Raw genomic sequence first — 144,179 nt, 5'->3', positions numbered from 1 at the left:
CCGGACATGTAAGGGCATGACAGACCTGTTATTGCTCGATCTCGTGTGCCAGAGCCTTGCGTGTCCCTCTAGTAAGCGGGACGCGGACCGCGGGGGCATGCCACAGTCTCGTTCATTAACGGAATTAAGCTGACAAATCGCTAGCACAACTAAAAACGGCCATGCACCACCACCCACAGAATCGAGAAAGCTTGCAATCTGTCCATCCTTCCCGTGGCTGGCATGGTTGAGGTTGCCTGTGTGGAGTCCAATTAAGCCGCAGGCTCCACTCCGGGTGGTGCCCTTCTGGACATTCCTTTAACTCCTTCCTGACATCAGACGTACTATCCCATCCATGGGACCCGGGCCCCTATGCCCATGGACGGGATAGTACGTCTAGCGCGATCAGCGGCGCCCACGTGGTGAGCGCCGCTGATCGCGGCCGGGTGTCAGCTGATTATCACAGCTGACACCCGGCACTATGTGTCAGGGGCGGTCACGGACCGCCCCCGACAGGTTAACCCCTTGCACACCGCGATCAAACATGATCGCGGCGTACCGGGAGTTAAAGGGAAGCATCGTCAGGGAGGGGGCTCCCTCCGTGCTTCCCTGAGCCCCCCACGGCAGTGCAATGTGCAGCGCTGCTGCGGGGGACTCCTTTCCTCCAGGCCCCTGGATCCAAGATGGCGATGGGGGCCTTCGGGGGCCTGGAGGAAGCTGGCTTCCTCAGTGCCTGCAAAGCGCAGGCATGAGGAAGCCTTGTGCACTGCCTGTGACAGATTGCTGATCTGTCACAGTGATCTGTGATGTGACAGATCAGCGATCTGTCACAGGACAGTGATGTCCCACCTGGGACTATTAAATAAAGTTAAAAAAAAATTAAAAAAAGTGTAAAAATAATTTTAAAAAAATCGCCAAATAAATTAGTAAAAAAAAAAAAAAATATTCCCCAATAAATTCATTTTTTGAAAATAAAAAAAACCCCAAAACAATAAAAGTACACATATTAGATATCGCCGCGTCCGTAACGACCCGCCCTATAAAACTGTCTCATTAGTTAACCCCTTTAGCGAACCCCTTAAAAAATAAAAATAAAAAACGAAGCAAAAAATAATGATTTATTATCATACCGCCAAACAAAAAGTGTAATAACGCGCGATCAAAAAGACTCATATAAATATCCATGGTACCGCTGAAAACGACATCTTGTCCCACAAATAACGAGCCACCACACAGCATCATCAGCGAAAAAATAAAAAAGTTATAGCTCGCAGAATAAAGCGATGCAAAAATAATTATTTTTTATATAAAATAGTTTTCATTGCATAAAACCGACAAAACATAAAAAAAGACCTAAATGAGGTATCGCTGTAACCGTACTGACCCGAAGAATAAAACCGCTTTATCAATTTTACCGCACGCGGAACGGTGTAAACGCACTCCCCCAAAAGAAATTCATGAAACGCTGGTTTTTGTTCATTCTGCGTCCCAAAAATCGGAATAAAAAGCGATCAAAAAATGTCACGTGCCCGAAAATGGTACCAATAAAAACGTCAACTCGTCCCGCAAAAAATAAGACATCACATGACTCGGTGGGTCAAAATACGGAAAAATTATAGCTCTCAATATGTGGTGATGCAAAAACTATTTTTACAATAAAAAGCGTCTTTTAGCGTGCGACAGCTGCCAAAAATAAAAACCGCCATAAATAGTAAATCAAACCCCTCGTTATCACCCCCTTAGTTAGGGAAAAATAATAAAATTAAAAAAATGTATTTATTTCCATTTTTCCATTAGGGCTAGGGTTAGGGCTAGGGCTAGGGTTAGGGTTAGGGTTAGGGTTAGGGCTAGGGTTAGGGTTAGGGCTAGGGTTAGGGCTTGGGTTAGGGCTGAGATTAGGGTTAGGGGTGTGTTGGGGTTCGGGTTGGAGTTAGAATTCGGGGTTTCCACTGTTTGGGCACATCAGGGGCTCTCCAAATGCAACATTGCATCTGATCTCAATTCCAGCCAATTCTGAGTTGAAAAAGTCATATGGTGCTCCTTCCCTTCCAAGCTCTGCCATGCGCCCAAACAGTGTTTTACCCCCACATGTAGGGTATCAGCCTACTCAGGACAAATTGCAAAACAATTTTTGGGGTCCAATTTCTCCTGTTACCCTTAGGAAAATAAAAAATTGGGGGCAAAAATATCATTTTTGTGGAAAAAAATGATTTTTTTATTTTCACGTCCGAACGTTATAAACTTCTGTGAAGCACTTGGGGGTTCAAAGTGCTCACCACACATCTAGATAAGTTCCATGGGGGGGTCTAGTGTCCAAAATGGGATCACTTGTTGGGAGTTTCAATAGTTTAGGTACATCAGGGGCTCTCCAAACGCACATGACACCCGCAGACCATTCCATCAAAGTCTGCATTCCAAAATGGCACTGCTTCCCTTCCGAGCCCCGACGTGTGTCCATACAGTAGTTTTCTCCCACATATGGGGTGTCAGCATACTCAGGACAAGTTGGACAACAACTTTTGCGGTCCAATTTCTCCTGTTACCCTTGGGAAAATGAAAAAATTGGGGACTAATTGATCATGTTTGTGGAAAAAATACGATTTTTTTATTTTCATGCCCGGGCATTATAAACTTCTGTGAAGCCCTTGGGGGTTCAAAGTGCTCACCACACATCTAGATAAGTTCCTTAGGGGTTCTCGTTTCCAAAATGGGGTCATTTGTGGGTGTTTCCACTGTTTAGGTACATTAGGGGCTCTCCAAAGGCAACATGACACCCGCAGACCATTCCATCAAGGTCTGCATTCCAAAACGTCACTACTTCCCTTCCGAGCCCTGACGTGTGTCCATACAGTAGTTTTCTCCCACATATGGGGTGTCAGCTTACTCAGGACAAATTGGACAACAACTTTTGGGGTCCAATTTCTCCTGTTACCCTTGGGAAAATAAAAAAAATGGTGACTAAAAGATCATGTTTGTGGAAAAAATACAAATTTTTTATTTTCACGCCCGGGCGTTATAAACTTCTGTGAAGCACTGGGGGGTTCAAAGTGCTCACCACACATCTAGATAAGTTCCTTGGGGGGTCTAGTTTCCAAAATGGTGTCATTTGTGGGGGGTTTCCACTGTTTAGGTACATCAGGGGTTTTCCAATCGCGACATGGTGTCCGATCTCAATTCCAGCCAAAAACGTCAAATGGCGCTGCTTCCCTTCCGAGCTCTGCCATGCGCCCAAATAGTGGTTTACCCCCACATGTGGGGTATCAGCGTACTCAGGACAAATTGCAAAATAACTTTTAGGGTGCTGTTAACCTTGGAAAAATAAGAATTGAGGGTGAAAAGATCATTTTTGTGGAAAAAATATGATTTTTTAATTGTACGGCTTTATGTTATAAACTTCTGTGAAGCCCTTGGGGGTTCAAAGTTCTCACCACACATCTAGATAAGTTCCTTAGGGGGTCTAGTTTCCAAAATGGTGTCATTTGTGGGGGGTTTCCACTGTTTAGGTACATCAGGGGTTTTCCAATCGCGACATGGTGTCCGATCTCAATTCCAGCCAAAAACGTCAAATGGCGCTGCTTCCCTTCCGAGCTCTGCCATGCGCCCAAATAGTGGTTTACCCCCACATGTGGGGTATCAGCGTACTGAGGACAAATTGCACAATAACTTTTAGGGTGCTGTTACCCTTGGAAAAATAAGAATTGAGGGTGAAAAGATCATTTTTGTGGAAAAAATATGATTTTTTAATTGTATGGCTTTATGTTATAAACTTCTGTAAAGACCTTGTGGGTTCAAAGTTCTCACCACATATCTAGATAAGTTCCTTGGTGGGTCTAGTTTCCAAAATGGGGTCACTTGTAGGGGGTTTCCACTGTTTAGGTACATCAGGGACTCTCCAAACGTGACATGGCGTTCGATCTGAATTCCAGCCAATTTTGCATTGAAAAAGTCAAACGGCGCTCCTTCCATTCTGAGCTCTGCCATGCGCCGAAACAGTCGTTCCCCCCACAAATCAGGTATCAGCGTACTCAGGACAAATTGCACAATAACTTTTGCAGTCCAATTTCTCCTGTTACCCTTGGTAAAATAAAAAAAATTGAACCTGAAGTATTTTTTTTGTGAAAAAAAGTTAGATGTTCATTTTTTTTTAAATATTCAAAATAATTCCTGTGACGCACCTAAAGGGTTAATAAACTTCTTGAATGTGGTTTTGAGCACCTTAAGGGGTGCAGTTTTTAGAATGGTGTCACTTTTGGGTATTTTCTATCATATAGACCCCTCAAAGTGGCTTCAAATGTGATGTGGTCCTAAAAATAAAATGGTGTTGTAAAAATGAGAAATCGCTGGTCAACTTTTAACCCTTATAACTTCCTAACAAAAAAAAATTTTGGTTCCAAAATTGTGCTGATATAAAGTAAACATGTGGGAAATGTTAGTTATCAAGTTTTTTGTGTGCCGTATCTCTGTGATTTAAGGGCATAAAAATTCAAAGTTGGAAAATTGCAAAATTTTCAAAATTTTTGCCAAATTTCCATTTTTTTCACAAATAAACGCAAGTTATTTGAATGAAATTTTACCACTAACATGAAGTACAATATGTCACGAGAAAACAGTGTCAGAATCACCGGGATCCATAGAAGCGTTCCAGAGTTATGACCTCATAAAGGTACAGTGGTCAGAATTGTAAAAATTGGCCCGGTCATGAACGTGCAAACCACCCTTGGGGGTGAAGGGGTTAAGGTTCAGCTTTGCAACCATACTGCCCCCAGAAACCAAACACTTTCCCTTCATGGACGCTGTTCGGAGGTTCGTGGGAATAACGCCGCCCGATCGGCAGTTGGCATAATTTATTGTGGGAAGTCCGACGGTATATGATTGTCTTCGATTTTAGAATTTTAGAATTTTTTTTATTTTAAATTTTTATTCCAGCCTTTTTGGACTTTATAAGGGCATGACATGCCTATATCTGTGTCTCCTCCTCCTCCTTTTACTCCTCCACCTCTTTTCTATATGTAGTTACCCTTTTCCATATGTTATTTGTGTCTTCTGAGCATTTTGTCTGCTTTGGGACACCTTTTAAGGTGTTTTGTATGTGTTTTCTATGTGTTTGTATGTGTTTGTGTTTGCCTGCCATTGTTTTCAATGGGGTTCGACGGTGCTAGTCGAACGTTCGACGAACATTCGACGAACTTGCCTCCTGTTCAACGAACCGAACCGAACTCGAACACTAGCGGGGTGGCTCAACACTACTCCTGATATATAGACGTACATTTTTAATTTTTAAACTATGCTATATATACCTGGTATCTGGTGATACCGTACCCTTTCTGCAAGAAAGTCCTCCTCCACCCACCACTCTAAGTGTATCATTGATACCTGGAACATTGTCCCATATGTGTGATTATTTCTTGCGGATCTTCTTTTTATAATTGTGGTGTGATCCATCCTGAGCGTGTGAGAGTCTGTGGGTTACTCCTGCAATTTATATGTAAATTTAAAAATTACCCCAACACTGTATACAGCTCTACGCTTGTGATACATTACCCATTTACTGCTTTTTATATTCTGGTCTAATCCAAACTGACCAAGTGAGTCTGTTTCTGACTCTGGATATAAATACTGAGATTGACAATGACCCCCTACACTGTATACAGCTGTATGCTTCAGATCCATTACCGTTTTATGGCTTTTTATATTGTGTTGTAATCCATACTGAGCCTGAGAGTGTCTGTGTCTGCCTTCTGAAATATATAAAGAGATTTAGAATGTTTAAACTATGCTATGTATACCTGCTATCTGATGATGCTGTACCCTTTTTCTACTTTTTATATTCTTGTCTAATTCATACTGAGCCTGTGAGCATCTCTGTGTGACTCATGAAATAAATATGGAGATTTACAATTATCCTTTGACTGTATACAGTTGTACGCTCCTGATACAGTACCATATATCTGATGTTATTTTGGGTACATTTTCTCCAAAATTTGGAAGTATGGTGGAAGAGGCCGCAGACGTGGGTGTGGGGGAGCCAGCTGGTACTGATGGTGGTGGTGCATCTGCTGGTAGTGGCAAAAGCACAATAGCAGCTAAGGCAGGAGGTGTTGAGCTTGCATCATGGTCTGGCTCCGGAACGCCTGGAAGGCTACCTTTTCTGGGAGTAGGTTAACTACTTTTAAAGCCGGAGCATCAGGAACTGGTTTTGGCTTACATTGCCGAAACAGACTCCAGCTAATATGCCCTCCTCTTCTGAAGTTTCAAAAAATGCAAGCACTGAGTCGTCAAGTGCTGGCTCCTGGTCCGGAAGAACCCCTTTTCTTGTGTCCTTCACCTCCACCAAAAGTGAATGATGCAGCAGGCCACACTTCACATTAGTCCATGTAGCTCTTTCTCACATACCATGCCTGGGTTATCAAGTCAAATCGTGAATTCCAAGATGAATCTGACATGGAGTGTTGGTCGCCAGCCAGGGCAGTGGAGTTAATTGGTACCGGGCCGGTGTCTCAGAGGGATGTGTCACGGTAGCGGTGACCCGGTCCGTGGCCCTGGGCGTCCATGCAAAGGGGTGACTAACGTTTATAGGTGAATTATACATGACGCCACCTGTGGTTTCTGATCAGATAGACCAGCGCTGCACTGTCGCTTCTCTGGGACAGATGTTGTGGTGCAGCTAAGATGTAGAAGCCCTGCACAGGTAGGGCCGTAGTCGCAGGGCAGACGAAGGAGTTGGTAGATGGTGTGCAGTGCAGGATGTAGCAGAGCTGTGTGCCAGGCGCAGGAGAAAGATGACAGACACAGTCGTGCAGTTCCTTTACCTGTACTTGGTAAGTGCCGTCCAGGACCCAGAGTACAGATGGAGAAGGAGTTGGTCAGCATGGAAGCAAATTAGGAATTCTCTCTGCAGATACGTAGTGTGGCCTCCGTTCTAGTGCTTATCTAAGGTACTCGCAGTACTGAGTTCACTGAAGTTCCCCCTGTTGACTCTCTTTTGGAACTTTCTCGTATGGCAGGCAGCCGTAGCCTTTTCCTTCTGGCTCACACACGTCGCTGCTAGGGCCTCCAAGCCTTAGTTGGGTACAGAGCATTTACAGCTGCTACTTCCTCCGGTTTCTGCTGCAGGACCGTCAGTGTCTCTACAAACTCGGAGACTGGAATCCGGACCATGCGCTCCAGCTAGGAGTGAGCCTTAACTCTGCTCATTCTCCGGCTCCCCTTCTCACGTCCACACACTTCCCCTTCCCTTCACAGACTGCCCTAACTTCCCTCCTCCCGACCATAGAGAGCAGCTCCTCAGCAGTAAGGTTCAGAGCTCTCCCTACTGGCCTGGAGTGGAAACTGTGTTGTGTGTTGGTTTAACTGCTAGTGAGATCTTTCGTTGCTCCCAAGCATGACATCACACTCCCTAGGAGGAAGGTAATGCCACTGTGGCGACCGTACTCCTGGGGGCGCCACAAGTGCACTGATGCCCAGCAACTGCTAGATGATTCTGCTGGTACATTGACCCAGACCACTACATCCCCCTTGCACTCTACACAGCCAGAATCTGACCATGATGAAACTCAGGTTCCCCTTCCTGCATACTATACCACCTTACATGGTGACAAAGAGGAAGGTGCAGATGAAAGTGCAGGTTCCTTGAACAGGTGGGGGGCATACTCATGAGCGACGGCACTTGCACAGGGCCCCTCATAGTACGCAAAAGTGTCTCTGCGGGGCCCTGTGCCAGTGCTGTCGCCAACGAGTGGGCCCCCCTGCTTGCTCAGGATCACAGCACTTACCTCTCCCTGCTCCACCGCCGTGATGTCTTCCGCGTTTCCTGACAGTGACATTCTGGTCAGAGAGCATGATGACATCATGTCTGTACGCCCTCTGCCTAAAGAGTCCAAGTGCAGAGAGATGGAAGCTGGGGACGACGAGGAGTCCAGCGTACAGGGATTGCCTAGCGAGGAGACTTATTTAATTGTTTTAAAGGTTGGGAGCAATTTTTGGGGAGCACTATACTCTGGAGAATGATATATGGGGCCCACCATACACTGGAGCATTCCAAAGGTGAACATCAGACACTGGAGCAGCATTTACAGGGCCCATTGTACACTGGAGCATTAGAAATGGGGCCCATTATATATGGAGCATTATTTGGGCCCATAAGACAATGGAGCATCATCCATGGGGCCCATCATATACTGGAGCATTGTAAATGGGGCAGATTATATATGGAGAATTATTTGGACCAATCGTACACTTGAGCATCATCCGTGAGGCCCATCATATGCTGGAGCTTTCCAAATGGGGTACATCAGACACTGGAGCAGCATTTACAGAGCCCATTATACACTGGAGCATTAGAAATGGGGCCCATTATATGTGGAGCATTATTTGGGCCCATAAGACAGTGTATCTTCATCCATGGGGACCAACATATACTGTAGCATTATGTGGAGTTCATCATATACTGTATCGGACATTATATGGGACCAATGACTCTGTAGGGAGAAATATATGGGCCTCATTACTCTGTATGGCGCACTATGCGGTGGCCATAATACTGTATGGAGTAATATACTGTCCATTTTTGGAGCTTTTGGAGAATTTAAAATGGATATCAGTCATGTGATGTAAGAAGTGAAGTATTTTTCTTTGTACTATACCGCTATTTTTCTGCCGTATCAGAGGATCATGAATTGTGGCATGTGTTAAAGGAGCCCAGTGACACTCTTTGGCCCTGGGCGCACGAAAATCTGGAGCCAGCCCTACCCCCCTACAACTTTAGCCAAATAACCCCCAGTTTTCAATGCCTAACTATTATTATAAAGTAAATTAAGGTTGACAAGCTTAAGTAATAAGAATTGATGTTTTTGGCATTAAAATGGGCACTGTAGGTGTGTTTCCTGTCCTCCACTCACTGCCGACTTTTCTTCCCCATTGACTTGCATTGGGTTTCGTGTTTCAATCGGCCTTCGACTTTTCACGATAATCGGCAGATTGCGTTCGACTCGACTTTTGCGAAAGTTGGGTGGTCCGAACCCGACTCGACCTGAAAAAAGGGAAAGTCGCTCATCTCTAGTCTTGACGTTAGGTAAAGCGGGTAGCGCAAATGTGACATTTTTACTCGATCCTCCTGATTTTGCCTGGATCTATGCGAAAATCGGTGAATGATAAAACATAGCCCAGAAAAGGGATCTCCCTCATCGATAACATACATTTCTCTGGTTTGACAAATAATTATTGTCTCTGAGTGTCTGTAAGACCTGCCTGACATGTACCTGATCTGACTCAAGGTCAGGCAAATAAATTAATATGTCGCCAAGATATATCACAACAAATCTACCTACCAGGTGACTAAAGATGTTATTTACAAAGTGCTGAAAGATGGCGGGAGCATTAGTCAATCTAAATGGTTCTCATTGTGTTCATCAGGCGTATTGAAAGCTCTTTTCCACTCATCCCCCTTTTAAATATGAATGAGATTACACGCCCACCTGAGATCCAGTTTAGAAAACCATTTTGCTCCTACGATCTGATTAAAGAGGTCCAGGAGGAGAGGGAGCGAATACGGATCCCGGACGGTGATCTGATTGAGTGTCATGATCCATTTTTGGATTTGTGGCAGCTCTGGTTCCACTCACATTAAAACTTTTTTCCTTTCAGGCCAGTGGGGGTTAAATGCTGGTTACTGCAGTGCTGCTGGGTCAGGTGATGTTGTGGGTGACCACTCCCACATCCTTTAAAAGGTCACTTGCTGCATCAGCTGACTGTTGGTGATACAGTTTCTCTTTGGAGACCAACCTTTGCAGAAGCAGCTGGCTGGTGTCAGCCAAGTCTGGTGTTTGGAGTCCTGTTGCTGTGCTATCTGTGATGTGGAGATAAGTAGTGGTGTGTACAACTGACTGGGAGTCAGACGGGAGAAAAAATGCCCATGCTTGGGGGTCACCCTGAAGGAGAGAGATTATTATCCCTACCCATTGCTCCTCAGTTCCTGAGGAACAAGGACGTAACCTGAATTATAGTTTACAGGCCTCCCTGAAAACAACAAACTTGTCACACCCCCAGGGAACCTGTCAGGCAAATCGATCTTGGGCTCCACTAAGGGTTGCCTGGGAGTCACGGTCCCCAAACCTGATGTGTTAGGGTGCTGCAAAATGACAGCACAGATCTGCCACCTTCAGGCTGAGTTGCCCTGTTAAAGCAGAGATAAGATCCATAAAGGATCAAAAAATGGCTTCGGCCAGAGCTAATGTCACATCTCTGTTGCTGGGTGTCCCAGGATTAGGAGCTCCTTTCCTGTCCCTACCGCCAAGGTACTTTGCCAATCCACTTCCCGAAGTATTAGGCCCACATTGTCCCTAGCAACCTTTTGTCTTTGACTACTGGTGTCACTACCTCTCCTAACTGCCCCTGACACTTCCTGCACTTGGCACTAATTCTTCCTCCCCCTCCCTAATCTGGGCCAGCCGTTACAGTTAACCCTATCTAGGCTAGGTTGCAGCCCCAGGGGGATGTTACTCTCAGGTAACATAAATCAATATAAAATACATTTAACCTTTTGGGGTTTAAAGGAGTAGAACATCACCCTAAGCCACTATTACATTCCCACACACTTTAATTATGATCATCCTCAACCATACTGGATCCAAAAGAAGAGTTAGTGGATATATCATAAATAGTGTTGAGCGATACCAGCCGATACTGAAAAATATCGTATCGGAATGGATCGGCCGATCTAAAAAAAGTATCGGGTATCGCCCATTCCGATCCCGGAAGTCCCATTCAAGTCAATGGGACAGAAATATCGTAATTGAAAAAACCCCTCTCTTGCCTTGTACAGCCTGTTCGGGAGGGGGGAAGAGTGTGGGCGGTGCGTGGGCGGACACTGTGCGTGCCTGTGTGTGAGGGCGGGGTCTGTACGGGCCTCTCAGTGGTCTGTACGGGCCTCTCGGGGGCCTGTGCCGGCCTGCCGGGGGCCTGTGCCGGCTGCCGGTGGTCTGTACGGGCCTCTCGGGTGGCCTTTGCCGGCCTGCCGGGGGCCTGTGCCGGCTGCCGGTGGTCTGTATGGGCCTCTCGGGGGCCTGTGCCAGCCTGTCGGGGGCCTGTGCGACTGTCGGTGGTCTGTATGGGCCTCTCGGGGGCCTGTGCCGGCCTGCCGGGGGCCTGTGCCGGCTGCCGGTGGTCTGTATGGGCCTCTTGGGGGCCTGTGCCGGCCTGCCGGGGGCCTGTGCCGGCTGCCGGTGGTCTGTATGGGCCTCTCGGGGGCCTGTGCCGGCTGTCGGTGGTCTGTGCGGGCCTGCCGGGGGTCTTGTGTGTGTGCAGGCATCGTCCGATGGGACTACAAGTCCCATCGGGCGATGCCTGCTACACTGACAGTGGTTGACACATTAGCCAATGATGGGACAGTAGTAGTCCCATCATCCGGCTAATGTGTTGAATGTAAAAAAACAAAAAAAAAAAACAACATACTACATACATACTACATGCATACTACATACATACATACTACATATATACATAGTACATACATACTACATACATGCTACATATATACATACTACATACATACTACATTCATACAACATACATATATACTACATACATACAACATACATACTACATATATACATACTACATACATGCTACATACATACTACATATTGTGGCAGGGCTAAGGGTCGTGTAATTGATGGGAGATATGTGTCTCATAAATGGCTTATCTCCATAATGTAAGGCATAAGTAAAGCATACTAGATATTGTTATTATTTTTGTTTGAAGGACCTGTGGTGAGGTCACAGTCATGTGACCAGTCAGCTGCTGGGAACGTGGGTGTGGCTACAGCCTTATAATGTCACCTGCTCCTGAACCAGGGAGCTGTATGTGGGGAGGACTAAGCCTCCCATGTGTGCTGAGACTCCTGCTCTGAATCTACAACCACGGACATTTTGTGTTATTTTGCCTGAGCTAAAGGTTCCTTTTTGGTGTTACGCTGCCTTGTGCGTTTATGACGTGAATAAACCGCAAGCACTGTTGAAGAACCTGTCTCATATTTGTCTCCCGCTGCACCTAAGCGAGTCACATCACTAAAATTGGTGGTACACGTGCGTGCAGTGGTCCCAGCAGAGACTTGAGACAGTTGCTGCATGTCCTGGGTCAAGTTTGCAGCGGGGCAACAAGCATTGCCTGGAATCATGGAGGACCTCATGAAACACCTGGTCCAGTCCCAGGCACTGCAGAAGTAAACCAACAAGCTGTTGTTACAGGAGATCCAGCAAAGCCAGCAGGAGCAGCGGCAGCAGTTCCAGCAGAGCCAGCAGGAACAACGGCAGCAGATGCAGCTTCTGGCAACCGCCATCCAGGAGGGCAGGACGAGCGCCCCAACCCCAGGTCGGGCTGATGCCACCGATGTCGAGAAGGCGGTAAAACGCGCATTACAAAAAATGACCCCTGAGGATGATGTGGAGGCCTTCCTGACGGTGTTTGAGAGGGTGGCTGAGAGGGAAAAACTTCAGCCAGAGCGGTGGGCGGAGGTACTGGCCCCATACCTAATGGGGGAGCCCCAGAAGGCGTACTTTGACCTGACGGTACAAGATGCCAGAGAGTATCCCAAATTAAAAGCGGAAATTCTCGCACGCTTGGGGGTAACAATGACTACCAGGGCACAGCGAGTTCATCGCTGGGCCTATCACCGGGACAAACCCCCGCGCTCCCAAATGTTTGACCTGTTGCACCTGGTCCAGAAATGGCTGCAGTCAGAGTCGGCTTCCCCTGCACAGATGGTAGAGCGAGTTGTGATGGATCGGTTTGTGCCTTCTCTGCCGAGACCTCTACAGACTTGGGTTGCCCAGGGTGATCCCCAAAATGCTGATGAACTGGTTGGGCTGGTTGAGAGATACCAAGGGGATGGAAGTTTCCTTGGGGAAGCAGCCTATTCCATATTGGGGGTCCCAGCAGGGGGCGGAGTCCCAAAAAGGGGTGGTACGTCCAAGGTCAAAAGGGGCAGGGGAGGCGGTGCCCAAGGTCCCCTCGGGTGATATTATTTGCTGGAAGTGTCACAGGCCAGGACATATAGCGGCCCGTTGTCCCCAGACCACTGAGCCGATGGACTGCAGCATGGGACGCCGTAGTTCATACTACGCATATTCAGCTTGCAGTGTGAACTCGCTACCTAACAAGGGGCCACAAGCGTGTCCCGTGAAGGTGAACGGTCGAGCAGTAATGGCACTTCTGGACTCCGGGAGCTTGGTGACCCTTGTCAGGGCCAGTTTTCCTCTCAACATACTCCCGAGTAAAAAGATTGGTGTTCGGTGCATACATGGCGATGCAAAGGACTACCCTATGGCTAGGGTGAATATTGAAACGGCGCATGGCACCGAGTCGCATGAAGTTGGCGTTGTTCGAGACTTGTTGCATCCTATAATTATTGGCCGGGATTTCTGTCTGTTTTGGGATCTGTGGGGGATGGGTTCTGAGTGTGCTAGCAAGAGCAGGGAACCAATCCACTCCACTGAGGTATCGCCACCACCTTAGGCAGACAGGTTTCCTTTATGTGTCCTTGTTGGGGATGAAGAGGAAGGGTCCCCTTTACCTGACATCCCGGAGTTAGGGGTGGCCGGGGAGAATTTTGGGACTGCCCAACATAGGGACCCCACACTAAGGGAAGCCTTTAACAATGTCACCGTCATTAATGGGGTTGCACAACAGCCGGGAGCAGACACCAGGTTTCCCCATTTTATGTTGAGTGGGGAATTGTTGTACCGGGTCATGAAAATAAGGGAGGAGGTGGCAGAGCAGTTAATAGTACCAGGCCCCTATAGATGAAAAGTGTTGGACATGGCCCTTTCACACATCTTGGGGGGACACCTGGGGGTGGAAAAAACCCAGGAACGGATTGTACAGTGGTTCTATTGGCCTGGGTGTCACTGGGAAATAGTAAACTATTGCAGGTCCTGCCCGACATTTCAGTTAACTGCCCCCACATCTCATTTTCGGAACCCTCTTGTGCCACTGCCCATTATTGAGGTGCCATTTGAGAGAATTGCCATGGACTTGGTCGGTCCCTTAGTTAAATCAGCTCGGGGCCATCAGTATATATTAGTCATCCTGGACTATGCCACACGCTATCCTGAGGCCATTCCCCTGAGAAACTCCTCCGCGAAGAGTATAGCCCGTGAGCTGGTCCATGTGTTTTCCTGGACGGGTTTGCCGAAGGAGATCCTGACCGACCAGGGGACACCTTTTATGAGCAAGGTGATGAGAGAATTGTGCAGAGTCTTGCAAATTTCCCAGTTGAGGACTTCAGTGTACCATCCACAGTCAGATGGCCTTGTTGAGAGGTTTAACAAGACCCTGAAGAGCATGCTGAGAAAAGTCATAGAGGAAGATGGTAGAGACTGGGATTGTCTCTTACCGTATTTACTGTTTTCTATCCGGAAGTTCCCCAGGCCTCCACGGGGTTCTCCCCCTTCGAGCTTCTGTACGGCCGGCATCCGCGAGGTCTCCTAGATATGGCCAAGGAAACCTGGGAAGCCGAAGTCACGCCCCACAGAAGCGTCATTGAGCATGTGGCACTGATGCAGCAGAGGGTTGCGAAGGTGATGCCCATTGTTAAAGAACATCTCCGCCAGGCACAAGAGGCTCAGGCCAGGGTCTACAACCGGTCAGCCAGAGTGAGGCAGTTCAATCCGGGAGACCGAGCTCTCGTGCTAATCCCGACGGAGGAAAGTAAGTTCTTGGCCAAGTGGCAAGGGCCATATGAGGTGGTGGAGAAGCTGGGAGACGCAAACTACAAGATCCACCAACCCGGAAGACGGAAGCCATACCAGGTTTACCATGTTAACCTTATCAAGCCGTGGCAAGATAGAGAGCCAGCGGTAACTCTGTGCTTGCTGGGCAACCTAGAAGGGGAGGTTGGAGCCGTTACCTTAGCGGAGACTCTATCAAAGGCCCAGAAACAGCAGTGCCGGGAGTTACTCCAGAAAAACAGCGACCTGTTCTCAAAGTTGCCGGGGTGCACGAAGGTGGTGGAGCACGAAATTCTGACCGAGCCACATGTGCGGGTGAACGTGAAACCATATCGTATTCCTGAGGCCCGGCGAGAGGTAATCTCCAAGGAGGTGCAGCGTATGTTGAAGCTCGGGGTCATTGAGGAATCCAAGAGTGGCTGGTCGAGCCCGATTGAACTGGTCACAAAACCTGATGGTGAATGGAGGTTCTGCAATGATTACCGGAAGCTAAATGAGGTCTCCAAGTTCGACGCTTATCCCATGCCACGTGTTGATGAGCTCATCGAGAGACTTGGACCTGCCAGGTACATAACCACTTTGGATCTGACCAAGGGATATTGGCAGATCCCCATGGCACAGGAAGCCAAGGAGAAGACGGCATTCTCCACACCAGACGGGTGCTTCCAGTATGTCCGGATGCCGTTTGGCTTACAGGGAGCTCCAGCAACCTTCCAGAGGGCGATGGATAGAATCCTTGCAGCTCATAAGCTATACGCTGCCGCATACCTGGATGATATCGTCATCTTTACCCCGGACTGGGAGACTCACCTGGAAAAGGTCCAAGCAGTGTTTGACGCTATAAGAGAGGCGAGGTTTACAATAAACCCGAAGAAGTGTGTCTTGGGGAGAGAAGAAGCCAAGTACCTCGGATATGTAGTGGGGCGTGGTGAGATCAAACCCCAAGTCAATAAAATGGAGGCAATTCAAACATGGCCGAGACCTCTGTCAAAGAAGCAAGTTAAAGCCTTCCTGGGGATTGTGGGATATTACAGGAGGTTCATCCCAAACTTCGCCACAATGGCTGCACCTCTAACTGATCTGCTTAAAGGGACAAAGTCAGTGATGGTCAGCTGGTCCGAAGAAGCAGAGTCAGCCTTCCAAGAAATGAAGGGAGCTCTTTGTAAGCAACCCGTTTTGGTGGCCCCGGACTTTAAACGTGAATTTGTCCTCCAGACAGATGCCTCAGATGTCGGGGTAGGAGCTGTCCTTTCCCAAGAGATACGTGGGGAGGAGCATCCTGTTCTCTACTTGAGTAGGAAGTTGACTTCTTGTGAGAGAAAATACTCAGTTGTAGAGAAGGAGTGTTTGGCCATAAAATGGGCAGTGGACACATTACGGTACTACCTGGTGGGATGGAAGTTTAGGTTAATATCCAACCATGCCCCACTCAGGTGGATGAGGGAAACCAAGGGCAAGAATGCTAGGGTCACCCGCTGGTTCTTAGCCCTACAAGACTTCAGCTTCCATGTAGAGCATAGGGCTGGGAAGCTACATGGGAATGCCGATGCCCTCTCCAGAATCCCTTGCCTGGTAGGTGAAAGTGCCAAGCCCCACGGCTTTAGGCAGAGGGGGGAGGTATGTGGCAGGGCTAAGGGTCGTGTAATTGATGGGAGATATGTGTCTCATAAATGGTTTATCTTCATAATGTAAAGCATAAGTAAAGCATACTAGATATTGTTATTGTTTTTGTTTGAAGGACCTGTGGTGAGGTCACAGTCATGTGACCAGTCAACTGCTGGGAACGTGGGTGTGGCTACAGCCTTATAATGTCACCTGCTCCTGAACCAGGGAGCTGTATGTGGGGAGGACTAAGCCTCCCATTTGTGCTGAGACTCCTGCTCTGAGTCTACAACCACGGACATTTTGTGTTATTTTGCCTGAGCTAAAGGCTACTTTTTGGTGTTACGCTGCCTTGTGCGTTTATGACGTGAATAAACCGCAAGCACTGTTGAAGAACCTGTCTCATATTTGTCTCCCGCTGCACCTAAGCGAGTCACATCCCCACAATATATACAACATTCATACAACATACATACATACAGTCATGGCCAAAAGTATTGACACCCCTGCAATTCTGTCAGATAATATTCAGTTTCTTCCTGAAAATGATTGCAAACACAAATTCTTTGGTATTATTATCTTCATTTAATTTGTCTTAAATGAAAAAACACAAAAGAGAATGAAGCAAAAAGCAAAACATTGATTATTTCACACAAAACTCCAAAAATGGGCCGGACAAAAGTATTGGCACCTTCAGCCTAATACTTGGTTGCACAACCTTTAGCCAAAATAACTGCAACCAACCGCTTCCAGTAACCATCAATGAGTTTCTTACAATGCTCTGCTGGAATTGTAGACCATTCTTCTTTGGCAAACTACTCCAGGTCCCTGATATTTGAAGGGTGCCTTCTCCAAACTGCCATTTTTAGATCTCTCCACAGGTGTTCTATGGGATTCAGGTCTGGACTCATTGCTGGCCACCTTAGAAGTCTCCAGTGCTTTCTCTCAAACCATTTTCTAGTGCTTTTTGAAGTGTGTTTTGGGTTATTGTCCTGCTGGAAGACTCATGACCTCTGAGGTAGACCCAGCTTTCTCACACTGGGCCCTAAATTATGCTGCAAAATTTGTTGGTAGTCTTCTGACTTCATAATGCCATGCACACAGTCAAGCAGTCCAGTGCCAGAGGCAGCAAAGCAACCCCAAAACATCAGGGAACCTCCGCCATGTTTGACTGTAAGGACCGTGTACTTTTCTTTGAATGCCTCTTTTTTCTCCTGTAAACTCTATGCTGATGCTTCTGCCCTAAAAGCTCTACTTTTGTCTCATCTGACCAGAGAACATTCTTCCAAAATGTTTTAGGCTTTTTCAGGTAAGTTTTGGCAAAATCCAGCCTGGCTTTTTTATGTCTCGGGGTAAGAAGTGGAGTCTTCCTGGGTCTCCTACCATACAGTCCCTTTTCATTCAGATGCCGACGGATAGTAAGGATTGACACCGTTGTACCCTCGGACTGCAGGGCAGCTTGAACTTGTTTGGATGTTAGTGGAGGTTCTTTATCCAACATCCGCACAATCTTGCATTGAAATCTCTTGTCAATTTTTCTTTTCCGGCCACATCTAGGGAGGCTAGCCACAGTGCCATGGGCTTTAAACTTCTCGATGACACTGCACACGGTAGACACAGAAACATTCAGATCTTTGGAGATGGACTTGTAGCCTTGAGATGGCTCATGCTTCCTCACAATTTGGTTTCTCAAGTCCTCAGACAGTTCTTTGGTCTTCTTTCTTTTCTCTGTGCTCAATGTGGTACACACAAGGACACAGGACAGAGGTTGAGTCAACTTTAATCCATGTCAACTGGCTGCAAGTGTGATTTAGTTATTGCCAACACCTGTTAGGTGCCACAGGTAAGTTATAGGTGCTGTTAATTACACAAATTAGAGAAGCATCACATGATTTTTCGAACAGTGCCAATACTTTTGTCCACCCTCTTTTTTATGTTTGGTGTGGAATTATATCCAATTTGGCTTTAGGACAATTCTTTTTGTGTTTTTTCATTTAAGACAAATTAAATGAAGATAATAATACCAAAGAATTTGTGTTTGCAATCATTTTCAGGAAGAAACTGAGTATTATCTGACAGAATTGCAGGGGTGTCAATACTTTTGGCCATGACTGTACATGCTACATATATACAACATACATGTATACTACATACATGCTACATATATACTACATTCATACAACATACATACATACTACATACATGCTTCATATATACTACATTCATACAACATACATACTACATACAACATACATACATAGTACATACATACTACATATATACAACATTCATACAACATACTGTGAGGTGCCAAGGGGAGAGGTACTAGAAAACAGGTATATTTCTCCCCATTTCATTTCATATGTCTCCCTGTACTGATGATGAAGCCAGTTTATTTCACTGTAATCCAGTCCTGGTTTCCTTAGTGATCAGCATGGAAAGGACTGGTAGTTCCCCCTCTACTAATTCAATCCAGGCTTTGGTTTCCTGACTGGTCCAGCTGATATAATCAGGAGGAGCTGGGAGCTCTCAGTCTATAGGGCATGTCACACTAAGAGATATCGCTAGCAATATCGCTATAACTTGTGACGTTATAGCGATATTGCTAGCGATATCGCTACATGTGATACTTACCTCCGACCGGCTCCCCCGCTGGTTATCGCTGATCACGCGAGAACGTCCTGGACCTCTTCTCGTCGTCAGCTTCCTGCGGCGCTTCCTGTGGAGAGACGAGCGACGAGCGTGGAGCCGGGCGGGAGGACGCAGGATCGCCTGGTGTGACAGGTAAGTAGCAACCCCCATCCCCAGCGATGTCGCTAGTGATATCTGCCTGTGTGGCAGCTCACTAGCCACCACTTAGCGATGTACCAGCGATCCTGACCGCATCATATCATTATTTTATCTCGTCTGCTGAGCTGGGAGCTGACACAGTAAGATAACATGGACTTGTTTGCTGTTATATAGGTTTATTTTGTAGTTAGCCTGCTATTGTTAGTTAGTGGCCAGACGGCCTTAGACGTTTTATTTCATGTTTGGCATGTGTAACAATGGATAACAAGTGTGCACAATAAATATGCCGTGTCCATATTGCTAGTCTGCTGAAGTGACTTCATAGCCACACGCTTGTGCCAAAGCAAAGATCCCCAGCTGAGCTATCTATTCCCCACAAATGGTGTTTCGAATGCGGGCACTTGTGGCTGCTGGACTGTGACTGCAGAGAAAACGCTGTGTATGTCCTGGCTGAAAGCTTCTGCGCTTTTGAAGAGCCAAGAGTCCAGTAATATGGAGGAACTAGTGAAGCAGTTATTGCAAGCAAATGTGCAACAACAGCAGACTAATACTTGCTTCCAGAAGGCTCTGGAGCAGCAACACCAGATGCAGCAAGAGCAGTTGGAGGAAATAAAACAGGCCTTGGTTCGGCAAACCCGAGATGAGGGAGACCGTGCACAAAGCGCTGCTAGCGCGCAGAAAGCCGTACAGAAGACTTTGCTTAAAATGACCGCAGACGATGATGTGGAAGCATACCTCACCGTGTTTGAACGTATTGCAGAACGTGAGCACTTACCGCTGGACAGATGGGCTGAGGTAGTTGCTCCATTTCTGAGCGGAGATCCACAAAAGGCCTATTACGATCTGAGTGGAGCGGATGCTATGGACTATATCAAACTCAAAGGCGAAATCCTGGCAAGGCTGGGAGTAAACACGTATGTACGCGCACAGAGGGTGCATTTATGGAATTTTGTGGAGCATCAGCCAGCCCGCTCACAAATGCATGATCTCATCCATCTAGTAAAAAAATGGCTGCAACCAGAGGCTTTGACGTCCGCACAGATGGTGGAGCGTGTTGTTCTAGACAAGTACCTGCGGTCCTTACCCGCTAAGATCCAGAGGTGGGTTGGACAGGGTGACCCAACTACCGCTGACCAGTTGGTGAATATGGTCGAACGCTACAATGCTTCTGAAAGCCTACTCCAAGGGACGTTAGCACCCCACTGGCTCCCCAAGAAATCGTTGGAGAGTCCTGCGAAACCTACTTCATCTTCAAAGGAAGAGAACGTCACAATGAAGGGTAGCAGACCTACAAAGGACTATGGAGGTGGTACGGGCTCACATCAAACCAGCAGACCTCGTCTGGGATCTCCATCGAGGAGATAAGCACCTATACAATGTTGGCGATGTCACGGGCTTGGCCATGTAGCAGCTAACTGCCCAATGACTACAGAGCCAATGGACTGTAACGCTATGAGGCGTCTTTCGTTATATGTGCAGTCAGTCTGTGTGGCGGAGACCCTCACGGCAAATGAACAACACGTGTGCCACGTCGAGGTTAACGGTTATAGTGTGAATGCCGTCTTGGATTCCGGCAGTCAAGTAACTTTGGTACATGCCAGTTTGGTGGACTCTAGCGCCCTAACGAACTTAACCGTGGGCATTAGTTGCATCCATGGGGATACTAAGAACTACCCCACTGCCTGGGTTACTCTTGCCATGCCAGTAGGGACCAAAAGACATCAGGCGGCAGTCATAAAGTCTATGGGACACAGTGTAATCCTGGGGAGAGACTTTCCCTTATTTTGGGACTTGTGGAACTTCAAAAGTGGCATGAACCCTCTAGTTGAAGACGGTGCTCCGGAGCTAGCCCCTGAACCATTGCAGCAAGACGACGGAGAACTCATCTCAGAGGAAGTACTTGAATCTGTGGACTCTCCTCTGGCTGTGTATGCAGGCGAGGCAGACCAGCTAGAGGATGTTTTAGAAATGCCTGACCTTGAGGTGGCCCGTGGTAAGTTCGGGACCGCTCAGCACCAGGATCCTACTCTAGCAAGGGCGTGGGAAAACATAAAGGTCTCCGAGGGAAGACCATTGTACCCAGGGGCTCAAAACGAGTTCCCACACGTGGCAGTGCAGCAGGATATGTTGTATCACATAGACAAGGTGCGAGGGGTGGTGGTAGAACAACTAGTGGTACCTAAGTCCTTTCGCCAGGTAGTTTTGGAGTTGGCACATAAACATCCCTTGGGAGGACACCTGGCGGTAGAAAAGACAAAACACCGTATTCTGCTACGTTTCTTTTGGCCGGGTCTAGTGGGAGACGTGACCCAGTACTGTCGGTCATGTCCTACGTGTCAATTCACCGCACCTATGTCACATTTTAGAAGCCCCTTAGTGCCCTTACCAATAATAGAGGTGCCCTTCGAGAGGATAGCAATGGATATAGTCGGTCCATTAGTTAAATCTGCCAGGGGTCATCAGTACATTTTGGTAGTATTGGATTACGCCACGCGTTATCCCGAAGCAGTGCCCTTGCGGAATACCAATGCGAAATCAATTTCAAAGGAGCTGGTTAATATGTTTTCCCGCACCGGCATTCCGAAAGAGATACTTACGGATCAAGGGACCCCCTTTATGTCTCGTATACTTAAGGATTTATGTAAACTACTAAAAATCTCCCATTTGCGTACCTCAGTATATCACCCTCAGACTGATGGTTTGGTGGAGCGCTTTAACAAAACCCTAAAGGGAATGTTGAAAAGGGTGGTGGATAAGGACGGGAGAGATTGGGATGCCCTACTACCATACCTCCTGTTCGCTATACGTGAGGTACCCCAATCCTCCACAGGCTTTTCACCTATTGAGTTGGTTTATGGGCGGTGTCCTAGAGGCCTGTTAGATATTGCCAAGGAGACTTGGGAACAAGAGGTGACTCCTTATCGCAGTGTAATTGAACACATAACACTTATGCAGGACCGAATTCCAGCAGTTATGCCAATAGTTAAAGAGTGTTTAGAGCGCGCACAACATGCCCAAAGCACGGTATACAACCGAGCGGCAAAAACACGAGTCTTTCAACCCGGAGACAGGGTGTTGGTATTGGTGCTTACCGTAGAGAATAAATTTCTTGCGAAATGGCAGGGACCATACGAAGTGCTGGAACGAATAGGTGAAGTAAATTATAAGATACACCAACCAGACAAGAGTAAGCCCGAACAAATATACCACGTAAACTTGCTTAAGGCCTGGCGGGACAGGGAGAGTCTGGTGGCAGGAGCTGCCCTTGAGGATGGGCCTCAAGGGGCACCACCTTCTAAGGTAAAGGACCCCCAGGTAGCTCCGCCAGAAGTGGGTATTGCAGACATGCTATCCGAAAGCCAAAAACGAGAGACCAGGGAGTTCATACAGAGGAACGCAGATATTTTCTCGGAACTTCCTGGCCGGACTCACCTAATTAAACATGACATTATTACTGATCCACAGGCGCGGGTACGGCTAAAACCATATCGAATTCTGGAGGCTCAGAGACAAGCCATTGCCCGGGAAGTGAAGAAGATGTTAGAGCTCGGGGTCATTGAGGAGTCCCGGAGTGATTGGGCTAGCCCTATCGTACTGGTGCCCAAACCCGATGGGACTATCCGATTTTGTAACGATTTTCGGAAAGTAAACGAAGTATCGAAATTCGATGCCTACCCGATGCCAAGAGTCGATGAACTGATAGAGAGACTGGGTTCAGCTAGGTACATATCCACTACTGATTTAACAAAAGGTTATTGGCAGATTCCCCTCACAGAATCAGCCAAAGAGAAAACTGCCTTTGTTACGCCCCAGGGATTATTCCAGTACCGCGATATGCCATTCGGGTTGCATGGTGCCGCAGCCACCTTCCAACGCCTAATGGATATTGTCCTAAAACCCCATGGCCAGTATGCATCCGCGTACTTGGACGACATTATTATCTTTAGCGATGACTGGGACACGCATTTGTCAAAAGTACAAGCCGTCTTAGACTCCCTAAAAACAGCTGGGTTGACTGCCAATCCCAAGAAATGTACGTTGGGATTGGAAGAGGCTCGCTATCTGGGATATAGCATAGGGAGAGGCGTCGTGAAGCCTCAAGCTAATAAAGTGGATGCTATTCAAAATTGGCCACGACCGGTAACCAAAAAACAGGTTGGAGCTTTTTAGGGATCGTTGGTTATTATAGGCGGTTCATCAAACATTTTGCGACCATCGCAGCTCCTCTCACAGATCTTACTAAGGGGTCGAAATCTGTCACAATAAAGTGGAACGCAGAAGCAGAGGAGGCCTTTCAGCGATTGAAAACAGTCCTCTGTGACCAACCAGTGTTGGTTGCACCAGACTTTAAACGGGAGTTTATTGTCCAAACGGACGCTTCTGGGGTGGGCCTCGGCGCAGGCCTCGGCGCGGTTTTGTCTCAAGAAGTAAATGGCGAGGAACATCCAGTGGCCTATCTAAGCAGAAAGCTTACGAGAGCAGAAAGGAACTACAGTGTAGTTGAGCGGGAAGCCCTGGCTGTGAAATGGGCCCTGTGCACCTTGCGCTATTATTTACTAAGTCGCCAGTTTAGGCTAGTGACGGACCATTCGCCCCTAACGTGGATGTCCCGGGCAAAAGAAGGCAATGCGCAGGTGACACGCTGGTTCTTAGCATTACAAGGGTTTAAATTTTCCGTTGAGCACAGGGCGGGCACTGCGCACAGAAATGCAGATGCGTTGTCTAGAACGCACTGCTTGGTGACTCGTCGTGTCCGACCCCACGGGCTCAAACAGAGGAGGGGGGTGTGTGAGGTGCCAAGGGGAGAGGTACTAGAAAACAGGTATATTTCTCCCCGTTTCATTTCATATGTCTCCCTGTACTGATGATGAAGCCAGTTTATTTCACTGTAATCCAGTCCTGGTTTCCTTAGTGATCAGCATGGAAAGGACTGGTAGTTCCCCCTCCACTAATTTAATCCAGGCTTTGGTTTCCTGACTGGTCCAGCTGATATAATCAGGAGGAGCTGGGAGCTCTCAGTCTATCTCGTCTGCTGAGCTGGGAGCTGACACAGTAAGATTACATGGACTTCTTTGCTGTTATATAGGTTTATTTTGTAGCTAGCCTGCTATTGTTAGTTAGTGGCCAGACAGCCTTAGATGTTTTATTTCATGTTTGGCATGTGTAACATTGAGTAACAAGTGTGCACAATAAATATGCCGTGTCCATATTGCTAGTCTGCTGAACTGACTTCATAGCCACACGCTTGTGCCAAAGCAAAGATCCCAGCTGAGCTATCTATCCCCACAATACATATATGCTACAGACATACAGCATACAATACATTCATGCAATACATTCATAGACATACAGTACATATAACACAGAGTACATACTCACCATTACTTGTCACTTTGATCCCCGAAGCCAGTGTCATCTAAGGAAAAATATGAAAATAACAAACCACCAAATACTCCCTGATCCGCAGAAATCCACGAGTGAGTGTGCCACGCCGATCTTCTGTGGAGAGCAGCAGCATCAGAAAATGCGACCGCTCTCTACGGGGCTCAGGAATCCAGTGTCGGGAGGTAGGTATCCTTCCATACTGTATTCCTCCGCCACTGTAAAAAAATAGTCCCTGGTCTCACTTTATGGCAAATGCTGCATGGGAACTTTTTCACACAGCAATGTCAAAAGTGAGACTAGGGACTATTTTTTTACAGTGGCGGAGGAATACAGTGCGGAAGGATACCTACCTCCCGACACTGGATTCCTTGAGCCCCTAGAGAGCGGTCACATCAGCTGATGCTGCTGCTCTCCATGGGAGATCGTCGTGGGACACGCATGGATTTCTGCGGATCAGGGTGTATATGGCTTGTTTGTTATTTTCATATTTTTCCTTCGATGACACTGGCTTCGGGGATCAAAGTGACTAGTATTGGTGAGTATGTACTCTATGTTATATGTACTGTATGTCTATGTATGTATTGTATGAATGTATTGTATGTAGTATGTATGTATTGTATGTATGTATGTAGTATGTATGCAGTATGTAGTATGTATGTATGTTGTATGTCTGTAGCATGTTGTATGTAGCATGTATGTAGTATATATGTATGTTGTATGAATGTAGTATATATGCAGCATGTATGTAGTATGTATGTATGTTGCATGAATGTAGTATGTATGTATGAATGTAGTATATATGTAGCATGTATGTAGTATGTATGTACTATGTATGTATGTTGTATGCAGTATGTATGTTGCATGAATGTAGTATATATGAAACATGTATGTAGTATGTATGTTGTATGAATGTAGTATATATGTAGCATGTATGTTGTATGTAGTATATACAGTGGGGAAAAAAAGTATTTAGTCAGTCAGCAATAGTGCAAGTTCCACCACTTAAAAAGATGAGAGGCGTCTGTAATTTACATCATAGGTAGACCTCAACTATGGGAGACAAACTGAGAAAAAAAAATCCAGAAAATCACATTGTCTGTTTTTTTTTCATTTTATTTGCATATTATGGTGGAAAATAAGTATTTGGTCAGAAACAAAATTTCATCTCAATACTTTGTGATATATCCTTTGTTGGCAATGACAGAGGTCAAACGTTTTCTGTAAGTCTTCACAAGGTTGCCACACACTGTTGTTGGTATGTTGGCCCATTCCTCCATGCAGATCTCCTCTAGAGAAGTGATGTTTTTGGCTTTTCGCTTGGCAACACGGACTTCCAACTCCCTCCAAAGGTTTTCTATAGGGTTGAGATCTGGAGACTGGCTAGGCCACTCCAGGACCTTGAAATGCTTCTTACAAAGCCACTCCTTCGTTGCCCTGGCGGTGTACTTTGGATCAATGTCATGTTGAAAGACCCAGCCACGTTTCATCTTCAATGCCCTTGCTGATGGAAGGAGGTTTGCACTCAAAATCTCACGATACATGGCCCCATTCATTCTTTCATGTACCCGGATCAGTCGTCCTGGCCCCTTTGCAGAGAAACAGCCCCAAAGCATGATGTTTCCACCACCATGCTTTACAGTAGGTATGGTGTTTGATGGATGCAACTCAGTATTCTTTTTCCTCCAAACACGACAAGTTGTGTTTCTACCAAACAGTTTCAGTTTGGTTTCATCAGACCATAGGACATTCTCCCAAAACTCCTCTGGATCATCCAAATGCTCTCTAGCAAACTTCAGACGGGCCCGGACATGTACAGGCTTAAGCAGTGGGACACGTCTGGCACTGCAGGATCTGAGTCCATGGTGGCGTAGTGTGTTACTTATGGTAGGCCTTGTTACATTGGTCCCAGCACTCTGCAGTTCATTCACTAGGTCCCCCCGCGTGGTTCTGGAATTTTTGCTCACCGTTCTTGTGATCATTCTGACCCCACGGGGTGGGATTTTGCGTGGAGCACCAGATCGAGGGAGATTATCAGTGGTCTTGTAAGTCTTCCATTTTCTAATTATTGCTCCCACAGTTGATTTCTTCACTCCAAGCTGGTTGGCTATTGCAGATTCAGTCTTCCCAGCCTGGTGCAGGGCTACAATTTTGTTTCTGGTGTCCTTTGACAGCTCTTTGGTCTTCACCATAGTGGAGTTTGGAGTCAGACTGTTTGAGGGTGTGCACAGGTGTCTTTTTATACTGATAACAAGTTTAAACAGGTGCCATTACTACAGGTAATGAGTGGAGGAAAGAGGAGACTCTTAAAGAAGAAGTTACAGGTCTGTGAGAGCCAGAAATCTTGATTGCTTGTTTCTGACCAAATACTTATTTTCCACCATAATATGCAAATAAAATGAAAAAAAAACAGACAATGTGATTTTCTGGATTTTTTTTTCTCAGTTTGTCTCCCATAGTTGAGGTCTACCTATGATGTAAATTACAGACGCCTCTCATCTTTTTAAGTGGTGTAACTTGCACTATTGCTGACTGACTAAATACTTTTTTTCCCCACTGTATGTATGTTGTATGAATGTAGTATATATCATAGAATCATAGAATCATAGAATCGTAGAGTTGGAAGGGACCTCCTGGGCCATCTGGTCCAACCCCCTGCTCAAAGCAGGATTCGCTAAATCATCCCAGTCAGATGTCTGTCCAGCCTCTGTTTGAAGACTTCCATTGAAGGAGAACTCACCACTTCTCGTGGCAGCCTGTTCCACTCATTGATCACTCTAACTGTCAAAAAGTTTTTTCTAATATCTAATCTGTGTCTCCTCCCATTCAGTTTCATCCCATTGCTTCTAGTCTTTCCTTGTGCAAATGAGAATAAAGTTGATCCTTCTACAATGTGACAGCCCTTTAGATATTTGTAGACAGCAATTAAGTCTCCTCTCAGTCTTCTCTTTTGCAAACTAAACATTCCCAAATCCTGCAACCTTTCCTCATAAGACAGGGTTTAAACAAAAAGCAAAAAACACAAATATCCTGAACTAAAAGTAAAAAATATACTGCAAATAATGCATAAAGGTAATAATAATAAGGGTATTTAGTAAACATAATTTTGATCAAAATAATGTACAAGCCATCCCGCCACGTCACGGCAACCCTTGTGGGACAGTCCCTACTCTAGTATTTAAAACCTTATCACTTGCCAAGTGGCGTGAATGTGAACAAGGGTCGAGCGGCTGAACCACTAGTAACAGTTTAGGCCAGACTGGATGGCTTTCCCAGCTCAGAAAAAGGGCGGTCACACCCATATATGCACTGAATGCACAATGAAATGAATAAAAAACAAATCTGAACTGAGAAAAGTAAGTTAATGTGTATGCACAATGTAAGTGCATATTAACACATGACCATTAACCAGAGAAAACAAAAAGCAAAAAACACAAATATCCTGAACTAAAAGTAAAAAATATACTGCAAATAATGCATAAAGGTAATAATAATAAGGGTATTTAGTAAACATAATTTTGATCAAAATAATGTACAAGCCATCCCGCCACGTCACAAGGGTTGCCGTGACGTGGCGGGATGGCTTGTACATTATTTTGATCAAAATTATGTTTACTAAATACCCTTATTATTATTACCTTTATGCATTATTTGCAGTATATTTTTTACTTTTAGTTCAGGATATTTGTGTTTTTTGCTTTTTGTTTTCTCTGGTTAATGGTCATGTGTTAATATGCACTTACATTGTGCATACACATTAACTTACTTTTCTCAGTTCAGATTTGTTTTTTATTCATTTCATTGTGCATTCAGTGCATATATGGGTGTGACCGCCCTTTTTCTGAGCTGGGAAAGCCATCCAGTCTGGCCTAAACTGTTACTAGTGGTTCAGCCGCTCGACCCTTGTTCACATTCACGCCACTTGGCAAGTGATAAGGTTTTAAATACTAGAGTAGGGACTGTCCCACAAGGGTTGCCGTGACGTGGCGGGATGGCTTGTACATTATTTTGATCAAAATTATGTTTACTAAATACCCTTATTATTATTACCTTTATGCATTATTTGCAGTATATTTTTTACTTTTAGTTCAGGATATTTGTGTTTTTTGCTTTTTGTTTTCTCTGGTTAATGGTCATGTGTTAATATGCACTTACATTGTGCATACACATTAACTTACTTTTCTCAGTTCAGATTTGTTTTTTATTCATTTCATTGTGCATTCAGTGCATATATGGGTGTGACCGCCCTTTTTCTGAGCTGGGAAAGCCATCCAGTCTGGCCTAAACTGTTACTAGTGGTTCAGCCGCTCGACCCTTGTTCACATTCACGCCACTTGGCAAGTGATAAGGTTTTAAATACTAGAGTAGGGACTGTCCCACAAGGGTTGCCGTGACGTGGCGGGATGGCTTGTACATTATTTTGATCAAAATTATGTTTACTAAATACCCTTATTATTATTACCTTTATGCATTATTTGCAGTATATTTTTTACTTTTAGTTCAGGATATTTGTGTTTTTTGCTTTTTGTTTTCTCTGGTTAATGGTCATGTGTTAATATGCACTTACATTGTGCATACACATTAACTTACTTTTCTCAGTTCAGATTTGTTTTTTATTCATTTCATTGTGCATTCAGTGCATATATGGGTGTGACCGCCCTTTTTCTGAGCTGGGAAAGCCATCCAGTCTGGCCTAAACTGTTACTAGTGGTTCAGCCGCTCGACCCTTGTTCACATTCACGCCACTTGGCAAGTGATAAGGTTTTAAATACTAGAGTAGGGACTGTCCCACAAGGGTTGCCGTGACGTGGCGGGATGGCTTGTACATTATTTTGATCAAAATTATGTTTACTAAATACCCTTATTATTATTACCTTTATGCATTATTTGCAGTATATTTTTTACTTTTAGTTCAGGATATTTGTGTTTTTTGCTTTTTGTTTTCTCTGGTTAATGGTCATGTGTTAATATGCACTTACATTGTGCATACACATTAACTTACTTTTCTCAGTTCAGATTTGTTTTTTATTCATTTCATTGTGCATTCAGTGCATATATGGGTGTGACCGCCCTTTTTCTGAGCTGGGAAAGCCATCCAGTCTGGCCTAAACTGTTACTAGTGGTTCAGCCGCTCGACCCTTGTTCACATTCACGCCACTTGGCAAGTGATAAGGTTTTAAATACTAGAGTAGGGACTGTCCCACAAGGGTTGCCGTGACGTGGCGGGATGGCTTGTACATTATTTTGATCAAAATTATGTTTACTAAATACCCTTATTATTATTACCTTTATGCATTATTTGCAGTATATTTTTTACTTTTAGTTCAGGATATTTGTGTTTTTTGCTTTTTGTTTTCTCTGGTTAATGGTCATGTGTTAATATGCACTTACATTGTGCATACACATTAACTTACTTTTCTCAGTTCAGATTTGTTTTTTATAAGACAGGGTTTGCAGACCGGTCACCATTCTGGTCGCTCTTTTCTGAACTTGCTCCAGTTTGTTGATGTCTTTTTTAAAATGTGGTGCCCAAAACTGGACACAATATTCCAGATGAGGTCTGACCAAAGAGGAGTAGAGGGAAATAATGACTTCACGTGATCTAGACTGTATGCTTCTGTTAATACATCCTAGAACTGCATTTGCCTTTTTTGCTGCTGCATCACACTGTTGACTCATATTCAGTCTGTGATCTATTAGTATACCCAAGTCTTTTTCACATGTGCTGTCACTTAGCCCTATTCCTCCCATTCTATATATGCTTTTTTCATTTTTATTGCCCAGATGTAGTACTTTGCATTTCTCCCTGTTAAAAACCATTCTGTTAGTTACTGCCCACTTCTCCAGTTTATTTAAATCTTTTTGAATCCTCTCTCTCTCTTCTCTAGTATTAGCTATCCCTCCTAGCTTTGTGTCATCAGCAAATTTAATCAGTTTACCCTCAATTCCTTCATCTAAATCGTTGATAAAGATGTTGAACAATACAGGGCCCAGGACAGAGCCCTGTGGTACCCCACTTGAGACATTCTTCCAACTGGATGTGCAGCCATTTACGACCACTCTTTGGGTCCGATCACTAAGCCAGCTATGAATCCACCTAACAGTTGCCTTGTCCATTCCATACTTAGTCATTTTTTCAATAAGGATTGTATGAGAGACTTTGTCAAATGCTTTGCTGAAGTCAAGATATACTATATCTACAGCATTTCCTTGATCCACCTTGATATGAAGCATGTATGTAGTATGTATGTTGTATGTAGTATATATGTAGTATGTAGTATACAGTGGGGAAAAAAAGTATTTAGTCAGTCAGCAATAGTGCAAGTTCCACCACTTAAAAAGATGAGAGGCGTCTGTAATCTACATCATAGGTAGACCTCAACTATGGGAGACAAACTGAGAAAAAAAAATCCAGAAAATCACATTGTCTGTTTTTTTTTCCTTTTATTTGCATATTATGGTGGAAAATAAGTATTTGGTCAGAAACAAGCAATCAAGATTTCTGGCTCTCACAGACCTGTAACTTCTTCTTTAAGAGTCTCCTCTTTCCTCCACTCATTACCTGTAGTAATGGCACCTGTTTAAACTTGTTATCAGTATAAAAAGACACCTGTGCACACCCTCAAACAGTCTGACTCCAAACTCCACTATGGTGAAGACCAAAGAGCTGTCAAAGGACACCAGAAACAAAATTGTAGCCCTGCACCAGGCTGGGAAGACTGAATCTGCAATAGCCAACCAGCTTGGAGTGAAGAAATCAACTGTGGGAGCAATAATTAGAAAATGGAAGACATACAAGACCACTGATAATCTCCCTCGATCTGGTGCTGCACGCAAAATCCCACCCCGTGGGGTCAGAATGATCACAAGAACGGTGAGCAAAAATCCCAGAACCACGCGGGGGGACCTAGTGAATGAACTGCAGAGAGCTGGGACCAATGTAACAAGGCCTACCATAAGTAACACACTACGCCACCATGGACTCAGATCCTGCAGTGCCAGACGTGTCCCACTGCTTAAGCCTGTACATGTCCGGGCCCGTCTGAAGTTTGCTAGAGAGCATTTGGATGATCCAGAGGAGTTTTGGGAGAATGTCCTATGGTCTGATGAAACCAAACTGGAACTGTTTGGTAGAAACACAACTTGTCGTGTTTGGAGGAAAAAGAATACTGAGTTGCATCCATCAAACACCATACCTACTGTAAAGCATGGTGGTGGAAACATCATGCTTTGGGGCTGTTTCTCTGCAAAGGGGCCAGGACGACTGATCCGGGTACATGAAAGAATGAATGGGGCCATGTATCGTGAGATTTTGAGTGCAAACCTCCTTCCATCAGCAAGGGCATTGAAGATGAAACGTGGCTGGGTCTTTCAACATGACAATGATCCAAAGCACACCGCCAGGGCAACGAAGGAGTGGCTTCGTAAGAAGCATTTCAAGGTCCTGGAATGGCCTAGCCAGTCTCCAGATCTCAACCCTATAGAAAACCTTTGGAGGGAGTTGAAAGTCCGTGTTGCCAAGCGAAAAGCCAAAAACATCACTGCTCTAGAGGAGATCTGCATGGAGGAATGGGCCAACATACCAACAACAGTGTGTGGCAACCTTATGAAGACTTACAGAAAACGTTTGACCTCTGTCATTGCCAACAAAGGATATATCACAAAGTATTGAGATGAAATTTTGTTTCTGACCAAATACTTATTTTCCACCATAATATGCAAATAAAATGAAAAAAAAAACAGACAATGTGATTTTCTGGATTTTTTTTCTCAGTTTGTCTCCCATAGTTGAGGTCTACCTATGATGTAAATTACAGACGCCTCTCATCTTTTTAAGTGGTGGAACTTGCACTATTGCTGACTGACTAAATACTTTTTTTCCCCACTGTATATGTATGTTGTATGAATGTAGTATATATGTAGCATGTATGTAGTATGTAGTATATATGTATGTTGTATGTATGTATGTTGCATGAATGTTGCATATATGTAGCATGTATGTAGCATGTATGTAGTATGTATGTAGTATATATGTATGTTGTATGAATGTAGTATGTATATATGTATTTTGTATGTATGTAGTATGTATACAGTATGTATGTATGTAGTATGTATATATGTAGCATGTATGTAGTATGTATGTAGCATGTATGTAGTATGTATATAGTATATATGTATGTTGTATGTATGTATGTAGTATGTATGTAGTATGTTTTTTTCTTAACATTCAACACATTAGCCGGTTGATGCCTGCACACACACAACACCCCGGCAGGCCCGCACAAGCCCCCGGCAGGCCCGTACAGACCCCCGGCAGCCTGCACAGACCCCCGGCAGGCCCGCACAGACCACCGGCAGCCGGCACAGGCACCCGGCAGTCGGCACAGACCCCCAAGAGGCCCACACAGACCACCGGCAGCCGGCACAGGCACTCGACAGGCCAGTACAGACCACCGGCAGCCAGCACAGGCCCCCGAGAGGCCCGTACAGACCACCGGCAGTCGGCACAGACCGCGCATCATGATGACGTCATTTCAGCAGCCAATCACAGCCATGCCAATAGTTAACATGCCTAACAGGATGTGCCCACACTTCTGAGGATTCCCATTGGCTGAATCAAATCGAGCAGGCTGATAGCTTTATGGGAACTTCCGATTCCGGTATCCGATACGAAAAAAGTATCGGAAGTCAGTATCGGAATTCCGATACAGCTAATATCGGCCGATACCCGATACTTGCGGTATCGGAAAGCTCAACACTAATCATAAAACATTGTAAAAACATTTGGCTGAAAACTTGTCCCGACATCTTTGCTTTCTTAGCAGACACATGGCCTTTATCGGTTAAGGGCCCCAGAACAGTAAGTAACAGTGTCCATAGCTTTTCCAACTTTTATCAACACCAGTCCTGCTCAGTAAGGACCCTGTAAGCAGAGTTTCCATGTCCATGTTATTAACAAGGGCCCGTATGCCAACTTAACCACAGTTCTCCTTTTCACCAAGGGCACAAACCAAAGAAATGCATGGTCTCTGTTTTGAGGATATCGGACCCCCATAGTTGCATCAGTGCCTACAGTTCCAGCAAAAAAATGTGCAAGAGGTGCAACAAAAAAACAAAACAAAAAAACAACTAGTAGCAAAATGAACTCAGCTACTCAAAAGCTTACTGACCCTGAAGGTAAAGGAACAGTCTCTCGGGTCTCTTTTCAAATGTCTCACAAGCTTTAACATCAGAAAACAGTTATGTACTTGCAAAGGAGCAATTTGTCCCCAATAGGGATTTTTCTGCAGTGGTCTCACCTGTTTGGTCTGAGACTAGAGATGAGCGAACTTGTTCAGAAAACGTTTGCCAATCTCAAATTTGGCATGAACGTTGCACGTTCAGATTCGTGTTCACTTTCATGAGCATTTTTATTCAGAGGCGGCATGTAGTGTAATATGTATATGTATGCATGTATGACCAGTAGTAATTAACCTTTGCTGCAGCTCTCCACACAGTTTATGACCTCATGTTATCCTGAGAAGGCAGTCGCCTGTCTCCAATCTCACCAGGGGGCTTTCCTGAGAAACACACAGTGGTTACATTTCTGTTGTGAATTCGCTTTCTGGCCTCCCTCTGGTTATTGCTGAAGGTAGTGGAGCTGGTCTGTTTGACAGAGGAGTTTCAGGTTCTCTTTCTGGGCTCCCTCTGGTGATTAATGGAGGTAGTGGAGCTGATTTGATTGACAGAGGCTTACCACCTGATAATGAGGACGACGATTGGATATCTGGTGCTTCAGAATGGGATTTAAGACAGCCGACGCCCTCTATCCTTGCTGATGATTTTTGCTGCCTTGCCTCCTGAGGTCTGACATATCCTGCTCTTTTCCTGCATTGTCCAGCTAAGTTATTCATTTCTTTTCTGTTTGCATTTGTTCAGGTTCTGTCTATTCCTGCTTTGTGCGGGTCAGCCAGCTCCGGCTGGGGCTGTGCTGCATCACCGCCATATGTTGCTGCTTGTGCCAGTTTGTTTTGCCCTCCTGGTATGTTGGTCTCTATTGCTTAGCTTTCAGAATCTACCAGAGTACTGATATAAACCTACAAGAGAAGCTGGAGTCTAAATTGCCCCAAACAATATATGAACAGAAACATCTTCTATCTTATAAAAATATCATTTTGTTAGAATTTACATACTGTATAATGCAGTACAAACACAATAAAAAATGAGCGTATTATCCCAGGTGGTAAGACACCACTTTTCCCCCCCTTTCCTCCTGTCCACAGGTTGACATCTTTAATAAACTAGTCCTAGATTACTTTAAAAAACTCCCTGAGATCATGAATTCTAGGAATTTATCTAAGAAACAACGGGATGCTATCAAAGAATTAAGGGACCTTAAGGATGTAGTCATCAAACAGGCGGATAAGGGGGGGAACGTGGTCCTTTGGCCTTCTGCCATGTATGAGAGGGAGGCATTCCGTCAGTTGAGGGATAAGGAGGCATATATTCAGTTGTCTGAGAACCCAACTCAGAAATCCTCGGCGCAATTATTTCAAATCTTGGATAAGGCAGTTTTACAAGGGATTGTTCCCAGGAAAATTTGTAAGGGCCTCTTGGTGGAGAACCCGACTTTTCCCATGTTCTACTTGTTGCCTAAAGTGCACAAGAATCCAACCATACCCCCGGGCCGTCTGATTGTCTCTGGCATCGGGGGGCTCTGCGACACCGTTTGCAAATTCATTGACTATTACTTGCAACCTTTGGTTGAGACCTTGCCCTCCCATGTCAGAGAAACTACGGACGTCCCGAGGAACATTGATGGTTTATCAATTGACCCTGACATGCACTTGGCAACAGTAGACGTGGAATCGTTATACACAAGTATTGGGCATGTGGACGGCCTGGAGGCGGTGGGGTTCTTTCTGAGCTCGAGCAGTTACAATTCTGGATTATGCTCGCTGATTCTGGAGCTCCTTGAATTTATTCTAACACATAATTATTTTATTTTTAAAGACCGTTTTTTTTTGCAGCAATGCGGCACTGCGATGGGCGCGGCTTGTGCGCCGTCCTATGCAAACCTCTTTCTGGGTTACTGGGAGAGGGATGTTTTCGGGGGCGGCGTGCCAGCCACATCCCATGTGCAGTGCTGGTTTAGATTCATAGATGACGTTTTTATTATTTGGCAAGGAAGTAAGCCTGGTTTCCTGGACTTCATCGGTGAACTGAATAGGAATAATCTAAACATCAAACTCATGTATAAGATCAGTCCCCGGGAGATTGACTTTTTGGATGTTAAGGTATTGGTGGATGGGGATGGGAGAATACAGACAGATGTTTTCCGAAAGGAAACTTCAATTAATTCATTATTACACGCTACGTCCGCCCATACCCCTTCCACCATGCAAGCAATAACCATTGGACGATTCCTGAGAATGAGGAGAGTCTGTTCAACCGATGGAGCCTTTGAGAGCCAGGCTCGCGACCTGAGCTCCAGATTCCGCGAGCGCAGTTACAGTAATCGATGCATTAAGAAAGGTTACTGCTGGGCTCGGAGGACCCCCCCCGTAATCAACATCTAGGTTTGATCAGGTCATACTGGTAAAAGCCACAAAAATGACTCTGCATTAAGATTTATTTCTACCTTTAATGACCAGTGGTTTTGCATGCGTAAAATACTGCAGAAACACTGGTCGGTACTCCAGACTGACCCATCCCTTAATCGGGTTCTTCCGCCATACCCTTTAATGACAGCAAGAAGGGGTAGGAATCTCAAGGATCTTTTGGTTAGAAGCCACTATGTGGCGGCTCCTCCAAGAGATTTCTTTGGGCCCCAGACTAAAAAGAGTTGGGGCTGTTTCCCGTGTGGCTCGTGTCAAGCATGCATAAATGTCTGTCTTGTAACCTCATTTACATCAGCTGATGGTATGAAGGAATACCAAATATTGTCCTTCATATATTGTAGTACAAGATTTGTAGTTTTTTATGCACTATGCCCGTGTAAATTGATATACGTGGGTTTAACATCACGAGAACTCCGCGTTCGGACACGTGAGCATGTGAGGGACATATTGGCTGCAAAGGACTCGACAGATATTTCATGCTTAAAGACAATCCCTAGGCATTTTAAATTGTGCCATGGCTCGAACCCGGCTGGTTTGTCAGTTCGAGGTATAGATAGAATCCACTGTGGAGCTAGAGGTGGAAATTATAAAAGAGCATTGGCACAATTGGAATGCCGATGGATAGTGACTCTGGGCACAATGTCCCCGATGGGGCTTAATGAGCAACTATCTTTTGCACCTTTTCTCAAGTAGTCCTCAGTCCTCGCTTTTAATTTTATTTTGATTTTTACTATTCATTTGCATGCTTGTTTTTAATTTGTTCTATGTTTGTTCATTCAGTTGTTACAATGAGGTTTTGATCCTTGATACGTGGATTTATGGCTATATTCGCACTTTTCTGGGAATCAATGTGTGTGGCGGATCCTTCATACAGCTGTGAAAGCCATCTATTTGACTGAAATCTACTAATGTGTCCAGCACTGGATTGTGGAGAATTTCTTGTTTTTTGTTGTTTTTTTCTTATGATTCTGTTTTGGTTTCTGTTATTGCATTATAACTTGATAGATTTATATTATCTATTGTTTTCAAACTGCATATGATCGGTTATTTCCTCTAATTATGAGGTTAAAAATTGCTCTTCATATATTTATTATATTCTTACATATATGCTGACCGATAGGTGTGCAGCTTGGTTAGGGTTTGGAGGGTTAATTACCAATTGATGACATACTTAGAAGTCAGCCTCTCTGATCCCTGTGCCCGTTATATGCATGTTACCACAACAAGTGCTGGCGTGATTATTACATTTTTTGTGAGGTCATTCCCTCGTATGCGCGGTGGTGCCCTGCCTGCCGCGCCGCTGAAGGCTTCTGCACGGCCCCGCTGTTTATCTGCGTGTCTATGGTAACGGCCGTCGCACTGATGTACAGCGGGCTCCGAGAAGGCCGGAAGTGACGCGACGGGATTTCTGTGTCCTTCTGCGCATGCGCGGCTTTGAAAGATGGCGCACGCCACGTTCCTCCTCAGTTTTGCCCCCATATAAAGGATGCAGGTGCTGGAAGCAGTCACCACACAGCTCCCTGAGGAAGCCCTGCTGGGCGAAACATGTCGGGTGATAGTGAGGTGCATCAGGACCCCACATGGGTAAGAATTTTTTTGAACTTTGGCACTTTAGCATTTTGTCACCTTGAGATCTCAGGTAGTGTTTGTTTTGGCTAGTGATCATAGGGGGATACTATTCCCTATATCCCTTTTCCATTCAGTCCCCCTCGGCATTTCATTATTGCTGAGGAATTTATGTGGATCATGTGGCTGCCTATATTTACAGAATTACATATACGTTATTCAGCAGCCTTTATTTGGGAGACTTCGGATGGTTTGTCTATTAATTTTCCACAAATTTTGTAAAACCTACCATTTTGTAACAATGTAACTAATGTGTGCTATATTAAAATTCCTGGTGCACCTCTTCTGTGTCTTACCACCTGGGATAATACACTCATTTTTTATTGTGTTTGTACTACATTATATGTAAATTCTAATAAAATGATATTTTTATAAGATAGAAGGTGTTTCTGTTCATATATTGTGTGGGGCAATTTAGACTCCAGCTTCTCTTGTAGGTTTAGTATCATTATTAAAGGAGGTTGCTCAATCTTTAAGATGTATTGATGATGGCAGGTTTGATACCCTATGCTGTATTATCAGAGTACTGATATAGTGGGAGGCAAAGTCGTGTAACTTCAGGGTTTTTGTGCATCAGTCGTGTTGGACATTTTGCAGGGTTTTTTGTGCGTGATTGCAGACAGTATCTGTCCTTTCCTGTCCTGTCTAGTCAGTGTGGGCCCCATCATTTGCTCAGTCTATTTTTCTACCTGCGTTTGTGTTTTCACCTTGTCTCACCAACAATATATGTTTGGGGGCTATCTATTCCTTTGGAGTCTGCTCTGGGGCAGTTTAGCTTTCCCCTTTCTTGCTTTAGGCGTAGTTAGCTCTCTGGCTGTGCCGAGGCATCTAGGATCATCGTAGGTACGCTCCACGGCTACTTCTAGTTGTGTGGATAGGATCAGGGGTCTGCAATCCGCTTAGTTACCAACCTCTCTGGTGTTCTGTGGCTCAGCTCGGGCCTGCTCTCCTCCTCAGTGACCCATTCATAACAGAATCACCAGCCTTCCTGCAGACTCTAGGGTACTGTATAGAAGGAAAGAATAAAAAAGAAAAAAAGTGTCAGAATTTTTTTTTTTCTGTATATTTTTTCCTCTTTTCTTTTTTTCTGGGGCTGCAGGAGGAGATTTTTATTTTTTTTCCAAATGGAGACTAAGCAATTGTCTGATCATGTTGAGCAGCTCACTGCTGAAATGCAGGGAATTTCTGCCTATCTCACTCAATCATCTGCTGTTGAACCAAAAATCCCTACTCCTGATGTGTTTTCTGGGGATCGGTCTAGATTTTTGAATTTTAAGAATAATTGTAAACTTTTTTTTGCTTTGAAATCTAACTCGCCGGGGAGCTCTGTGCAGCAGGTTAAAATTGTCATCTCCCTGCTGCGCGGCGATCTCCAGGATTGGGCCTTTTCTTTGACACCCGGAGATCCTATTTTGGCTAATGTGGACGCGTTTTTCCAAGCCTTGGGATTGTGGTATGATGAACCTAATGCTATTGATCAAGCTGAGAAAACCTTATTGGCATTGAACCAGGGTCAGGATTCTGCAGAGTTATATAGTCAAAATTCCAAAAGTGGGCGGTCCTTACTAAATAGAATGACGATGCGCTAGCAGCTCTCTTTAGGAAGGGTTTGGCAGAAACCATAAAAGATGTTATGGTGGGATTTCCTGTTCCCTCTGGTCTGGATGACTCTATGTCATTGGCCTTTCAAATTGATCGGCGTTCACATGAACGTAAAACTACAAGAGAGGTGGTGCCGCCCTTCGAATGAACATCTGAACCTATGCAATGTGATAGGGTTGTGTCTAGGGCGCAACGTCAGGAGTTTAGAAGGCGTAATAAGCTGTGTTTTTTCTGTGGGTACGCCTCTCATACTATTTCTGTCTGCCCTAAACGAGAAAAGCATTTTGCTCACACATTTGCGGTGGGCAGTGTACAGCCTAAGTTCCTTTTGGCGATTACCCTGATCTGTTCCTTGTCTACATTTTCCGCTAAGGCTTTTGTAGATTCAGGAGCAGCTATGAATCTGATGGATTTGGACTTTGCTAAACGTTGTAGTTTTCCCATGAAGAAATTTTTGAACCCCTCGCCATAATCTTTGAAAATTCTTGGAGAACAGGAGAAGTCCCTGAAGACTGGAGATGAGCAAATGTGGTTCCTATCTTCAAAAAGGGGAAGAAGGTGGACCCAGGCAACTATAGGCCGGTGAGTCTGACTTCTATACCAGGAAAGATCTTTGAACAAATTATTAAACAACATGTATGTCAGTACCTGGATAAGAACAAAGTGATTAAACAGAGTCAGCATGGGTTTGTAACTAATAAGTCAAGTCAGACTAACTTAATTTCCTTCTATGACGGAATTACTGATTGGGTGGATCAAGGAAATGCTGTAGATATAGTATATCTTGACTTCAGCAAAGCATTTGACAAAGTATCTCATACAATCCTTATTGAAAAAATGACTAAGTATGGAATAGACAAGGCAACTGTTAGGTGAATTCATAACTGGCTTAGTGATCGGACCCAAAGAGTGGTCGTAAATGGCTGCATATCCTGTTGGAAGAATGTCTTAAGTGGGGTACCACAGGGCTCTGTCCTGGGCCCTGTATTGTTTAACATCTTTATCAACGATTTAGATGAAGGAATTGAGGGTAAACTGATTAAATTTGCTGATGACACAAAGCTAGGAGGGATAGCTAATACTAGAGAAGAGAGAGAGAGGATTCAAAAAGATATAAATAAACTGGAGAAGTGGGCAGCAACTAACAGAATGGTTTTTAACAGGGAAAAATGCAAAGTACTACATCTGGGCAATAAAAATGAAAAAAGCATATACAGAATGGGAGGAATAGCGCTAAGCAACAGCACATGTGAAAAAGACTTGGGTATACTAATAGATCACAGACTGAATATGAGTCAACAGTGTGATGCAGCAGCAAAAAAGGCAAATGCAATTCTAGGATGTATTAACAGAAGCATACAGTCTAGATCACGTGAAGTCATTATTTCCCTCTACTCCTCTTTGGTCAGACCTCATCTGGAATATTGTGTCAAGTTTTGGGCACCACATTTTTAAAAAGACATCAACAAACTGGAGCAAGTTCAGAAAAGAGCGACCAGAATGGTGACCGGTCTGCAAACCCTGTCTTATGAGGAAAGGTTGCAGGATTTGGGAATGTTTAGTTTGCAAAAGAGAAGACTGAGAGGAGACTTAATAGCTGTCTACAAATATCTAAAGGGCTGTCACATTATAGAAGGATCAACTTTATTCTCATTTGCACAAGGAAAGACTAGAAGCAATGGGATGAAACTGAATGGGAGGAGACACAGATTAGATATTAGAAAAAACTTTTTGACAGAGTGATCAATGGAACAAGCTGCCACGAGAAGTGGTGAGTTCTCCTTCAATGGAAGTCTTCAAACAGAGGCTGGACAGACATCTGACTGGGATGATTTAGCGAATCCTGCTTTGAGCAGGGGGTTGGACCAGATGGCCCAGGAGGTCCCTTCCAACTCTACGATTCTATGATTCTATGATACCCCTGCGGACTCCTATCCCTTTGAGGGGTATTGATGCTACTCCATTGGCGGAGAATAAACCCCAGTTTTGGACCCAGGTGATAATGCGGGTCGCCCCAGACCACCAAGAAAATTGTAAATTTTTGGTGTTGTACAATTTGAATGATACTATTGTTCTGGGGTTTCCCTGGTTGCAGACTCATAATCCTGTTTTGGATTGGAAATCTGTGTCTGTGGTGAGTTGGGGTTGTCAATGTGTTCCTTGTGACACTCCTGTTTTCTCCACCTCTCCCCAGTCTCATGATATTCCTGACTATTTGGCTGATTTTTCCGATGTATTTAGTGAGAGTAAGTCTGCGTCTTTGCCTCCTCATAGGAGTTATGACTGTGCAATTGAGTTAATGCCCGGGTGTAAATTTCCCAAGGGTCGGCTTTTCAGCTTATCGGTACCTGAACATGATGCTATGCGATCTTATATCAAGGAGTCATTGGAGAAGGGTCATATTAGACCATCCTCTTCACCTTTAGGTGCTGGTTTCTTTTTTGTGGCCAAGAAAGATGGTTCATTAAGGCCATGTATTGACTATCGTTCCCTCAACAAGATCACTGTTAAATATCAGTACCCGTTACCTCTGACTTCTGATTTATTTTTTACAGAGTTAAAAGTGCCTGTTGGTTTACCAAGCATGACCTCAGGGGGGCACATAATCTTATTCGCATCAAGCACGGGGATGAATGGAAGATGGCGTTTAATACTCCGGAGGGACATTTTGAGTACCTGGTGATGCCTTTTGGGCTCACTAATGCCCCTTCTGTCTTCCAGTCTTTTATGAATGATATTTTCCGGGACTTTGTGGATAAGTTTTTGATCATTTATCTGGATGATATTTTGGTCTTTTCCAGTGATTGGGATTCTCATATGAAACATGTGCGGACTGTGTTCCAGATTCTAAGGGAAAATTCTCTGTATGTTAAGGGATCGAAGAGCCTCTTTGGTGTACAGAGGATTTCATTTTTGGGATTCATTTTGTCCCTGTCTGCTATTGAAATGGACTCGGCCAAGATACAGGCCATTTATGATTGGGTTCAGCCCACTTCTTTGAAGGCTCTCCAGAAGTTTTTGGGTTTTGCTAATTTCTACCGTAAATTTATAAGTAATTTTTCTGGCATTGTTAAACCACTGACTGATTTGACCAAAAAGGGCGCTGATGTGGTGAATTGGTCTCCAGAGGCACTCTCGGCATTTCAGGAGCTTAAGTGGAGATTCACTTCTGCTCTGGTTCTACGGCAACCTGATGTCTCACTCCCATTTCAAGTGGAGGTAGATGCTTATGAGATCGGTGCAGGAGCTGTTTTGTCCCAAAAAGATCCGGTGACTTCTAAGATAAATCGCTGTGCCTTCTTTTCTCGAAAATTCTCCCCATCTGAACGTAACCATGACGTGGGGAATTGGGAATTGTTGGCCATGAAATGGGCATTTGAAGAGTGGAGACATTGGTTGGAGGGAGCTAGACATCAAGTTGTGGTCCTCACTGACCACAAGAATTTGATTTACCTTGAGTCAGCCAAGCGCTTGAATCCTAGACAGGCTAGGTGGGCTTTGTTTTTCACGCGTTTTAATTTTGTGGTCTCTTTTCTTCCAGGCACTAAGAATGTTAAGGCAAATGCCCTTTTTAGGAGTTTCTTTGCAGACTCTCCTGATGTGACGGAACCTACTACCATTCTAAATGAGGGTGTAGTTCTTTCCGCCATCTCACCCGATTTGAGACATGCCCTGGAGGAATTTCAGGAGGACAAACCTGAACGTTGCCCTATGGAAAAATTGTATGTCCCTGACCAGTGGAGGAAAACAGTAATGTCTGAAATTCATTGCTCCGCGTTGGCTGGTCATCCAGGTATTTTTGGTACCAGAGATTTGGTGAGTCGGTCTTTTTGGTGGCTTGCCTTGTCTCGTGATGTCAGGAATTTTGTGCAGTCCTGTGGGACTTGTTCTCGATCCAAGCCTTGTTCTTGTTCTAGTGGGTTGTTGATGCCCCTACCAGTGCCCAGGAGGCCATGGACCCACATCTCAATGGATTTTATTTCCGATCTTCCTGTCTCTCAGAGAATGACTGTTATCTGGGTGATCTGTGATAGATTTTCTAAGATGATCCATCTTGTACCACTCCCAAAGTTGCCATCTTCTTGAGTTGGTGCCCTTGTTCTTACAACAGGTGGTTCGGTTGCACGGGATTCCTGAGAACTTTGTGTCGGACAGAGGAGTTCAGTTTGTTTCCAGATTTTGGAGAGCTTTTTGTTCCAACTGGGAATTAAGTTATCTTTCTCCTCTGCATTTCATCCTCAGACCAATGAGCAGACTGAGAGAACAAAACAGACTTTGGAGTCCTACTTGAGATGTTTCATATCTGCTGATCAGGATGACTGGGTCTCATTTTTGCCCTTGGCCGAATTCGCGCTAAATATTAGAGCTAGTTCTGCCACTTTGATGTCGCCTTTTTTTGTAACTTTGCGTTTCATCGTCGATTTTCCTCAGGGCAGGTGGAATCTTCTACCTGCCCAAGTGTGGACTCTGTGGTAGAGCGAATGCAGCAGATTTGGGTCCAAGTGGTGGATAAGTTGCCCCACTCCCAGGAGAAAGCCCAACGGTTTTCTAACCGGCATAGGACCGTTGGTCCACGGTTTAAAGTGGTTGATATGGTTTGGTTGTCTTCAAAGAATGTTCATATGAAGGTTGCGTCTCCAAAATTCAAGCCAAGAATCATTGGTCCTTATAAGATTCTGGAGATCCTTAATCCCATATCTTTCCGATTGGCTCTTCCAGTCACGCTTAAGATCCATAATGTGTTTCATAAATCTTTGTTGAAGAGGTTTGTGGAGCCAGTGGTTCCTGTTGCGGCGCCTCCGGACCCTGTATTGGTTGAGGGCAATTTGGAGTACGAAAATATTGGATTCTTGTTTGGCTACACGGAGACTCCAGTATTTGGTCAAATGGAAGTGTTATGGCCAGGAGGATAATTCCTGGGTCTCTGCTTCTGACATTCATGCCGAAAGATTGGTTCGTGCTTTTCACCGGGCCCCATCCTGATCGGCCTGGTGGCGTGGATGAGGGTTCGGTGACCCCTCCTCAAGGGGGGGTACTGTTGTGAATTCACTTTCTGGCCTCCCTCTGGTTATTGCTGAAGGTAGTGGAGCTGGTCTGTTTGACAGAGGAGTTGCAGGTTCTCTTTCTGGGCTCCCTCTGGTGGTTAATGGAGGTAGTGGAGTTGATTTGATTGATAGAGGCTTACCACCTGATAATGAGGATGACGATTGGATATCTGGTGCTTCAGAATGGGATTTAAGACAGCAGACGCCCTCTATCCTTGCTGGTGATTTTTGCTGCCTTGCCTCCTGAGGTCTGACGTATCCAGCTCTTTTCCTGCATTGTCCAGCTAAGTTATTCATTTCTTTTCTGTTTGCATTTGTTCAGGTTCTGTCTATTCCTGCTTCGTGCGGGTCAGCCAGCTCCGGCTGGGGCTGTGCTGCATCACCGCCATATGTTGCTTACTTGTGCCAGTTTGTTTTGCCCTCCTGGTATGTTGGTCTCTATTGCTTAGCTTTCAGAATCTACCAGAGTACTGATATAGTGGAAGGTGAAGTCGTGTGACTTTAGGGTTTTTGTGCTTCAGTCGTGTTGAACATTTTGCGGGGGGTTTTTGTGCGTGATTGCAGACAGTATCTGTCCTTTACTATCCTGTCTAGTCAGTGTGGGCCCCATCATTTGCTCAGTCTACTTTCCTGCCTGCATTTGTGTTTTCATCTTGTCTCACCGACAATACATGTTTGGGGGTTATCTATTCCTTTGGGGTCTGCTCTGGGGCAGTTTAGCTTTCCCCTTTCCTGCTTTAGGTGTAGTTAGCTCTCCGGCTGTGCCGAGGCATCTAAGATCATCGTAGGTACGCTCCACGGTTACTGCTAGTTGTGTGGATAGGATCAGGGGTCTGCAATCCGCTTAGTTACCAACCTCTCTGGTGTTCTGTGGCTCAGCTTGGGCCTGCTCTCCTCCTCAGTGACCCATTCATAACACATTTCACACCTCTTAGGCTAGCTTCACACTAGTGTATCTATATGCAGCGCAAGGTGCCGCTAAGCCCCGCCCCTGCCCGCCCCCTCCGGTCATCTCCTCCCTACTATCGCACATGGCTGCATGCGATCTGCGCACCCTATCTTTAGCATAGGGTGTGCAGACCGTGCGCTGGCCGTGTGCTAGTAGGCTTTTTGCGTGCGCTGTACACTTTTGAAGGCGCGCCGAGCACACCAAAATGCAACATGCTGCGTTTGGTGCACATTGGCGCACCTTTAAAAGTGAACAGCGCACGCAAAAATCCAACTAGCGCACGGTCAGCACACGGTCTGCGCACCCTATGCTAAAGATAGGGTGCACAGATCGCATGCAGCGCTGTGCGATAGTAGGGAGGAGATGACCGGAAGGGGCGCGGCAGGGGGCAGGGCTTAGCGGTGCCATGCGCTGCGTGTAGATACGCTAGTGTGAAACTAGCCTTAGCTCTTTTGAAGAAGAGCTGCCAACTGGAGAACACACTAATCTATCTATGAGAAAAGTTATACAAAGAGTTTCAGGAAAAATAATGTATTCATTGGTAAAATAGCCATGGTCCAGTCACAAACCAGCAATTAGAATATTAACGTGAGAGGCTGGTCTAGAAATTTGATTCCCAAGTCACATCTATAATTAGGGTCCCGTTTCACATAGCGACGCTCCAGCGATCCTAACAATGATACGACCTGGTAAGGATCGCTGGTGCGTCGCTACATGGTCGCTGTTAAGCTGTCAAGCAGGCAGATCTATTCAACGATGCAGCAACGATACGGAGATCTTTATAACGCCCTCGGCGGTCGTTGGTACCTTGTCACACAGCAGCTATTCTGACGACTCACGCCTGCGTCCCTGAGTTCTCCGTTGCCAACGAGGTCGCTCATCGGCGTCAAACACAGCGATGCATGCTGGCCAGCGGGATGCCAACGAACAAAAAATGGCCCAGGACATTTGAGCATGATCAGCGATATCCAGCGGAGGGTTTGGTCGGCGCTATGTGTCACACGTAGCGAGATCGCTGGCGAGGTCGCTGTTGCGTCAAAAAAACGGTGACGTTTCAGCGATCTCGCTAACAATCTCGTTATGTGAGACGGGGCCTTTAGGCTTACACACAAAGAAAAGTGTTCACATGTTAGGGCAGCCTGGAAAGTTGAAGTGCTCCATTCATATTCCACCCCTCCCTTGTGGACAGAATAACAGACTGCAAAGTATGATATTTCTGTAAGTTTTCTCCCTTTTATTTTATCACTGTTTTGCATATTTGTATGTCACTTTTTATTTCCATTTCTATATCCTTTTTATTGTAACCACTGTACCTTTTATATTAAAGCTTAAAACTTTAACCTTATTGCTCTAAAGAATCCATAGCCTTAGAAAGTGTGTGCTCCTGGTGATTGGCACATAGTAGTAGTAGTATTTCTGGGACTCATCGCCCGTGTGTTTGGTGAGTGGTGGCAGCGTGTATGAAGCGAGGGTGTGTGGTCTGTGTCAGAGTGTGATTTATGCTCCCCCTGCAGCATAGAACAGAGGTTGAATGCTGGACTGAGTGAGAGGAGATAAATTAACCCTTGCAGGCGCAACCCCAAATCATGTGCTGAGAAGCGGGAACGTGACAATTGGTGGCAGCAGTGGGATAACTAAGATAAGCCCCCCTGCGAATGTGATATACGTGTGGTGCTGGTGTTTATGACACGGCAAAATTCACAGTTCGGTAAAATATCACATTTACGCTAACGCTTTTGTAGGCAAGTGTGCCACTGGAGGGGTGGTCCCTTTCGGCCGTGGAACAGACTGGAGGCAGAGGTAGAAATCCATTCAATCAGGTCCAAACTTTATTCTGTGTCCTCTTGACGCCCACAGCAGACACACCAGCTTCTGCTCCCTGGCCTGGTTACCTCTCACCTTCCTTCTGCTTCGATTGACGAAGACCCTCTGGTTCTTTCACCGTGGCTGCCATTAGGCCCACGGCCACAGCGCTTCCTCATGGCTAAGTCTGCCCGCTGTACATCTACTCACTCTTAAGTGTCCCAGCCATCCGGTACCCAAACCGTCCGTCAGTAGCTGCCATCCTTTCCTGCAGCTGCCTCCTCAGGGCCACCCCCCTCTCCGAGTAACCGTCTCTGGCTCTCCTCTGTCCTTCCTGAGCTTCTCCTCTCTCTGTCCTCTCCTGTGCTCTTCTCATTTCTTTCTTCCCCGTGGGTGTCTCTCTGCCCTGCCTACGCTCTCTTATATCTCCTCTTTCTGGAAACCCCCTTCTCAGTCCCGTAGCTCCACCCACCATGACTGTGCTGTTTCCTAGCCTTAAGCTGCTGTTAAGCCCTTTTCTCACTGCCCCTGTCTCCATCTTGTGGCCAAAACCCAGTACTACGTCATCCTGTTTCTCACTGCTCTCTGTCTCAATCTTGTGGCCAAAACCCAGTACTACGTCGCCCTGCACTATTTCCCAGCTGTTAACCATATACAGTACATAAAATAAAGCATAGTGCACATCATCCTTTACATGTTCTTTCCATCTCAGACAGGTCCATGGGTCAGTCTACCCCCTACACTTTTGTTATGACTTTGGCTAGGATAGTGGTGTTGTATAATGAGTGGGGGGATAATGACGTCTTTGAGGGGAGGGGATGTGTCTAGGTCAGAGGAGCTGCAGAGTTTTTTTTTCTTTTTCTTTAATAACTTAATGTGTGTTGATTCCGACAGCCAATCAGTGTGCAGAAACCATCCACAAAATCATGACACATGGTTTTCTGTGATTGGTTGCCGAATTCTCATGTCCCCATCCATATAAAAATGCCACACCTGATAGTGCTGCAAGTCAACTTGTCAGTTAGCTAGATAGGATCCTGTCCTGTGTGAAATCGATCTCCCAGCATCTAACCAGATTGTGCAAAAACTGTGTTGCAGTCTCAGGAGGCCCCATTTGCTACTCCAAATCATTTGTGATAAAACTGTGTTGCAGTAAGAAATCAAAATCTTTTCATGTTGGATCCGGGGCTGGACGAAGTAGGGTCCAAGCAGAATCCAGACCCTTGCACGAGATGTTAAGCACCAAGGGTGGAGGTCATCCTGATGAGACTCAGACATGCGGACTGTACTGTGTTGTTAGGGCAGGGAGAGAAAGAGGGTGACTCTCAGGATGAGGAGTGGCAGGACAGAGGAGATGACAATGAGGTTGTAGATTGCACTTGGCGTGAACCCAGAGGCACTGTAATGGTTACATATGACTGGACACACCGCCTCCAGCAGGGCGAATTTATAGGACACACGCGACCCTGGATGCACCGCCTCCAGTAAGGCGAATTTATATAATAAGATATGCAGCCGGATACACCACCTCCAGCAGGCGAATTTCAGAAATACACGTAAAACCGGATACACCGCCTCCAGTAAGGCGAATTTAAATAATAAGGGGAAACACCAGGGAAACAATTACAATGGTGGGCCCTGCGATAGGGAACGGGGATGTGGAGACCTCCTGCACTCCCCTGAGTCAGTGTCACTACACTCCTACCGATCCCGAGGCCGATTCCGCACCGGGCGCCACTCTGGATACCTTTAAACCCTAGCTCGCCCTGAACATAACCCCTTACTAGTGAAATGGCTGGTGCAGAGACTAATCCCACCACTGCACTGAAACACACATAAAGGAAAGGCACAAACAGGGAAACACCACTTAGCTTTACTCTGTTGCACTAGCTCCTGGCAACAGAGTCCACCACCAGAATGCAGCTCTCCTCCTGAAATGCTGCCACCAAGCTCTGTCAGAGCTGCAAGGAAATCCCCTCTGACTCCTTCCACACCAGGGCTCTGACCGTGCTGCATGGAGCTCTCTCCAGCTCCTTCCTCCACCAGGGATGGTTGGAAATTAATACTATCACCAAACGCTGATTGCAACACCTGTGACTCTTTTATAGCAGAGCCAGCAATCACACCTGCATTTTAAACAGGTGCACTTAACTAAAGAAACAGAGTGCAATGACACTCACCACCACCGGGGGGCAAACTTAGAACAAATGACACCACAGTGCAATAATCCTAATGGCCACCGGGGGCAAAAACCACCCTTAAGCACACAGCTTAAGGAAAAAAAGGTTACATATGCTTTTAACTGTCATCATCCAACCTGGATCATGACAGGTACACAGCTGAGTAGCTCAGCAGAGGAGGTGGATGAGAAGGAAGACAAGGAGGTTATGCTGTGACTTCCCACCCAGATGCAAAGTAAAGCAACCATGACAAGCACTGCAACCTCAGCCACAACTCTGGCTATGGCCAGCACCCGTAGCAAGTATGCAGTTCACAGGGACAGCAAGGGTTGCCTAGCCTGGCTCTTTTTTGAGACCGCAAATGATGACCCAACTAATGTTATCTGCCAAATTTGCAAAAAAAACTCAGTAGAGGCAAAAATTATTTGACAACTACATTCATGCTAATGTGGGACTCTCACTGCGTTAAAATGCGGAATAACGGGCCTCGCCAACCACTGGTCGTCCCATCAACCCCATCTGCTACTTCTTCCTCCTGCCAAGTGTTTATACACAGCTCTCTAGATGCAGAAAATCCACTTGATTACCAGCTGCAGTGGGGTGAGCAAGAGCCTGTCAGCTGCTATGGAATTGGAGATGTCTGCTGTTTTTGTGCCACCTAGCACAACACATCTTTCTCAATACACTATAACATCTATGCCTGCACCTCTCTCACGGTCCAGCAGTTAGTCCTTTTCTCCATACTCCACCTCTCTCAGCACAGCAGCCAGCTCTCAGTCCCACTGTTGTGGTTATGAAAAAGAATGCTTCCTCCTACACATGCAAAAGCTAAGAGGTTGAACTCCACCATCTCCAATATGTTGGCCACAGAAATGCTGCCTTTCCACCTGGTAGATACAGACAGTTTTCAAAAGCTGATGGCCATCACAGAACCCCAGTACCAGTTGCCCAGTTGCCATTACTTCTCTAAGAAAGCTGTGCCTGCACTACACCAGCATGTCACAGACAAAATCACCTGTTCCTTGACTTAATCTATGTTTGCCAGGGTGCATTTCACCTCAGACACTTGGACGAGTAAGCATGGCCAAGGGCAATACATCTCGCTGATTGGGCACTGGATGACTCTGGTGGGTGTGGGGTCAGGTGCTGCTCCACAAGTCTTGGAATTCCCAAGGCTTGCGGGACAAAGCTCTGTATGTAACACTTCCCCCACTGCTTCTGCCTCCTCTACCTCCTCTAGGATCTCCACCAGCGCCCTTAACCCCTCCCTTAATCCGACACACACTACAACAGAGCAGATAGAATCTCTCCACTTCTGTACTGTGCAGCCAGGGCTCACCGCAATCAAGCAGTGTTCAAATTAATATGCCTTGGAGATCAGTCATACAGCTCAAGAGTTGTGGGCAGCTCTCCAGGTTGAGTTAGAGCAATGGATGTCTTCACTAAATAAGGTTCTCAGTTGGAGAGTTGTTGGCTCTCTGAGCTTTGGAGCACACAACAGGATCAGTAGTGACCACACCCTCACTCACCATAGTGAGCAACAGCTGAGCAGAGTTGCACTCACTATTCTGCTAGTGCAGTCACTGTGTACATACATTACTGATCCTGTACTGATTCTGAGTTATATCATCTATTATACTCCAGAGCTGAACTTACTTTTCTGCTGGTGCAGTCACTGTACATACATTACATTACTGATCCTGAGTTACATCCTGTATTATACTCCAGAGCTGCACTCACTATTCTGCTGGTGCAGTCACTGTGTACATACATTACTGATCCTGAGTTATATCCTGTATTATATTCCAGAGCTGCTCTCATTATTCTGCTGGTGCAGTCACTGTGTACATACATTATATTACTGATCCTCTCCTGATTCTGAGTTACATCATCTATTATACCCAGGGCCGGCTCAAGGTTTTTGAGGGCCCCAGGTGAAAGAGTTGCAGTGCCCCCCTTTTAACATATACCACGATTTATGCCGTGTGACATCCGTGGTGCCAGCCAAAAACGGACTTGTCTCTGTGTGGATCACACGGACACGCATGTGATCCACACGGACACTCGCTCTGTGGCAAAACATGTTCATGTGATGGAGGCTATTGATTAGTAGTGTACATATGAAAGAAAGAACAGAGAGAGAGAAAGAAAGAAAGAAAGAAAGAACAGAGAGAGAGAAGAGAAAGTGAGAAAGAAAGAACAGAGAGAAAGAAAGAGAGGAAAGAAAGAACAGAGAGAAAGAAAGGAAGAACAGAGAGAGAAAGAAAGAACAGAGAGAGAAAGAAAGATTAGAGAGAAAAAGAGAAAAGAACAGAGAGAAAGAGAGAAAGGGGGAAGAAAGAACAGTGAGAGAAAGAGAACAGAGAGAAAGAAAAAAGAAATAAAAAGAACAGAGAGAAAGAAAGAGTGGACAGAAAAAAAGAACAGACAGAGAAAGAAAGAGAAGGGAAAAAGAACAGAGAAGGAGAGAGAAAGAAAGAGGGGAAAGAAAGAACGGAGAAAGAAACAACAGAGAGAAAGAAAGTGGACAGAAAAAAAGGACAGGGAGAGAGAGAAAAAGGAGGGGAAAGAAAGAAAGAACAGAGAGAGAGAGAAAGAAAGGAAAGAAAGAACAAAGAGAGAGAGAAAGAACAGAGAAAGAAAGAAAGAGGGGAAAGAAAGAGAACAGAAAGAGAGAGAAAGAAAGAACAGAGCGAGAGAAAGAAAAAAAAGATTAGAGAGAAAGAAAGAACAGAGAGAGAGAAAGAAACAGAGAGAGAAATAAAGATTCTATAAAGATACCATAGCAGCCCGGTTCCCATTGTAGTGCCCACTTGAGCCTCCTGGTGCAGGACATATCATGATCTGCATGGCAGGCATCCCCGATTCCAAGGTGATCCCTCTGTCCACGCTGTCAGAGGAGGACATGGTGATGGATCTGAAGCAATCCCTGAAGTGCATCCATGGTTCTGTCACAATCTCCTCCCGAAATTACCTCATTTCTGGTCAGCTTCCAGCACATCACTTCCGGTAGAACGTCACGTGTGACTTTTAAAGTGCTCCTTGGGGCTCCGCCGTGTACTCCTGTGTCCGCAGGAAAAGTAAGCTCCCAGCTGGGGCAGTCTCTCTCTCAAAATTAGGACTGTCTCGCTGGATCCGGGACGGTTGGGAAGTATGAATGCTCCCCATTATACACCTCGTACACGCACGGCTCCACTTTGTATGTGTCATACACACACGACTCCGCTCTGTACACCTTGGACACATGCGGCTTCACTCTGTAAACCCCGTACACACCCGGCTCTGCTATGCTCCATAAACACAAGGCTAAGCTCTGTACATGCAGGGCTCTTTTCTATACACCTCATACACATGCAGCTCTGCACACCTCGTACACACACGGCTCTGCTCCGTACACCTCATACCCAGTGGCTCCGCACTGTACACCTCGTACACACATGGCTCCAGGCTCCACACCGTACACCTCGTACACACACGGATCTGCACACCTTGTACACACATGGCTCTGCTCTGTACACCTTGTACACACATGGCTCCACTCTGTATACCTCGTACACACATGACTCTGCACCATACACCTCGTACACACATGGCTCCACTCCGTACACCTTGTATGCACATAGCTCCACTCTGTGCACCTTGTACACACACAGCTCTGCTCCGTACACCTCATACACACACAGCTCCGCTCTGCACACCTCCAACACACATGGCTCCGCTCTGTACACTTCGTACACACACAGCTACACTCCTGTACACCTCGTACACACATGACTCCGCTCCGTACACTTCATACACACAGCTCCGCTCTGTACACCTCGTACACACATGACTACACTCCGGTACACCTCGTACACACACAGCTCCGCTCCGTACACTTCGTACACACGGCTCTGCTCTGTACACCTTGTACACACACGGCTCCGCTCTGTACACCTCGTACACACACGGCTCCATTCTGTACACCTCGTGGAAACTGAGGACTAAGAGCACTACACGTGTTCGAAATGCGTCCAGTTATCTAGGACATTCCTTCCTCCAGTATACACTGGTTATCAAGCAGCTTATTACCTTTTAATTTGTTTCAATAAAGATTTTGGATTTTATCTCCGGAGCTGGATACCTTCTCTTTTTTCACAAGTACCTGACGTCAAGCAGAGACGCTTCTTTGCTCGGATAGAACTACTCATGTGCGGTGTGGACATCACTATAAGGGTGAGCTGAATCAACTTTTTTCTACACCTTGTACAAACATGGCTCCGCTCTGTACACCTTGTACACACACAGCTCTGCTACATCCACCCTGTAAACCCCTCCTGAACCCACACATAAACTTTACCTCATCCAGCACAATGACAACCAGCACAGCAGAGTTCTGCAGCCACAGAGGCCCCTGATCATGTGACACCTGACTCCTCCCCTCCTGTGACCTAATCACAGGTCCTGTGTTGCACACAAGAGAACAGCCATAGCGATAACTCATTGCTGGCTGTGAGGAGCTCTGTGGGTCCCTCGGGGAGGGCAAGGATCGGGTTGGGAGCTATGTGTGGTATCCCAGTCAGCGTGAGTGGGCCCCCCGTCTCGTCAGGGACCCGGCACTTGCCCGGGTGCACCGGGTGCTGACACCGGCCCTGATTATACCCCATGGGGTTAAGGTCAGGCGAGTTTGCTGACCAATCAAGCACAGTGATACTGTTGTTTGTAAATCAGGTATTGGCACTTTTGGCAGTGTGGACAGGTGCCAAGTCCTGCTGGAGAATGAAATTTCCATCTCCAAAAAGCTTGCCGGCAGAGGGAAGCATGAAGTGCTGTAAAATTTCCTGGTAGATGGCTATGCTGACTTTGGTCTTGATAAAACACAGTAGACCTATGTGGCGCCCCCAGGAGTATGGCCGCCACAGTGACTTTGCCTTCCTCCAGGGAGGGTGATGTCATGCTTGGAAGTAGTGAAGGGTCTCTCTCGCAGTTAACCTATACATGCAACACAGTTCCACTCCAGGCCAGCAGGGGGGACTCTGAACCGGAATTGAGGGGAGGTGTGCAGGCCAGGAGAAAGGAGCAGTGAGTGAGTGTGAGGAGGTCCACATGTGCAGACGTGTGGAGAGAAGCTGGAGGTTGAACTGAGGAAAGAGAGCTCCCTCACAGCGAGAGCGCATAAACTGGAGCCTGGTTTCCACGGTTGTATGGATACTAATGGTGTCATGATCCAGCGGGATCTGACAGTTTAAATGCACAAAGTGAACTTTTTTTCCTTTGGCTTGGTGCCAAAGTGTGATGTGATTGCCCCCGGTGGCCATCAGAATTATTACACGTGGTGTTTCATTCTAAGTTGCCCGGTGGTTGTGAGTGGTATCGCACCTTAGTTTTAGGGTTAATGTGCACGCAATTACAAATCAGGTGTTAGGTTCTAAAAAAGGGAGCCAGGTGGGTTCAATCAATGTTGGTGATATTGTGTGTCATTTTGCAAGTAAGCCTGGGGGAGGAAGGAGCTGAACATGAGTCCTGCGCAGCCCAGCCAGAGGGGACGAGTGGCAGCTAGGTGGTCTGCAAGAAGGGCTGGCATGGCGTGGTGGAGTCACAGTTTATGGTGTTGGCAGGAAGTGCTTGCATGGCTTGGTGGAATGACGACTATGGAGAGAATTGCATTCAGCATGCGGACTTGGTTGCTGAGAGCTGGACTCAAGCATGCTGGACGTTTTGGCAGAAGCTGAACTCGTCTTTGTGACTCTGTTACTGGACTGCTGCAATTGGTGGTGGACTCCGCTCCAAGGCTGCACTATGGTGAAGGATCCAGTTATGGTGATGAATCCGGGTGGAGGAGAAGATGCACACAGGTGGTGGGCTCTGTTGCTAGGAGCGTACGCAACAGAGCAAAGTTAAGTGGTGTTTCCCCTGTATTGTCATCTTTCCTCATGTGTGTTTTAGTGCAGTGGTGGGATTAGTTTCCGCACCAACCATTTGAGCTAGGGTTTTTAGGTTCCTGTTGCGTGCCTGGTGCGGAACCGGCATAGGGAACATTAGGAGTGCAGGGACACTGGCTTAGGGGAGCTCAGGAGGTCTTCACTTCCCTATTCCCTATCGCAGGGCCCACCATTGTTAATGTTTCCCAGGTTTCCCTTACTGTTTAAATTCGTCTTACTGGAGGCGGGGTTTCCAGACTTGTATATACGTGTAATGTCTAAATTCGCCAGTTGGAGGCGGTGTATCCAGCTGCACGTGTTTACTATTTAAATTCGCCCCACTGGAGGCGGTGTATCCAGGGTCATGGGTGTCTTATGGGTTCGCCTTGCGGTACTCGCTGCGTCCAGACACACGTGACCGTGACAAATGGTCGTGCAACAGACACCAGAGGAGTAGGAGGCTGTAAATGCCCTACCCCATCTAAGACTCGGAGGCACAACAGCACAGAGTGAGCCAAGAGAGGAATAGCGGCTACAGCTGTCTGACATACGAGGAGTGCTAGTAGAAGAGAATTAGGAGGAACTTCAGTGTAACTCAGTACTAGGAGTACTTCACTCAAATAAGCGCTAAGAAGGAGACTGCACAGCCCATCTGCTGAGAGAGAATCCCTGAGCTGCTTCCAGGCTAGCCTGCTCCAGTACCATCTGTAATCAGGACCCTGGACTGCATTTCTCAAGTAAAGGTACAGAAATTGCACCCTGCTGTGTATTTGTCTGCTTCCTACCCTTCCGGCACTGCTACATCCCCGTGCCAACCACATCTACACTGCCCTGGGACTACAGCTTCACCTGTAGGGAGCTTTTACATCTTTGCTGCACCATACCATCAGTCCCAGTGGATCTGCATGCAGCGTCGGCTTAACATCTCACTTGCCGAACACCACAGGTGGCGTCACAAACTATTCCATTAATTACATTCCATCATTCAATCTTCCCATGTTAATTGTGTGCCCAGGGCCACGGACCGGGTCACCACTGCTGTGACACATCCCACCGACACCGGCCCGGTACCGAGTACCCCAGAGCCCTGGGGGGGCGACCCAACTACACCAGCAGATGATATGGTTCCCCAAACCATCACTGATTGTGGAAACTTCACACTAGACCTCAAGAAGCTTGGATTGTAGCCTCTCCACTTTTCCTACAGACTCTGGGACCTTGAATTCCAATTGAAATGCAAAATTTACTTTCATCTGAAAACAACACCTTGGACCACTGAGCAACAGTCCAGTTCTTTTTCTCCTTGGCCTATGTACGATGCTTCTGGCGTTGTCTATTTGTCATGAGTGGCTTGCCATAAGGAATGTGACACTTGTAGCCCATTTCTTGAATACATCTGTGTGTGTTGGCTCTTGAAGCAATGACTCCAGCAGCAGTCCACTCCTTGTGAATCTCCCCCAAATTTTTGAATGGCCTTTTCTTAACAATCCTTTCATGGCTGCGGTTATCCCGGTTGCTTGTGAACCTTTTTCTAACACACTTTTTTCTTCCACTCAACTTTCAATTAATATGCTTGGATACAGCACTCTGTGAGCAGCAAGCTTCTTTAGCAATGACCTTTTGTGGCTTAACCTCCTTGTGGAGTGTGTCAATGACTGCCTTCTGGACATCTGTTAAGTCAGCAGTCTTCCCCATGATTGTGGAGTCTACTGAAACAGACTAAGGGACATTTTTAAACACTTAGGAAGTCTTTGCAGGTGTTTTTGTTAATTCCAATTTACTGAGATCTTATCCTTATAAACAGGGAGGTAATGGTTGAGGAGGTAAGAGTGGCTGGGACCCTAGGAGGTAGCGACCATGCTATTTTAGAATTTTGGATAACTAGAGGAGGAAGACCTGTAAAGACTCACACTTCAAGGTTAGATTTCAGAAAGGCAGATTTTAAGGGACTCAGAAAGAGAATTGGAGGGATCCAATGGCTGTATATTGTTATGAACAAAAATGTCCAGGAAGGATGGGAAATATTGAAAAATTAGATTCTCAAAGCACAATTATTAACAATTCCAAAAAGAGGGAAGAATAGGAAGCATTTAAGAAAACCATGATGGATGAACACAGAACTTAAATGCATGCTAAAAGGAAGCATGCTAAAAAGGAAGAAAGAAATGTTTATCAAATGGAAAGAGGGAGGCATATCTAAAGAAGAATATAATGCTGTCTGCAGAACCTGCAGGGCACGAATCAGATTACTAAAGCTGACAATGAATTAAGGCTTGCATGAGACGTTAAAAGCAATAAAAAAGGATTTTGGGGATAAGTCAAAAGTAAAAGAAAAGTCAAAGATGCTATTGGATTTTTACAGGATGAAAATTATGAAATGGTAAGACAGGATGTTGAGAAGGATGAATTTTTAAATTCCTATTTTGCATCTGTTTTCTCTCAGAAAGGAAATGTAACATCAACTGTTCTTCACTGTCCTATTAAGGGAATAGAAGAATCCAGGATATCCATAAACAGAAAGATAGTGAGGAAACACTTAGCTAACCTAAATTAATTCAAGGCTCCAGGTCCAGAGAAATTATACCCCAGAGTACTGAAGGAGATAGCAGAAGAAATTTTTCAACCACTCTCTATAATCTTTAAAAAGTCTTCGAGAAGAGAAGTCCCAGAAGACTGCAGAAGAGCAAAAGTTGTTCCTATCTTCAAAAAGGGCAAGAAGGTGGACCCAGAGAACTATAGGCTGGTGAGTCTGACTTCTATACCAGGAAAAATCTTTGAACAAATTATTAAACAACATGTATGTAAGTACCTGGATAAGAATGAAGTGATTAAACAGAGTCAGCATGGGTTTGTAACTAATAAGTCAAGTCAGACTAACTTAATTTCCTTCTATGACAGAGTCACTGACTGGGTGGATCAGGGAAATGCTGTAGATATAGTATATCTTAACTTCAGCAAAGCATTTGACAAAGTATCTCACTCAATCCTTATTAAATAAAATGACTAAGTATGGAATGGATAAGGCAACTGTTAGGTGGATTCATAACTGGCTTAGTGATCGGGCCCAAAGAGTGATCGTAAATGGCTGCACATGCAGTTGGAAGAGTGTCTCAAGTGGGATACCACAGGGCTCTCCTGGGCCCTGTATTGTTCAACATCTTTATCAATGATTTAGATGTAGGAATTGAGGGTAAACTGATTAAATTTGCTGACGACACAAAGCTAGGTGGGATAGCTAATACTAGAGAAGAGAGAGGATTCAAAAAGATATAAATAAACTGGAGCAGTGAGCAGCAACTAACAGAATGGTTTTTAACAGGGAAAAACTCAAAGTATTACGTCTGGGCAATAAAAATGAAAAAAGTATATACAGAATGGGAGGAATAGATCCAAGCAACAGCACATATGAAAAAGACTTGGGTATACTAATAGATCACAGACTGAACATGAGTCAACAGTGTGATGCAGCTGTAATGAGATAGACTGGACCGCGGGTACCGGAATGCCGGGTCCAGAACTAGAAAGGCTGTATCCTTTGTTCCCGGGGGAAAGCCTGAGTGGGAAGACCTTCCCCTGCTGCAGGAGGGAAGGAGGAGAGAGACAGAGCTTCCTGCTGACCCAGAGAGGTGGGGAGAGCAGCAGCAGAAGGATAAAAGGAAAAAGCGTGCAATGCGGGCCAGTCTGGCACTGGCGGGGAGCAGCATAGAGAGCAGCAGGTAGATAAGTGAGCAGCGCACTGTATTGCCAACTGTTTAGCAATAAGGTTCTGATACGGCTTTAAAGAAGGCTACTACTTGGATATAACACAATTTTATTATACAATGGCTATAAAACACCCAATTAATTAAATGGCAGATATAATATTACCCTGTCTTGTTAATTTCATGTGAATCATACAATTATTATGAATTATAATACATAGAGAAATAAGTATCCATACTATACATTACCAAGAAGTATTGCAACATCACTTTTTCACTGGAAGGACCACAGTGTCAAATGAGAAGGAAATGCTCTGGTCTTGTCATCACAGAAACCGTGCACCCACAATAGCTTCTGGAAAATGTCCCTACCTCACTGACACAGGTCCACCTTTTTATACACAAAATTCCCACATTCCCTCTGTGCAGTATGCTGAGTCATCAGAATCTTGAAACTGCACAAGACTTCAAGGTCTGTTTGCTATAGCCTCTTAGTGTGTTTGCACCAACCAGAGATTTGTTTGCCAATAGTATGTCAACCTAGACTCTGTTTGCCTCTGGTCAACTTGTCAAAGTTGTCTATTACTGTTCAAAATTCAACATATGTTGCTTGTTACAAAGTTAACTCTTCATGCTCATAGCATAACACTCTAAGATGGTAGCATATGGGCCGCATGACTTCCATAATCACCTATTCTGAAAACTGGATACCTATGTAACTCAGACACACACCCAGACATGTCAAGATATGTATCACAATTGGTCCTCAATTATTGATGTCATGCATGACCCAATATTGCTACATGAGACCATAAAACATTTTGGTCTCTCTTGTCTTCGAGCATCATACTATTATTAAGCACAAGACTTCCTTGTTCAAGCAGCATAAATATTCATTATCTATACAGTTGTTATTGAAAGCTCCTTGTAGAATTGCCATCAACCACCCCCCAAGTGAAATATTAAGTATCTATCACTGTTTGTCAACAGGGGTCACTTGTGTGCAAATCAGGATAATGAATCTTTGAAACACAGAGCTTCAAAGACCACAGAACAATTCCTTGTCTTACAGTATTGACACAGAGCAAACGCTTTGTGTCTCAGTATCAAAGTCCAGCCTAGTATATTGCAATATAGTGTTTGGAATCAAACAACCATATTTCATATTTGCAATACTTTCTACCCTTGGTCTAATGACCACACTATATCAAAGCATATAAGCAATATATTACAATATGTAGGCTATAAGATATCCATTTTTTTATTAGCACCACACGCACTCTGCTTCCCCCACCAGAGATTACCAGTGTGGTGAAAGGCCAAATAGAAGGAGCCCCCATCGCCTACAGAGAGAGCTGTGCAGAGCAGAGTCATGTCAGCAGAGCAGAGCCGTGCAGAGTCATGTCAATGGAGCAGAGCCGTGCACACAGCGCAGAGCTGAGCCAGGTGTTGCAACAGTGAGAGAGAGAAGTGCTCCATCTGGGGAGCACCAGCCCCACACAAACCAGCAAGCACTGTCGCCCGCCGCCAAACGCGGGGACAAGAAAGACAGGCAGTGTGTGCCCGGTGGCCGACATAAAGCCAGGAGCCAGACACTTCAGGATCGTGACTACCATGCGTGTGCCACCTGAAGGAGACCGGTAGTGTGACTGTAACCTACACCCTGACTGTGCTAGTAAATCTCGGCCCCTGGCACTTGTGACTTGACTTGGCCGTCGTATATTCCAGAGCTACTTTGGGCTCATACAGGACTGTGGCACTTACCGTTGTTCAGCCACTACAGTATATGGACTAGGAACAGTGGAAGGTACCGGAGACAGACCACTGTCACCAGAAGATGGGGTCTTGTCATTTTCTTGGCCCCACTGGAAAGGACATCACGCCAGCCACTGTTGGCGCAATTGAGTACGTAGCTGGAGCTGCAGATTTAGGATTTCCTAACATGCTTGCTACTGAATTGCCGTTAATTGTACCATTGTAACTCAACTTGCAAAATCCGTTGTCATTTATATTGTTTAACCTTTTACAGTACCTCACTGCGTGGAGTATTCCCCTGTAAATAAACCTGTCAACCCCTGCTCTGCCTGTGTTCCATCACTGCATCCCGCGTTCCTGCTTGATACCTTACACAGCAGCAAAAAAGGCAAATACAATTCTGGGATGTATTAACAGAAGCATACAGTCTAGATGACGTGAAGTCATTATTGCCCTCTACTCCTCTTTGGTCAGACCTCATCTGGAATACGGTGTCCAGTTTTGGGCGCCACATTTTAAAAAAGACATCAACAAACTGGAGAAAGTTCAGAGAAGAGCGACCAGAATGGTGACCGGTCTGCAAACCCTGTCTTATGAGGAAAGGTTGCAGGATTTGGGAATGTTGCCAAAGAGAAGATTGAGAGGAGACTTAATAGCTGTCTACAAATATCACAAGGGCTGTCACATAGTAGAAGGATTATCTTAAGGCCGGGGTCACACTAGCGAGAAATACAGATGAGTGAGAGACGTAAAAACCACGCATTGTACACGGACCAATGATTATCTATGGGGTAGCTCCCATCAGCCGTACATTTCTCGCGTGTATTTTTCAGTCCGTCACAATCGCAGCATGCTGCGATTGTCAGCGTACTATGCCCGTAGTATGCCAATGCAAGTCTATGGGTGCGCAAAAAAGACACATTACACACAGACCACATGTGTGACTTGCGAGAAATACGCACCCGGTGTCCTTTAGAAAAGCCGGCAATTCAGTGCTCGATACAGTAAAATTGCACTGACAGGTTTATTAAAGAAATTAAAGAATATCTATATACACATAGAATACATATATATATATATATATATATATATATATACACATGTCATTGAGACACACATATATATATATGTGTATATATATATATATATATACAGTATATATATATATATATTTCCTATAGTTCTACATAGCAGAATGGCTGCAAAATCAATTGCCGGCCTTTGTAAAATCATTCCCCAACCCGACATGAAATGACACATGGTTTACATACAGTAACCATTTCATTTCATGCTTTTTATATGTCTTTCACTAGTAATTAGATGAGGGTTTATGTGTAATATTTGAGAGGTGTAGGTGAGAATTTAAGGGGTTAATTCGTTGTAAAAAAAATGCATGGGCTCCCGCGGTAATTTGTCAACCAGAGAGGTAAAGCAGGTGAGTGAGGGCAGATTTTAATAGCCATGAGAGGGACCATTGTTTTTGGCCCCTCCTGGCTACAAAAATCTGCCCCCAGACATGGCGCATCTATAGATGCCCCTTTTCTGGCACTTATCCGCTCTATACCCATTAATGTCACCAATCGATTGTAAGGTGACATTTAGCTGATTAATAATGGAGAGGTGTCAATAAAACAATGATCCATTATTAACCCCAGACTATGAAAGGGATTAAAACCACACACAGACATTAATTAAAAAGTCTTTTAATAAAATTAAGACATCAAGATTTTGACAAATTTTTATTACTCTGCTATTCCAAAAATAAACCTTGATCTGCTAAAAATCATAAAAAATCACCGATATCCTTACCTCTCCGCCATTCAGTCATGTCCCACACTGTAATCCTTCATAAGGGGTTAAATAGTTTACAATGAGGACCGATGCTAATGCGATCAGCCCTACTGTAAACTACTGCAGAATGAATTAGTTCAGCTCTGCGCAGCCTCCCTGGCTGCCCTGAGATGAACTACCGTATATACTCGAGTATAAGTCGATCCGAGTATAAGTCGACCCCCCTAATTTTGCCACAAAAAACTGGGAGAACTTATTGACTCGAGTATAAGTCTAGGGTGGGAAATGCTCCATAGATTATTCCCCCATATGGTGTCCTCAGAAGAAGCTCCATAGATTGTTCCCCCATATGCTGCCCCACAAGAAGCTCCATAGATTGTTCCCTCATATGCTGCCCCCATAAATAGCTCCATAGATTGTTCCCTCATGCTGCCCCCATAAATACAGTAGCTCCATAGATTGTTCCCTTATATGCTGCCCCCATAAATAGCTCCATAGATTGTTCCCTTATATGCTGCCCCCATAAATAGCTCCATAGATTGTTCCCTTATATGCTGCCCCCATAAATAGCTCCATAGATTGTTCCCTCATGCTGCCCCCATAAATAGCTCCATAGATTGTTCCCTCATGCTGCCCCCATAAATAGCTCCATAGATTGTTCCCTCATATGCTGCCCTCATGCTGCTGCTGCATGTAAAAATAAAAAAAATGACATACTCACCTCTCCGTCGCTGGGTGTCAGATTCTCACCTGTCCTGCGTCCATGGCTGCTCACCGCTATCTGCACGTCATCAGTCAGTGACGTTCAGACTGCAGGGGGCGCGGCGCGCACTAACCACGTCACCGCGCCCTCTGCTGTCTGAAGTCACTGACCGATGACAGACAGCAGCAAGCAGCCATGGACGCAGGACAGGTGAGTATCGCTGTACTTACCCGTCCTGACGCTGTCGCTTGAGTCCCCAGCTTCTCCGCGCTCTCTCTTCCTGCATTCAGCGGTCTTGTGATACCGCTCATTAATATGCGCATATTCATGAGTTTTAATGAGCGGCACCACGTGACCGCTGAAGGCAGGAAGAGAGAGCGCGGGGAGAAGCTGGGGGCTCAAGAGACAGTGTCAGGACGGGTAAGTATGACCTGACACCCCCGCCCCCCCTCCCCCTCTAACCCCCTTTGTATATGACTCGAATATAAGACGAGAGGGGGACTTTCAGCCCAATTTTTTGGGCTGAAAATCTCGACTTATATTCGAGTATATACGGTAATTACCGTGGGGAAGTTTCTGACTTATTTACCATGCTCATCAGTTCACCTCATTTCAGCCGGGGACTCCTGCTGATGGCTCTGAGGTTGCAGGGAGTCCCCGGCTGACCTGAGGTGTACTAATGAGCATGGGAAAAAATGCAGAAACTTTCCCACGGTAATTAGTTCATCTCAGGGCAGCCATGGAGGCTGCGTAGAGCTGAACTAATTCATTCTGCAGTAGTTTACAGTGGGGCTGATCGCATTAGCAGCGGTCCTCATTGTAAACTATTTAACCCCTCATGAAAGATTACAGCGTGGGACATGACTGAACGGTGGAGAGGTAAGGATATTGGTGATTTTTTATGTTTTTTTTTGCAAATCATGGTTTATTTTTGGAATAGCAGAGTAATAAAAATTTGTCGGAATCTTGGTGTCTTAATTTCATTAAAAGACTTTTTAATTAATGTCTGTGTATGGTTTTTAACCCTTTCATAGTCTGGGGTTAATAATGTCTTATTGACACCTCTCCATTATTAATTGGCTTAATGTCACCTTACAATCGAATGGTGACATTAACCCTTTGTTATTAACCCATTCACTGCCGCTACAGTGCATTGGGAATAGAGAGGATAAGTGCCAGAAAAGGCACATCTTATAGATGCGCCATTTCTGGGGTGTCTGGGGGCAGATTTTTGTAGCCGGGGGGGGGGGGGAAACAATGGTCCCTCTCATGGCTATTAAAATCTGCCCTCACTCACCTGCTTTACCTCTCTGGTTGACAAATTACCGCAGGAGCCCACGCATTTTTTTTTACAATGAATTAACCCCTTAAATTAACACCTACACCTCCTAAATTTTACACATAAACCCTCATCTAAATACTAGTGAAAGACATATTAAAAAACATGAAATTAAATGGTTTACTGCATGTAAACCATGTGTCATTTGATGTCGGGTTGGAGAATGATTTTACAGAAGCCGGCAAATGTTTCTGCGGCTATTCGGCTAGGTAGAACGATATGAAATATGAATATATATGTATATATATGTCTCTATGACATGTGTGTATATATATATATATATGCATTCTATGTGTCTATATCTATTCTTTCATTTGTGTTTGAAAACTTGTCATAGGGCTCCATTATATGTCAGTTTTGCAAGCCTGCGAGAAAATCTCAGCATACAGATGCCATACGGATTACATACGGATGCTTACATGGGAAAAATACGCGGCCACACCTTGATTAAGGATGATATATGGAGCACTATTTAGGGGACATTTCTCTGTATTACACATGTAAACTACGGACCGTATTTTGCGTTGGTTAGTGTGACCCTGGCCTTATTCTCATTTGCGCAAGGAAAGACTAGAAGCAATGGGATGAAACTGAATGGGAGGAGACGCAGATTAGATATTAGAAAAAACTTTTTGACAGACAGAGTGATCAATGAGTGGAATAGGCTGCCACGAGAGGTGGTGAGTTCTCCTTCAATAGAAGTCTTCAAACAGAGGCTGGACAGACATCTGACTGGGATGATTTAGTGAATCCTGCTTTGAGCAGTGGGTTGGACCAGATGGCCCAGGAGGTCCCTTCCAACTCAACCATTCCATGATTCTATGAGATAATGACTTTTGGGTTTTCATTGGCTGTAAGCCATAATCATCAACATTAACACAAATAAGCACGTGAAATAGATCACTCTGGTTGTAATGACTCTATATAATATATGTTTCACTTTTTGTATTGAAGAACTGAAATAAATTAACTTTTTTATGATATTCTAATTTTGGTAGAAGCAATTGTACTGTATATAACTCATCCTCGGTCACCTCACACAACCTGTCAGCAATATTTACATTGTAAACACCTCATGAAATACATCACACCAACAAAATCTAAGGCTATCAGGGGTGTGGTTTTATAACAAAAAGGACATAGTTACGGAAAAATCGTATTATGATCCTGTGAGCGCCCTTCTGTTAACATGTGCTGTTTGGTGGACCACTTCCCGTCCTATTGCCTATATATTTAATAAACTTTTGATTTTTGCATATTTTATGTATTAATGGAATTCTTTGCTTGTAGTTCTTTATTATAGCATATTTACATGTAGTTATAAATTGTGGCCACAAGGTGGCAGTGATGTATACACAAAAATGAAAATTTACAGCTGATCATTTTGTCTTTATGAGGCCACAGTGTAATAAGTGAAGGTTAGGGCCTCACTGGTCTTATTGTGACCATAGTGGGTGTCACTCAGCTTTTCACAGATTCTGAGCGATGATAACCCTTTATATTCTACATATAAACAGTTTAAGGTTAACACAAAATATTGGCGACTATGCAAAACGGCTAAAATCCAGCTCTGCTACATCTGCATTCAAACAATAGGTCTATAGGTTTTTTTTGGAAGAGGTTCGTTAAGAGACTTGTCAGGAAAGCACAAAACTATATGTGCTACTCAGGATATCAGGCTCCTGTATCTAACATTAGTGACAGCACTGCAACTGGGTTGGTGCATATACCGGCCTAGTATGTCCAGGAACTGTCACAATCCTCATGTTTGGAAACTTGAACAATTCATCCTCATCAGTAGAGTTGAGAGAAAGGGGTCGAAAAAATTCAAAAGTCGCCGACTTTCGCCAAAGTCGGGTATTCATGAAATGAAACCCGATCTTAGCGTGAGGTCGGCCACGAGATCGGCGACTTTAGCACCAAAGTCGCGTTTCAAAAGATGCTTTAGCGCTCTTTTTCAGCCAATCAGGAAGAACGGACTCTGTGGGCAACGTGATGACATAGGCAGCGGTCACCACCATGTTTGGGAAGGGCATGCAAGTGATTGGCTTGCTTTGTGTGGCATCACAGAGGCTATAAAAGGGCGTGCACGCCGACCGCCATCTTACTCATGCTGATCTCGGAATAGGGAGAGCTACTGCTGCTGCTAATTCTGTAGGGAGAGCGTTAGGAAAGCCAAAAGAAAAAAAAAACTGCTTCTGCTGCTAGCACTTTTCACTGTAGTTACTGTGCAGTGAAAGGTGAAGATTTTTGCTTTTGTGCAGCAGCACTGGTGGTGATTAGGCTGCCTTTTAAGGCTACCTGCATTGCTGTGTGCACACTGGTGTTCAAACTGTTTTTTTAAAAGCAATCCAAATTTTATTGTTTTGTCCTGGTGAGGTACTGAGCGTTCATTTTTTCACACACCATACAGCGGTGTACGCTCCTCACACAGTACCGTGTACCGGCTGTTATCACGGCCAAATTGAAGCTATCTGTGTGTGACTCTGTAAGGAAAAGCCGGGGAGTTTGTCCGTTTTGTTTGTTTTTCAAACAGTTTCGTATATTTGCTGTTTAATTACATTCAAAACTAGAGAGAGCGTGTGTCAGTCCATATACAAAAACACGGAGCTTGACAATTTTACATAAACACACCGTACAGCGGTGTACGTGTACGCTCCTCATACAGTGCCATGTACCGGCTGGTATCACAGCCAAATTGAAGCTATCTGGGTGTGATTCTGTAAGAAAAAGCAGAGGAGTTTGTCCGTTCTTACAGACCTACACTCTAGGGAGATTCCAATTCTGCCCAATTCTATATAAACCTTGTAGTTTGTCATACACTAGGCAATTTCTGCCTGTTACATTGCGGTGTAATATACACAGGGCCTGACAGAATCCAACTGTGTCCTGAAGTCTGTAGAGATATTCCATTTCTCCCCAGTCCTCTATACACCTTTTTTACACCATCCAGAATCAGCCTGTTACTTTGAGGTGTAAAATACACAGGTCCTGACAGAATACAACTGCGTCCTGAAGTCTGTAGAGAGATTCCATTTCTCCCCAGTCCTCTATACACCTTTTTTACACCATCCAGAATCAGCCTGTTACTTTGAGGTGTAAAATACACAGGGCCTGACAGAATTCAACTGTGTCCTGAAGTCTGTAGAGAGATTCCATTTCTCCCCAGTTCTCTATACACCTTTTTTACACCATCCAGAATCAGCCTGTTAATTTGAGGTGTAATATACCCAGGGCCTGACAGAATCCAACTGTGTCCTGAAGTCTGTAGAGAGATTCCATTTCTCCCCAGTCCTCTATACACCTTTTGTACACCATCCAGAATCAGCCTGTTACTTTGAGGTGTAAAATACACTTGGCCTGACAGAATCCAACTGTGCCCTGAAGTCTGTAGAGAGATTCTATTTCTCCCCAGTCCTCTATACACCTTTTTTACACCATCCAGAATCAGCCTGTTACTTTGAGGTGTAATATACCCAGGGCCTGACAGAATCCAACTGTGTCCTGAAGTCTGTAGAGAGATTCCATTTCTCCCCAGTCCTCTATACACCTTTTGTACACCATCCAGAATCAGCCTGTTACTTTGAGGTGTAAAATACACTTGGCCTGACAGAATCCAACTGTGCCCTGAAGTCTGTAGAGAGATTCCATTTCTCCCCAGTCCTCTATACACCTTTTTTACACCATCCAGAATCAGCCTGTTACTTTGAGGTGTAAAATACACAGGGCCTGACAGAATACAACTGTGTCCTGAAGTCTGTGGAGAGATTCCATTTCTCCCCAGTCCTCTATACACCTTTTGTACACCATCCAGAATCAGCCTGTTACTTTGAGGTGTAAAATACACTGGGCCTGACAGAATCCAACTGTGCCCTGAAGTCTGTAGAGAGATTCCATTTCTCCCCAGTCCTCTATACACCTTTTTTACACCATCCAGAATCAGCCTGTTACTTTGAGGTGTAAAATACACAGGGCCTGACAGAATACAACTGTGTCCTGAAGTCTGTGGAGAGATTCCATTTCTCCCCAGTCCTCTATACACCTTTTTTACACCATCCAGAATCAGCCTGCTACTTTGAGGTGTAAAATACACAGGGCCTGACAGAATACAACTGTGTCCTGAAGTCTGTAGAGAGATTCCATTTCTCCCCAGTCCTCTATACACCTTTTTCACACCATCCAGAATCAGCCTGTTACTTTGAGGTGTAATATACCCAGGGCCTGACAGAATACAACAGTGTCCTGAAGTCTGTAGAGTGATTCAAATACTCCCCACTACTATATACACCTTGTACCTTGTTTTACAGTACCATATAGTTGGTGGTATTTTGGGTACATTTTCCCCAAAAATGAGGAAGTGCGGTGGAAGAGTCCGTGCAAGTGGGTGGGGGTTGGCAGCTGGTAATGATGGTGTTGGTGTTGGTGGTGGATCTGCTGGTAGTGGCAAAAGTAAAATAGTACCAAATGCAGGAGGTGTTGAGCCTGCATCATTGTCTGGCTCCACAAGGCCTCGAAGGCTCCTTTTTCTGGGAGTAGGTAAACCTCTTTTAAAGCCCGGGCTTCAGGAACAAGTTTTGGCTTACATTGCTGACTCAGCCTCCAGCTCTATCGCCTCCTCTTTTGAAGTTTTAAAAAATAAAAGCACTGAGTCATCATTGGAGGCTCATGGTCATGAACCACACCTTTCCTTGTGTCCTTCACCCCAACCAAAATTGAAGGATGCGACAGGCCACACTACAGATTACTCCATGGAGCTGTTTTCACATACCATGGCTGGGTTATCAAGTCAAATCGTGAATTACCCAGGCCAAGATGAATCTGACATGGAGTGCACTGATGCACAGCCACTGCTAGATTTATCTGCTGGTACATTCACTCAGAGCACTAAATTGTCCTTGCAGTGTACTGAGCCAGAATCTGACCCTGATGAAACTCAGGTCCCCCTTCCCGCATACTATACCACAAGACATGGTGACGCAGAGGAAGGTGCACATGACATTGAAGAGGAGGTGATGGATGACCCAGTTGTTGACCCAGATTGGCATCAATTGGGGGAAGAGGGTGCCACTGCCAATAGCTCAGAAGAGGAGGAGGAGCATCCGCAGCAGGCATCGACATCGCAACAGCTGTTACAGTCATATGTAAAAGTTTGGGCACCCCTATTAATGTTAACCTTTTTTCTTTATAACAATTTTGGTTTTTGCAACAGGTATTTCAGTTTCATATATCTAATAACTGATGGACTCAGTTATATTTCTGGATTCAAATGAGGTTTATTGTACTAACAGAAAATGTGCAATCTGCATTTAAACAAAATTTGACCGGTGCAAAAGTATGGGCACCCTTATCATTTTCTTGATTTGAACACTCCTAACTACTTTTTACTGACTTCCTGAAGCACTAAATTGGTTTTGTAACCTCATTGAGCTTTGAACTTCATAGCCAGGTGTATCAAATCATGAGAAAAGGTATTTAAAGTGGCCACTTGCAAGTAGTTCTCCTATTAGATTCTCCTATGAAGAGTGGCATCATGGGCTCCTCAAAACAACTCTCAAATGATCTGAAAACAAAGATTATTCAACATAGCTTTTCAGGGGAAGGATACAAAAAGTTGTCTCAGAGATTTAACCTGTCAGTTTCCACTGTGAGGAACATAGTAAGGAAATGGAAGAACACAGGTACAGTTCTTGTTAAGCCCAGAAGTGGCAGGCCAAGAAAAATATCAGAAAGGCAGAGAAGAAGAATGGTGAGAACAGTCAAGGACAATCCACAGACCACCTCCAAAGACCTGCAGCATCATCTTGCTGCAGATGGTGTCACTGTGCATCGGTCAACAATACAGCGCACTTTGCTCAAGGAGAAGCTGTATGGGAGAGTGATGCAAAAGAAGCCATTTCTGCAAGCACGCCACAAACAGAGTCGCCTGAGGTATGCAAAAGCACATTTGGACAAGCCAGTTACATTTTGGAAGAAGGTCCTGTGAACTGATGAAACAAAGATTGAGTTGTTTGGTCATACAAAAAGGCGTTATGCATGCGCTGTATTGTTGACCGATGCACAGTGACACCATCTGCAGCAAGATGATGCTGCAGGTCTTTGGAGGTGGTCTGTGGATTGTCCTTGACTGTTCTCACCATTCTTCTTCTCTGCATTTATGATATTTTTCTTGGCCTGCCACTTCTGGGCTTAACAAGAACTGTACCTGTGTTCTTCCATTTCATTACTATGTTCCTCACAGTGGAAACTGACAGGTTAAATCTCTGAGACAACTTTTTGTATCCTTCCCCTGAAAAGCTATGTTGAATAATCTTTGTTTTCAGATCATTTGAGAGTTGTTTTGAGGAGCCCATGATGCCACTCTTCATAGGAGAATCAAATAGGAGAACTACTTGCAAGTGGCCACTTTAAATACCTTTTCTCATGATTTGATACACCTGGCTATGAAGTTCAAAGCTCAATGAGGTTACAAAACCAATTTAGTGCTTCAGGAAGTCAGTAAAAAGTAGTTAGGAGTGTTCAAATCAAGAAAATGATAAGGGTGCCCATACTTTTGCACCGGTCAAATTTTGTTTAAATGCAGATTGCACATTTTCTGTTAGTACAATAAACCTCATTTGAATCCAGAAATATAACTGAGTCCATCAGTTATTAGATATATGAAACTGAAATATCTGTTGCAAAAACCAAAATTGTTATAAAGAAAAAAGGTTAACATTAATAGGGGTGCCCAAACTTTTACATATGACTGTATCTGGCAGGCCCGGAGCAGTCCAAAAACGGGTTACAAAAACCAAAAGAGTTGCAGGACAGCTTGGCCAGACGGTCAAAATAGCACAGTGTGCAAGGCCTCAAAATGTCTTCCATAGTAGGAAGAGTGCAGTGTGGCACTTTTTTGAACAAAATCCTAATGATCAGGCAAAGGTTATCTGTAAGAAGTGCGCAAAGACCTTTAGCCGAGGGAAAAATCTGAGAAATTTGAATACCAGTTGCATGCTTAGACATTTAACCACCATGCACTTGCAAGCATGGACGGACTACCAAACCTCACGTACCACATGTGCAACTGCTCCCAAAGAAGGTAGTCAGCAACGCTGCATTGTTTCCCCCACCGTAAGCCCACCGGTTAGCACACCACCAGCAGCAAATGTTGAGGTGTCGTCGCAAGGCCAAAGCAGTCAGGGAATCACAATGTTATATCAACGAAAGACTGAATCTAGGCCATCAGAAAGAACACCAACTCCATCACCATCATCAACCCTCTCTCAGTCCGCCATGTCCACTGCTAGTTCCACCATATGCAGCTCTCAAATCCATCTCTTCCTACCAGAGACTATGAGTAGGACAAGAAAGTACTCATCCTCTCATCCGCGTACACTGGGTTTGAACACCCACATTGCCAAACTAATCTCGTTAGAGATGATGCCCTGTCGCTTGGTTGAAAGCTCAGCTTTCCGCAAACTCATGGCCTACGCAGTACCACGCTATGACCTACTCAGTCGCCACTTCTTTTCTCGCAAAGCCATCCCAGCCCTCCACCTTCATGTGAAAGATCACATTGTCCATGCACTCAAGCAATCAGTGAATGGAAAGGTGCACCTCACAACAGATGCATGGTCCAGTAGGCATGGCCAGGGCCGTTACGTGTCCATCACTGCGCACTGGGTTAATGTGGTGGATGCAGGGTCCACAGGGGACAGCGGTGGAGGGACAGTGCTGCCAAGCCCACTGTATAGGAAACAGTTGGCTGTAGGCGTTCGACCCTCCTTCTCCTCCAGAAGCGAAAGCTCGTCCACAGAGCGCAGTCGCACGAGCACTCCATCCGCAGCTGCCAGTGTTGCACACGAGGTGTCCCACTATCGATCAGCTAGTGCAAAGCGTCAGCAGGCTGTGTTGAAGATGATGTGTTTGGGCAACAGACCGCGGAGGTACTGGCCGACTACTTTCAGCGACAAACTGAGTCATGGCTGGGCAGTCTACATCTTGAGGCAGGCAAGGTTGTTAGTGATAATGGCTGGAATTTTGTGGCAGCCATAGCCCTTTCAAAACTCAGACACATACCTTGCTTGGCTCACACCTTGAACCTGGTGGTGCAGTGCTTCCTCAATAATTATCCGGAGTTACCAGGCCTGCTCAATAAGGTTCGAAGACTGCTCGCACATCCGCCGGTCGCCAGTACACTCCAGTATGCAGAAGCTGCAGTGATTGCTCCACCTTCCCAAGCACCGCCTAATTATCGACGTTGCAACAAGGTGTAACTCCACCCTGCACATGGTTGAGCGGCTGTGCGAACAGAGGCAGGCCATAATGCATTTGTGGGAGGATACATGGGCAGGCACTTTGAGGGCAGACATGGCGTTGACAGGTGTGCAGTGGTCAAAGCTGAAAGACCTCTGTAAAGTCCTTCAGTGTTTTGAGGAATGCACACGGCTGGTAAGCACAGACGATGCCATCATAAGCATGAGCATCCCACTTATGCGTCTGCTCATGCAAACTTTGACGCACATTAAGGAGCAGGCATCTGCAGCCGAGGTTGATGAGGAGGAAGAGGAGGAGGGATGCCTTGATGACAGTCAGCCATTGTCTGCTCCGGGACCTCCCCTGGACGAGGTGGAGGAAGAAGAGGAAGAGGAGGAGGAGGAGGATGATGATGGGGATGATTATTTAGGGGAGGAGGATGCTTCTTGTGGGGCAAGAGAAAATGTTGGCGTGGCAAGGTCTGGTACAGGCTTTGTGCGTGACTGGAGGGATGTGGATTTGCCAGAAAGTGCTCCTCCACCCAGCACTCGCAGTGCATCATTGACACCAGGAACATTGGCCCACATGTCAGATTATGCCTTGCAGATCTTAAAAAGGGACCCCGCATTGCCAAAATGATAAACGATGACGACTACTGGTTGGCCAGCATCCTGGATCCACGCTACAAAGGCAAATTCCAAAACATAATGCCACAGGAGATCCTTGACCTAATATTGGCTAACAAACAAGCAACTCTGGTAAACCGGTTGGTTGAGGCATTCCCAGCACACAGCAGCGGTGATGGTTCTCACACGAGCCATAGGGGCCAGGGGCAGCTTGGAAGAGGTGTTTGTCGTGCACACATCAGAAGTTACGTTGGAGACAGGGGTTTCATGACCATGTTGTGGACTGATTTTTCAAGTCCCGCTCACACGACTGGTAATACTGCATCGATTGAAAGTGACAGGAGACAGCAGTTGTCAACTATGGTTACAAACTACTTCTCCTCCCATATCGATGTTCTCCCTCACAGGTCATTTCCATTTGACTATTGGGCCGCTAAACTGGACACCTGGCCTGAATAGGCACAATATGCCTTACAGGAGCTCGCTTGCCCTGCTGCAAGTGTGCTATCGGAAAGAGTCTTCAGTGCAGCTGGATCAATCCTGACAGAAAAAAGGACCCGTCTGTCGACCCAAAAAGTGGATGATCTAGCCTTCATTAAAATGAACCATGCATGGGTTTCCAAGGATTTTGTCCCACCTTACCCTGATGACACATAAGTTGCCAGAAAAATGGCTTGCTTTGGTCCTCCTCTTCCTCGGACTTGACCAATTTCGCCTTTAGCAGCAACTGAATGTCCCACATCAACATATGCCATTTTGCAAACCTCAAACCAGCTAGAGCACGCAACCGTGCGAGTGCCGTTGCCCTGGACAGGTGGGTAGGCCGACTCTTGGGCATGGGCACGGGCACTGGCACAGGGTCCCTCATAGTGCAATCAAGTGTCTCTGACAGAGGGGGAGCACACCCACCGTCAGACACACCGCCGTAATATGAGGGGCCCAGTGCCAGTACCGACGCCCACGAGTGTGCCCCCCTTGCTTGGGCAGGGCCACAGCATTTGCAATGTTTACCTCTTCCTGCTCCTCCGCTGTGTAGTCTGGGCTGTCATGTCCTTCACTGGGACTGCCACTACAAATTTGTTGAACTGATAGATGATGGTTAAGACGTAGCTATGCCCTGTCCCGCTGGCCGGGCTCTAGCTTCAGATGATCAATGGCTTCCATTTCTTATGGACGTCAACTCACAGTGACATGCAGTGGAGGTTTATCATCAGCTTTCACAGTTTTCCTACTCACAGATGTGTGACATTCCGGCACCCATTTTTAAATGTGCCCTCTCATGCCAATCCCATGGAATCGCCTACGGCCTGTGGCTTCTGTCTTTTGCACTCCAAAGTTACGTGACAGATCATGATAGGCAGTGAGCAACATGTTTACATCTCTCCCTGTGATAAAAATTTGATGGAGATGAGTAACGCTGATGGGATCAACGGTACTGCGATACAGCAACACTTTCTTCACAAAGAAATGTTTTTGCTGTCTCCACACACAAATTAATTGAGGGTCAGCAACGCCTCTGAGAATTGTGATGGAAGTTTTTCCCGTGATTATTAATTCCTAGATTTCTTCAATCACTAGACTTTATGTCAGTAATTGTATGCATCTCATTTCCTATTGTGGAGAGACTGGACTGTCTTACTGAGACAGAAATATATATGAAGATTTAAAAATACCACCAAAAGTGTATACTGGTGTACGCTACAAATACCTTTCCTTTTTTCTACTTTTTAGATTTTTGTCTAATCCATACTGAGAACACGGATATTTTAAATGTTTAAACTATGCTATATATACCTGCTATCCAGTGATAATGTACCCTTTCTCAACTTTGTACAATCTGGTCAAATCCATACTGGGCCTGAGACCGTCTCAGCCTGCCTCCTGATCTATAGACATAGGTTTTTAATGTGTAAACTATGCTATACATACCTGTAATCCGGTGGTACGTTACCCTTTCTCACCTTTGTCCAATCACGTCTAATCCATACTGGGCCTGAGACCGTCTGAGCCTGCCTCCTGATCTATAGACATAGGTTTTTAATGCGTAAACTATGCTATACATACCTGTAATCCGGTGATACGTTAGCCTTTCTCACCTTTGTCCAATCACGTCTAATCCATACTGGGCCTGAGACCATCTGAGCCTGCCTCCTGATCTATATACATAGGTTTTTAATGTGTAAACTATGCTATACATACCTGTAATCCGGTGATACGTTATCCTTTTTCACCTTTGTCCAATCACGTCTAATCCATACTGGGCCTGAGACCGTCTGAGCCTGCCTTCTGATCTATAGACATAGGTTTTTAATGCGTAAACTATGCTATACATACCTGTAATCCGGTGATACATTACCCTTTATCAACTTTCTGCAACGTTGTCGAAACCATACTGGGCCTGAGAACGGCTGCCGAGCTGTTAAGCAAGCTACAGCACCTTTGCTTTGAACACGTAATTTTTTCATTTTGTCAGGAATGCCGGTTAGGCCTAATTCTGTAATTGCGGTTGACCTGCACTTACTGGGAAATCATCGTTCGCGGGGAATAATTGTAATCCCAGATCCCCATCACTGACGGTGTTCAGCGGGTTATCAGCACCTGTAAGCGAGAAAAGCTGGTCCTTTCATTCTGTGTAGTGTGCATGCAGCCCCGGACATGTAAGGGCATGATAGACCTGTTATTGCTCGATCTCGCATGCCAGAGCGTCGCGTATCCCTCTAGTAAGCTTGACGCGTACCGCGGGGGCATGCCGGAGTCTCGGTCGTTAACGGAATAAAGCTGAGAAATCGCTAGCACAACTACAAACGGACATACCACACCACACACAGAATCGACAAAGCTTGCAATCTGTCCATCTTTTCTGTAGCTTGTATGGTTGTGGTTTCCCGGGTGGAGTCCAATTAAGCCACAGGCTCCACTCCTGGTGGTGCCCTTTAAGGTTCAGCTTTGCAATCATACAGCCCCCAGAAACCAAACACTTTGCCTTCATGGACGCAGTTTGGATGTTTGTGGGAATAACGCCGCCCCATTGGCAGTTGGCATAATTTATTGGTGGGAGGTCCGACGGTATATGATCGTGTTCGATTTCAGAATTTTTTGTTTTGGTTTGGTTTGTATTTTACATTTTTATTCCAACCTTTCTTGACTTCATAAGGGCATGACAAGCCTATATCTGTGTCTCCTCCACCTCCTCCTTTTACTCCTCCACCTCTTTTCTAAATGTAGTTGCCCTTTTCCATATTTTATTTTTGTCTTCTGAGCATTTTGTCTGCTTTGAGACACCTTTAAAGGTGTTTTGCAATTGTTTTCTATGTGTTTGTGTTTGCCTGCCATTGTTTTCAATGGGGTTCGACGGTGTTCTTCGAATGTTCGACGAACATTCGACGAACTTGCCTCCTGTGCGACGAACCACAACACTAGCGGGGTGGCTCAACACTACTCCTGATATATAGATTTACATTGTTAATGTTTAAACTATGCTATATATACCTGGTATCTGGTGATACTGTACCCTTTCTGCCAGGAAGTCCTCCTCCAACCAACACTCTAAGTGTATCATTGACACCTGTAACATTGTCCCACATGTGTGATTATTTCTTGCGGATCTTCTTGTTATATTGTGGTGTGATCCATCCTGAGCGTGTGACAGTCTGAGGGTTACTCCGGCAATTTAGACGTAGATTTAAAAATTACCCCAACACTGTATACAGCTCTACGCTTGTGATACATTACCCATTTACTGCTTGTTATATTCTGGTCTAATCCAAACTGACCAAGTGAGAGTTATTTTCTGACTGTGGAAATATATACTGAGATTGACAACAATGACACCTTCACTGTGTACAGCTGTACTCTTGAGATCCATTACTGTTTTACGGCTTTTTAGATTGTGTTGTAATCCAATACTGAGCCTGAGAGTGTCTGTGTGTGCCTCCTCAAATATCTGCGGAGATTTAGAATGTTTAAACTATACTATATATACCTGCTCTCTGATGATACTGTACACTTTGTCTACTTTTTATATTCTTGTCTAATCCATACTGAGCCTGTGAGCGTCTCTGTGTGACTGATGGAATATATATAGAGATTGACAATTATCCTTTGACTGAATAAAGCTGTACGCTTCTGATACAGTGCCATATATCTGATGTTATTTTGGGTACATTTTCTACAAAAGTTTGAAGTTTGGTGGAAGAGGCCGCGGACGTGGGCATGGGGGGGCCAGCTGGTGCTGATGGTGGTGGTGCATCTGCTGGTAGTGGCAAAAGCACAATAGCAGCTAAGGCAGGAGGTGTTGAGCCTGCGTCATGGTCTGGCTCCGGAACGCCTGGAAGGCTACCTTTTCTGGGAGTAGGTTAACCGCTTTTAAAGGCGGAGCATGAGGAACTGGTTTTGGCTAACATTGCCGAAACAGACTCCAGCAAATATGCCCTCCTCTTCTGAAGTTTCAAAAAATGCAAGCACTGAGTCGTCAAGTGCTGGCTCCTGATCAGGAAGAACCCCTTTACTTGTGTCCTTCCCCCCCACCAAAAGTGAATGATGCAGCAGGCCACACTTCACATTAGTGCATGTAGCTCTTTCTATCATACCATAACTGGGTTATCAAGTCAAATCGTGAATTCCCAAGTCCAAGATGAATCTGACATGGAGTATGGGTGGCCAGCCAGGGCAGTGGGGTTCATCGGTACCGGGCCGGTGTCTCAGAGGGATGTGTCACGGTGGTGGTGACCTGTTCCATGGCCCTGGGCGTCCATGCAAAGGGGTGAATTACGTTTATAGGTGAACGATACGTGACGCCACCTGTGGTTTTTGATTAGATTGACCAGCGCTGCAGTGTCGCTTCTCTGGGACAGATGTTGTGGTGCAGCTAAGATGTAGAAGCCCTGCACAGGTAGGGCTGTAGTCACAGGGCAGATGAAAGAGTTGGTAGATGGTGTGCAGTGCAGGATGTAGCAGAGCCGTGCGCCAGGCGCAGGAGAAAGATGACAGACACAGTCGTGCAGTTCCTTTACCTGTACTTGGTAAGTGCCGTCCAGGACCCAGAGTACAGATGGAGAAGGAGTTGGTCAGCCTGGAAGCCAATTTCGAATTCTCTCTCTGCAGATAGGTAGTGTGGCCTCCGTTCTAGCGCTTATCTGAGGTACTCACAGTGCTGAGTTCAATGAAGTTCCCCCTGTTCACTCTCTTTTGGAACTTTCTCGTAAGGCAGGCAGCCATAGCCTTTTCCTTCTGGCTCCCACACGTCGATGCTGGGGCCTCCGAGCCTTAGTTGGGTACAGAGCATTTACAGCTGCTACTTCCTCCGGTTTCTGCTGCAGGAACGTCAGTGTCCCTACAAACTCGGAGACCAGAATCCGGACCATGCGCTCCAGCTAGGAGTGAGCCTTAACTCTGCTCATCCTCCAGCTCCCCTTCTCACATCCACACACTTCCCCTTCCCTGCACAGAGTGCCCTAACTTACCTCATCCTGACCACAGAGAGCAGCTCCTCAGCATTCAGGTTCAGAGGTCTCCCTGCTGGCCTGGAGTGGGAAATGTGTTGTGTGCTGGTTGAACTGCTAGAGACATCCTTCGTTGCTCCCAAGCATGACATCACACTCCCTAGGAGGAAGGTAATGCCACTGTGGCGACCGTACTCCTGGGGACGCCACAAGTGCACTGATGCCCAGCCACTGGTAGGTGATTCTGCTGGTACATTGACCCAGACTACTACATTCCCCTCACGTTCTACACAGCCAGAATCTGACCCTGAGGAAACTCAGGCTCCCCTTCACGCATACTATGCCACCTTACACGGTGACAAAGAGGAAGGTGCAGATGAAAGTGCTGGTTCCTTGAGCAAGTGGGGTGCATACTCATGGGTGACGGCATTGGCACAGGGCCCCTCATAGTACGCAAAAGTGTCTCTGCCGGTGGGAGGGCCCACCCGGGAGGCCCTCCCACCCGCCGTCAGACACACCGCCACACACTGCCGTACTATGAGTGGCCCTGTGCCAGTGCCGTCCCCAATGAGTGGGCTCCCCTGCTTGCTCCGGATCCCAGCACTTGCAAAGTTGAAATACTTACCTCTCTCTGCTCCACCGCCATGACGTCTTCCGCGTGTCCTGACAGTGATATTCTGACCAGACAGTGCAATGACATCACGTCTGTATGCCCTCTGCCTAAACAGCCAAGTGCAGTGAGATGGAAGATGGGGACAACGAAGAGTCCAGACTAGTACAGGGATTCCCTAGCGAGGAGACTTATTTAATTGTTTTCAATGTTGGGACAGCAATTTTTGGGGAGCACTATACTCTGGAGAATGATATATGGGGCCCACCATACACTGGAGCATTCCAAAGGTGGACATCAGACACTGGAGCAGCATTTACAGGGTCCATTATACACTAGAGCATTAGAAATGGGGCCCATTAAATATGGAGCATTGTTTGGGCCCATAACACAGTGGAGCTTCATCCATGGGGACCAACATATACTGTAGCATTATGTGGAGCTCATCATATACTGTATGGAACATTATATGGGACCAATGATTCTGTATGGAGAAATATATGGGCCTCATTACTCTGTATAGCGCACTACGCGGTGGCCATAATACTGTATGGAGTAATATACTGTCCGTATTAGGAGCTATTGGAGAATTTAAAATCGATATCAGTCATGAGGTGTAAAAAGTGAAGTATTTTTCATTGTACTATACCGCTATTTCTCTGCCGTATCGTAGCATCATGAGTTGTGGTATGTGTTAAAGGGGCGCTCTTTGGCCCAGGGCACATGAAAACCTGGAGCTAGCCCCCACCACAACTTTAGCCAAATAACCCCCAGTTTTCAGTGTGTAACTATTATTATGAAGTAAATTAAGGTTGCAAAGCTTCATTAATAAAAATTGATGTTTTTGCCATTCAAATTGGCACTGTAGGTGTGTTTCCTGTTCTCCACTCCCTGCCGACTTTGCTTTCCTATTGACTTGCATTGGGTTTCGTGTTTCAGTCGGCCTTCGACTTTTCACGATAATCGGCCGATTTCGTTCGACCCGACTTTTGCGAAAGTCGGGTTTCATGAAACCCGACTCGACCTGAAAAAAGGCAAAGTCGCTCACCTCTACTCATCACCATTTTGCCAGCATTATGAGAGAGAGAACGTCCTTCCCATCACTTCCCAGCATGCATTACTCCGCTCATGAATTGACAGCCTGTATCTCTGATATTCCTATGATCAGTGAAACAGATATGAGTCAGTACACCTGTCTTCTCTTCCTGTCATCTGTCTGGATGTCTCTGAAATTGATTACATTTAATATTAACCCCTTACTGACATCGGTCGGTTTAGTACGTCCAATGTCAGTATCCCCCCGCTTTGATGTGGGCTCCGGCGGGGAGCCCACCTCAAAGTCAGGACATTTCAGCTGTTTTGAACAGCTGACATGTGCCCGCAATAGCCGAAGGTGGAGTTACAATCCACCCGTGGCTATTAACTAGTTAAATGCCGCTGTCAAACTCTGACAGTGGCATTTAACATCCGGCCGGAAATATGCTCACCTGTGACTCGCATCACGTGATCGCGGGTCACCGGTGTGTCGGTATGACAACCAGAGGTCTCTCTGAAACCTCTATGGTTGTTGATGCTGATTGCTATGAGTGCCACCAGGTGGTCGGCACTCATGGCAAGTCTGTAATTCTGCTACATAGAAGCGATCTGAGCATCACCTCTATGTAGCATAGCCGATCGGGTAGTGGCAGCTTCTAGTCTCCTATGGAGGCTATTGAAGCATGCCAAAAGTTGAAGAAAAATAGTTTTAAAAATATAAAAAAAATTGAAAAATATAAAAGTTCAAGTTACCCACCTTTCGCCCCATTCAAAATAAACCACAAAAAAAGAAAAATACACACATTTGGTATTGGATCGGATTAATCCGATCGCTAAACGGCGTAGCAGGAAAAAAATCACCAAAATGGTAAAACGTCAGCTCGACACGCAAAAAATAAACCCTCACCTAACTCGAGATCATGAAAAATGGATATACTTCGGGTCTCAGAAAATGGCGCAAGATTTTTTTTCTTTTTTTTTAGCAAAGTTTGGAATTTTTTTTCGCCACTTAGATAAAAAGGAACCTAGACATGTTTGGTGTCTATGAACGCGTAATGACCTGGAGAATCATAAGTGCAACAAAAAACAAGTGTGGGATTGTACTTTTTTTTTGCAATTTCACCGCACTTGGAATTTTTTTCCCGTTTTCTAGTACACGACATGGTAAAACCAATGATGTTCAAAAGTACAAGTCGTCCCGCAAAAGACAAGCCCTCACAAGGCAATATTGACCGTAAAAATAAAAAAAAGTTATGGCTCTGGGAAGGAGGGGAACGAAAAACGAAAACGCAAAACCGGAAAAAGTTCCAGTCATGAAGGGGTTAATTTAGACACAAGGGAGACACCTAGTGGTGAGAAGTGGAGAAACATGATAAATATAAGTAACCCGTATTTGTAAATAAAGTGATTGTTCATCACTTTATTTACATTATCTGTACTCCGAGTAATCACTGTAATATGTGATGTTACATATGACTGCAGGTATCTACTATATTATCTGTACTCAGAGTTATCACTCTATTATCTGTGGTGTTACATAGTACTTCAGGTGACATCTACAACATTATTTGTACTCAGAGAGCTATCACTGTGTTATCTGTGATGTTACACAGGACTGCAGGTGACATCTACTACGTTATCTGTACTCAGAGAGCTATCACTGTGTTATCTGTGATGTTACATAGGACTGCAGGTGACATCTACAACATTATCTGGACTCAGAGAGCTATCACTGTGTTATCTGTGATGTTACACAGGACTGCAGGTGACATTCTACTACATTATTTGTACTCAGAGAGTTATCACTGTGTTATCTGTGATGTTACACAGGACTGCAGGTGACATCTACTATATTATCTGGACTCAGAGAGCTACAGTATCACTGTGCTATCTGTGATGTTACATAGGACTGCAGGTGACATCTACTACATTATCTGTACTCAGAGAGTTATCACTGTGTTATCTGTGATGTTACACAGGACTGCAGGTGACATCTACTACATTATTTGAACTCAGAGAGTTATCACTGTGTTATCTGTGATGTTACACAGGACTGCAGGTGACATCTACTAAATTATCTGTACTCAGAGAGCTATCACTGTGTTATCTGTGATTTTACACAGGACTGCAGGTGACATCTACTACATTATATGGACTCAGAGAGCTACAGTATCACTGTGTTATCTGTGATGTTACATAGGACTGCAGGTGACATCTGTTACATTATCTGTACTCAGAGAGTTATCACTGTGTTATCTGTGATGTTACACAGGACTGCAGGTGACATCTACTACATTATTTGTACTCAGAGAGTTATCACTGTGTTATCTGTGATGTTACACAGGACTGCAGGTGATATCTACTAAATTATCTGTACTCAGAGATCTATCACTGTGTTATCTGTGATGTTACAAAGGACTGCAGGTGACATCTACTACATTATCTGTACTCAGAGTTATCACTGTGTTATCTTTGATGTTACACAGGACTGCAGGTGACATCTACATTATCTGTACTCAGAGAGCTATCACTGTGTTATCTGTGATGTTACATAGGACTGCACATACTACATATACTACAGTAAATGCTTCATTGCTGACATGTCACTTTCTCTTAGAGGAATTAGCAGATCTTATTGGTATATAATGGCCTCTTGCTCCGGGGTGATTGTGTTCCTTTCCCTGCAGCTGACTGACAGGCAGATGGGCCATGTGCAGGTCAGCGTCAATCATCTGTAGGTTCAGACATCGACCAATATCGATTTTGTATCTTTTTATGCATCCAAGTAAATGCAAATGGTTATGTGCAAAGTCATCTTCTATCCATCTATGAAAATACTGGGAGAACAGTTTTGTGCAGTAACTGACTCTTACACTTTAGAGATCTCTCTTCACTTTGAGATTAATGGGTTAAACGTCCAGATTGTTATAGATGACAAAAGATTATCTAAAAACTTTAGATATTTTTTTTCGCCAGCTATAAATTGTTCTGTGAGTTGTTCTTGTTCTGCCGGTTTTATTCTGAAAGAATGTGGTGAGAATGCGGTTTATGGCTCTGCTGTTTTGCCCCATGTAGCAGTAATGACACCTAATGATACAGGCGGTGGGTCAATGTCTAAAGGGGCCTTTACACATAGAGATATCACTAGCAATATCGCTAAAGTGCCACCGATTTTGTGACGCAGCAGCGATATCGCTATGTGTGATACTTGCCTCCGACCGGCTCCCCCGCTGTCTGTCGCTGATCGCACGAAATCGTCGGGCGCTTCCTGCTGGTGCCGACGAGCGATGTGTGGACGCGGGCAGTAGTCAGCAACACTGCGTGTGAAAGGTAAGTAATGACCGCTGCTGCGTCGCTACATCGCTAGTGAGATCTGCCTGTTTGGCAGCTCACTAGCGATGCACCAGCGATTCTGACCGGGTCGTATCATGGACGGATCGCTGGTGCATCGCTAAATGTAAAGGCGCCTTAAGGGTATGTCCACACAGTGCGGACTCTCCCGCGGATTTTTCCGCACAAAAACAGCAGCTCTTGGCAGACAACGCAGGTGTGTTTTTGCTGCGGTTTTTCAGTGTGCTTTTGCCTGCGGATTTGTATGCATTTTTGTAAGCTAAAAAAAAATGTTTTTTAACAAAGAAAAAAAAAAAAGATTTGTGATGTCATTTCTGTCCAACCTCCTCTTTTACATTTGTCCAACCCACACTCCATTACACACACAGATAGATATATCTATCCATAGATATTTCCATAGATGTATCTATAGACATTCTATAGCCCCCACCCTGGATCTGCCCCCATCCCCCTTCCCTATGCCATGGACTTCTATAGCCCCATCCTGGATCTGCCCCCATCCACCTTTCCTACAAGCCCCTACCCAACATCCCTACAGTCCCTATCCCTATTCCCTTTTGCACACTTGCTTTGGCAAAACTAATGTGCATTTAGTCCTGCCAATAAAACTTCTTTGAATTTGACATATACATAGATATATCTAAAGATATATAGCCATATATATTTAAGAAAAGAAAAATGGCGTGGGCTCCCGCGCAATTTTCTGCGCCAGAGAGGGAAAGCCGATGACCGGGAGCCAGTATTTGTAGCCTGGGAATGAGGGTAATACCCATGGCCCCTTCCCAGGCTATGAATATCAACCCGCAGCTGTCTGCATAGCCGTTACTGGCTATTAAAATAGGGGGGACCCCCCAAAAAAATGACGTGGTGTCCCCCTATATTTTATATCCAGAAAGGCTATGCAGACAGTGGGCTGATATTCATAGCCTAGGAAGGGGCCATGGATATTGACCCCCCCCCACCAGCCCGCAGTCGCCCCAGAATTGGCGTATCTATAAGATGTGCCAATTCTGGCACTTAGCCCCTCTTCCCACTCCCGTGTAGTGGTGGGATATGGGGTAATATAAGGGGTTAATGTCACCTTGCTATTTCGAGGTGACATTAAGCCTGGCTAATAATGGAGAGGCGTCAATAAGACACCGATCCATTATTAATCTTTTGAAAGGGATAAAAAAAAAACAAGAATAAAGTCTTTTAATGAAATAAAACACAACACGGTTTTCATCTTTTTATTATACGCCCAGATCCAAGCGACGTCCTAGTCTCCTAGAAAAAAAATAAATAAATAAACCAACCGTATACTCCCTGTCCGACGCAGTCCAATTAATAACGAGGGTCCCACAATGATCTCCCCTATAGAACAGTGACATCAGGTGATGTCACTGCTCTATGGGACATCCCAGTGATTATCTGACAGGAGACAATGCCTCCTTCAGTCCATCACTGAGGTTACCTGAGTTCAGAGTCTCACTTTACAGCACTGCTGCCTGAGAATTAGGGTTACGGGACCTCTTGCCCGGTGGAGGGATACACAGTGGAGGATTACCTCCTCCTGTCATATCAGTGCTAGAGCCCCTGGAGAGCGTTCACATCAGCTGATGCGGCTGTTCTCCACGGGAGATCGTCGTGGGATCATCGTTATTAATTGGACTACGGCGGAAAGGTAAATATAGGTTGGTTTATTATTTTATTTTTATTACAGGTGATCGATTGCTTCGGGGAATTAGGTGTGTGCGGTGAGTGTCTCTTCTCTACATCATGTTGTGGATGTTACAGTGCTGTGCAAATTGGGACATTAATTGAACAGGCACTCACCTCTTCAAAGCAGTTAAAACTGGTTTGAATCACTGACAGGTAACCAATTTACAATTTTACTTAAAACATTGCTGTCCCAATTAATTTGCACAGCACTGTATATGTTCTGTATGTTATTTGTATGTGTTTTTTTTTTTTTTTTTTACATTCAACACATTAGCCAGATGATGTGACTACTACTGCCCAATTATTGGCTAGTGTGTCACTCACTGTCCGGGTAGCAGGCATAGCCCAATGGGACTTTTAGTCCCATCGGATGATGCCTGCACACCCGCCGGACAGACCGATGAGCCATGCACAGACCCCCCGACAGCCTCGTACAGACCTTACAGCCCGGTAACTCCCTGCACAGGCCCCGCAGACATACGCACAGCCCCGCTGCACACCCGCCAGACAGCCCGATGAGCCATGCACAGACCCCCCCCCCTGCAAGACAGCCCGATGAGCCATGCACAGACCCCCCCCTGCAAGACAGCCCGATGAGCCATGCACAGACCCCCCCCCCTGCAAGACAGCCCGATGAGCCATGCACAGACCCCCCCCTTCCCCTCCTGATGAGCCCTGCACAGACCTCCGACAGCCCGGTAACTCCCTGCACAGGCCCCTCAGACATATACACGCCCAGCAGTCACCACCCGCACTCTTCCCCCTCCTGATCTGCAGCATTTCATCCGCAGCAAAGCTGCAGATCTTTTTGAGACCTGTGGTTTTGCTGCGGATCAATGCAAGTCAATGGGTGCAGAAACGCTGCAGATCCACCCAAAAAATAGACATGCTGCGGAAATAAACCCTCAGCTAATGTACGCTGATTTTTCTGCAACATGTGCACAGTTTTCTATTTCCATTGCCTAACATTGTACTGTACATGACTCTGCAGTGGCAAATTCGTTGCAGAGCCGTGGGAGTATCTGCACAGTGTGAACGTGGCCAAAGACTTAAATTGTTTTCCATATAAATCCATCAAGCATACTAGTTTAACCCCCCTCAAAGGAAATATTTAATTTTTGCACTTTTTTTTTTTTACTATGCTAGAAAAAAAAAAAAAAAAAAAGCCAGGTGGCGTGAAACTGCATAAAATAAGCAAATCTGCAGTGGACTTCTAGGATTTGCTTTTATGGCATTTGTTGCCCTGAAAAAAAATTAAAGTGTAATTCTCCAGGTCAAGTGATCAAGTGTGTACATTTTATTAAAAATGAAAATCATAACCTTGTAAAAAGTCACCTTTTTCAGATATGAAAACTTTACATTTGTGCATTGGTGAAGCTGTTTGAGGTCTTGTTTAGCAAGGTGATGCTTTATTTTCTTGATACCATTTCAGGGGATTATAAACTTTATTACATTTTTGCAGTGTTACGGCAACCGTAATTCTGCAATTTTTTTTTTTTTTTCAGTCTATTAACTTAGTGGATTTTATGAGTGGATTGTAATTTAATGCCATGAAACCAATTGTGTTTTGATCAGTGATAAACAGGTTGATATGAAAAAAAATATATTTTGACTTAGTGTTTAATAGTCTTGGGGAGCTTGTACGCATGATTGTCTAAGCTTTTCAGATCTAGAAATATCACTAGGAAAAAAAATATATAGAAAAAAAACAAAAAACAAAAGCAAGCTTCTTCTCTGGACTGTGAAAATGGCATCTACAGGGGTCTTAGACAAGAAAAAAAAAAAAACCCTGTAGTCATTTCACAGGCATGGGTTTGTGATGGGGCAAAGATCATGCAGTTCTATGCCCCCCCAACAGCACAATGATGCTGTCAGAGCACAGGGTTTAAAGGCACTGACAGCAACGTGCCTGAAAAGATCTTCGTATCCGGATAAGTCTGATGCCATGTAGACAGGGACGATATTAATGTGTCGATAATTGAACCAAGTCCATCTTGCATTGATACAGAACAGGAAAGATACTTGGCCATAAAATAAAGATGCTACAGGGAAAGTAACACATTTGCTGCACTACAGAAGCCTAGATAGAATATAAGAATCGAGGTGTAACCAGTAGAAGTTTAGATGCTTCCCTTTACACAAGTAGCTACAGAGATGCCAGAGCCCAATTAATTACACCACACACACACTGGTCAGTGTGCCAGCATATTAGAGCATTTCAGTGGTGAGGGTTGCTTCCACATTGATTGTGGTCTGGGGCAAGTGCCCACTTTCTGGAGTTGTGTTATGCAGCTATAGAAGCCCCCCTTTATTTTAGTGGCTACAGTTAGGTGAAGCCACTGATACTGTTCAGACGTTTAGTCTGTATGGGACCCTCTTGACAGAAGGACCAGGATTTTTTGCCTTTTCAATCCCTTGTTCTCTGGTGGTCAAACCATTGTCTAGTATTGGCTCTTTGCTTGCTCAGGCATTGGGCCAGGTATTGTGCTCTGACCTGGGAGAGATAAAGCCATAAGACACATTAGATGGCCAAGTTAAAGATTGTGAGATGGCAGAAGAGCAAATCCAGGGATCAGGCACAAATGCTAGGGACATGGCCAGCCATAACCATGTGTAGGGTGTGGTGGCTTGCCTTTCATTCTGGGCTCCTGTACACCGTCAGATCCAAGACAAACCCAGAAGAGACTTCAATAAAGCCAGTGCTGATTGGCCAGGCATTAACCAATCAGTGCTGGGCTTGCCGCAGAAGCCCTTGAGCTCAGCTGCTGCCTCCAACTCACATGGAGCATTTCACAACTTGTGCTGCAGGTGTTAGAAGTATCGGCTGCTTAGCTGCCTCTATGTAACACCTTCAATCTAGTGCATTAGTGACATCAAAGTATAATGCAAGCCTTGAACAGTCAGTGTGGGGGTGTATGGCAGAGCCTCTTGTGCAAGGTTACGGCCCCCAGTCCTCCTTTACAGGTTTGTGTTTCTGAGTATTGCACAGGGCACCATTTAGCCCAAGACCAGCACACCAAGAGTTGAGACAGAAGATACATTGTTAAGATGGAAGATGAGAGAGTCATTCAAAATTCAGACTACATTACTTCCAGCCAAACTGGCCCTTAACACCTCATTTTGTGAGCTGTACCAAAACCTATACATGGTGTATACCATAGTAAATCCCTGAATATAAACTTTCTATAAAAGCAAAAGCGAGACAAAGAAGCCTTAGACCACGAGTTCAGCATCAGAATACTTTATTGACCCTTGTAAACCATTGGAAGAACTGACAATGTATTGGTTGTGGGTTTTTGTAGAAAACACTTTTCCATACATATTCATCTCATAGTCCCAATATATTGGCTTTGTTGCAGCTCCCATGTCAGTTATTCATACAGTGTAAATCTTGTAGTCTGGCAGTTTCTTTATCCCATGCTTTAACACCTCAATTATATACATCCTTCATAAAATTTTCATTAAGTCCAGAAAGTTCTTAACGGTTCAGGCATTACTATAAAAAAAAAAAAAAAAACAAAAAAAAAAAACAAACAAAAAACAAAGTTAAACATGAGCATTTAGGTTTTGTTAGAATGTCCTCAGAAGAAAGTGTATGACGTGTGCGTTTCCAACATCCAGCAACATGAACATATGCCACAAGTCTGCCACTTTTGTCCACCCACATTATAGCCTCCAATGCCCCAGTTGGTTGAGTCCCTTCAAAGAAAAGTCTACATCCATAATGGTGCCATCTCATTTTGATTAGTTATGGACAACTTTTCAGCATGGATTTTGCTTATGTGAACTGTCCTTCTAGGCTCCTAGATTAGCTGACCTCTATTGCCAAACTTCATCTGAAGCTTTGCCAAGGTAGCAGAAGTCTCATCTATAGTTTTCAGGAACATGCTGGAGTCACTAACCTTTGACAAAAAGGACTACCTAAATATTACTCACCAACTAGTGAAGTCCAGAGCTTTCCAAGAGGCTATGAGCTGCACAACATTAGTTACAGACTTTCCATCTGGAGACTTGAGATCATCAGTAAGGTCTCCATTAAAGTTTCCACAAGCTCCACAGATCACTTCGGACAATTTATCAGAGACACGCAGTACTACACTGCCAGTAATGGTCCATTCGACTTTAAGATCAGCACCAATCTGGACAGAAATCAAATTCTCTACAACAGTGGCTGATAGAACATCAGACCCAATAGGGAAACTAGCTAAGCGTCCATTGAGCTATATTGAGGGAAAAAAAAAAAAAAATATAAGTTTTAGGTTTCTCAAAAAGTGCCAGTACTACCCTCAAAAGATTACTTACCCATACATCCTTGTCTTTAGATATGGTCACCAGGGAACTACCAAGGAAGATATGAAGTCTGGACAATGTTGTAGCCTTTCCACAATTTTCAAAGTTAGCAATAACACGGAACCATCCAGAAGCTCCATCATCACATAGACGCACTAGCTCTACTGGACCATTTCCACTAGGACCTCCTGAGAGACCATCAAAAGTCACCAACTTCTGAGAACTCATGGAGCATTCACCTTCCACCTTGTAGCATCCACGGACTCCGTTCACCACACCACATCGTTCCTTGTCACTACATTTTACTGCGTTACAGGTTACACCTCCAGCCTCGCATTTACACACACTGGTACAATCTGCTGTGATAAAGGAATCTCCATCCTAAAAAAAAAAAAAAATAATTATATATAACCAACTTTTGGAAAGCCAGTTGTAGAGCCAAATGCCCATAAGTCATGGATGCACTGGCTAGACGAGAGTGGGAACTTTTAGGCATCTCTAATCTAGCTTTGATTTGTTGATGATCAAATCCCATAGATTACTTTATTTAGTAGCCCTACTCGTATAATCTTCAGGTGTTTGATATGTGGCCAGCATTGGAGTCCTGGGGTTTCATCCCACCATCTACAATAAGCTTCTGTGTGTTGGGTTTCCTCAAACAGGGATGAGGATTTTGATCAAGAGTTCCAGTGGGGAATGTTATGGGTGAAGTCCAGCAGAACACCATGGCATCGGTGTATAGGCAAACATCAGGTTATAGATATCCAATCATGGTAGACTAGACATCTCATACCATGATAAATTATGCTGTGTAGTAGACAATACTCACACTAAAGTATTTTCCATTGAAGACACATCCACATTTGTCAGCTGTGATGCATTTATCTCCATCCAGCACATATCCAGTGTTACATTCACAACCTTCAAAGCATCGGCCTGAACATCTCATTGGTGACACGAGCCCAGAGCAGGTTTGCTCACATGTGTTGGTGCAAAGTTCATAGTGACTGTTTGCTGGGCAAGACATGGCTACAGAAAAGTAAAGTTATATATTTAGATTATTGAAACAATCAACTTTTAACAGTGAAAGTTTACTATACTTACGACAGAATGCTGCAGTTCTCCAAGTGCCAATTGTTACCCCAATAGTTTGACAAGCAGCTGCATAAGCCTGGAGGCTCTTGCACAGAATTTCATCTTTTCCATTAACTGCACAGGAGTCAAAGACGCAGTTCTCAAAATACTCAATTGGGCTGATCAGGGATTGACATGCCTTGAATGGCCCAGATGGGTTTGTGATCATACCACAAGATGATATGGCCTTGAATGGCTGGAGCTTGGCATCCTCACATACTGGACACTCTCCTGCATTACAACCATCACTGCACTTAGCCCCAGCGATGTTAACCTTCCAGGAGAGGCCAAACTCATTCACGTTCTTGACAACCTGTTTGCTGGGTAGCTGGAATTCATCACTCTTATCACCATTGAAGTTGCCACAGAGGCCACCCATCTTGCCACGGTAGGTACTTGGAATACTGAGGACCACATGGTACACGGTGTCATAAAGAATCTTCATCCCAAAGTCTGTCTGCAGGACAACGTTGTTTCCTTCTTGATTCACAAAGAGGCTGTCATCGTCAATCACCAGAGGAAGCTTGACGAGTTCACCATTAACCTAAGACACAAATACACCATGAAGATAAAACTCAACATTAAGGTTGCAGCACATTTCTGTTGACTATACCCACCTTGACTTTCGATCTCACATTTCTTTCAATGGCTATTGTGTAACCATAGACGGACACCACCACAAGCCTTGTCACGGCAACTTTACCATTTCCATAGCTCTCATTCTCCACAGTGACCGAGAAGCTCACCAGACGAGGATCATAGTCAACGACTTTTGAAAGTGTGTAAGTGCAGGTACCTTGGAAGTCGAATTTAAGGCCATCAAAGGAAGTGTAGTGAGGATCTCCAGAAGCAACGCATCTTCCACATTCTTTTGCTTGACATCCCCAAACGCCATTGACCAACTTGCATTCTTCCTCAGGTCCACAGGCTTCAGACTTACACTGGACAGTGCCATCAGCACTACACTGGCACCTCTCACTGCACTGGCCCTTGGGATAAAAGATTTCATTTTTCTGGTAATATTTATCTTCATACACACAACCACAGTCAGCAATTGGAACACATTTGTGGCCGCTCATGATGTATCCATTGTTGCAGTAGCAGGCTTCCTTGCATGGAGTGTCACAGCCAGCTGGTGAAGACAATCCACGGCAAGTGACCGAACAGGAGTCTCCACACAATTCATAGTGGGTGTTTAATGGGCAGGATAGACCTAGGTGGAAGAAGAATAAATGACAACTGGCAGTCACAACCAGACAAGACTATAGCAAACATTTAATATACGAGAAAAGAACTTACTGCAGAAAGAGGATGACCTCCATTCCTTTAGTGGGACATTAACTGCTTGGCATGCTGCCACATAAAGACTGATGGCATTACAGAAAGATGATGGGTGTCCCTTGTATTGGCAAGCATCGAAGATACAATCGTTGAGGAATGGAGCTGGGTCCACAACCGAGTAACATTGACTGAATGGCCCATTGGGTTTGTTGATCAGTCCGCAGTATTTCTCATTCTTGTATTGTTGTTTCTGGGCTTCAGAACAAAGAGGGCAACTTCCTGTACACTGTGGAGAACATCCAGGGACATCACCAACTTTCCAACTGTCACCAAACTGAACCACATTCGTGGTTGATTTTCCATCCTTTGTAATAAAGTCATCATTGGGATTCTTGTTGAAGTTGCCGCACAAGCCACCAACAGCATTCCCAAAGGTGCTGGGTATGGTCACTTCCACATAATGGTTCCAGTCATATTTGATGGTGACTTCAAAGTCTGTTTTCATAATTCCTTGGGAGCCACTGATGTAGGCACTGACTTTGTTAGTTTGGAAATAGAATGGAAGAGCAGTAACTACTCCATTGACCTGAAGGAAAAAAAAAAAAAAATCATTTTAAAAGTGATTCTATTGGCTCCTCCCCCCAATTTAAGATGAAAACATTCAACCAGTACATACCAAGATACGGCGAGGGTAGTCCATGCTAAGCGTCAAAGCCATATTGTAGACCTCCAGGGTAACCACTTTGGCATAAGATACAGCTGTGTTTCCACCACGGTTGTTATTCTGGACTTTGACATTGAATTGTGGAATTGATGGGTTGTTGGAGGTCACACCAACAAGTTGGTAGATGCAGGTACCCATAAAGTCAAATCTTTTGCCATCAAAAGTCGTATAATGTGGGTCTCCGGACCCTGTACATGAGGAGAAACTGAAGGGTTGACAGCTTCTCACACCATTGTTTACCATGCACCTTTCGCTAGCTTTACAGCTGCTCTCCTTGCAGACCACCATGCCAACACTCGGATCACATTTGCAGAGTGTGCGGCAGCCATCATCAGCCCAATATTCTTCATTAGGTTGGTAGTAGGCACCATTGTAAGTGCAACCACAGCCTGATGTGGGAACACACTTGTCACCGCTAAGTACAAAGCCATCGTTACACTGGCAGGTCTCCACACAGTCATCCGTGCATCGTGATGGAGCGGTGCGGTCTGTACAAGTGGCTGGGCAGGCGTTTCCACAGAACTCGTAATGACTGTTTGCTGGACATGGCAAAACTGTAGAAAAAGACCATATTTGGGTGTAAATATAGTTACCTAGTACCATCCATTTTCTTCAGGAGTGTTGACCATGTGCCCCTTATGCAATCCTGTAGGCTTCAATGGAGAGAGTAACTCCATTTGCCAAGGAAGGGGAGGTCAATACAAGTTAATATATATGCCCAGCCTTATCAGCACTTCTGCTCCTCCCAGCAACAAGCCTGATACAACTTAACTGCAGCTTCATCTCCTTCCTCCATTGATACTTCTCCAGCATTTAGCCTCAAACTAGTCTCCCTTCCATCCAAACAAACTGTCATGGTGTACAAAACTGACCAGTTGATGTCTCTGCATTTCCATTCTGTATTCTAACATAGTATGTAGTCTGACTTTTTTTGCAGCCACACCCTCCCTCCATAAGACTAGATGTGCACACTCTTGGCTTCCTGGGTTATTTTTAGTGTGTTTCTCACTTACCACATCCTGATGGCGTCCTCCAGTCATATATTTTAACGCCTGCTTTCCTGCAGGTACTGGCATAGGCATTGAGAGCTTGGCACAGGAACTGGTTAGCGCCACCATTAATGCAGACATCATACAAGCAGTTATCGAAGAAAGTGTCTGGGCTAACTTTTGAGAAACACTCCCTGAAGGGTCCATCGCCAACTTTGCTAATAAGCCCACATTTCTTGTCTCCTCCATATTGGGCCTTCTTGGCATCATCACAAGTTGGACAGTTGAGTCCAGGACAGGCATCAAAGCAGAAAGGATCTCTATCATTTACTTTCCAGCTCTTGGCCCATTCGATAATGGAGGTGACAGCTCTGTTATCTGCAGTTTTCAGCTCATCTTTATTATTTTGGTTGAAGTTTCCACAGAGGCCTTGTGTAAGGCCATAGTAGCTGCTGGACAGAGTCACCACCACGTGGAAGTTGTATTCATAAGTCACCTGCAGGCCAAAGTCTGCACGAACCACGGCGTTTAACCCACTGATACTGGCCGAGATCTTGCCATTTAGCAATGTCACTGGCAGGTTAGTGATCACATCATTGACCTGTTAGGAGTGAATAAGGAAAGACAAGATGTGACATGTATAATTGTGCTTCATTCACAATCCTACAAGTTTCAGAGGCAAAATTGTATTTTTCCTTTGTTGTTCAAGTACAAGTCCATCTCATTAGATTATAATACAGAAATTCTAAGTGTTAGAAATCACATCCAATTAAGGTAGCTTCTACTCACCCGAACTTTGCCAAATTCACCCTTCATAATCGTAATCTTGTACCCATACACGTAAATGGCCACCGATCGGACATAGGATACGGCCTGGCTTCCTCGATTATCATTCTTCTCTTCAATTTTAAATGGAACCAGTCCATCTCCACCATCATATTTAGACAGGATGTAGGTGCATGTTCCCTGGAAGTCATAGCTGTATTCATCAAATGTACGATAATGGGGGTCTCCCCATCCCCAGCAGGTGCCTGTGAAATTTGGAACGCAGATGGCCTTTCCATCTTGTATTTTGCATGTTTCCTTGATCCTACAGTTCATTGACTTGCATGGATCTGAAGTTAAATAAAAATAAATGCAGTGATTGCACAAGCAGGTTTAGAAGCCTGAAAACCTCAAAGTTTATTGATTCGTGATCTAAATTGTTAGAGATTCGAGATAGACACTTCCACCCAATATTTGAACATTACCTTTATTAACACAAGCCACAACACCATCTTTGATCTGGCATTTTTCATCAGCTGTACAGCCGGTATTCTCACAGATAAGTCCACCCATTGGGCTACAGGTGCAGGCTTGGGAACAGTCACTGGATAGGACTTTTTCACCAGGCTGTTGAGCAAAGGTTCATTTTAGCCAATTTGACAAACAAGAGTTTACTGTTTAGCCATAGGATGTGCCCAACATGTCATTTTCTCCTTGCATTATTAAATTCACCACATAGTATTTCATATGATATTAGTGGGCAACTTAGCGTTACCAAAAAAAAAAATATATATCATAAACAGCATACTACTTTAGGTTATCCATTAGATGGTCACAACCACTAGTTCTTGAGTTTATCCATATGTAATTGCACCTACTGGATAATATCTTCCATCCTCAAAGCAGCCACACTTATCAATGGACACACAGGTGTTCCCATCAAAGAAGAAGCCGTCATCGCATTCACAGCCCTCTGAGCAGGTTTCAGGACACTTGGCGGGATCAGTAAGACCAGCACATGTTACAGAGCAGACATCAGCACACACTTTGTATTTGCTGTTGGCTGGACATTGTATGGCTAAAAAAAAAAAAAAAAAAAAAAAAAAAAAAACACTTTACTAAAGATACGGCACCAAGAGTTTCAGTAGAGCCACCAATATGTAGACTTACGGCAGAAAGCGTCAGTTCTCCATGGTTGGACAGTTACTCCAGCTGCCTGGCATGCAGCCACATAGCTATGAATGCTATCGCAAAGGATTTTTCCATCACCCACAGCAGCGCACAGATCATAGACACAGTTGTTGAAGAAGGCATCAGGGCTAATTGTGGCATAGCAAGCACTCAAGGGTCCTCCAGCCTTCTTCAGGAATCCACAGTAGTTATCAGTTTTAAATATCTCCTTTTTCTTGTCATCACATGAAGGACAAGCATTTCCACTGCCTCCGCAGCCATCCTCACAAGATACACCAGGAATCGGGACCTTCCAGGAGGCTCCAAATACAGTGGCATCAGAGACCAGCTTCTTGTCAGGTTGTAAGAACTCATCTTTCTTATCACCATTATAGTTACCACAGAGGCCACCCAACTGCTCCTTGTAGTTCCCAGGAACTGTGACAATGACATTGTAGACAAGATCGTAGTTTACCTGGACACCGAAGTTGGTGTCAATCAGGACCCTCATTCCATGCTGATAACAGCGGATCTTTCCACCTTCCAAGTTTAGTGGGAGGTTAAAGTATACACCATTGACCTGCATGGAAAGCAACATTAAAGTTTACAGCAGTGTTAAAACAAAGTAGTCCAGCCTCAAAGATGTTCTCCCCCACTGCACATCCTGTATAATATTGTACAAGCTCAACTTCAACTTTTTGGCTTCAAACTAGTGGTGAAGGGATGAGAGAGTCAAGCGTTATTGGAGAATGTTAGTTTTTTGGGGCAGTTTTCTGACCTGAGGTTTGCAGCTAGTCAGGAGCTCATGGTAAATGTTTTAGTTTGGGAGCAGGCTTAAGGGTTTTTATTTTTAGATCTCAAATTCCAAGACCACCATTTAAGGACATTCTAGTCTATTCTTTGCAAAAATAAAAAAATTGTAATATTTCAAATAGGTGCTCCGAAATACTTCTTGACTATAGTTTTGCCCTGAAGGTTTGACCTCAATCATAGATCATGATCACTTACCATGATTTTACCACGAACTTCATATTGGAGAACAAGATTGTATCCGTAGACTTCAAACGATACCAGTTTGGTGACTGCAACCATTCCATTACCCCACTTCTCATTTTTAACGTTGATGGCAAAGGGTACCAAGTTGTCCTTCTTGGTGATAGTCTTTGTGAGGGTGTAGGTGCAGGTGCCCTGGAAATCAAAGGCCAAACCATCGAATGACATGTAGTGAGGATCGCCTGCAGCAGAGCACTGAGCAGACCCAATGGGTTGGCATTTCTGGACTCCATCTACGACTTTACATTCTTCGTTGACTCCACAGGTGAAGGCTTTGCATTCAACAACGCCACTGGCTGTGCATACACACTGCTGGGTACATAAGCCACTGGGGAAAAATACATCACCGGCCTTGTAGTATTTATCATTGTATCTGCAACCACATTGGGCTATGGGAACACAGTCACCACCACTTAGGATGAAGCCGTCATCACATTGGCATCCCTCAGTGCAGCCAGCTTTGCATCCCAAAGGAGGTGCAAGTGACAGGCATGTTGGAGCACATCCAGAAGCACACACTTCATAGTGGCTGTTCTTTGGACAAACTGGACCTGTGGTTAGAAGACAAGAGCAAGTATTTAAACACAAGCGGGCAACTTGGTCATTTGACCCAACATAATTGGGTCATATGGGGGGGGCCCCCCCCCCATTTAGTCTAAAAGCATGAGTTGCCTTGAACTGATGAGTCTCACCCCCCCCCCCCCCCATCTTAGAATTCAACATCCTAGAAACAAGATCTATTGAATGTTTATGGCCATGTAGACTAGTAAAATAGGAAAATAGTCTCAGGTTAACTTACTGCAGAATTTGGGAGTTCTCCATTGGTATATGGTGACTCCAGCCGCTTGACACAAGGTTGCATAGCTGGCTATGATCTTGCAGAGTACATCTTGTATTCCTTCATAGAAGCATGCATCATATACACAACTCTTGAAGTGGCTGTCTGGATCGATCTTGGCATGACACTCACGGAAAGGTCCACTCTTATCTTTAATGAGGCCACATCCTTCTTTGTTGTTAGTGTGAACAAGTTCCAGTTGTGCTAGTTTTGAGCAATCTCCCTTGTCTTCCTCAAAACACCCAGGTACATGTTGCACTTTCCAGCTGTTTCCAAAGAGGACTGGTTTTGAGGCCAATTGGTTGTTTTTCATGAGGAAATCGTTATTTTTGTTGTTATCAAAGTTGCCACAAAGACCACAGACTGCCCCGGCGTAGCTGCTTGGAAGCGTGACAGCAATTTGACTGTCCCAGTCGTAGGTCACGCGTAGACCAAAACTTGTCTGGACTACAGCCGAATTACCTTGTTTGTAGATCGATAGTTTGCCATTATCAACGACAAATGGAAAGTTTGTCAAGACACCATCAAGCTAGAAGGAGAGGGTAAATAAATACTATTGGAAAAAACTAAAAACGTAGGCCAACAAAGCTTTGCTCATAGGGCATTTACAGACTTACCAGAATTTTGTTCTTGTACCTCCTGTCAATGACGATATCAAAGTTACAAAGCTTGACTTGGACGGCTGAGACATAGGACACAACTTTGCTTCCTCTGTTATCATTCTGTACGTTGACCTGGAAGTCCACCAGATCATTTATCTTCTGGCAGAGTGCTGCAAACTGGTAAATGCATGTGCCCTGGAAGTCATATTTCACACCATCAAAGGTGATGTAGTGAGGGTCTCCTGATGCTGAGCAGGTGCTATAAGATAAGGGGTAGCAGTTCTGGATTCCATTTATAACCGAACATTGTTCTGAGGACTTACACTTTGTGGATTTGCATTCAACCTTCCTAGTGGAAGGGTTGCAGACACACTCCTGCTCACACTTGGCGTCTCCCCAGAACTTCTCATTGGGTGCATATAGTCTGCCTTGGTAGATGCATCCACAGCTGGCCTTGGGTATACATTTTCCTTCATCAAGAACATAGCCAGTCTTACACTGACAAGACTCCACACATGATTCAGAGCACGTAGAAGGGGTGGCATCATCATTGCAGGTGGATGGGCATGCTTGGGAACATAGCTTGTACTCGCTGTTCTCAGGACACTGCATTGCTGTGGAGACATCAAGTGTCAATAAATATTTTGTACCATTTTAGGCTTGATTTTTAGCTGGTTAATGCACACTGGTGAGAAGTGAATATGTAGGAGATAAGGTTTGTGTTGGTTACACCCCAGATCAACACTTGTCATAGCTAGTGTACAAGGATGGTGCCATTTCTGGAGTTAACACTAGTCAACCATAGCTCTTCAGTATCCATACCATTTCACTCCCCAGGAACAATGACCCCTTATGAAATATCGGCATTATTCAAGCCCATGGGTGAGGTTAGAACCCTTTCCCTGGGTTATTCTGGTAATACTCCAATAATTGCATACATTTCTAGTAAATTAGACTTCAGTTTCTACTTACGACATCCAGAAAGTTGGCGCCATTCTGCTATTGAGACCTTGCTTCTTTGACAGGCATCTGCATAGGTTTTCAAGCTCTGGCACAGAATTTGCTTGGAGCCTCCATTCATGCACAGATCATATACACAGTTGTCCAAGTATTGCTTGGGATCAATGACTGAGTAACATTGACGGAATGGACCATCTACTTTGGAGATCAAGCCACAGTTTTGGTCAGTCGAGTAGGCTTTTTGAGTGTCAAGAGGACATGTCTTACAGTCTCCATTGCAGTTGTGCCAGCAGAACCTGTCGCCATCTTCAACCTTCCAACTCTTTCCAAAGTCAACCAAATTAGCAGCTTGGGTACCGGTTGGTGTCATCTGGTCATCTGAAGGGTTTCCATTGTAGTTTCCACACAGGCCACAAACACTACCAAAGAAGCTACTAGAAATGTAGACCTTTAGGATAGAGTTCCAGTCATAGTAAGCCTTTAAGGTAAAGTTTGTTTCAATGATGACAAAGACACCCGAGTGATACAAGCGGACTTGACCATCATTCAGATTAATAGGGAGACGTTGTCGTTGGTTGTTGACCTGAAGAGATGCAAATTGCAAGTTAGTTATTGTACATGGTTTGGTATAAGGGTTTGATACAGCAAGTGGCATTACATGTATTAAAACTTACCCTAACAAATCCATACTCATATCTCACTAAGGATATGGAATATGTGTAGACTTGTACGGTAACATAGCTGATGTAGGAAACACGAGTGTCTCCCCGATTTTCATTTTTAGCTTCTATGTTGAAAACTGGAAGGCTGCTATCACTGCCACAGGTCTTGGCTATGGTGTAAGTGCAGGTTCCTTGGAAGTCATAGTAGCGGCCATCAAAGGTGCGGTAGTGGGGGTCACCAGTTCCTTGGCAATAGGCTTCAGATTCCGGCACACATATAGGCTTCCCGTTGGACATCTGGCATTTCTCTTTTGCTCTGCATTTTACAGAGCTACATGATGGACCCGAGTCAACTGAAAAACAGTTATCAGATTGGTTAACATTAGGATGTATCCTTCAGTACCCTCCCCTCCCCCCCCCCAATAAGATACCCACCATTGATGCACACAGCTGGGGAGCCATAGCTGTTCAGCTTCACGAATCCAAAGGACAACAACATGAAGGGTGAAGATGGGTTCTCGATAAGTTGGAAGCTAAATCCCTTCCCTAATCCCTGAGTGGACCAAGAATAATCTGTTCCTGGAATTGCACTCCACGTAAGGCCTGCAACTGGATTTTTATTGTAGCTGATTCTTGAGACATCTGCAGTCTTCACCACCAGGCTGCCATAGTTGTCAAATTCTTGCTGACCGTAGATGTAGTAAGAGGAACAGTAGCTGCTGATGGGAGGAATGGTCATGAGAATTGGGTCAAATTGTGTCAAAAGCCTGTCTTGCCATCCAGTACAGTAGTAAATTACTTGGATTCCAGCACTGGCAGTGAGATAAATGGGGATTTTGATGGGAACTTCCAGCTGGATTACTTGGCCTGCATTTAAGTTCTGGCTTGATTTTCTGTATTCAATTTGGTAATCAATTTTTGTAGCTTCAGCAGCTGTGACAAATATGGTATCGGATTTAAGCTGCAAGGATATTGGAGGTATGATAAAACTTCTGCCCCAGCTAGAGACTGGCCTGAGCTGCTCATAGACATGGTTGCACTTTGTGTTCTTCCATGTACATGTGTGACCACTCAGTACGGCAACAGGTTTCTGAGACACAACATGAGTACCAGACAAGTTATCAGCACTCAGGAGCTGAAGAGCATTGAACTGATCTAGGGCGACAGTGAGTTTGCTACCAGCTTTATAGGTCTTCTCTTGGTAGATAACTGTTCCGGTCAAGTAGATGTCAACACTGGTGGGGTCATCATAACTGACTACAGAGAACTCTTTGTACCCATCACTAGGTCCATCCAAAGGTGTCACCACGTAGTAGTCTGTACCAAGGTCTTCGATTGGATACACAATACTGGTATCAGCACTTTGAGCCTTGTAATTCAGAGAAAGAACAGAGACAGGCTTATCAGCTTTGATGCCAATGACATTGCATGACTTGGTAGAACCAGGCAACTCCGCATTCGCAGGAATCTGGACAGAAAGTGTTGAGCCTTCATTCACTGTCAAGACCTGTTTGAAGCTAGACTGACTCATCCAAATTGTAACAGTGGTGGATGGATTGTACCCAGCGATGAAGAGCTGGAACTCAGCTTTGCTGTAAGATAACTGATAATTTTGCATGAAGACTGTAACAAATTCCTTGCCCAGCGGACCAGCTGAACAAGTTCCTGCAAAAAAAAAAAAAAAAAAAAAAAAAAAAAAAAAAAAAAAAAAACACAACCTTAGGTAAGAATGTTTTTTACAGTAGTAGTAGACCCTTTGTGGTGCTTGTTTAGGTCACAACTCTAGGTGTTAAGATTTTACAAGTTAGATTGCACTCACTCATCTGGTAATAAGAGCTAGGAAACAAAAGGTGGCACCCCAATATATACAGAAAGGAAACACTGGGGACATTCAGAAGTTAAGCCTTCATTGAATTGTGCTTCCTGTCCCAATGAAGTCCACACTTTGTATGACCTCAGTGTGGAGTGGGATATGGACTCACTTTTACAATTGTAGTACTGGGCCATACAACCTAAACCATGACCAAACACCATGGCTCAGACTGTTGGGTCAATGGCACAACTATAGTTTTTGACATGCCAATGCCTTCTTTGTGCCACTCAAGTATCTTTTTAAAAATATCTAACCAAGATCTTTTGATTGTTAAAATAACCTGCATCAAATTTGGTGGCTGTGGAAACCAGGAGTGTAATGATCAAGGTTAGAGGGTGAAAGGGCGATTAGACCCATGCTGGAGGGATCTTGCCGACACCAATTCCACTTGGATGAGTATTGCGGCACAGGTGCAACACAGGGAACTGGTGGGTAATACATGCTGCCCATGCCAGCACACCAAAGTCAGCCGCAGGCTACAGAAGAGGCTGCTGCATAGTGGGACTGATGAAAAGTAAGGCGTTTCTTTTTAACGTGTGCTGAGAAGAACAGAAGGGAATCAGGTTGGGAGCGATAAGGATGCAGGAAGGGACATAACTACTCAAGGGGCAAACATGCATGTTTTATAGGCTCTGGACTGCTACAAGGGTCCATACATTTGGCCAACATGAAGGTGGGGGCCCAGGTCCAAGTTCTGCACTAGGGTCCAGGATATTCTAGATACACCACTGATTGAAGGTTAGTTTATTTGGAAAGTGATATGTACCAAAATGCAACCCCGCCACCCAATATTGTTGCACAATTCAAGACAGCCAATAGTTTCTCACCTCTGTAAATGTTTATTTGGGACTGAAGCCTGTCGAGTTTTAACCTTAATGACTGGGCAGCCCTTTATTTTTCTGCTTCCTAGAGCCATAACTTAGTTTTCCCCCATAAGCAGTTGCCTTCTTGCAGTGCAAGATAGAATTATCACTTGTGCAATATTAAGGAGATCCTAAAAACCCATGATGTCTTGGTGGCTCTCAAGGACTAGAGTTGGGGGGGGGGGGGAAAACACTGAACTAGATAGTCAAAATGGGCCATTGTACTTCCAGCTGGGAAAACTCTGGACCAAGTCTAGGCATTTGATTATTGGGAACCAATAGATGAAGAGTTTTAGGACCATCTTATCAGACTCAAAGAATTATATGGATTACTGATCCAACACTGAGGGTTCCTCAATGAAGAGATCTCTATGGAATACAATGAGTGATGGAGAACCTCACCTCATTTAAGTCCTCAACTTGTCCAGTTTGGAGGAATGACCACCATTGCCCTATCCTATGAAGTCTTACTGTAAGTACTAAGTTACTACATCACTGATGTGATGACTAGAAACTACCCAAGTCTCAGAATTGGGTTGTGGTATACAGTAAACAACTTTTGCTTAAATGTAGAGGCAAAGCCCTCTGGTTTAGTTTAATTATGCTCTTTTATAGCATTTAAATATTTCCAATAAAACTGAAGTTTTATATTCAAGACCTCTGAAGGTGCAGCAGATTCTTCATCGCCGGGTCATATACATTTTATTGGATTTGTTTTAGTTTAGCCCATTGTGGGACAACCCCGAGTCTATAGAATAATGTGTTCATGTATACTGTGCAATGAAGACTGCAGATTAAACAAACATGATAACTCAGATTCCTGGTCATTTAATGTTACAGATCACTCAAGCTAATGTATTAATTTCTAGAGATTCCTATCATTCAGTCAACCCTTGAAAGGGCTTAGAAGATCTAATTGTACACCCAATGGAATCAGTCTTTGAAAAATGGTATTTAGAAATCAATGGACGACAACCGCTACAGAACGCAGTGAATTCATGTATGCTCATTAGCCCATGCCACCTTTATGTTTTGGCCTCTAAAGAAAGGCTATGAAGAGGTCCAAAGAACCTGCTGACTCCTGAGACCCATTGAAGCAATGCAGGAACTTCACATGACTCATCTGCTTGACTATAAGTTAGAAGTCTCAGCTTTGAGAGATTCCTGCACTGCTGGAAGGGCCAAGAAACAGAAGAGGTAAGGGTATAGACAACAGACTGAAGTTTGCCATTATGGGAGGGTGGGGCATGATTTCTGGAAAGGGTCTTTATATTTGCTTTTCATTAAATTAATAAGAAAATGCTCCAGATCTGGCATCTCATTTCCAGATACCAGGATATTATGAAGACTATGGAGTTATATTGCAGTTAGGGTTGAGTGAACCTGAACTGTAAACTTTGGGGGTTCATACTAGGCTAGGTGTCTGGTGCTGAACGCTGAACACCAACTTTTCCTGGGCATTGGAGTTACTGTTTGGTTGCTTAATAAAGCTTATTGAATGACTGCTGCAGCCGATCGACAAGCTTTTATGCTTTGGGCACTTCTGGAGCCATCACAGCCATACCAAGTACTGGTATGGCTGAGATTGGCCAGCTCCACCTGTAATCCAGCCTTTATTACTGCCAGAACATGGGTGGAGCTGCTGTGTAAGGGATAGTGCAAAATAAATTTACAGAGATAACATGGGGGGGGGGGGGGGGGTGTCTCCCCTTATTTTTAATAGCCAGCCAAGGGAAACCAGACAGCCAAGTGCTGGTCTTATGCTGGGAAGAGGCCAAAATCCATGGAGCTTCCCAACGTATTAATACTGGCATCCAGCAGTCTGCTTACCATTGGCTGGATATTAATAGGGGACCCCCTGTTTTTCTTGACTCACAGGTACAGTAAAATACACAAGGCACTGCTCCACTCAGGCTTCTGCCTCCAGGTTCAAGATTATTATTTTTATTTCTATGTTATTTTATGCAATTTCCCTGTCCACATTTGTTTGCAAGATGATTGTCCTGCTTACCCCTCTTCCCCCCCCCCCCCCCCATCCACCCAATTTTGCATGCTTTTTCATCCCCTTAGCACACCAAAGTTTGGGCCCCCATTGACTTTATGGAGTTAAGTTCGAGTACCCAATCTTTGGACTAAAGTTTGGCTGAACCCAACCTTCCAGTGGGTCTGCTAGTCTAACGATATTATATAGAAAATGCAACAGTGAGTGAAGGATCAAGTCCAAGGAGACAAGAAAGTTACATAGTTAAAAGTCTTTCTATCCTAAATAGTAAACAAGTATAGCCAGCAATTCAGATTTAGCACTTCTATTGAATGAAATTCATCCTTCTGGACACATTGCAGCAAAATCAACAGGGTAATTCTAGTGTCAAAGAAAACCTGGTGATCAGACTGGGATCAAATCAAGAGGAAGTCTTTGAAGTGCAGCTAAATATACAGGCCACTTCCCTGAAGTCTTAGATGCTACATATAGCCAGTTATTGATAGAACAAGTGTAATGTATGCAGCAGCCCCAGTAACGTATACAGAGCTATAGGTGACAGCAGAGCTTACACTGCACAAGTCATAGGGAAAGTACTGATCTATAAGGGTAATTTTTTATCAGTGGTGGCTGGTACTGATGTATAGGTACCGTTATCAGTCATATTATTGCCTATACAGCAGTAACATTTATATCCTTATCGAGGAGCTGCACTCGTTGCCTATACACAGTACCATCTACATGGCCGGGTGTCAGCCATATAGAGATGACACTATTGTATCTGACTGCTGGATGAGAATGTTTCCAGCACTACTATACAGCTGGTACTGAAGACAGTGAGGCATGATCCTGCTATATAGTCACTGGTGTTAATGAGATTATTGTGTAGATTGATGAGAAATTGATAAAATTAGAGAATGAATATTTTTCTTACATGGGGCCCAGTATAAGGTCTGTGGACATGAGGACTGAGCACACACCAAAATTTGGTCGGCACATTGATGGCTGCAGGCAGATGTTGAATAGTCCTTAGTCACATGAGCAATATGGCGGCACTACAGTACAGCGAGCACTGTAGTGACTGGTACCAGGGGAGAAGCATGGGATACAATTTACACCATTGTATAAGTGACGGCACTAGTGTACAGGTAATGATCCCCTGGGATTAACCTTTATCGGCACTTCTTGCCTGGGGCGGATATAATGGAAGGAGGAGGATGGCAGCTAGCAAGTGGCCATTAGTCAGTGTACTCACCACACAGGAGGGCCAGGAAGGCCCAGAGCCCCAGGACAGTCACCGTACCCATGGCTGCAGAGAAAGAAAGACAAGGCAATGGTTAGGAGGAGTATGAACATCACAGAGGTAGAAAGAAATCAGGCAACAATTTGTGTTGCTTCTAGGGATGAGCGAGTATACTTGTTGCTCGGGTTTTTCCGAGCATGCTTGGGTGACCTTCGAGTATTTTGGTGTGCTCGGAGATTTAGTTTATGTCGACACAGCTGCATGATTTGTGGTTGCTGGACAGCCTGAATACATGTGTGGAATGCCTGTTTGTTAGGGAATTCCCACAAGTATTCAGGCTGTCTAGCAGCCGTAAATCATGCAGCTACTTTGATAAAGCTAAATCTCTGAGCAAGCCAAAATACTTGGAGGTCACCCGAGCAACGCATACACTCGCTCATCACTATTAACTTCCCTTAAGTCACAACCAACGCTGCATTACCTAGAATTAGTGAGCGGTTGGCGAGATACGAGACAGAGCTGTGGGCCAAGACCCCACAGTGATTGTGACAGGTGTAACCAACAGAAGAGGAACGGAAGCTTTGGGAGTGAATGGAGAAGAAAATATCAAGACAATACAGTCATGCACAGATGTAGCATTTATTCATAATCAAGGTACCTGCTCCAGGGCTTCTGGCGCTTGCTCTGTACCAGGGACCCACCAACTCATTTTGGCTCTATAGATGCAAAATATCAGTTGCATAGTCATCCATTGCCAGTGCAGCAGAGCTGTGTTTCCAAGGTCTCTATTGCAGTGGTGATGAATTTGTCTCTGCTGCACCCCTACTGACCATTTCCCCATGCAGATTAGTAGGGCAGGATCTGATTGGACATTCTCTGGATTCTTGCAGATCAGCAGCTGCAGACTGTTCAGTGAGTGCATACATGCCAGACAGTGAGGGGTCCACATAAGACCCCTGTCTCCAATAATAAAGGGCAATGCCTTTAATTTAGGTTATTGCGTCTCACAACCTACCCAAGCCTTAATCTTCAACCCGATTATGATGGCAACACATCATGACAAAGCAGAAGTCTCACCAAGCTCCTCTCATCCATAAGAATTCTTACAGCAAACAGCAGGTTAATGATTGAGAGGAGGCAACATGTCACATTCATCTCACCACACTGGAGTCTGAAAGGATTGATCAGAGTCCCTTATGAAGCCCAGTACAAACAGCACCCCTAGTGGCAGCAGTGGAGTACTGACCAATGCAGGACATTTTGTCTTATGAAATTTTTGCCTTCTCTGATGATGAACTGCTGTCATTACACATTTTGAATTTTATTTTTTCCCCTGGAGTAAATGCCGCTGTATTCCAGAGTCTGGTGTTTGAGAGATAGGATGACCCCCTGTATGCAAGTTTGGTCCTCAATACATCAGATTTGAGAACCACAACCAGTTGGCTGGTCTCAGTGAAGACTAGGACCATAGCTAAGGGAAGAAGAAGAGAAAAAAAAAAAAAAAAAAAAAAAAAAAAAAAAAACACACCCATAAGAAATTCTCATCCTTCAGTGCCAGACTCAGGAACACAAAGTAGTGTTTGTGATGACAAGTTCCCTTTAAGAAAGCCATTCCAGCAGCAAGATTATGAGGGATGTTCCCTCCATATATAGTTCACTGATATAGAACAATTTTTCTTTCAATAGTAGCACCACCCCTGTGCACAGGATGCATGGGATATTGTAGTTTTGCCCCATTTGCATTCATAGAGCTAACCTCTATATACGTACCTGTAGACATGGTGCTGTCTCGGGGGAGGGGGGTACGACACACGACATGTTTTACTTGACTATAAGAGTTGCACTGATCTAAAGGGAATGTCCATGAGAATGAATATTTCTCTTCTCCAGTAGAAAGTGGCTGGATTGCTTCACTGACACATCAATAAAAATGGCACCGGAAAGCACAGCCCACCCTCTGACAGCCCAGCCTTATTTCAATAATTTCCACCAACAAAATGGCACCTGAAGTACACTATATGCATGCGCCATTTCCACCAGAGGATTCATGTCCTAGCCTCCAGCCCGGAGAGACACAACAGCAATACCGGATAGGCAAGTTGTTGTGCTGAAGATTGCGGTATGCGTTCAGTGCTTGCGCATACCGCGATCTCCTGGGCCACAAGCCTCATCCATAGATGCATAACTCTGGGGTCCAGACTGCGCAGGCGCATCGCACAGTCTATAAAGGCTTTGGACAGAGTGATGCTCTAGGAGATTCTCTCTCGTTACAGATTATAATCTGGCCTCAGTTTTGGGAGATTAAAGAGATCTACTGGGATAAATCACAGATCAGACAAATTGGGGTAATCCTAGTCCTGTGATAGCCCAAACTCCTGATATGTATACAGCATAATCAACAGAATGAACAAAGGCAAAAAAGTGACACAAAACAGGGGGGGGGGGGGGGGGGGGGGGGGAAAAAAAAAAAAAAAAAAAAAAAAAAAAAAAAAAAAATTTTCATTAAAATGAATAGGGTGCATCTTGTAAGCATTTTTGCCAGTAAACACGCTTACATGGGTACACAGTCTCAAGGGCCAGTGTCCATTTAAGTTTATGCTTACTTTCTGGTGGTCTCTGCTGTGACTGATCATTTACCTTTAAGGGGGGGGAGAAAAATTCTAACTAGCTATTTAAGAAAATAGATTTTTAGTTTACCAAGCTTAGATCAGTTAGAAGAGGTTAACACTTAGGCAAAGAATCGATACATTTGCTGATCAAAATTATTAATATATTTATACAATCACACTAAAGTAATTGAATCTTATATACTTAGAAAACTAAGATTCCATTAATTAGGAATTAAATCTGAGCAGCTTATAGTGAAGAAATCAGAATACATTACTTAGGTGGAACAAGGGTAAATGTAACAGATTTGGGTCTTTCATACATAAACCATAGGTTAAGTCTATGTAGCAGCCCCATACCCTTACCCACCACCCATAACAGCATACCTGCAGGCTGCCCTGGATCTATCCCACTGACAAGAGCAGCGGTTTATATACTTTCCTGCGAGGTGAGAAGCCAATGGGTAAGGAGCTGCATACCTGCAGAACAGGTGTAGCGGGCACATCATTACTGCACTGAGAATGGTACACATGGGAGGGTGCGGTGCTGCAGGGACTTACACAGAAGACATAAAGGAACTGCTATAAAATAATGCAAGATATTTTACCAGCGAAGAATAAAACGGTGCAAATTGTGACATAGGAATGTATAATTTTACTGATATATTCCTGGGATTAGGGATCGTCCTCACATGCGAGAAACTCGGACGAGTCTCGCAGGTCAATACCCGGCACTCGGATCAGAGCGTTCAGCTGCATAGAAATACATGTAGCTGAACGCTCCTCTCCCGGGTACCGGTGGCAATGCCGGGTATTGAGGTGCGAGACTCGTCTGATTTTCTCGCATGTGAGTATGAGCCCTCATATTGCTACTTTACGCTATTGTAAGTGAGCGAGAAGCAGCTGGGAGTTGTATCCCTAATCCCCCCTTGCACCCCAAAAAATAAAATAAAAAAATCAATGCGTCCTGTCATTTTCTTTGTTTGTTTCTTTGCTATTCCGAGTCGCTGTTGATGACTGTGATTGTGACATTTTCATAAGGATAAAGGTCGCTCTATAAAACAGTGAGACAAAGCCGAAGCCTCCGGTGACCAAGTGTGACCTGTAACCGTAGATCTAATTGTATGCGCGCACAGGGATTTTTGGAGCAGGTCAGCCCCGAAAAATGCCTGAAAAAATAGCTTGAAGAATGATTTATATGTATTTCTACAGTTAAACCAGTTTATTGTTCAGTCTTTTAAGGCTACATTCCCACAGTGAGTTTTTTTATGCAGAAAAATGATTGATTTTTCTTAACGGTGCAGAAAATGTGCAACATCAAAAAAACTCACCCAAACTGATCGCGGGAACACAGCTTAAGGGCTCACGCAGACAGCCATGGGTCTCAGTCCAATCTCGGACTGCAATGTACGGACTGGCCGTGGGTCACCAGATCCGGGCCTGACATAGGAGTACATGAAGCTGCCATGCTCCAGTCAGCAGACCCACGGCCAGTCCACTGCATTAGAGGACCAATTGTCATGAATAACTGCATGAGACCTAAGGTTACGTTCCCCTGATGAGCTTTTAATGAGTTTTTGATGTTGCAAATGTTTTACACCCATTAAAGGCTCATTCACACGTCAGTATTTGGTCAGTATTTGGTCAGTATTTTGCATCAGTGTTTGTATGCCAAAGCCTGAAATGGAACTTACCGAGAAAAAATCTAACTGAAAGACTGATGTCTGTTCTTTGTTTTGGAGACACTCCTGGTTTTGGCATACAAATACTGATGAAATACTGATCAAAAATACTGATGTGTGAAGGAGGCCTAAGTAAAATAGGGTACTTGCATTTTTTCTAAAATTTGCAAAATTTGCAGAATAAAAAACACATTAAAGATGAATTCTGGGAACAGTGGACTTGAGTTTTCATGAAATCACATGCTTAAACTGTTAGTACATGTAGACACATGGTGCAGTTGCAGAAGATTTCTCTGCATCCAAAGACGGAAGGAGAAATTACAATGCGTACATTTTTTACTGTTTTTTTGGCTTTATAGCTTTTTTTCGTTCATTTCAATAAAGGAAAAATGCTGCAAAAACGCTAAAATAATTGACATGTTGAGGATTTGGAAAAATAAAAAACAAATTGATGATTAAAATATGCCACATGACCACCAGGGATGATATTATGAAGCAACAGGATCACCAGAGATGATATTATGAAGCAACAAGATAGCAGGAATGATATTATGAATTCACAAGATCACCAAGCATTATATTATCACACCACAGGACCACCAGGGATGTTATTAAAAATCCACAGGACCACCAGGGATGATATTATAAAACCACAGGACCACAAATGATGATGGTATCAGATCACAAGATGCCAAGGATAATATTTACAAAATAAAAGTCCAGGACCCAATAGTAATCAATTTTTTTTTATGTTCAGCTTCACTGATATGTTGTTCACCCAGCAAGAAGGATCAAGGGCAACAAGGATCTCACTCCCCAAAGTCTATAGATGCCAAGCCGGTCATAGACATCGGCCAACACATTTCTCAGAACTGCAGCTAAACTATGAGTATAAATCATCATCACTTGTGATACATTTTATCATTATGTGTTTTTATCAGTTTTAATGAACTTCCTAGCCTGAAGCGGCTGGAAACGCGTCCAACCAGTGACTGAGCACCACTGGACAGTGCAATCATTAACCTTTTTGACTTAGCATCAGTAAGACGCATTTCTGGATAATGAATGTTACGCAAATTTTTTCATAATTGTTCCCCATGAAAGCTCTTGAGATTCCCTAGTAATCCACAAGATTGACAGGGCTGACCAACAGGAACGGTCAGCAGGACGGACGTCAATCATTGGAGCATCCCATTCTATAGCACTATTTCTATGCTATGGGCCGATTCATTACAGCATTTGCAGCTATTTTTTCTAGTTTTTCCAGTTTTTTTTCTTTTAAATTGCACTTATTTTCTACTTGTTTATCTGTATTTTTTTCCCCCCCGGGGCGTAATTTTTGTAATCCAGATGACTAACCTATTCATTATTTGTGACATTTGGAAAAAGTCACAATTTTTTTTTTTTTGGCACATTCCCCCCGCCCCCCCGGAGTGATTATTTCTGTAACAGAACTTTTTGTGCTGATGTTAAAGTTACATGCAACATTTTAAAGAATCCTATCATTTTTCTTTGTTCTAAAAAAAAAGTGCAGCTAAGGTAAAGGACAAAAAAAAAAGAGAAATTTTTTTTGCGCAGAAAATGCCATTTTTGATAAACTGGGAGAAAAAAAATTACAGCAATGAATAAACGATAAAGAAAGGTCACTTTAATAAAATAAAAGTGCAAGTGATGAATTGGGACCTATTTCATTGCAGACCTCAAACCCTTACTGATATATGATGCGCTGTTACAGCTTCAAGGGGACTATTAAATACATTGAAAAGTCGGAAAAAATGTTTTTAAAAATCTGAAATTTTTTTTTTTAAAAAGTATAAAAGTTCAAATCACCCCCTTTTCCTCATTAAAAATAAAGCAATTAAAAAAATAAAAATACACATGTTTGGCATCAAAGAATTCATAAAAGTCTGATCTATTAAAATATGAACTAAATTAATCTGCTCAATAAGCTGCGTAACGAGAATCGAAAACATCATATTTAGTTTCTTGGCCGCCGCAATATTGCAATAAAATGCAATAACATTGTATCTAGTCCAAAATGGAAGTGATAAAAGTGTCATGTATGCACAAATAAAAAAAATCTGTGAAATAACAAAAAAGTATAAAATAGTGCAAGCTACAAAAAAGGTGTTCAAAACGGTTCTTTATTTATTACAAGTTTATTCTTTGCATCCTGTGTGCAGACTTTTTATTTCTTGCCTGTGTGGACAGCCCAAAAATCCTCTGTATTCAGACCTGTCCCATCTACAAATAAGCAAATCTGCAAAAATACTAATTTGTAGATTCACTCATCCAGGGCATTTTTTAACCCCTGCCCAGCCCCTTATAATCTAGAAAAAAAATTTCCAAAGTGAAAAAAAAATTCAAAATTGGGTAAATCTGATTTTTTTTAGAAAAATTCAAGACAAAATCAAATTTCCTCAAATTGATTTGCTCATCTCTAGTCCCGTCCAAAAAGGGTCATTCATGATAAGCAACGTTAGATGGCTCAGGCAGCTCCTTATCCCCCTATTTATAAATGGAGGTTAAAAGGGGTTGATAAGCTGATTATTGGGATTCATGATCAGCTACATTCTGTTGGGTGTTGTTTCCCAACACTGCCTCCGCAGGCGCAAACAAGTATTACACAGTTTATGTGAAATGAGTGGGCTGCCTTTTTTATTTGCAACACAGCTTTTTGGAGCAGTTCCACTCCGAAAATTACCCCAAAAAATGAATTAAAGACACTTTATGTTCATTTTTCATATAAAACCCCTTTGGTGTTCAAAGGTTAAGTATTTTTTCTATTCAAGGGTGTGTCCACACTAAGTGCATTTGCTGAGTTTTGAAAGCAGAAACTTCACATTTTTGAGTATATATATTCTTTTTTTCAATTGACAATTTATGGTGATTGCCCCTTATGGAAATAATGAAAAAAAAATCACAGCTTAAGCGCTTGTTCAGATCAGCATCAAAAATCCGATCGCCTAAAGACTGATTTTTACGGATACACCAAGGAAACTATCTTTTGTTTTGTCTTGATAGATGTGGATGTAAAAAGTGGACACATAGATGACAATTCAGATGAAAATCATTTATTATTCTGGATGATAATTGGATGATTTTTAACAATAATTTTGATATTACCCCGAGGGCCCCATTGTCTGAAGGTGATAGATGGTGATGACCTTTTCATCGTTCACACGCTCCTCTTGTACGACCCGTTGGATGGAATGACGCCGTCCGGATAATAATTGGTGTCATTAAGATTGACATCTCATTACATTAACTTGCTCAACTTGGAGAACAACGGAAAAATTCTGAAAAAAACTGACCATTCCACAGGTCATACTGAATTGGAGCAAGAGTGAAGGAGCTCCAGAGGGGAGGTAATAATGTTCAAACAAGGTAATTAGTACAGCACTAAATAATCCTCTAATCTGGGATTTCATACTCATCCAGCCCAGATTTTGCAAGCCATTTTGTGACAAGGACATAAATAATTTTTCATTTTGGAGGTCATTAGCTTCAATTTTAGAACACCATATGGATACTGGCCATTTTTAGTCATTTGCCTTTTTTAGTGTACATGTACGATACCCAAATATGATTAATTCATGTTGACTCATTTTGGGGGGCACAACATTTTTGTATCATATTAAATAATACATTTGATTTTTAGAACAGGTTCTCACAAGGATACCCAATGTGTTTATTTCATCTAATACTTTGTAACAATTATTAAGTTGTTTCTGTGGTTTAATTTTTCATTTTATAACTTTTTTCTGATCATTTATAGCTTTATTAAAATTTTTAAATAATTTTCTCTCTGAGGAGGAGTATTCAGTAATGTAGAGACAGTTGATATGTCTAGGAGATAAACTGAGAAGAAGAGGGAACTTAAATAGGGACACTGATATTAATGTATGTAAAGTGCCGAGAATTATGATTGCACTACAGTTGAAACTAGAAGTTTCCGTACACCATATAAAAAGACAAAAGAATAGAAGAAATCCAGCTTCCCGTTCCTGGAGAAATTTCCTTTATTGGCAACATATATAAAATCCATCTTCATATCAGTATATTGTCACCACTAAAGGTGGGACAGAACAGACGCGTTTCGAGCGTAGCAGCTCTTAATCATTGCTCTACACATACTCCATTTGGCTAGTGTTATATACAAGTGGTTGCTAAATCAGGTGCAGAATGTCATTAAAGCAATGCACATTAATTAGCCAAAACCTGATACATGTTCAAGGATGTAAGGATACCAATATGGCCTGAATATAGCAGTATATTATATAAATCAGTCAATTACTTACATATAATATTTAATAATTCTACTATATATAGCAGCTAAAAGAATGGTAGACCATTCGAAATATTTAAGAGAAACCAACAGAACAGTATTCGAATTTAGGTCAATAAAGAAGTACCATATTGTAATCTAAATACAAAAATTCGGATAATAATAAGAGAAACAATATCTTTATTATAAAAGTATACCTTTATTAAAATAGGGTAACAATAGTATACAACCGTGGCCTCTGTGTACAATAAATAATAATAATTAAAATAAAGATTGAAGAAATACCAAAGACATAGTAGGCTGGCAGGTCATTAATCCCAAATATGTACATATATATATATAAATGATCCTGATACATATAAAATCTTTCTCATATAGATACATGAAAATATAAGTGGGGAATTTGTATATAAACACCCTGAGAAAACGAAAATATATCTGGTGTAAACAAAATGTCAATATCCAAAAAATTCAATAAATTGTCATCTTGATATGAAGTGCCAAGAGAACAATATAACTATTACAAATAGTTAAATAAAAAATTGTCATCTCAATATAAAGTGCCAAGTGCCAAGAGAACAATATAACTATTACAAATAGTTAAGTAAGGTGCTTTTCAAACAAACAACATATACCTTGGAACCAAAATGCCAAGTGCAATATAAATAATAATCATTAAAAGTGCCAATGTGCATATAGTTAGGGGAGATAATGAGAGAGAATGAGAAAGGTGTATACCTGAAGCACAGCCTGCCGGTCACAGAGAAACACAGCCCCGACGCGCGTTTCGGAATTGATCCTTCGTCAGGGGGCTGAAACGCGCGTCGGGGCTGTGTTTCTCTGTGACCGGCAGGCTGTGCTTCAGGTATACACCTTTCTCATTCTCTCTCATTATTTACCCTAACTATATGCACATTGGCACTTTTAATGATTATTATTTATATTGCACTTGGCATTTTGGTTCCAAGGTATATGTTGTTTGTTTGAAAAGCACCTTATTTAACTATTTGTAATAGCTATATTGTTCTCTTGGCACTTGGCACTTTATATTGAGATGACAATTTTTTATTTAACTATTTGTAATAGTTATATTGTTCTCTTGGCACTTCATATCAAGATGACAATTTTTTGAATTTTTTGGATATTGACATTTTGTTTACACCAGATATATTTTCGTTTTCTCAGGGTGTTTATATACAAATTCCCCACTTATATTTTCACGTATCTATATGAGAAAGATTTTTTATGTATCAGGATCATTTATATATATATATGTACATATTTGGGATTAATGACCTGCCAGCCTGCTATGTCTTTGGTATTTCTTCAATCTTTATTTTAATTATTATTATTTATTGTACACAGAGGCCACGGTTGTATACTATTGTTACCCTATTTTAATAAAGGTATACTTTTATAATAAAGATATTGTTTCTCTTATTATTATCCGAATTTTTGTATTTAGATTACAATATGGTACTTCTTTATTGACCTAAATTCGAATACTGTTCTGTTGGTTTCTCATGTTCAAGGATGTGCATAGCAATCCACAAATAGAAGAAAAATCATAATATAGTCCCCTTAGTAAAATAGCCCCCAACACATCCAAAAAAAAATAAAACAAATTAAATTAATGCATAAAACAATATATAAAATAATCAATAATCAAGTAACTAAAAAAAACAACAAAAAAGCATAAAAAAAATTCCTCTAAAAATTTTTTCTTTCGAAAAAAATTATTTTTCTCCTTTTTCTTTCCTCCCTCTTTGAAAAAAACTCTTTTCAAGTGTAATGATAAGTTAAATCCTGTCTTATAATCATACCTCTAGGGAATCTCGTTTTTAAATTTTAGATCGACCAGGATTCTCTGGTCATCAATTTTCTACGATGATCTCCCCCTCCTTAAAGGTTTAATTACTCTTTCAATCCCCATAATTTAAAAAATGGACAAATCACCATTATGTCGCATTGAAAAATGTCTAGATGCTGCAGAGCACTTAGTCACTTTCTTATTCGCAGCATCCGACAAATGGCGTCTAGCTCTGACTTCTAATGCATTAGAAGTGCAGCCTACATATTGTACATTACAACCTGTACATGATATCAAATATACTACGTACGTAGTGTTGCAATTAATAAAATAATTTATCTTATAATTTTTATTTGTAGCGCTAGAGCAAAAATCATTAGGCTGTGTGCACACGCTGCGGAAAAGGTGCGGATTCATCCGCGCGGATTTTGTACAATCCGCAGGTCAAAAGACCTGCGGTTTTACCTGCGGATTGCTCTGCGGTTTTGCCCTGCGGTTTTTCATCTCCTCAATGGAGGAGATGGCAAACCGCAGGAGAATCCGCAGAAAGAATTGACATGTCAATTCTTTCTGCGGATTGAAAACCGCAGATAATCTGCGCAGAAAATTCCGCACCGTCTGCATTGCGGTTTTTGATTCCCATAGGGAATCATTGTACTGTACACCGCAGCAGAAACTGCTGCGGGTCCGCAGCGGCCAAAACCGCTGCGGAACCGCAGCAAAATCTGCAGCGTGTGCACACAGCCTTAGAGGTCTGCATATAATCACAACATGTGCAAACATTATGACCACATTTATGATTGCCTTTAAAATGTAGCCACGTCTTACTAGGCTGTGCGCACACGCTGCGGATTCTGCTGCGGTTCCGCAGCGGATTTGGCCGCTGCGGGTCCGCAGCAGTTTTTGCTGCAGTGTACAGTACCATTATTCCCTATGGGAATAAAAAACCACAGTGCAGATGGGTCGGATTTTTCCGCGTGGTTTTGCTGCGGTTTTGAAACCGCAGAAAATTTTTGACATGTCAATTCATTCTGCGGATTCCGCTGCAGTTTGCCATCTCCTCCATTGTGGAGATGAAAAACCGCAGGGCAAAACCACAGAGCAATCCGCAGGTAAAACCGCAGGTCTTTTGACCTGCAGATTTACCTGCGGATTTTACAAAATCCGGGCTGCCAAATCCACACTGCAATCTGCAGCCTTAGCAATTCCTGCTTGATTAACATATAAACTAGGCGATAAAAAATTCCCCACGGTGAGGGCTCTTCGTGCTGTAAACCTCAAATTTCCTTGTAGGATATCCCTCAATTTTTCATCCTGGTATAAGACCGGTATATATTTAAGGATAAGATTTTTAATATCCCTAAACTGGGGGCTATATTGGGTAACAAATGTTATAGGATTAATATTTTTATCTTTCAAAATTATTTTTTTCTTCCAACATCTCTTTTCTATTTTTTATTTCTACAGCAGAAATAGCCCTATTGATCATCCATGAGGAATATCCTCTTGCTGATAATTTATTCCTAACTTTTTTAACCTCCTTCTTAAAAGTTTTTTTTTTTACAAGAAGTGTTTCTTTTTGTGCGAATAAATTCACCCACAGGGATGTTTTTAATTGTATTTTTTGAATGACATGATGTTGCATATAAGGTGGAATTAGTAGCCATTTCTTTCCTAAGGCTATGTTCCCACGTATGCTGAAAATTCCTGACTAAAAACCAGACTCCTTCCCAGGAAAAGTGCGCTTTTTTCCACGCGTTTTCCCGTGCGTTTTTTTCCCAGAGCATCCCCAGCCTCATAGAATATAGTTAGAAATGCAGATTTTTCCACAAAATTAATGAGCATGCTGCATTTTTTACTGCGATGCGTTTTTTTCGCGGAAAAAAGCGCATCAATATGCACAAAAAGTGCAGAATTCATTAAAATGAATGGGATGCTTCTTGTGAGAGTTCTTTAAGTGTTTTTGCCAGTGAAAGCGCTTAAAAAACGAGAAAAAACGCTTACGTGTGCACACAGCCTAAAAGGAATAATCAAAATACCATCATCTGAAAAACTAAAGGGCCAGTCACACTAAGAGATATCGCTAGCAATATCTCCATAACTAGTGACTTTATAGCGATATTGCTAGCGATATCTCTGTGTGTGATACTTACCTACGACCCGCTCCCCCGCTGGTTATCGCTGATCGCGCGAGAACGTTCAGGACCGCTTCTCGTCGTCAGCTTCCTGCGGCGCTTCCTGCTGTGAAGACGAGCGACGCGTGGAGCCGGGCGGGAGGACGCAGGATCGCCTGGTGTGACAGGTAAGTAGCGATCCCCGTCCCCAGCGATGTCGCTGGTGAGATCTGCCTGTGTGGCAGCTCACTAGCGACCACTTAGCGATGTACCAGCGATCCTGACCGCATCATATCGCTGGTCGGGATCGCTGGTACATCGCTAAGTGTGACAGTACCTTAAGGGTAATATCCAAAAAATCAGTGGAAATTTTTTTGTGTGCTCTAAGTAAATTTTAAATTCATTCCATTGTCTTTAAGGAAACCCAGAAAATCATGAGCTTCCTCATCAGATCCATCCCATATCAGTAGCAGGTCGTCAAAATAGCGACCATACCACCTGATATGGCATGATTATTTTTATTTTATTTTTCTTCTATTTGTGGATTGCTATGCACATCCTTGAACATGTATCAGGTTTTGACTAATTAATGTGCATTTCTTTAATGACATTCTGCACCTGATTTAGCAACCACTCGTATATAACACTAGCAAAATGGAGTATGTGTAGAGCAATGATTAAAAGCTGCTACGCGCGAAACGCGTCTGTTCTGTCCCACCTTCAGTGGTGACAATATGCTGATGTGAAGTGTTTTTTTTTCTATATGTTCTCCAATAATGGAAATTTCTCCAGGAACGGGAAGCTGGATTTCTTCTATTCATTTGGACATTGATCCTGCTGCACTGCAGGTTTCCGTGCTTGAGCTCCTGGATTAATAGAGGGGTGAGCTGGCTTTTTCTTTTTTTCATATAAAAAGACACATCTGCATGTTTTTCTCAATATCTGATAAGGAGAGCAAAAAATTTGGAGGGCACCACTAAGCCATCATATTGGAGGGGTTCACCTAAGGCATGTGACTAAGCAACTATGGAGACAAAGGACAAGAACATGCCTACAGAAATTGGGAACACCCATAGAGCATAAAAAAAATACTTTATTCAAAAATACCAAGCATATATGTAGAAAAAAAGCATAACAACGATTAAAAACAGAAATGATGTAATTGAGACATGCTGTCAGATAATAGCAGTACCACCCCACAGTTATTCCCACACAGCATATAGACAATACAACAAGGCTCTAAGATGAAAACAGGTAATAATATAACCTAGGAAAGAGACCAATACATGGCCAAACTTTCAAGGAGTAAATACCTGGTTAATCACAGCACCATATGTGTGCAATGACATTGACCTGATGCCTAAGAGATGAACAGCACCACATTTAAATAAGGCCTCTTTCACACATCAGTATTTTTGATCAGTATTTGTATGCCAAAACCAGGAGTGTCTCCAAAGCAAAGAACAGACATCAGTCTTTCAATTATATTTTTTTCTTGGTAAGTTCCATTCCTGGCTTTGGCATACAAACACTGATGCAAAATACTGACCAAATACTGATGTGTGAATGAGCCTTAAGATAGCAAAGAATTTAAGGTGCATGAAAAAGCTAACCAATTCCTGAGAAATATCAGAGAAAGGAAGCCAAAGACCCTGGTGAGATGGAGAATAGAACATCCCATGAAGAGCCATTTGATCTCTTAGGCATCAGGTCAATGTCATTACTCCCATCAGCCTACCTCTGCTGCTGCTAATAGCAGTGAAAGCAGGAGCAGCGGATGTGAGTATTCTTCTGCCGCTCCTGCGTTGTAGATTAATATGGTAATTAAAAAAAAAAACGGCATGGGTTCCCCCTATTTTTGATAATCAGCCAGACAAAACTCACAGCTGGAGGCTTGTTTTGTCAGGCTGGTAAACTGGTGGTGGGCTTGATGTCACCAGACAATACAAAGGTGACATCATCCCCAGAAATATGAACCCCACTTGCCACTGCTACAGGACAAGTGTGATGAGCCGGGCAAAGTGCCAGAATTGGTGCATCTAAATGATGTGCCTTTTCTGGGCAGCTGCAGTCTGCTATTTTTAGGCTGGGGGTGCCAATATCCATGGCCACTTACCAGCCTGCAGGGGTAGGCTCATGGGAGTAATAGTCCCATCAACTGCTGCCTGCTGTCTCATTATTATTTAAATGTAACTCTCATCATTCTTCCCTGCTCGTGCCGATCACCGGCAGAGCAGGGGAGAATGATGAGAGCTGTGTTGAGCACCTGGTGCCAGGGAACAGCACTTACTGTAACGCTTCTTCCCTGGCACCCGTCCCACACGTGTGCTGCAAGTATTACACACAAGGACACTGCCATCTCTGATACCATAAATATCAGGAAGTGTGAAAGGCATTATAGCGGGTTTTTATGTTTGGCTGCTGTCACACACTAAAAGACGCTTTTTATTGCAAAAAACAGTTTTTGCATCACCAAATTTTGAATTTCTTTTTGGGGGGGCATTTATACCGTTTCATGTGTAGTAAAATTGATAAAGCAGTTATATTCTTCGTGTCAGTACGATTATAGCAATACCTCATTGATACCTTTTTTATGTTTTAGCACTTTTATACAATAAAAATTAATATAAAAAATTATTATTTTTATGTCGCTTTATTGTGAGAGCTATAACTTTTTATATTTTTCTACTGATGGAGCTGTATGGGGGCTTGTTTTTTGCGGGACAAGATGACGTTTTCAGCGGTACCATGTTTATTTATATCCGTTTTTTTGATTGCGTGTTATTCCACTTTTTGTTTGGCGGTATGACAATAAAGCAGTTTTTTTGCCTTTTTTTATGTTGTTCCCTAAAGGGGTTAACTGGTGGGACAGTTTTATAGGTTGGGTCGTGACTGACGCGGCGATACCAAATATGTGTACTTTTATTGTTTAGATTTTTTTTTAATTTAGTGATAGAAAATATCATTTTTTTTTATTTTTTCTAAAATATTTTTACAATTATTTAAATGTATTTTTTTTTTTTTTACTTTTTTGACTTTTTTTTTAATTTGTCCCACTATGGGACAATCATTTTTTGCATGCTGATCACTTCTATAGCATACAGATAAAGCAGCATCTGCATGCTATAAAAGCTGTCAGCTCTGCACTTGCTGCACTGACACTGAGAGACTTCCTGATCATGCACTGTGCATGACAGGCAGTTTCTTAGCTCATAACGACATCGGGTTACCATGACAGCGATCGAGACACCGCGTCACGCTGTGGTGTCTCCGATCCAAAAGCAGAGAGGCTGTCAGTCCTCTCTCTGATCCCGGAATGCTGCGATCATGTTCACATGCAATCATCTTCACCTGCCGGGTGTCAGCCGTGTGCGTGGTGATCGCGATGACGTACTATACCATCAATGGTCAAATTGTGCCAGGTCACATGGATGGTATAGTACATCAGATGGCAGAGAAGGATTAAACTATTCTGGACTGCCCATATGATGGTGTCATGTGTTTGGTAACATCTGAGTTTATTAGAGACACACCTGTGGATGTATTTTAATGCACACCTGAAACACACTGTTCTTTGTGTAGCATCATGGGAAAGTCTCAAGAAATGAGCCAGGATATCAGGAAGAGAATTGTGGACTTGCATAAGTCTGGCTCATCTTTGGGTACAATTTCAAGACACCTCTAGGTGCTGTGTTCCTCTGTAAAAACAATTATACGCAAGTACAAATAAGATGGGAATGTCCAGCCATCATACCGCTCAGGAAGTAGGCGGGTTCTGTGTCCCAGAGATGAACGTGATTTGGTCACACATGTGCATATCAACTCAAGGAAAAAAGCAAAAGACCTGAATATGATGGCGGAAGCTGGTAGGATTGTGTAATTATCCACAGTGAAACGAGTACTGTATCAACATGGGCTGAAAAGCCACTCTGCCAGGAAGAAGCCATTACTCCAAAAGAAACAAATGCACACCGGAACAAAGACATTAATTTTTGAAAACCTGCCCTGTGGTCTGATGAAACTAATATTGAACTTTTTGGACATAATGACCTTCGGTACATTTGGAGGAACAAAGGAGAAGCTTGGAAGCCTAAGAACACCATCTTAACAGTGAAACACAGTGGAGGCAGCATCATGTTGTGGGGTTGTTTTGCTGCAGGAGTGACTGGTAAACTTCACAAAGTAGATGGCATCATGAGAACAGAAGATTAGGTGGCAATACTGAAGCAACATCTCAAGACATCAGCCAGGAAGTTGAAGCTTGGGCGGAAATGTCTCTTCCAAATGGACAATGACCTGAAGCATACTGCCAAAATGATAACAAAGTGGCTTAAAGATAACAAATTCAATGTTTTTAAGTGGTCATCACAAAGCCCTGATCTCAATCCTATTGAAAATCTATGGGCAAAGCTGAGAAGGCAAGTACAAGCAAGGTGACCTACAAACCTGGTTCAGTTACACCAGTTTTGTCAAGAGGAATGGGCCCAAATTCCAAGCAACTATTGTGAAAAGCTTGTGGAAGGATATCCTTCCTAAACGCGTGACTCAAGTCATTCAGTTTACCAGCAATGGTACCAAATACTAATGAAATGTATGTAAACGTTTGATTTTGCAGAAAGTAATAAAAATGTCTTAAAACATTCTCTCTCTCTCTCTCTCTCTCTCTCTCTCTCTCTCTCTCTCTCTCTCTCTCTCTCTCTCTCTCTCTCTCTCTCTCTCTCTCTCTCTCTCTCTTCTGGCATTTTGCAAATATTAATAATTATGGTAATCTTAACTGTCCTAACACGGGAAAGGTTTATTCTGATTTCATGTGTGACATTGAGAAAAATATGAAATGTGTCTTTAAATATAGTGCATGGAAACTTCCAGTTTCAACTGTATAAAAGAAAGCATAATAAAAACATCAAGAACTTTAAAAGTCTTGGAAGTTATCTATTAAAATAAGCACAAAGTAATGTAGAAAGCAGAGGACAGGTCTAGGAAGAAGAGCACAGAATAATAGAGAAGGCAGCGGACAGGTCTAGGAAGAAGAGCACAGAGTAATATAGAAGGCAGAGGACAGGTCTAGGAGAAAGGGCACAGAGTAATGTAGAAGGCAGCGGACAGGTCTAGGAGGACGAGAGAGTAATGTAGAAGGCAGTGGATAGGTCTAGGAGGAGGAGCACAGAGTAATGTAAAAGGTAGGGAACAGGTCTAGGAGAACGGGCACAGAGTTATTTAGAAGGCGGAGGAGCAGAGAGTAATGTAGAAGGTAGGGGACAGGTCTAGGAGAAGGGGTACAGAGTAATGTAGAATGCAGAGGACAGGTCTAAAGGCCCCATCTCACATAGCGAGATCGCTCATGCGTCACCGATTTTGTGACGCAACAGCGATCTTGCCAGCGATCTCTCTACATGTGACACATAGCAGCGACCGACCCGCCCGCTGGATATCACTGAGTGACCTCGTTGGCAACGCAGAACTCAGGGACGCAGGCTGGAATCGTTCAGAATAGCTGCTGTGTGACAACGCACAAGCGATCCTTACCATGACGCATCTTTGTAATGTAGAAGGCAGATGACAGGACTAGGAGGAGGATCACAAAGTAAAGTAGAAGGAACATGACAGCTCTAAGAGGAGAAGCACAGAGTAAAGTAGGAATAAGAGGAAAGGTCTAGAAGGAGCAGCACAGTAATGTAGAAGGTAGAGGACAGAGTTAAGAGGAGGAGAACAGAGTAATGGTCAAGGAGGAGGAGCAAAGAGTAATGTAGAAAGAACATGCCAGGTCTAGAAGGAGGAACACAGAGCAAAGCAGAGGGCAGGTCTAGGAGGAGGATCACAGAGTAATGTAGAAGGAAAAGGACATGTCCAGGAGGAGGAGCACAGAGTAATGTAGAAGTCAAAGGACAGTAATGTAGAAGGAACATGGCGATCTACAAGGAGGCACACAGAATAATGTAGAAGGCAGAAAACAGGTCTAAGAGGAGGATCACAAAGTAATGTAGAATGCAGAGGACAGGTCAAGGAGGAAAAGCTCAGGATAATGCAGATGGCAGAGGACAGGCCTAGGAGGAGGAGCACAGTAATGTGAAAGGCGGAATGGTTTAGCAGGAGGAGCACAGAGATCTAGAAGGCAGAGGACAGGTCTAGAGAAAGGAGTACAGAATAAAGTAGAAGGCAGAGGACAGGTCTAGGAAGAGGAGCATAGACTAATGTAGGAATAGGAGGGCAGATCTAGAAGTACAAAACGCGAGCAAAAGCTCCAAAAAATGCGACAAGAAAAAGGTCCAAATTATATATAATAAAATATAAATTTATTATTGTCAATAGATTAATACATAACGACAGATGACAAGGAGGGGAGAGGGGGACAATGAATTGTGTCACATCCAAAACACATGGGTAAAACAAAAAGGTGCTGGATCTGGAAAACCTAGCTGGCTATATTGCTAATAAAGCATAATGATGGATATAAATCTGCCTTAACCTCAGGATAACACAGTAATCAATGCAGGACGCTCACTCCATGTAGTAAACAAGATAATTAAGTGGCCAAAAGTGAGCGCCATAATATGAATGAAGTAAACTTAGTATACATGAGGGGCGACTGCCAGCAGTAGCCAGTGTCCAAGCACCACCCCGACGCACGTTTTGGAGGGTCCAGTCCATCATCAGGGGGCGTGACAGGTGAGGAACTAAGCACCGAATAAATACCGGTAAAACCGGAAGTGGCCACGCCGTCTGACGGGAAGTGACACATCCGCTGTCCCAGCAACCACCATGACGAGCGGCGTCGGCGTCATGCAACAGAGGAACACCATGGCAACAACTGAAGCATGAAGACGCCGAGAGCCGCGCGGCAGTGAGGGAGCGGGAAGCGCATGCGCCACGTCAGCGGAGCAGCCACAAAGGAGGATCAGGGGGAAGAATGTCAATGGCAACCTAGTAGGGGAATAACACACATAGATACATGTACATTACAGTAGTAAAGTTATAGAAAGAGTCACATGATTACATGTGCATTAGTTAATAAGAGTATATGAAAGAGGTCACAGAGCAAAGAAATCATATAACAAACATGCCATCAAAGTAATAAATATGGGTTATAAAAAAACGAAGAAAACTCTCCACGTGTCATAAATAAATTTGCATACAATGTAGATATGTAGTAGAGATCATGTGTATATCCCAAAAATCAACCATATGACACTATATCCCACACAAAAATTGAAGGGGAAAACAAGAATGACAATGACAGTTGATTTAATAACATCGATCATATGATATCATTGAGTAATAATTTATACAGTTAAAAAGATTATAATTGCATATTGCATGTTGAAAGGGCAACCAAAGGATGGTAAGCCGATAAATTATTCAGAAAGGGGGAATGGAAACCGCATCCAATTCAAGTAATAGGGGTCCACCAGGCAACCGGCACATAAACAGCGATATCAAAGTGCAAAAACAATAATAAAAGAAAATTAAAAACAATTAATAAAAATACACCATTGGTTATGGAAGATGGCACAAGGATGCAGCAAACACAGAATAATGTACAAGGCAGAAGACAGGTCTAAGAGGAGGATCACAAAGTAATGTAGAATGCAGAGGACAGGTCAAGGAGGAAGAGCTCAGGATAATGCAGATGGCAGAGGACAGGCCTAAGAGGAGGAGCACAGTAATGTGAAAGGCGGAATGGTTTAGCAGGAGGAGCACAGAGATCTAGAAGGCCGAGGACAGGTCTAGAGAAAGAAGTAGACCTTTCTAAGTCTTGGCCGATATTGATGGCAGATCCTATTCTGTCTAAAATTTTACCAAATCAACCACTTATTACCTATCGCACAGCCAGGAATTTGCGTGAACAATTAGTGCATAATCACTATGCCCCTGCTCCTCAGTCCCACTTTCTTAGCCACATTGCCCCTTGGCGTGGATGTGTTCGCTGTTGCCACTGCGTGGCCTGTGCGAATATTAAACGTAGTACTTCATTCACGGATTCTTCGGGATCACATGAGTTTAAAATACGTAAATTTATAACTTGTACCACCAAGAATGTGATCTATTTCGCTACCTGCCCATACTCCCTGATATATGTTGGACTGACCACCAGACAACTTAAGGTCCATATCAGGGAGCATGTGCTATACAGGCCGCTGTGGGACACGAGGATGCATCCACTCTTAAGACTTTTCCCCGCCATTTTAAATTGCACCACCATTGTGATGCTGGTGGTTTGAGGATCAGGGGTATTGATATATTAGAGGTAGGTATTCGTGGAGGTAAGGTCTCGCAACGCCTCGCGCAAATGGAGACCCATTGGATTTGGAGGTTAAACACGGTCCACCCGAATGGGCTAAATGAGAGCCTTAGCTTTGCTCCCTTTCTGTGATTGCCTTGTTTGCTGCATCCTTGTGCCATTTTCCATAACCAATGGTGTATTTTTATTAATTGTTTTTAATTTTCTTTTATTTTAGTTTTTGCACTTTGATATCGCTGTTTATGTGCCGGTTGCCTGGTGGACCCCTATTACTTGAATTGGATGCGGTTTCCATTCCCCCTTTCTGAATAATTTATCGGCTTGCCATCCTTGGTTGCCCTTGGAACATGCAATATGCAATTATAATCTTTGTAACTGTATAAATTATTACTGAATGATATCATATGATCAATGTTATTAAATCAACTGTCATTGTCATATTCTTGTTTTCCCCTTCAATTTTTGTGTGGGACATAGTGTCATATGGTTGATTTTTGGGATGTACACATGATCTCTACTACATATCTACATTGTATGCAAATTTATTTATGATACGCAGAGAGTTTTCTTCGTTTTTTTATAACCCATATTTATTACTTTGATGGCATGTTTGTTATATGATTGCTTTGCTCTGTGACCTATTTCATATACTCTTATTAACTAATGTACTTGTAATCATGTGACTCTTTCTATAACTTTACTAATTAATGTATATGTATCTATGTGTGTTATTCCCCTACTATGTTGCTATTGACATTCTTCCCCCTCATCCTCCTTTGTGGCTGCATCGCTGACGAGGCGCATGCGCGTCCCGCTCCCTCACTGCCGCGCGGCTCTCGGTGTCTTCATGCTTCCGTTGTTGCCATGGTGTTCCTCTGTTGCATGACACCGACGCCGCTCATCATGGTGGTTGCTGGGACAGCGGATGCGTCACTTCCGGTCAGATGGCGCGGCCACTTCCGGTTTTACTGGTAATTATTCAGCGCTTAGTTCCTCACCTGTCACGCCCCCTGATGAAGGAGTGACCCTCCGAAACGCGCGTTGAGGTGGTGCTTGGGCACTGGCTACCGCTGGCAGTCACCCCTCAGGTATACTAAGTTTACTTCATTCATATCATGGCGCTCACTTTTGGCCACTTAAATATCTTGTTTACTACATGGAGTGATCGCCCTGCATTGATTACTGTCTGTTATCCTGAGGTTAAGGCAGATTTATATCCACCATTATGCTTTTATTAGCAATATAGCCAGCTAGGTTTTCCAGATCCAGCACCTTTTTGTTTTACCCATGTGTTTTGGATGTGACACAATTCATTGTCCCCCTCTCCCCTCCTTGTCATCTGTCGTTATGTATTAATCTATTGACAATAATACATTTATATTTTATTATATATCATTTGGACCTTTTTTCTTGTCGCATTTTTTGGAGCTTTTGCTCGCGCTTTGTTCTATGGTTGCGATAAGTTCTTATTTATCCATGTGTCTTCAATTTACTCTGAGGTATCAGGTTGAATTTGCTATTTGTTGATGCTTGTCATGAGCAAAACACTAATTCAGATCTAGAAGTAGAAGCATAAAGTAATATAGAAAGAGGAGCACAGTAATGTAGAAGGAAGAGAACAGGTCTAAGAGGAGGAGCACAGAATAGTGTAAAAGGAACAAGATAGGTCTAGGAGGAGGATAGGTCTAGAAGGAGGAGCACAGAGTAATATAGATGGCAGAGGATGGGTCTAGGAGGACGATCACAGAGTAATGTAGAAGGCAGAGTACAAGTCTAGGATGAGCAGCACATAGTAATGTAGAAGGCAGAGTAAAGGTCTAGGAAGAGGAGCACAGAGAAATGTAGAAGGCAGATGATCGGTTTAGGAGGACGATCACAGAGTAATGTAGAAGGCAGAGTACAAGTCTAGGATGAGCAGCACATAGTAATGTAGAAGGCAGAGTAAAGGTCTAGGAAGAGGAGCACAGAGTAATGTAGAAGACAGAGTACAGGTCTAGGAGGAGGAGCACAGAGTAATGTAGAAGGCAGAGGACAGGTCTAAAAAGAGGACAGGTGTAGGAGTAGAAGCAAAGTAATGTAGAAGGAGGAGCAGCACAGTAATACAGAAGAAAGAGAAAAGGTCTAGGAGGAGCACAGAGTAATTTAGAAGGCAGATGACAGGTCTAGGAGGAGCAGCACAAAGTAATGTAAAATGCAGAGGACAGGTCTAAGAGGAGGATCAAAGAGTAATGTAGAAGGAACATGTCAGGCATAGGGCGAGGAGCACAGAATAATGTAGAAGGCAGAGGACAGGTCTAAAAGTAGGTGCACAGAGTAATGAAGAAGGCAGAGGACAGGTCTAGGAAGTGGAGCATAGAGTAACGTAGAAAGCAAAGGAAAGGTCTTGGAGGGGGAGCATAGAATACAGTAGAAGGAAGAGGACAAGTCTAGAAAGAGGACAGGTGTAGGAGTAGAAACACAAAGTAATATAGAAGGAGGAGCACAGTAATGTAGAAGACAGAGGACAGGTCTAGGAGGAGGAGCACAGAGTAATGTAGAAGACAGAGGACAGGTCTAGGAGGAGGAGCACAGAGTAATGTAGAAGGCAGAGGACAGGTCTAGGAGGAGGAGCACAGTAAGATAGAAGACAGAGGACAGGTCTAGGAGGAGGAGCACAGAGTAATGTAGAAGACAGAGGACAGGTCTAGGAGGAGGAGCACAGAGTAATGTAGAAGACAGAGGACAGGTCTAGGAGGAGGAGCACAGTAAGATAGAAGACAGAGGACAGGTCTTGGAGGAGGAGCACAGAGTAATGTAGAAGACAGAGGACAGGTCTAGGAGGAGGAGCACAGAGTAATGTAGAAGACAGAGGACAGGTCTAGGAGGAGGAGCACAGTAAGATAGAAGACAGAGGACAGGTCTTGGAGGAGGAGCACAGAGTAATGTAGAAGACAGAGGACAGGTCTAGGAGGAGGAGCACAGAGTAATGTAGAAGACAGAGGACAGGTCTAGGAGGAGGAGCACAGAGTAATATAGAAGACAGAGGACAGGTCTAGGAGGAGGAGCACAGAGTAATGTAGAAGGCAGAGGACAGGTCTAGGAGGAGGAGCACAGAGTAATGTAGAAGGCAGAGGACAGGTCTAGGAGGAGGAGCACAGAGTAATGTAGAAGGAACATGACAAGTCTGGGAGTAGGAGCACAGTAATGTAGAAAGCACAGAAATGATCCAGAATAAAAAGCACAAAGTAATGTGGTGAAGGTTTGCCAGAATGCAGATCATTAGTGAATGTGATTGTGGCAGATTACTGGCTGTTTATTTGAGAGGAAAATTTTATCGTCTGAGTGAGATAAGATTGTAGAATGAAGCTCAATACTTCTTTGTTAGGTTTATGAAGTTGGAGAATTGTTAGGAGAAGGAGCACAAATGTAATGATACACAGCTCAGCAGACAGTATCACACAGGATAGGATTAGATACACGGCTCAGCAGACAGTATCACACAGGATAGGATTAGATACATAGCTCAGCAGACAGTATCACACAGGATAGGATTAGATACACAGCTCAGCAGACAGTATCATACAGGATAGTATTAGATACATGGCTCAGCAGTCAGTATCACACAGGAGAGAATTAGATACAAGGCTCGGCAGACAGTATCACACAGGATAGGTTTAGGTATACAGCTCAGCAGACAGTATCATACAGGATAGGATTAGATACACTGTTCAGCAGTCAATATTACACAGGATAGGACTAGATACACAGCTCAGCAGTCAGTATCACACAGGATAGGATTAGATACAGAGCTCAGCATACAGTATCACACAGGATAGGATTAGATACACAGTTCAGCAGACAGTATCACACAGGATAGGATTAGATACACGGCTCAGCAGACAGTATTACACAGAATAGGATTAGATACACAGCTCAGCTGTCAGTATCACACAGGATAGGATTAGATTCAGAGCTCAGCAGACAGTATCACACAGGATAGGATTAGATACACTGCTCAGGAGACAGTATCACACAGGATAGGATTAAATACATGGCACAGCAGACAGTATCACACAGAAGAGGATTAGATACATGACTCAGCAGACAGTATCACACAGGATAGGATTAGACACATGGCTCAGTAGTCAGTATCACACAGGATGGGATTAGATACACTGCTCAGCACATAGTATGAGACAGAAGAGAATTAGATAGACAGCTCTTCAGACAGTATCATATATGATGAGATTAGATACACTGCTCAGCAAACAATATTACACAGGATAGGATTAGATGCACAACTCAGAAAACAGTATCACACAGGATAGGATTAGAAACACAGCTCAGCAGACAGTATCACACAGGATAGGATTAGATACATGGCTCAGCAGTCAGTATCAAAAAGGAGAGAATTAGATACAAGGCTCGGCAGACAGTATCACACAGGATAGGTTTAGGTATACAGCTCAGCAGACAGTATCATACAGGATAGGATTAGATACACTGCTCAGCAGTCAATATTACACAGGATAGGACTAGATACACAGCTCAGCAGTCAGTATCACACAGGATAGGATTAGATACAGAGCTCAGCATACAGTATCACACAGGATAGGATTAGATACACTGCTCAGCAGTCAATATTACACAGGATAGGATTAGATACACAGTTCAGCAGACAGTATCACACAGGATAGGATTAGATACACGGCTCAGCAGACGGTATTACACAGAATAGGATTAGATACACAGCTCAGCTGTCAGTATCACACAGGATAGGATTAGATACAGAGCTCAGCAGACAGTATCACACAGGATAGGATTAGATACACTGCTCAGGAGACAGTATCACACAGGATAGGATTAAATACATGGCACAGCAGACAGTATCACACAGAAGAGGATTAGATACATGACTCAGCAGACAGTATCACACAGGATAGGATTAGACACATGGCTCAGTAGTCAGTATCACACAGGATGGGATTAGATACACTGCTCAGCAAACAATATTACACAGGATAGGATTAGATGCACAACTCAGAAAACAGTATCACACAGGATAGGATTAGATACGCAGCTCAGCAGACAGCATAAAACAGTATATGATTAGATACACATCTCAGCAGACAGTATCACACAGGATAAGATTAAATGCATGGCACAGCAGACAGTATCACACAGGAGAGGATTAGATACACAGTTCAGCAGACAGTATCACACAGAAGAGGATTAGATACACTGCTCAGCAGTCAGTATCACACAGGATAGGATTAGATACACAGCTCTTCAGACAGTACCATACAGGATGGGATTAGATACCTGGCTCAGCAGTCAGTCTCACAAAGGATAGGATTAGATACATGGCTCAGCAGACAGTATCACACTGGATAGGATTAGATACATGGCTCAGCAGACATCAGGACTAGTACCCAGTGTGACAGCTGAGTATGTGTAGCTGACACTTGTAATGATTGACTGCGGAGGAGGATGATGTCTGCTCCGTCCTAGAAGATAAACATGATGTCACGGTCCAGTTCTTGGATCCATGTCAGAGTCTGGGTTCCCTCATGAAAACCTTTATTTTCAGGCTTCTGGGGGCTTGATATGGGTTTTTGCCCCCGGTGGCCACAAGTGTCATTACATCTGAAACTTTCTTTAGTTTACCTTTTGCCCCCAGTGGTCATTGGGGTTATAGCAGCTTTCGGCCCCTGATCATTTCACCATTCCCTTTTCCTATATAGGGTCACATGGTTTATGAGCAGGTGTTGGTAATAGCAGCATTTTCCTTTTGGAGGCAAACCACAGTGAAGTGAGCAGCGGGCTCTGAGGTGAAGAGCCACAGCTGAAACTGGTGTGAACTCTGACTGCCCGGTGTCCGCAGCAGAGTTAGATGGTGAAGGTGGCAGCTGGCTCTTAGGTGTTTGAGCCACTGCGAAAAGTTTATCCGGTGATTCACTCTGCTGCCTGATGACTGCAGCAGAGCAAGATAAGTGTTTTGGTGTGTTTCCCTTTTTCGTTTGGGTGTTGTGCAGTACACTTTATTCCCTGTCTCACCTCCTGGGGAGGGGGTTGGTGGTTTAGCTCAGGGCTAAACAGGAGATAGGGACAGGTCGAGGACTTGGGCCTCTCTACCTTCAAGTGTACCCCCAAGTTAAGGAAAGTGAGGGCACCCCCTGCCTGAGGGGCAGTTTAGGGGCCCAGGTTCCGTGTATCCTGCATTTTTCCCTACTGCCCTGTGACACATGAGGCTCATGCACTTCTGTAGCTTTTATGAGCAGTTTTCATGGCTGGTCCCACCCCGTAAGAACCACTGTAAACATATGACCCAGTGGTGGTTCCTTGTGCTTGTAGAGCATACTGGGCCATGAGCCAAATCTCTAAAAGCGGCAGCAGCTTCTGAGAAAGAGCTTTGTGTTGACTCAGAGATTGTGCACTGTTATCTCAGAAGAGGGTGTGAGAAACATAAAGGATTTATTCAAGAATGAAGAACCGAGACGGCTACAACCAATGGCCGCCAGAAGAATGAGGCAAGGGGCAAAGAAACATACACATAGAACATGTATAACATGTAAAACACTGGAAATGGGGAATGGTTACATCTCTTCATCTGCTGTATTTATAAATACACAGCAGTCTGCAATACTGCAACATTGTATCCAGCACATGATCACCTCAGCCAGGGAGGTACGATGTCCGGCATCCAGCACTTTGTGACTCACATAACATTTTGTTACCATCATTGCAGATCAAGCTGGGCCTAATGAAGCACTTTTGTAATGGGAATAGATAAGAATCCAAAAGCATCAAGTATCGCATTGATAAAAGTCCAAGGTTGAGTAAAGCAAAGATAAAGGAGGAAGGCGTCTTCTCCGGACCTCAGATTCGTAAGCTTCTTCATGATGAGGAGTTTTTACATACAAAGGACAAAGAAAAGTCTGCATGGGTCATATTCACATTAGTGGGAACTCAGGAGCAGATAACTATGAAGAGTTGGTGGAAAATCTCCTGAAAACAAATAAGAATTTTGGCTGTAACATTTCCCTAAAGATTTATTTCTTACATTCACATCTAGACTTATTCCACCAAACTGCGAAGCGACGTGCACTGAGAGAGATTTCACCAAGATACTGCTGCTATGGAGTAAAGAGATCAAGGAGAATGGCATCCATCGATGATCGCAGATTACTGTGGACGATTGTAAGAGATGATCCGATGCCGGAGGACAAGAGACAAGAAAAAGTCATCACTGAATGCGAAGCAAATGTTGTAGAGCAATTTCTGTAACTGATCATAATAAATAGTGATTAGACGTTTTACTTACTGGACTTGTCATTGTCACTAAGTTTCCTCTAAATAGAGATCAAAAAATTGTCCTCAAAATATTCTGTATCTTTGTATTTCTAAAATAATAATATTTCAAAGTGCTGAAACTTTTATGCATTAATTATCTGTAGCAGGAATAAGAAAACTCTGATATCATAGAAGCAAAAGATGACAAAATATTGTCAGATTAGAATTCAGGAGTTGAAAATCTTTAAAAATCTGTACTACAGTGAAACAGATACAAGTGCTTCTAACAAAATTAGAACATCACCAAAAAGTTTATTTATTTCAGTTCTTCAATACAAAAAGAGAAACGAATATATTATATAGAGTCATTACAGAGTGATCTATTTCACATGTTTATTTCCTTTAATGTTGATGATTATGGCTTACAGCCAATGAAAACCCAAAAGTCATTATCTCAGTAAATTAGAATAATTGACAAAAACCACCTGGAAAGGCATCCTAAGCATTTAAAAAGGTCCCTTAGTCTGTTTCAATAGCTCCACAATCATGAAGAAGACTGCTGACTTGACAGATGTCCAGAAGGCAGTCATTGACACACTCCACAAGGAGGGTAAGCCACAAAAGGTCATTGGTATTGGAGCTGGCTGTTCAGAGTACGGTATGGAAAATTGGGTGGAAGGGAAAAGTGTGGTAGAAAAAGGTGCACCAGCAACCGGGATAACTGCAGCCTTGAAAGGATTGTTAAGAAAAGGCCTTTCAAAAATTTGAGGGAGATTCACAATGAGTGGACTGCTGCTGGAGTCATTGCTTCAAGAGCCACCACACACAGATGTATCCAGGACATGGACAACAAGTGTCGCATTCCTTGTGTCAAGCCACTCATGACCAATAGACAACGCCAGAAGCATCTTACCTGGGCTAAGGAGGAAAAGAACTGGAATGCTGCTCAGTGGTCCATGTGTTTTCAGATGAAAGTAAATTTTGCATTTCATTTTGAAATCAAGGTCCCAGAGTGTGAAGTTTCCACAATCAGTGATGGTTTGGTGAGCCATGTCATCTGCTGGTGTAGGGCTGGAGCACAGCGGTAACGGCTGCGGACGACTGTGGGCAGGTCGTGACCCCGAACTGGAGTGAAGCGGCAGTCTCTCGTCGGTAAGCTCGGTGCTTCCACCCCAAAGGCCACTGTAAATTTCCTCTCTGCTGCTGATCTCCTCTCTGGTCACCGTCTGTCACTCTGGCTCTCTCACACTCCCACAGTCTCTTGCTCCCTGTCTGCCGTTCCTCTAACTGACTTCCCTGCGCGCTCCATGACCCTTTTATACTCGCCCCTCCCCTTGCTGTCCTGTCACTCTCAGCCGTCCACTGTCCTCCTCCGTTCCCCGGGTACAGTTCCCTTAGGAACCTAGATGGCAGCCCCCTTGGTTCCGGCCCGGACACTCTGCGGGGGCCCTCCTTCCTACACTCCCCCATCCTGTATGCTCGCCAGTCCTCGGGCGAGGGCCTTAGTATACTTGGGTTGGTCTGCGGAGATGTCAGTTTTTGTTGACATATGAACTGATCCTGTTCATATCGTTCGGGGGGTTTGCCGGCTGTTGACCGTTCGGAGCGTCTTAGTTCGACTAGGGTGGAGACTTCTGGAGTGGTGGACAGTGGTGGGCTAGCTGGTTTGGACAGGCTAATTGGGTCAGTTGAGTTGTCATTGAGTGGAGAGCCCCTGGATATTGTGGGGAAGTCTTCATCATCCGGGTCACAGATCACTGGCAATGGTTCAGAGACCTGAGGAGTAGGTTCAAGTTGTATCGGGTCGGTGGAAGTACATGGGCGTATCATATTGCAGTGCACAATGCGAGTGGGCAGTGTTCCGTCTTTCTCGGGTAGTATTTCGTATACAGGTCCTTCAGGGTTTATACGGCGTAGGACTCGGTAGGGACTCTTGTCCCAGCGTGGCTCTAATTTGTTTTGGGGGCGTTGGTCTAATACAAGTACTCGATCTCCGATTTGGAGGTTGGGAGGTGGGGGTAGATTCTTTCCTGGGTGTTCTAAGTCTTGGAGTTTGGTATGTATAATTCGATGGAGAATTTGCAGCTGGTGTCGGTGATTTCGCACCCATGATGATTCCCCAGTCCAGGGCTGGGGTTCCTCTGGGTCCAACTCTACCTCCGTGATCCCTTTGCCTTCTCGTCTGAATAACAGGGAGTAGGGGGTATATCCGGTAACTCGGTGCACCCGGTTGTTATAAACCCATACTAGTTCAGTGACATATTCGGGCCAATGGGCCTTCTTGTCACTCTCCAGAGTACGCAACATTTAGATTAATGTCCGATTAAATCAGTGGTTCTCAACCTTTCTAATGCCGTAATACAGTTCCTCATGTTGCAGTGACCCCCAAACCAAAAAATAATTTTGGTGGCTATTTTCTTTTCTTAATATTCTTGTCTACACGATCAATTGTCATGAAACGGTTTGCTAAAGAAAAAATAAAAGATGGTCGCGTCTAAAGAGTTTGTTAAAGTTTCCTATTATTCCCTGTGTTGTTTTCTATTATACACCTGTTACTATGACCAGGAGGCCGTATTCACATGCTTAACTAATGGATATGTTTTTTTCCAGATTAGTGGCAAGTTTTCTATATAGAACAGTGTGAACTACGTCATAGGATACACTGCAGTTTCTGCACAGCATGGCATCTTTTATAATGTGAATGTGACTCAACTCACCATAGGTTTTGAATGAGTGGGAGCACCGGGCTTGTTTTCCTGCAACAAGATGGTCCCATATTTGACAAATATTCAAAAGGTGTACACACATATAATCCCCCATGTAAAGAAAGATGGGCCCACACATATAATACTCCCATGTATAGCAAGATGGCACCACACATATAATCCCCTCATGTATAGCAAGATGGTCCCACACATATAATGCTCCCATGTATAGCAAGATGGCCCCACACATGTAATCCCCCATATATATGATGGCCCCACAAATGTAATCCCCCATATACAGTTGTGGCCAAAAGTATTGACACCCCTGCAATTCTGTCAGATAATACTCAGTTTCTTCCTGAGAATGATTGCAAACACAAATTCTTTGGTATTATTATCTTCATTTAATTTTGTCTTAAATGAAAAAACACAAAAGAGAATGAAGCAAAAAGCAAAACATTGATCATTTCCCACACAACTCCAAAAATGGGCCAGACAAAAGTATTGGCACCCTTAGCCTAATACTTGGTTGCACAACCTTTAGCCAAAATAACTGCGACCAACCGCTTCCGGTAACCATCAATGAGTTTCTTACAATGCTTTGCTGGAATTTTAGACCATTCTTCTTTGGCAAACTGCTCCAGGTCTCTGATATTTGAAGGGTGCCTTCTCCAAGCTGCCATTTTTAGATCTCTCTACAGGTGTTCTATGGGATTCAGGTCTGGACTCATTGCTGGCCACCTTAGAAGTCTCCAGTGCTTTCTCTCCAACCATTTTCTATTGCTTTTTGAAGTGTGTTTTGGGTCATTGTCCTGCTGGAAGACCCATGACCTCTGAGGGAGACCCAGCTTTCTCACACTGGGCCCTACATTATGCTGCAAAATTTGTTGGTAGTCTTCAGACTTCATTAAGCCATGCACACGGTCAAGCAGTCCAGTGCCAGAGGCAGCAGAGCAACCCCAAAACATCAGGGAACCTCCGCCATGTTTGACTGTAGGGACCGTGTTCTTTTCTTTGAATGCCTCTTTCTTTCTCCTGTAAACTCTATGTTGATGCCTTTGCCCAAAAAGCTCTACTCTTGCCTCATCTGACCAGAGAACATTCTTCCAAAACGTTTTAGGCTTTTTCAGGTAAGTTTTGGCAAACTCCAACCTGGCTTTTTTATGTCTCGGGGTAAGAAGTGGGGTCTTCCTGGGTCTCCTACCATACAGACCCTTTTCATTCAGACGCCAACGGATAGTACGGGTTGACACTGTTGTACCCTCGGACTGCAGGGCAGCTTGAACTTGTTTGGATGTTAGTCGAGGTTCTTTATCCAACAGCCGCACAATCTTGCGTTGAAATCTCTTGTCAATATTTCTTTTCCGTCCACATCTAGGGAGGTTAGCCACAGTGCCATGGGCTTTAAACTTCTTGATGACACTGCGCATGGTAGACACAGGAACATTCAGGTCTTTGGAGAAGGACTTGTAGCTTTGAGATTGCTCATGCTTCCTCACAATTTGGTTTCTCAAGTCCTCAGACAGTTATTTGGTCTTCTTTCTTTTCTTCATGCTCAATGTGGTACACACAAGGACACAGGACAGAGGTTGAGTCAACTTTAATCCTTGTCAACTGGCTGCAAGTGTGATTTATTTATTGCCAACACTTGTTAGGTGCCACAGGTAAGTTACAGGTGCTGTTAATTACACAAATTAGAGAAGCATCACATGATTTTTCGAACAGTGCCAATACTTTTGTCCACCCTCTTTTTTATGTTTGGTGTGGAATTATATCCAATTTGGCTTTAGGACAATTCTTTTTGTGTTTTTTAATTTAAGACGAATTAAATGAAGATAATAATACCAAAGAATTTGTGTTTGCAATCATTTTCAGGAGGAAACTGAGTATTATCTGACAGAATTGCAGGGGTGTCAATACTTTTGGCCACAACTGTATATTACAAATGTAATCCCATCCTGTATACATGGCTCTACTCCCATCCTGTATACATGGCTCTGCTCCCACCCTCCCATCCTGTATACATGGCTCTTCTCCCACCCTCCCATCCTGTATACATGGCTCTGCTCCCACCCTCCCATCCTGTATACATGGCTCTACTCCCACTCTCCCATCCTGTATACATGGCTCTGCTCCCACCCTCCCATCCTGTATACATGGCTCTGCTCCCACTCTCCCATCCTGTATACATGGCTCTACTCCCATCCTGTATACATGGCTCTGCTCCCACCCTCCCATCCTGTATACATGGCTCTTCTCCCACCCTCCCATCCTGTATACATGGCTCTGCTCCCACCCTCCCATCCTGTATACATGGCTCTACTCCCACTCTCCCATCCTGTATACATGGCTCTGCTCCCACCCTCCCATCCTGTATACATGGCTCTGCTCCCACTCTCCCATCCTGTATACATGGCTCTGCTCCAAACCTGTATACATGGCTCTGCTCCCACTCTCCCATCCTGTATACATGGCTCTGCTCCCACTCTCCCATCCTGTATACATGGCTCTACTCCCACTCTCCCATCCTGTATACATGGCTCCGCTCCCAGTCTCCTATCCTGTATACATGGCTCTGCTCCCATCCTGTATACATGGCTCCATTCCCATTCTTGTATGCATGGCTGGGCTCCCCTGTCCTCCCCCCATCCTCTCCCCCATCATACTTACCCTCACACCGTCGCTGCTGAACTTCCCTGCGTCTCTATCCTGGCGCGTCAGCTTCTTCCTGTGTGGAGCGGTCACGTTGTACCGCTCATTTAAGGTCATGAATATGGAAACTGCGAGTGAGTAAACTGCGACCCAGAGGTTGAGAACCGCTGGATTAAATCGTTCGCAGGCCCCGTTTCCCTGCGAGTGGCATGGCATGGCCCAGGATTTGTCAATACCGGTGTAGTTCCTCCATAATTTTTCCCAAAAAACATGCTCCTTGGTCGGAATGTATACGCTGAGGGCAGTCGTATACTTGTATGAAGTTTCTACAAATTGCGGAGGCGGCCGACTCCGCGGTCTGGTCTCGAGTGGGAGTGACCACAGCGAACTTAGTGAAATGATCTACCATGACGAGGCAGTGTTCGAATCCCTGGAATGCGGGAACAATGGTCATGTAATCCACCGTCAGAAGCTCGAGGGGCGCTGAGGTCACTATTGTTTGTACTGAGGCTTGCTGTGCGGGCGGTCTAGCTAATTCGCATAGGCGGTAGGCCCGGCAAGTCTCGTCCACAACGGCATGCAAGCATGGATGGTAAATTATCTGCTGCAACCATTGCAAGGTCTTTTGAGCTCCGAAATGAGCCCCTTTTCCATGGGCTTCTCCAGCCACTTCGTTGAGTTGGACTCCAGGCGCAACTGTCTTCCAAATCGTCATAGATGTTGTCCGTGATGTTACTTTACGATACAATAGTCCCTTTCTGATAACCAGCCTCTCCCACTGTCGTAACATCAGCGACATGTCCTGAGTCAAAGTCTGTCTTTGAGAATCAGTGGGCAGTTTGCGAGCAGCTACCCATTTCCGGAGAAGCCCAATTTCTTCGTCTTCTTGCTGCTGTTGGATCCATTTATCACGGTATTGCTCCAGCATGCCCCTTAGGGTTTCCGAGGGGAGTACTTTCTGGGTGGCAGCTGTGAGCACGGTAGCGGTGAGGGCGAACGGTATCTGTTCCCCTTCCAGTTCATCGTCTCGACTCTTCCCTGGGGTTGTATGTCGGATCCTGGAGAGGGCATCAGCGTGTACATTTTCGGCCCCTCTTTTATAGATGATCTTATAGTTGAATTTCGCCATCCGGGCCACCCACCTTTGTTCCAGAGCCCCCAGTTTGGCGTTCTCCAAATGAGCCAGCGGGTTATTGTCGGTCCGCACCACCATTTCGGAGCTCGCCAGGTACTCTGCGAACCACTCCGTCATGGCCTACACTACTGTGAGGAGCTCGAGCTTAAAGGAGCTTAATTGTCAGGGTTGCGCTCGGAATCATGAAGTGAGCGGCTTCCATACGCGATCACTCTCTCCCGGCCGTCTTGAACTTGTGACAACACAGCCCCTAGCCCATAGAGACTCCCGTCAGTGTGCAGGATGAACGGTTGCGAGATATCCACATAAGCTAACACCGGGGCACCCGAGAGCGCAGCCTTAAGGTCTTGGAAGGCCTCTTCTTAGGGTTGTTGCCACTGGATTTTCCATCCATTTGCCCCAGCGGGAGTCCCTTTCAGCAGGTCGTGCAGGGCTCAGGCTCGACATGCAAAATTCTTTACGAAACGACTGTAGTATCCGGCCAAGCCCAGGAAGACCCACGCATCTTTTATCATCTTGGGGGTAGTGGGTATGAGTCTTTGATGGTACAAGCATTCAGCTTTTGATAGTCTACGCAGAACCATAGGCTGCCATCCTTTTTGTGGACCAACACAATGGGAGCCGCCCAGGAGCTTTGGCTTTCTCGGATAACTCCCTTCCGTAGCATTTGAGCCAGCAAAGTTTTCACCTCTTGGTAGAGCTGTGGAGGAATTTGTCAATATCGTTCACGGATGGGGGCCGCTCCTGCCATGGGAACTCATGGGTGATGGCGGTGGTACATCCAAAATCTTCCTCATGACTAGCAAATACCTCGTGGTACTGTCCGAGCAGTGTTTTTATCTGGGAAAGCTGAGCTGAAGTTAGACCGGAGAGCTCAGCCCGCATTTTTTCCAGGATGTTTCGACCCTTCTCCTGAGTTGAGATTTTGGTAGCCTGTAGAGTCCGGATAGTCACTGCCCAAGGGTCCTCGGATTGCACTCTCAATTGGACCGCAGGGGCCGGCAGCACTTCTTCCAAAGGCCTTACTAGCTTGGCCAGTTCAGTCCGGGGCTTCAGGACGACGTCATCATCTTCAAGGTTGACGCAGCACACCAGGACGGTCCCCTCTTGCACTGTGGTCAGGGAGCGGGCCACCAGTATGCCAGGAGGCAAGCGCTCTGAGTAGCCAACACCTTCTGCCCAGGGAGCAATACAAGCAGTGGAGCCGCTGGCGTGATGACTTTGCCCAGAGCCTCGCCCTCCCGGCAGTCCTGATGTACTCGCGCTTCCCACACCAACTGCTGGAATACCTGTCCTTGGGCCATGCGGGAACCCCACTGTTTCAGGATCTTGTGCGTGGGGTCATTGAGGAGCAGATTGCCAAACTCCCGCAGTATGTTCATGCCCAGAATGACTGGATCCTGCTTATCGGTTTCCCCTTGGGTCAGAAAAACCCCTCTGCGGCCGAGGGATTTACCGCACAGCGTCACCTGTACCCACACCACCCCGGCAACAGGGACCGGAAGGTTGATTGGCGGCTACCAGTCTGACCATGGGCCCCCACTGGGGTCTCACTGCCTCGGGGAAATTCTGCCAGAAATAAGTTGCAGGCATAGTTGTCACTTGTGACCCCGTGTCCACTAGGCACTGGACAGCTCGGCCCTCTACTTCTGCCCATACCAACGGACATTTTGCAACCAAATCTTCGGTACTTCCACCACCCCCTAATCGTGGTTTCTTGCTCCGAGCGGCATCCCCCCAGCCTGGAGCCCTTTAGTTTAATGGCTGCCGAGGTGGGTATCTCCCACGCCGCGGACACTCTCGGGCGAAGTGCCCCGGCTCCCCGCACTCATAGCACCGGGTCTGCAAAGACCGACCGCCCTGGGTGCAGCGGGGCCCCCAGGGGCCGAGATTGAAACTAGGCAGCTCAGTCCTTCTTTTCACTTCTGCCAACTCGCCCTTAATGTTCTTCAATTTTTGTTTCATCTCCTCCACCCATTGAGTCTCCTCAACTGCGTTCACGGAAGCCTCCACACTCCGGACCGCCATTTCCTGCTCCTGCTCTCGAGCGTGTGCTTGACTTCCCACCTCTGAAAAGTCCATACGTGGGTTCATTCTGACCTGCTCCCGTAATGCCTGCTTTATTAACGGGTCCCGCAGTCCAGTCACCAACAGGTCGCGCAGTGTAATGTCAATAGGTCCTACCCCTACGCCGTCCTTCCTTTCGATGGCCGTGTGCAACTCTTGGAGGACATTCATATACTGGGTGATGGTGTCCCCCTCCCCCTGCATCTGACTGAACAACTGGGTCCTTAACTCTCCCACATTGGTTGGGTCCCCATGGGTCTGTTCTAAAATCTGTAAAACTTTATCAAAGGTGTTGCGGTGCCCCGGAGGCCTCAACATTACTGAATTCCGAGCCTCCCCATCTAATGCCATGAGAGCTACTTCGGCTTCCAGGTCAGGAGTCTACGAGTGCATCCGAAAGAGCCCCCGCATCCGCCCTGTCCAGCTCCATAGCATGGTATTGGAGCCAGAAAACCCTTGGCAGGTTGCTCAGCATAGCCCCCAACGAAATGCTGGCATGGGGGCCCTCGTTATCTGTTGAGTTCATGGCCCTGCCCTGGTCTGGGGCGTCGCTGTCCACGCTCGGAGACTGCATCCTGCCGACTACGCCAAATGTAGGAAATAGCTGGTACGCAGGATGCAGTGACAAGACACGAGCCTGAGTTGTACTTTGGGAAGTAACTTTTATAAATTGCAGCCACTAGGGCTATACTAAGCAACCAAAACAAAGTAACAGCTATTGTCCTCACACGGACTAAGCACAAGCAAACACTATTAAAGAGAACACGACTAACCCGGCAAAGGCTGGTTACTATAGGGCCGCGATATGGCCAACTACGGGTCCTTATTTCATATAGTGTCACTTATCCGTCCTAACGTCCCTCGGCGTCTCTGATGAAGCTGCTTTGGTGTCGCAGCCGCTGGGCCCAGCTGCTGAAGATCTGCTGTAGTCTTCAGGCATCCCAGCGCCCAGGAGGAGTTGGGGCACAACAGGCCATAAAAGAGTCCTTTGATGAGGTAACCCCCTGTAGAAACAGCGGGGTTCCGCTCGTTAGCAAGTTCAAGGAGACTCCAGTCCCCAAACAGGGTGGTGTCGCAGTTCCAAGGAGGGGCGGTTGGTACGCCATGTGCACGGCCTGGGCCTGTGCAAAGAGTCTCTCTGTAGGCGAGGAGCAGGCCCCTACTACCGACTGCAGCGGGGTGATGGCAGCTGCGGGTGGTGATGAACAGGTCGCAGCCGCGGGGCGGCAGCAGGCAGGCCGCAACTGCGGGCTGGAGTGAAGCGGCAGTGGCCGTGAGAGGCAGCGGACAGGCCGCAACAGACTGGAGCACAGCGGTAATGGCTGCTGACAACCATGGGCAGGTCGTGATCCTGAACTGGAGTGAAGCGGCAGTCTCTTGTCGGTAAGCTCGGTGCTTCCTCCCTGAATGCCACTGTAAATCTCCCCTCTGCTGCTGGTCTCCTCTCTGGTCACCGTCTGTCGCTCTGGCTCTCTCACACTCCCACAGTCTCTTGCTCCGTGTCTGATGTTCCTCTAAATGACTTCCCTGCGCGCTCCCTGCCCCTTTTATACTCGCCGCTCCCCTTGCTGTCCTGTCACTCTCAGCCATCCACTGTCATCCTCCGTTCCCCGGGTACAGTTCCCTTAGGAACCTAGATGGTGGCCTGGACACTCTGCGGGGGCCCTCCTCCCTACATAGGTCCACTGTGTTTTATCAAGACCAAAGTCAA

At 44.4% G+C, this 144,179-nt stretch overlaps 1 protein-coding gene and 1 long non-coding RNA gene across 2 annotated transcripts; one reads left to right on the top strand and one right to left on the bottom strand.

The window, feature by feature from the left end:
- Positions 1 to 88,695: 88,695 nt before the first annotated feature.
- Positions 88,696 to 105,964, bottom strand: LOC141085215 (IgGFc-binding protein-like). The gene is made up of 20 exons (XM_073570467.1): positions 105,911 to 105,964; positions 100,374 to 101,603; positions 99,951 to 100,291; positions 99,289 to 99,859; positions 98,332 to 98,930; positions 97,676 to 98,243; positions 96,832 to 97,427; positions 95,824 to 96,403; positions 95,532 to 95,731; positions 95,139 to 95,280; positions 94,678 to 95,003; positions 93,913 to 94,489; positions 92,852 to 93,453; positions 92,194 to 92,761; positions 91,512 to 92,107; positions 90,865 to 91,438; positions 90,590 to 90,789; positions 89,773 to 90,141; positions 89,407 to 89,690; positions 88,696 to 88,966 (listed from the first exon to the last, which is right to left on the bottom strand). The coding sequence occupies exons 1-20, from the start codon at positions 105,960 to 105,962 to the stop codon at positions 88,957 to 88,959; spliced, it is 8,985 nt and encodes a 2,994-aa protein (XP_073426568.1). The 5' UTR covers positions 105,963 to 105,964; the 3' UTR covers positions 88,696 to 88,956.
- A 26,428-nt stretch (positions 105,965 to 132,392) lies between these two features.
- Positions 132,393 to 133,935, top strand: LOC141085219 (uncharacterized). Its single transcript, XR_012231231.1, has 2 exons — positions 132,393 to 132,617; positions 133,365 to 133,935. It is a non-coding gene; the product is annotated as an uncharacterized lncRNA (long non-coding RNA).
- Positions 133,936 to 144,179: the final 10,244 nt, after the last annotated feature.

The sequence above is a fragment of the Dendrobates tinctorius genome, unplaced genomic scaffold (assembly GCF_039654945.1).
Source record: "Dendrobates tinctorius isolate UK_male_01 unplaced genomic scaffold, ASM3965494v1 ptg000028l, whole genome shotgun sequence".
Classification (NCBI taxonomy): Eukaryota; Metazoa; Chordata; class Amphibia; order Anura; family Dendrobatidae; genus Dendrobates; species Dendrobates tinctorius.
This window is presented reverse-complemented; position numbering and strand designations above follow the sequence as displayed.

Bases quoted from the DNA above. Each gene is read 5' to 3' on its own strand.
- LOC141085215 (XM_073570467.1), bottom strand. From the start codon at position 105,962: ATGGGTACGGTGACTGTCCTGGGGCTCTGGGCCTTCCTGGCCCTCCTG. The intron at 98,931-99,288 runs GTAAGTAGAAAC...ATGTCTCCACAG, and splicing joins GCGCCAACTTTCTGGATGTC to CAATGCAGTGTCCTGAGAAC. The intron at 96,404-96,831 runs GTAAGTGATCAT...CTTTCCATGCAG, and splicing joins AAGTTCGTGGTAAAATCATG to GTCAATGGTGTATACTTTAA.